Source organism: Cyprinodon tularosa, unplaced genomic scaffold, assembly GCF_016077235.1.
Source record: "Cyprinodon tularosa strain WSP-4 unplaced genomic scaffold, ASM1607723v1 ctg233, whole genome shotgun sequence".
Classification (NCBI taxonomy): Eukaryota; Metazoa; Chordata; class Actinopteri; order Cyprinodontiformes; family Cyprinodontidae; genus Cyprinodon; species Cyprinodon tularosa.
Window position 1 is genome coordinate 941,068 of NW_024038871.1, and position 139,149 is coordinate 1,080,216.

At 39.0% G+C, this 139,149-nt stretch overlaps 1 protein-coding gene across 1 annotated transcript; it reads right to left on the minus strand.

The window, feature by feature from the left end:
* Window positions 1-20,090: 20,090 nt before the first annotated feature.
* On the minus strand, window positions 20,091-105,458 carry zswim6 (zinc finger, SWIM-type containing 6). The gene is made up of 14 exons (XM_038287004.1): window positions 104,595-105,458; window positions 57,994-58,350; window positions 53,875-54,023; window positions 53,245-53,395; window positions 49,159-49,338; window positions 44,933-45,109; window positions 44,711-44,857; window positions 43,119-43,259; window positions 39,660-39,905; window positions 34,925-35,060; window positions 32,431-32,588; window positions 28,065-28,228; window positions 27,906-27,987; window positions 20,091-21,257 (listed from the first exon to the last, which is right to left on the minus strand). The coding sequence occupies exons 1-14, from the start codon at window positions 105,031-105,033 to the stop codon at window positions 20,395-20,397; spliced, it is 3,390 nt and encodes a 1,129-aa protein (XP_038142932.1). The 5' UTR covers window positions 105,034-105,458; the 3' UTR covers window positions 20,091-20,394.
* Between the last annotated feature and the right edge of the window lie 33,691 nt (window positions 105,459-139,149).

The following is a 139,149-nucleotide window of genomic DNA, read 5'->3' on the forward strand; positions in this document are numbered from 1 at the left end:
TTAAAATGTCCTCCGAACAAACGACTGCTGAGCAAAAACCGTATGAGTTATTCAAAAAATTCTTTCACCGTGAGCGTCAGCCATCCTTCGACTCCAACTATGCCAACTTTGGTGTATGTGTGTCTTTCAGAAAAATATTTATGACGAGTTGAAAACACATAATGTCATTCGTTTTTCTCCCCACTGCTGCTCCAAAACCAATGAAAAACGGCTCTGATTTTGATCGACTTTAGGTCGGTCTGGAGGGTTTTTAAGGAAAAGTATTAATCCTACCGTAATTCCGAAGACATTGTGTGGGTCCAGAGATTTCAGTCTACAAACTGACCAAAAATGGTGACTCTAGCTATAAATATGTGGCCGTGAGGGCGAGTTTAAAATGTTTTTTGGTCTTAAAAAAACGGCTGCCTCACACTCTAGCTTTTCAGTCTCTCCACTCTAGAAGGGTGGATTTTGCTAAAACTTTGTGGCGCTTGAGGTCTGATTATACAAAAACTGTAGCAGTTATCAACATGCCGTCTTCAGTTTTAAATAGACGAAGGATTTATCTACAAACTGAGCTTTAAACTGTTTTTCTACATGAATGTATGCCGACACAGTGAAGTGCTGTTTTTTATGCTTTTTTTTCCCTCTCCCCATTCATTTCCTATGGGATTTTTTTTGCGACGTTTTCGCTAATAATTCGCGAACCTTCGGACTAATGAGAAAGTTTTATACAAGCACGCATCGCACCATTGGTCCCGACGCGTGTGCCAACTTTGGGCCCGATCCGCCAAACCGTGCGGGACTAGTTAGGTGCCGAAGTTTTGGTGGCGAGGAGAACTATAAGCTAGTATAATACGCGGAATAAATATGTGAGATAGTAGTAGGTGGGCCATGCCTTCGGCATGTGGCCCCCCTAATAATATTGCCCTTTCAACATTTGACAGGCTGTGGGCTTATGAGTAGCCTGAGCAAAATAAATAAAATAGAAGAAGTGTCCTACCATGACTATAAAGCTGATCCCAGTGGGAAATTAGTCCCTAACAATGTAGGGGCAGTGATAGCCATGCTAACTATGTAGGGGCAGTGATAGCCACGCTAACTCTGTAGGGGCAGTGATAGCCATGCTAACTATGTAGGGGCAGTGATAGCCACGCTAACTATGTAGGGGCAGTGATAGCCATGCTAACTATGTAGGGGCAGTGATAGCCACGCTAACTCTGTAGGGGCAGTGATAGCCATGCTAACAATGTAGGGGCAGTGATAGCCATGCTAACTATGTAGGGGCAGTGATAGCCACGCTAACTATGTAGGGGCAGTGATAGCCATGCTAACTATGTAGGGGCAGTGATAGCCACGCTAACTCTGTAGGGGCAGTGATAGCCATGCTAACAATGTAGGGGCAGTGATAGCCATGCTAACTATGTAGAGGCAGTGATAGCCATGCTAACATTGTAGGGGCAGTGATAGCCATGCTAACAATGTAGGGGCAGTGATAGCCATGCTAACAATGTAGGGGCAGTAATAGCCATGCTAACATTGTAGGGGCAGTGATAGCCATGCTAACAATGTAGGGGCAGTGATAGCCATGCTAACTATGTAGGGGCAGTGATAGCCATGCTAACAATGTAGGGGCAGTGATAGCCATGCTAACTGTGTAGGGGCAGTGATAGCCATGCTAACTATGTAGGGGCAGTGATAGCCATGCTAACAATGTAGGGATAGTGATAGCCATGCTAACTATGTAGGGGCAGTGATAGCCATGCTAACTGTGTAGGGGCAGTGATAGCCATGCTAACAACGTAGAGGCAGTGATAGCCATGCTAACAATGTAGGGGCAGTGATAGCCATGCTAACAATGTAGGGGCAGTGATAGCCATGCTAACTGTGTAGGGGCAGTGATAGCCATGCTAACTATGTAGGGACAGTGATAGCTATGCTAACTATGTAGGGACAGTGATAGCCATGCTAACTATGTAGGGACAGTAATAGCCATGCTAACAATGTAGGGGCAGTGATAGCCATGCTAACAATGTAGGGGCAGTGATAGCCATGCTAACTATGTAGGGACAGTGATAGCCATGCTAACTATGTAGGGGCAGTGATAGCCATGCTAACTATGTAGGGACAGTGATAGCCATGCTAACTATGTAGGGACAGTGATAGCCATGCTAACTATGTAGGGGCAGTGATAGCCATGCTAACTATGTAGGGGCAGTGACAGCCATGCTAACAATGTAGGGGCAGTGATAGCCCTGCTAACTATGTAGGGACAGTGATAGCCATGCTAACAATGTAGGGGCAGTAATAGCCATGCCAGTCCAGGAACTGACTGCAGTTCTACTGTAAGGTGCTTTGGTCAAGGTCAATGACCAGTGAACCTGACATGTAACAACCATACCATATATGTTGCTTTACGTCCATAGACTATGTATGCTTCTAAAAGAGAAAAAATACACAAAGATTAATGCATTGTCTTAAAATATGTAAAAATGCTTTTTTTAATCAATGCAGTTTAAGGTTTATGACAAAATAATAAAGACAAAGTTCCTTTTATCAAAACTAACAACAATCTGAATGTTTTTTTGAAAGCAGGTCATCAGACTGGATGATGTCTGATCTCAGTCTGGAAAGTTTTTTTGTGATTTAGAGACAGATAGAGAATAAACTACATTCTATAATCATTGTTTTGTTTGTTTTTTTTTAAGTAGGAAAGACTTTAAGGTTAGGGGGGAAATTTGTCTTGTAGGATTTAGACTTTGTTGCAAGACCTAGATTCAAGTTTATTTTTTGCTGTGTCAAATTTAAGGGTTAGGTTAGATTTAGGTTTTCTGTATTTCAAAAGGTAATTAAAAATTTCTTGTTAATGTGCTTCGTCCTTCAGGTGCTCAGAAAACTTAGTTATCATTGTTATTATTCATTTATATTATCCTGTGTTTATTGTAAACACAGGTTTACAATGGCCTCGTTGAGCATGTAGATGTAAAAAAAAAGGATAAAAGGGTAGTTTTATAACATGGAACTACCAGTAAAACCAATTCAAAACACATGTCGCCTCAAGGGACTTTACAGTTCACTAGATCATACAGTCAGATTGATTCATTATTTTCTATCTAAGGAAAATCAGTTGATTGCATTGACTCATTGACTAGAATACAATCCCTCACACTAAGCATGCTTGTAGTGACAGTGGAGAGGAAAAACTCCCTTTTAACAGGAAGAAACCTCCAGCAGAACCAGGCTCAGTGTGAGCGGCCATCTGCTGAGGCCGACGAGAGAAACAGGACTACACTGGAAAACAGGCTGATCTTTCAGTTACATCTACCAATCATTTCAGTACAAACTTCTTAATCTTATTTTGGTTTCCTAAACTTACCATTTTTTAACTCATGATTTCAGTTTTATTTGTTTATTTATTTCTATTTATTGCAAGGTTGGATTGTCGTCTTCTACACACACACACACTCATGTACATCTAGACGTGCACACATCACCCCCATTCTCTGCATCTTGCGTTGGTTCCTGGTGTGTTTCGGCATAGTTGTTAAGATTTAATGTTTGTTTTTAAAGCTTTAAAAAAACGTCAACATTGACATTATTAACTCCAACTCCACGACAATAAGCAGGGGGATCCTGATAGCTGCTTGTTTGCTTGGTAGTTGTGGTTGTGCAATTGACATAGGAGATTTAGGAGATTTGACTTGTTTCCAATCGACTCCACCAGGGTAAATACGTCGCACAAAAAACGTTAAAGTAAATTAGGGTGACCAGACGTGTCAGACTTCCATGATGTCTAACTTTTCAGACCTAAAATATGTCCGGGGGGGAATTTCAAAATCGTCCGGGATTTTGGTCGACTTCCTCAAACACATTACATAGCCTACAGTGCATTGTGATAGATTGCCACTCTGTTCCACTACTCCATTCCAGGTTTCTCTGTATGGCAATTTAGTCATGCGCTTCTCCGCAAATCCAATCACTTTGCATTATGTGAGCGTGTGTAGAAAAGTAAAGAGATTTATCTTGCTGTTAGTCTAACCCTGAGTGTGACAAACAATAGCACATGTGTGTCCGCCAGTTTTACGGCAATGTCTGTCATAATTGAAGGTGACTCTGAATGAGAGCAACTACAGAGGCAGGTAGTAGGTTAAAAGGTTTATTGAAACATGATAATGGGTATGAACAAGAAGCTGTATGGTCCGATCCGGTCTGGTTCTTCTGGGCTTCTGCTGAGAAGATGAGGAGACTGGTGAATGTATGGAAGCAGTTGCTGGAGGAATATGCTGGACTGACGCTGTAGAGAGGCTGTGGTCCGATCTTGGGGGGAGTTGATGGTTCGAGGGTGGACAGGCAGGTGAGCGCAGGTAGGAGGGCTGAGCGGTGGATAAGCCCGAGATCCCTCTCGGGTTCCTGGTTCCATTCAAACGGGGATCCAAGGTCTGTGGTTCCAGGCTGGGTCTCAGGGTCAGAGACTGAGGTTCTGTAAGAAAGGTTTGAGTGCAGAGTTTAGGCTAGGGTTTTGAGTCACAAGAACAAGGTTTTGGGTTGGTCTGTACCAACGCAGAGGCGTTAACGAACTGACGCCCTGCTTCTGGTTCCAGCTCCTTAAGAAGGGTGATAATCAGCTCAGATGTAGTGCACCTGCCCGTCCATCTCTGCTGAGGAGAGAGAGAGAGCGAAAACCTGGCCTGCCCCCAGGGCCTGGAGTGTGACAATGTCTAAATGAAAGTGTAAGTTTACGGAGGAGTTAAAGAAAAAATTCCTGTGCTTTCGCCAGGGTCTGTATGAGGCAGAGTGTTTGGCATGTAAGGCAGGTAAGGAACAAGACACATCCTTTGTTCATCCGCTCTACACTATGCGTATTTCCTGTTTGTTACCTTACCGGCTTGTTTTGTTTGCATGACCGCCATTATGGAAAACGACTTGTGACTATGGACCAGCTAGAAGAGCGAGGTACGCGAGATCGCTGGGACCCTTTCTCCATCTGGATCCCCGCTCTTTTTCACCATCATGTCCCTCCGTTGTCGAACAAACTCCCCTTCCACTTCCTCACCGCCTCGGCCGTATCTAGACCCACAGCTAGTTCCTGATTGTCCCTCTTGCGTTGTGGAGTGGAATAACATAGCATAGACCACGCTTCAATACTGGGCATAAATCAAAAATATCTGCGACAAATTCACTGCAACACACTGCTGCTGGAGGATAACCAGCCCTTTAGAGGACACTACACCCACCATGAATTTCAACCACAAATATAATGCAAAACACTCCTATCTGCTAACAGTGCACACAGTCAGTCCTCATCAGCTTGTAACTGTCATCATATGCAATGTCAATATGCAGAGATTCCTGCCGACTAGCAGGGCTGACAGCTCAGGGGCCCACTGAGCAAAATCAAATGGACTTCAAGCACAGTTATGAATGCCAAACCCAGCAGCTCAGCCCTATTTGTAAGCTTTGCATTTTAATATAATATCTGACAAAGAGATGCAAGCTGAAACATTGTCACAGCAGAAAACTAATTGTTACCCAGAGAAGCAGAAAAGTTTGACAGCTATTGGTAGGCTTGAAAATAGCTTCCCTGTGTTCCTGTGAAAAACAGCCTGGAATACAAGGAATAAATGACAAGCAGTCCAACTAGAGGAGCTCGCCAGCTGCAGGTAACAGGCAGGTTGGCAGGCTGGAATCGATTCAATCCTGTTAGAAGCCGAGACTACATCAGAAGGTGTTGACAACCTACAGAAGGAAAAAGGACAAGGTGTCATGTCTGCCTGTGACAAAATATATTTTTTTATTATGACACATTATAGTCTTTGTGGAACAGAGTTGCAGGGAATATTGGATTTATGAGTGAAAAAGCTCATTATAAGGCCTAACTACATCAAATGTTTATGAGGGAACAAACCAGCAGATACAGTCAGTCAGACAGAAGAGACAATGATGTGTTTTAGACCAGGCTGTCAGTTTAAACACATGGATCCACTGTTTATACACTCTCTGGCTCACCTGCTGCACTGGGCAAATTGTTAAAGAACATTTACGCCAAGTTCACCTTTAATCTCTTAAGATTTTTTTTCTTTTTGCTTAACGTGTATTATCAGTCTCTTGATCTGTCATAAATTTATCTACTACGGAGGTTTTCCGCAGTCCCATTGATCTTATATTTCTAAGTAACATGAGCAACTATTGTCACATTGTCACATCAAGCTTCTTGTAGATGATCTTACAGCCTGTGAATTCTGAGAAAAAAGTTAGAAATCTGAGATTAAAGTCAGAATTCTGAGGAAAAAAATCTGAATTCTGAGAAAAAGTGAAAATTATGACTTTTTTTCCCATATTAACATAAATAATATTTAAAAAAAACATGTTAATTTTTTTATTTTTTCAGTGGCCCTAATCCTCTTCCGTAGAATCCTCTTCCTTTTTTTCGCTTTGGGCTAGAGACGGACGGTGGATTTTCACTCCTGTCCCGTCCCACTCCCACAGAAAAAAATTGTGTCCCGTCCCGATCCCGGGCCAGAGTAGAAATCTAAATCCTGTCCCGTCCCACTCCTGGTGAAATTACTCCCGCTCCCATTCAGAATGACTCCTGCACCACTCCCATTCTTGTTGTCTTCAATAAGATTTCTGCCAATACATTGAATCTGAATTTCTTTTGAGCGCGGGTGAAAAACTCAGAGCGGAAGCACTGTTGGTTTTTGGGTTGTGTAGTTTTTTTTGACTGGCATTATAGTGTAGGCTTCAAGGAAAAAATCTACAAAATGGCGGCGCCAGTACTGGATTTTTTTTCTTTCTATTTTATTTTATTTTTTGGCATCGATCCTAGTTTTCTTTTTGTTATTATTGGTTTGCTCCCGCTCCCGTCTGCTCCCGTTAGTGTTTAATCCTGTACCGTCCCAATCACGTGATCGTTACTAATACTGACTCCCATCCCACGGGAATCCCACGTGAATCCCACGGGAATCCCGTGACCCGTGGGATTCCTGAAAAAATGTCAGTCGCTAATGACCACTGATCTTTGTTTACATTTATTGTTTAAATGTATTTATTATACAATTGTTTCCAGCATTAGAAAACATAATGAATGTTTGTTTGACCTCATGCACACCATATTAGGATAAACATACAAAAAAAAAAAAAAACATTTTCATAAATTTTTGAAAATGCTACTTTAGGACTGATTACTAGATTGTAAACACCTGTGATGCTAATCCTTGGCATACCTTGATTCAACATCAGTATTTTCTAAGAGTAACATCAATTTGGTCCAGGCCTGTTTCATAAGATTTTTTTTTTTATTCAAATGATGGTTTTGAAAAGGAATGTCTTACTTTAATAACAATATTGTTTGTGTGTACCTTGAAAACTGGCTCAGACTTCATCCTTTAAGCTGGGCTTCTCTCTCATTAGGACCATTGGCAATTTTTTTATGTTTCTGACATTGAAAATACCCCTAGATCAGTGCTTTTGGACTGATATAATTATATAATAATAATTTAGACATTGAGAAGATGCAGTTTTCCTCATAACACAGCTGTGAGACCTCTTTTCTCTGCTCTGCAACCGCTTATCAGCCAACTGGCTCCGCAGGACCTCTCCCATAGAGGTGTCCCTTGGACCCACTGCAGAGCTGGGAACAGTAAAAAACCACAGCACAGAGGATTTCTCTCTTTCCAGCTGCCTGCGGGATTCACATCGGAAGAGACAACAAACATGGAGGCCGAGGCTCAAGGCCCAGATCTCCAGAATGAACAAGGCTAAGTCGTGATGATTCACATTGCATAACTGAATAGCTGCAAAACAGGCCATGGCCACACGTTTTGTTGGGATCTGGAGATCTGCCACCTGTCTCCAGCAGAGAGCGCTGTGGGTCTCCTGGGCTGGAGCCTCCAGCACACCTGAGGATCATCAGCCCATCAGGATACCTCCTACATAAGCAGCAGCTAGACCTGTCTTCGGCGCCGGAGTGTTGACCAGTTTTGGTTAGCGGAACCTGAGCCTCTGTTAACTTTGAGAATCTCTGTCTGCTCTAGAGAGTAACTAGATTCTAACCAGCCTCTGTCTTCTCTGCTCACAGGAAAGCCCGACTGAAGTCTGAAGCTCTGGAGGAGCTTTGCTTGGAAACCTGCCTGCCTGCCCAAGGAAGCCAAACCTGAAGACAATCAGTCTGGATTCCCCAGCCAGCTCTCAAGGGCGAGCTAGGACATCAACTCAAGGTCTGAACCTCATTAGCCTGAAGCTAGACGCTGCCGCTGCTGAGTTCTCTGCTGAATCCAGAGTCTCTGGACCCAACCGGTTCCCTCTCTCCATCGATCAGTCTGAACCTCATCAAGGTACAAACCAGAATCAAACCTCTGACAAGTCATCACCACTGCCTGGCTAACCAAACTATCCATCTCTGCAGATACTGATGATTCCAGTCCCGGACCAGTACCAGAACCTGCTCATTATTATTCTTTTGTACTTCTCATTAATAAACTGTTAAACTTTTACTCCGTTTCCTGTGGTGTTCTGCATCTGGGTTTAAACACTAGAGACCCATCATGACACGTTTCTCTTTGTTTCAGAACTTACAGAGCCGGACTGGAGGAGAAACCTTCTAAAACGGACATGGACAGAGGTTTGCAGGTCTGCCACAATTAGGGACAATTATTTTTAGTTAAACACTGATATAACATTAGTGTTCATGTATTCCTCAGATGCTCATTACATTTCAATTAGCCAGTATGTCCAAGAGTCATTTTTTGGAATCCTGATGTCCATTCGCTATTTAATAAAAAAAATTTTGGCCGAATGTTTTATTCACCTCCTGGATTTGCATTATGAATTGGTCTGAAAACATTCCAATTTCACAAAATTAGTGAAAAACTAATTTGATCAGATCCCAAAAGTTTGTCTTCCAGATAAACTTTTCAAACTAAAGATCCATCTTAGACTGTAATATGGTTTTCAACCTTGTTCCCCTTCATGTTTGTACATAGTAGTTTAGTTTAGTTGAGTTTTACTAGTATTAGTTAAGAGTTTTAACCTGAAATATGTTTGACTTGGAGCTGGTTGATTTATGTTAATAAACTCTTATATTTTGAACAGAAGTTGTGGTGAATTTATTCCATGTATGTGCAGAAATAACTTTGACCATGATCTATTGTTCTAACCATAGTTAGTAGGGCATGTGTCATAAACAATATATAAGAGCCCAAATAATATCTGATTAAATCAGATATTTCCCAACCCTAACGGGGATGGCAATACATATCTTAAAGTATCAGAAATATAAATTCCCAGCCGGCTGGGATTTGAATATAATATAAATCCACAACATTAATATGGCTCCTACCTGGTTGAGCATTAAACATTAAAATCACAACATTCTTTATACATAAAAGTCCGTCCAAGACTTGTATTCCAGTACATGTTAGCCCATGATAAAACACACATGACAATATCTCGTCTCATTATAGTGTCTGATGGATATTACAGTAAATAAGGGCAGTGATTAGAAGACAGATACTGCTGAAAGAGCATCAAGCATTTGTTTATCATATTTTCAAAGAATGTTTAACTGATTTTCTCTTTGTCATTGTTTTGATGTGATTGGAAGTAAAAAGCAGGACAGTGTAAAGATGCAGGAAACCCCAATTAGTCCAAAGAAGGAACATAAAATGTGCTCGAGTGAGCATGAAGAAAGAAAATATTATAGTAATTATCATTTCATAGACATAAGAGGCAGTTTGGTTTACATGCAGCAAGTATATGGAAAAAAGTCTACACTCCCCCCATTAAAAGGATCCTTCTGATGTAAAAATATGAGACTGAGACAAATAATTTTACATCCTTAGGTTGACCTACAGCCTGTTCTCCTTAACTAAAAAACAAAAAAAAAAACTAGATTATACCTAAAAATAAAATGAAATAATGTAGCTGCAATAGTGCACATACCTTTAAATGCATACCTTCTTAAAGCAACATTTTATTTTTTTTGTCACAGTCTTGGTTTTGTTATGTTTATTTAGAGTATTCAGCTTTACTTTGCTTCTTGTTTTAGTGTTTAATTATTATTTTCTTGTTAGTTCCTGTCTTCCAGGTTTTCCATTTATTGTCCTCTGCTGCCCTCTTGTGTTCTCTTTCCCTAGCTCTGTTTTCTGCTCTGTCCTCACCTGTTTTCAATCCCCTCGTTAGCCCTCTCTTTTTCTCTGTCCCCTTTAAAAGCCCTCCCTCTTCAGTTCCTGTTTGCTGGATCCTCGTCTAACGTCTGTCTGCTTACCTCGTCTCTCCCTGGCTCCTTGGTTCTGGTTTGTTTGTTATTTTTGTTGGATTTTTGATTCCTGCCTCCGTACCTGTGAACCTCATTAAACCAAACTAAATTCACCTCTGCCTACTTGCCTCTGCATTTGGGTCCTCCAAACCAACACCAAATCTTGACATTTTTAGTCTGTCACAGTGCAAAAAAATCTCTCTGACAGAATGTGAGGGATTCTCCTCTCACAATCCAAGACTTCTTTATTTTGAGTCAAGCCATACATTAATTTGGATATGCCCCACTCAAGTACATCTTTTCATTTTCAAGTACCAGAAGCCTGAATGTTTCAGGAAAACATTGATTGCTACTTAACCTCTTACACCCTCAGGGGGTATAAATAAATTTCTGCCTGACAAAAAACACACAAAAGTAAATCACTTATAGCCTCACAGCTATTAGATTTAAGAAGAAACTTTTGGTACGTCTGTAAAGGTAAGATGTCATAGAATGGTTTTCTGGTGTCAGCACCATTGTAGCTTTGACCCTGCCTGAAACATTAGGGACAAAATACAAAATATTTTGCATTTTTTGAACCTCGCCAAAATTTTCTTTGAAATAAACATTGCAAAACACTACCAAAATATTATTTATAGCACAAAAAAGTAGAACAGACTTATAAATCTAAATGTTGTGTAAAAATATACCAAATTTGGACTCAATCAGATGAATCATATTTATTTTAGAATGGTATTAGTGAGAAATTTCTTAGGCCGAGGGGCCATTTTGGCACATTTATCCAAAAATGTCACCAAACTGTGCCAAATGTGTTTTTTACATCAATACTGGGGGTTTGGTAAAATGACGAGGTCACGTAGCAGCTGGACCCACCGGTGGGTCCGTAGGGTTCTAGGGGTTAATAACATTTTATATGAGGCCAATGATGATCTTGCACTAGATTCTGGAAGTAAAACAAAGTGAAATCTTTAGTTTCACTTTGTGTTAAACTAATCTTTAGTGTAATCCTAAAGCTTGTTAATTTGGTCCATAAAGAAGACAGACGCTCAGGGCCAGCATGGTTAGATGATATTTAATTCAAAATAAATTAAAGAAACATAAAAAGGCAGGGAGTCAGGAGAAAAGCAGAGCAGTAAGTGATAACTGCAGGTTGAATATTTAAGTAGAGGTGGACACAAGAGCAGACCATGGGGGAAAATGGGTGAATGAAATCTACCACTAATCTCTATTTATTCACTGGATTGCTGATTGCCTGTTAGTAGTAGGGGGTTGAAGTGAAGCCACCGGCCGCCATATTGGTACTCCCTTTTAAGACCAGTCGCAATGTAAACAATACGTGCGCTACAGCATCAAACAACGATCTTGTTCTCATTTTCACGGGGACTTATGACTTTTAAAATAAAGATAGATTCATCACTTTGAGACACACTGGCTGTTTCATAGCATAAGTAGATTACTGTAACTTATAATAAAAGAAAATAGGCACATCACATTGCATAGTCATTATGAAGCCAATGAAGTTTCTAAATAATGTAATAAAACATATTATACAAATCCATCACAATAAAATTAATGTGTTAATGGAGCAAAGTAAAACAGATGTGCCAAAAGTGCTAAATTGATGATAGTTTGCTGAAATATATAACATGTTATATTGATGGAAGAAAAAAAAAGAAACTCAAAGAGTGGACCCTTATATGTCATATAGATATACTGTAGGGCTCCAACGTTTGAGTTGCTTTTTTTCCCGTCAATATAACATGCAATATTTTTTAGCACATGATTTTTCAAATGAGAAATATAACAAACACTACAAAAACAACAGCATCATCCACTTAATGAAGAATTACTACATTGACATTTCACAGTGAATTACTTTCTATCTAATCTACTTTTTATTTTCTAACATTAGAAACAATATCAATGGCTAATTTAGTCAATATCTCCGAGTCAGTCCGAGATATCCAGACTCAAGTTACACTACGTACTATAGGATACAATGGCGTATATGCAGAGATTGGAAGTAACGAAGTACAAATACTTTGCTACTGTACTCAAGTAGATTTTTCTGATATTTTTACTTTACTTTACTACTTATTTTTATGGCGACTTTTTACTTCTACTCCTTACATTTAAAAAATTGTCTCGTTACTTTAGTTTTGAATCATTTCAATGGAGTTACCGTTATTATTTTTCACGTCATCAATACCAAATTCAATCTAATTGGATGGGAATCTACGTTGCATTTGACGCACCACTACAAGATGAATCGACAGATTCGGCGGTATTCATTCGCGGCAAATCATTGCAGCTTGGTGGCGTTAGCATAGTAGCATGGACAACGATATGATTGAAAATGAACACAACGGAGATCTAGTCCTATTGGCAGACATCCATTTAAAATGTAGGCAACGGCATGAAAAAAGTGGTTTCTACTTTGACTTTTATACTTTAAGTAAATTTACAAGCCTGTACTTTGTTACTTTTACTTGAGTAAAGAAGTTTAATCAGTACTTCCACTTTTACCAGAGTATTTTTTAACACAAGTATCTGTACTTTTACTTAAGTACGGAAAGTGAGTACTTTTGCCATCTCTGCGTATATGTGGATTTTTCTTGGTTATTACATCCATTGACAATTTTTTGAAATTACCTGTGAAACGTCTTCCCACAGCCGGCAAACTGCTTGTTTTTGCAGCCAAATGCTTCACAGGGAGGCATTTTGACTGCCTGTCTTCGTGGAAGTGGGGAGCACCAACATGGTAGACGGTGGTTTTACTTTTTTCAACCAATCAGCAATCCAGTGAATAAATAGAGATTAGTGAAATCAACTCACTAACTGAAGGCAGGGATCAACAGGGAAAAACACAAGAGGAGAAACTAAGAGAATGAATACAGCAATCCAGAAATAAAGAAAATACAGACAAGATAAAATAAAATAAAAACATTAAGATGTGAGAAAAGAAGTGATGATGAGAGACCTCATAAGGCAAAGGGTTCATTTCTTGGAGAATATTTTGCTCATGAAACCACCTACTGCTGGAACTCAGAATAACAGTCAGTTATAGATTTTTGGGCTCATAGCCGGTTCTATACAGGGGCCATGAGGGGCCAGTGCCCCTGTAGAACAGATCCTATTGCTTTTGACACTGAATTGAAATCTACATGACAAAAATGCAAATGTACCTAAGTAATTTTTCTATTTATCCTGAATGTCAGCAGGCCTGTAAAGCCAATACAATAAAAAATCTACTTTATTTATTTCAATAACATTATGCTAAATAATTTAGCACTTAAATAACACCAGAAACACCTCTCCTATTAATACATTAAGAACTAGTGAAAATGACAGTTCTTTACAAGAAAATCTAATTAATCATTCGCATTTATCAGCCTCATATTGATTTAATATATATATTATTAGAATATATATATAATAATAATATATATATATATATATATATATATATATATATATATATATATATATATATATATATATATATGTATTATTAGTATAAAAATAGATATTTCACATTTTCTAGCATACTTTCTTCCCATACATCTGCTTTTCTAACATATAGGGGCAAATAGATATATACATATTTAAATTTACACATGAAATCTATTTTAACATCCTAAATCTATTTATGAACGTTAAATTTATGTGTAGGTCTTACATTTATGTCTTATCTTATATTTATGTCTTAAATTAGGTAAGATCACCTTCCCAAATGCACGCTCCTGAGTAATAAAATGATTTTAATGACGTCCATGAGGACAAATGAAAGAAATGCATCTTCACTGCTCACTCCAGAGGAAAACCAGCCCCTAGAAGTGAGTAGGATATGTAGGACGCAACAAAAAACCCCTGACAAATCTAAATCTCAATCTGAAAAACATAAATTTGAAGAAAAAAAAAACTATAAAATGTGCTTCTAAAAATGTAATTGAAAAAAATTAAGTATGGAAAAAAAATTTAGGAAAAAATTGTAACAATACTTATTGAGAAAGCTAGAACATCATTTCTAAAACATTTAATATGATAAAGAAGTTTTTAAAGTTTAATTTCTGGTTAAGATTTTTAAGGGGGGGGATTTACCATTAGGCAAGGGCCCCAGGTTCTTGGGGGCCCCATAAAACTCTGTTTCAATGTAAAGTTAATACAGTTATTCCTAATTTGTGTGCAATAATGTTTTTTATTAAAAAAATGCCAACAGAACGCTAATAATATTAAGTGCCCCCACCCCCCTCAGTGTCCACCACATTGGATCAATCCATTTGCTGCACATGTTCAGAAAGGTCCATGCAGGTGCAGTGGTTAGTGCGCACAACCCCCGTACAGAGGCCTTAGTTTTCGACATGGCCGACCCTCGAATCCGGCCTGTGGTCCTTTGCTGCATGTCTCTCCCCCCCTTTCATGTCAACCTACTGTCAAAAAAAGAGCCACTTGTGCTGCAAAAACTCAAAAAAAAGAGAGAAAAGGTCCACACAAACATATCAGCAAACCATTTGAAAATGGTACGAACAGCAGTGTTGCTAACTTAGCGCTTTAGTCGCTATATTTATCGACTTTTCAGAGCCCTCTAGCACTTTGATTTCAAAAAAGTGCCTAGCGCCAAATCTAGATCTTTTTCTGCTACTAGAGACTTTGGAGACAACATCTAAAAGCAGCGAACTCTGCTCTCCAGAGCAAGTAGATTGGTAACCCCGCCTCCTGCTCTCCTCTATCTTATCTGCTGTCATGATTCATGCAGCTATTATTTCATCCAAATGAAAAACGGAGAACAGATAAGCAGATCATGGCTTGTCTACAGTGAAAAGAAGGACTGTATTTACTTTTTCCGTCGCCTTTTTGGAAACACAGGAAGGAGAAGAAAACAACAAGAAACTGGAGAAGAAAATAGGGACAAAACGTAGAACAAATAATGGATGTCTATTCTATTAACATTGCTCTACCTGTGGGTCTGTTTTATGTGTTGTCTTCTCATTTCAAATCCGTCCCTGCTCTGTGGCGACATCATTAAAGGCTGCACCCTCATGGGGAAAGACTGAAGAGGTTTGAAAAACCTTGCAATGTCAAAGACAATATTTTCTCATAAACATGCCAACAGCTGACTTTTTAAGCTTTGAAGTTCGAATGGCTCAGTCAAAGTCCAGATCTTATCAGTCAGAATCTATGCTACAAATTTAAATCAATGTTCAGAGATTTTCTCAAGCTAATCTGATGAAGGTTACGCTGTTTTGGAAAGGAAAAACTTTAATTCTTTTAATCTGCAAAGCTGGTGGAGACGCACCCCAAAAACACGTACGACTGAAGACAAAGGTTGTTCTACTAAAAGCAGATCTTTAATTGCAAAAAACATTCCTGTCACTTCCCAAATATGCGAAGCTGAATGTGCAGCATCAATGTGGCACATAGTGCAGGCAATACTTTGTGACTTGTGGCATATTTGTGGTTTTTGCATTTGTCGGTTACCTTTTATCCCTTTTCCCAGGCTCCTTGCTTCTTGCAATTGTCATTCAAAAAACCCAACATACCAGAAAAAAGCAAAAACAAACAAAAAAATCCTCTCAAAAAACTAATTTAATCAGAACAAAATGTTGATTCATCAAGTTTATAAAACAGTGATTTAGTTACATAAATAAATCGATCAGTGTATCAAATCTTCATATTCATGAGCATGTTGACATGGTCGTACAATCATTTCACCTGACGCAATAAATAAAAAGGATCAATATTCGTTTCTAAACGAAGGCGCTACAAACAGACGACACCAGGAACAGGATGGGCTTTTTTTTTTTTTTTTTTAAAGCACGCGGCACAGAGCCAGTCCAGCTACGAATCAAAGAGGCTGTAACACAAGTCCGTTGGCAGAGGAAAGCGGTTTGGTTCGTCCAACTCCCATTTGGTTCATTTAAAGCATTAAGACAAGGCAAGTTAGGAAGGCTGGTCGTGCGAGTGAATACTAGAAAGAAACAAAAGCGGATCAGCTTAGAGGCAGAGGAATGAATAGTCAAGGAGCGTGGAACAGTCAGGAGAGCAACTTTCTGTCCCCCATAAAGTCCAGATGGGTGAGAAGAGGCGTGGAGGTTGAGGAGGCGGCGGGGCGTGCGGAGGAGAGGGCCTCTCTGCCTCCACAGGCCTCTCTTTGTCCCACATTAAAGTCCTCAATGCGCCTCTGTGTTCAGGACAAGCCTTCCTGCAGCTCAGTCCGCATCTGCAGGCGGCACATCCTGACCCAAACCTTTTAAATTCCTACTGATATGTCTTCTCTCTGTTTCAAAATCCAAAGTACTGCAGCTTCAAGTATTGTGCCTTACATAGAATATTTATAAATTAGTTAACATACGTGTTGTTGTTGGGTTCCTTTTTCCAATAATCAGACATTTGTCTTTCATGTATATATATAGATATATATATATATATACATACAGGAAATATAAAATGCTTTTAACCCCCCGCCTACTTTTGGAGAGAAATCCCTGAGAATGTAGTTTGACAGCTTCCACATGAGCGACGCCGTGAAGCCAGAGAAAAGGCGGCAAAATGAACTCTGATTCCTCATTTATTCTTGGGCGGATGAACTCAGAGGGTGTAGAGTAGGGGTTAAAGCTGGGTTTAGTTCTATTGTTGCTTTTACACAAGAGGTACTCGTCAGTTCAGGTGGAGTTGCTCCGTTTGGTTTAAAAGCCGCTCCGTCTCTTTGAGACGGCGACCCTCTCTATGGTACGTCTAAAGGAGAGCGAGCAGAACGGGTGGACCAGGGGATCAGATGCAGAAATGCCGTGTCACCTAAAACCATCTCTACACAGACGACAATGTTTGAAGCTAATTTTTCAACTGATTTTTTTAAAATTTGGACACTTTTAAAATCTCTAAGAGTGCAGAAAATGTTTTTGCAAAAAAAATTTATCTTTTCTTAAAATAAGTGCATGTTTTCTTGAACAAAGGAGGTACGTGAAACACTTTGCCAATTTACATTTACAATAAGAAAAAACAATTGCATTGTCTTATTTCAAGTGCATAATATGTAATTATCTTATTTTAATAGTAAAAATACTAATTCCATTAGCAAATCTGTTCAAATTAAGGGTACATACACTTAATTTAAGACATTTTTACTCATTTTTAGATCGTTTTTGCAGTGTAAACTTTAAAAACTGCAGCCTGAAATATCATTTGAAGAAACTAAATCTGAGATTTCCAGTATTTTTTTTTAAATAAATTTTAATAAATGTGGCTCCATTATTACTGCAATGGTTTAGTAATATATATATATATTTGGGTGTATTTTTCATTGTCATGCAAACTGCATTTAAATATACTGGGCTTTTCTGATGTATTGTTTGTATTTTCACTAAATGTCAAAAAGAGCGAAGGACATTTTATTTGCCTTTAGACCTGTAGGTTGAATTTAAGTGATAATGTCAACACAGACTAAAAGTTTTACTCATAGCGCATTCAGCAGCATGCATTGCTGCTCCGTCCATTTCCAATCCATTCTAATTGTTCTTTTTGATTTGACAAAAACATTGTCTGTTTATTAAATGGAGACTTTTGTAACATTTGCTATTATTGTGTGATTTTTATGATTTAAATTAAAGAAAAGCAATATCAGCTTCAAAAGCACTAATCAAAGATCAGTTGGTCGGATGTCAAAGTAACTGATATCAGCATCGGCTTTTAAAAAAAATATCTTGTTTTCTTTTACATTTTTTAAGAAAGAATCTAAAGAGATTGTCTTTTGACCTTTGCTAGCAGTGATTGAAAAAAGCTAAATGTTTATTTATGGGATAAGATGGTTTAATTTTTTACAGAAATCCAGCTGATGTCTGAAGTGGTCCATCAACATCAAGTAATAGAAGGGCTACTGTATACAGGACTCAACTTTTTCCGGTTTCAGCTGAATGTGTGGGAGTTTCTAAAAGAAAAAGAGAAGATGAAGGAAGGAGAGGTAGCAAATGAAGGTTTGGGATCAGATCCTTGCAGGTCTCCTTGGCTTTACAAGGAGCCGCCACAACCAATAGCAGGCTACCTTCGGAATGATCAGAAGTTTAATGGAGCGTCTATTTCTGAATGCGGCAAAAAAGAAAACAGCTCACCCGCTATTGAGGTCCATTCTGATTGCACAGTACTAAGAAACCCGTGGAACATTGTTGTGTTATGAAAAATTGGCCCCTGATCCTGCTGAGCTTTAGCTACAGATAAGGTGAGACTGATCACATCTCTATAAATACGGTTTCATGCATCTGCCCCCTGGTGTTGGTTGGTTGTTTGTTCGTTTATTATATTCTGGGTTTCTGTCCCCCTTTCATTATGGAGTGAATTTTGCTCCATTATTGTTTCAAGCCTAAGAATATATTTTGTAAATACAAAGAATGAAAAACAACATTTTTTTGGATTGAAATGTGAAAAAATGCAATCCAAAAATAAAACTTTTATGATTGGTTTTCAGAGTAACCTTGATGTTTTTTCAGATTTAATTACATTTTTTTAATTCTATTTTTCATTCCAATTATTTCTAATTTTCCAATTTTTTTTTTTTTACAGTTTTTATATTTTTTAGTATGTATTCATATACCAAGATTCAAGATGGATTTGTAAATATTGAATTGTTTTTAAATTGTATTACATAGATAAGATTCTCTTCCCTTAAAGGACAATAATAATGAAATGCACCTTTGTGCCTCCCTCCAAAGGAAAGCCCTCTGAAGAGAATTAACTGTAATGCAATTTGAAAAAAAAAAAGTTCTTTTTGAAACTCAATCTGTGAAACAGAAATTGGGAGAAAAAAAAAGTCATATATGACATCTGCAATTTTTTAAAACATACAGTAAATAACATCTGAATAAATAATCTTTAACGAGACAGGTGCGTATGAGAAAAATTGATACAAATTTAAGGACGTACGGTCTAGTTTGTTTCAGTACTAGACTGAGGTTTGGCACCAAAATATTACAATAAAATGCCTTCTCCTGCAAGTTCCTCTTTAAGGTCGTAGGGAAGCGGCTGTTCCAACCGTTGCATTTCCGAATTCTCCCCAGTGGTGCCCGACTTTACACAAGTGAATGAAGTGAATGTGATTGGTCGTTTATCAAGGGGGCGGGATTGTTGTGGCGGAAGGTTCGCAACCAAGTTTGGTTGTGGCCGGTTCGCTGGAAGCGTCGTTGCTAACCAGTTAGCAACTTAGTGCTAGTAGGTTCCCAATGGGAAATTCCATTGAGACCAAGTAGCACTAAATTGGTGACTTAGAAACGACACTGTCAAGGAACGCTATGGACAGAGGAAACATGCAAGAGGAGGAGAGTTTAGTGTCGGAGGTCGTGGATGAGTCTCCTCCGTCATACATTTATTATTTAGAGGAGGAAAGCGGGGATGAAGATGTTGTGGAAGAGGACGCCAGGGCAGCAGAAGCTTGGTCTGGTGTAGAAGGCTTCCAGCCGTACATGTTTGAGCCCTTGCCTCGCAACGCTGCCAGTTCTGTTAGCTCTACGCCTGCTGAAGACACAGACGTCCATCCCCCTGAACACTGGGACGGAACTCAATGGGAAAGGAAATGATTCTTATTTCAACCGTTGCGTATATTAGCTGCGACATATGAATCAAAATGCTATGAGCAAAAAAGTTTGATTGACAGATGACCGTTGATATATGATTGGCCGAATTTAGGTGTTCGGGCTGACGTATAACTAACTGGCCTGCAGAAGATAACGGGAAAAAAAACACAGATTATAAGACAGGATTTTTTTTTTAAATAGACATTTTCTAAAATTTGGGAAAATATTGACAATATGATTTCCCTACGACTTTAAATAAATAAAATTTGAAGAAAAAAAAAAAGAAATTGGAGAAAACAGCAATGTTACTCTCAAAACCTTTGTTTTCCAAAGTTTCATTTCTGGAATGCATTTTGTTTAAATATTACTTTACAAAATGTGTTTTTTAAATTCCCATTTACAAAACGTGCTCTTTGCTTGCAAACATATTGGATCAAAATTCCCTCCATACTTCATTGCTTTTGGTCTGTCCGACGCTAACATCCCTCTGCTCGTGCCTCAGCACATTTTAAGCAGTCTCAGAGACTTATTCCTCATGTTAGGGCCTTCAGTAGGCGAAATGTCTTTCCCCAGTCGGAAAACGAGCAGAAATACAGCCGCTCAACCGAATCTCTCTCGAACTAACATCATGAGCTTCTTCTTGCCCTTATAGATTTGCTTCAAGTTGTCTATAAACTGCGTGAATTGGATGTGTCCATCCAGCGCCATCAGGAACGTCTCCCTGGCCTTGCTGAGGAACTCGATGAACTCGCTGTAGTGGCGTGGGCTGATGTGCGTCAGCCGAGAGTGCGTGGTGTTGATGTAGGCCCCGATGGTGGCGTCCAGCAGCTGCCTGAGTGGAGCCTTGTCCAGCGACATCATCTTCCCCGAGTTCCTGCGACTGTGAAGCGCCACCATGCCCGGCGTGGTCAGCGTGCACCGCCGTAAGATGTCCGACAGTACCGTGGCGCACTTCACACTTTTCACCACCAGGGGGATGACGGCAGCCAGCTCGTTCTTTCCCAGCGAGTGGCTGAGGGCGCAGGCCCAGAGCACGTCGTTGATGGCCGGGTGTGTGTCTTGGTTGTAGCTGAGGTTAAGGTGCGTCATGGCTAACGTCGCTAGTTTGTACGCCCTCATGGGATAGCCGCGGTGCTCCATGTAGCGTGCTATTGTAAACAGCTGAGTGTAGTTCATTCCTGTAGAGGCCGCGTCCAGTACGATCTGGTAGGCCGTCTCGAAAGCGATGTGGTCCTTCTCGCATAGCGTCAGGGCAGAGAGCGCACAGTTTTGGGGGTCCTTCATGGCACACTGCAAGGCCAGGGTCCGGGCGGAGTTAGCGAGCTTTTCCTGCTGATTGCAGTCCAGATGAAGGCGGACAATGGTGCTATTGGACATAATGGTGCTGGCCACCACGCTGGTCGCTTCCGTCGGGGTGAAGAGCGTGAACCAGTTCTGCATGATGTTGTCTAGAGCAAACACACCTAAGGAGAGGAAGAGAGGCGTTAGCTTCAAGCTAGATTCAAACATGGAGTAATCGGAGACTGAGCAGGTAACTGATTGTTCAACAAACACATTTTGAGCATCAAAGCAGCGTCCAGTGCCTCAACTTAGATGAATTTAGAGCATTAAGCACAACGGTCTTGATTATAAAACCAGATAAAGTCCAGACAAGAAATTGCTTTTATTTGCTTTGATGAAAAGCAAAGCAAGTAGTTGGAAGATGTTTTTAAGTGAGAAAGTAAACCCCAAAATATGATCTTTACAGTCAGTTCATCAGGATTATAATCCTACTTTAAAATACTCTGAGCAGCAGACCTGCATGTACCAGTGGGCAATAGCACTGGTGTATGTGGTATATGAGAGGCCTCATGAGGCTGTGGATTTCCCGATGCCGTTTGTAGTGAGTTTGAGTGTGTATAAGTGGATTTTTTTTGTAATACACACACACACACACATATGTATATATATATATATATATATATATATATATATACACATACATACATATATATATATATATATATATACATATATACACATACATACATATATGTATGTATATACATATACACACATACTGTACATACACATTCACATATATATATGTGTGTATATATAATATACACACATATTTTCATACATACAAACATAAATATAAATATATAGATTCATACATATATACATAATAGGGGTGGAACGGTTTCGTGGTCACGGTTTTCGGTTCGGCATATGTTGATTGTTAGTCTGACATGTTGGTCGTGTTGCTGTTAGCATAAACAAATCGTGTTGCACAATGCTTGCACACTGTTGCACTTTTATCCACAACTTTCTTTCAGCCGTCATCGTAGGTCACTCTAAATGAAAAGTGGTCCCATACAGCAGACCTATAAAGTGCTGCTGGCGCGTCTTCCAACTCCTGTTCTTTCCCACTCGCCATACCCACACAATTCTCCACAACAACTGATTTTTTTCTGCTACACCTGGCTGCACTGCTTCGCTTCTTCTTCTTGTTTACTACTGGTGGTTGGCTTTGGTCGCAGTACCGCCACTTTCTGCTCTGGAGTGTAATCGCTTCGCCTATGAGAAAAAGGAGCAGCGCATGAACCGAACGCAACACACGCGAACCGAACCGAGACAGTCGAACCGAACGATTCGGACAGTTTTCATAAACCGTTCCATCCCTTATACATAAACATATATATATACACACATACATATCATATATACATTATATTCATAATATGGCAAAAGGTTTTGACATTTTAAGTTAACGTAGGCAATAAACAGTTTCAGCTCAACCAGCTTCTCTGATTAGTTGATACGTCGCATTGAGCTCCAAAAGTTACGATTCTCAAACTCTGGAATCTGCCATTTTGAAGTGTCACATCCCTCTAGATGTTCACAAAACCTTTCCTCCCCTCCATGCACTCACCATAAGCTTTGCATAGAAACTGTATGCCCCTGATCCTGAATGTTTTTTATCTTGATCAAATATAACAGTTTTTTATTTGCATTCCTTGTGGCATTCCTCAAAGCATAATACTCTGTACTTCAATTTTTTTCCACATTAATGTAAATAAATGGCTTTTGGCTATTTGGCTCATTGATAAAATGTCCTACTATTGTGAATTGCCTGTAGGAAATTTTCTGGGTGAAGGTTTGCATGGCCTCTGCATTCATGACTTTATTTCTCCTGGTACTCTACCAGGTTTGTAGTGAATCATGTTAGATACATTTAAATTCTAACTTGGTTTTGTTTACTAATTCTATTAAGCTTTGCATACTGATTCACATTTTTTTCTTTCCCCCATTTTCATTATGACAGCAGGGAAAAAAAATAAAGTTCACAACAGTGTTGTTTTCTTCAACGATAAGGATGGCAAAACCATTTTGTCGACGCTCCTTTCTTCACGAAAACTGACGAGCTAAACGAAGATCTTTGTTGACGAAAACATGACAAGTCATAGATTTGAGTTTTTGACTAAAAAATAGCGGGTTATCAGTCAGACGTTTAAACTTCTTAATTGCTTGTTTGATCCTGCCACCTACCTGCCATGCAGCGTTGCACATGCTGGATCATGGCAGCAGCAGGGTCTGAGAAAATAACCTGGAATGTTCCGGCACTGCACGCTCAACTCTGACAAACCCTGATCTGATCTCCCATCTATGCTTGTGTAAAAATGCGCCTTTGTAGTTCCAAGTCTACGCTTCACGCTAATGGTTCACTCTTAGCAGTACAGCTCTTCCATCGCTACTTAATAAACTATGTGGCTGATCATCCTCTGCCAAGTGTAAAAAAATCCCTTTGTCTAACTATCAAGATTTTTTTTCTTCCAGGTCACAAGAGGTGATACTAAACATTCTTTAATTTCTACCAAATTCTGTTTATTTTTGGACAAAGAGTCAGCTGAAAAGGTACATAAATCTTTGAATATTTCCCTCTCCTCCACTAGATCTGCTATTTTCACAACTTTTTTATAAAGTTTATTTGAATTCTATTAATCAAAGTTTTCCGCCGAACTGCAATGATGAACTGCACGGCAGCATTCCATACGAGGGGTGTGCAAAATAATCGTCATGATGATGCATCGTGATTCTAATTTTCATGATCTACTGCATCGATTCTTGACGCCAAGTATTGATTATTAATTTAAAAAATGAGTAAATAAAATTGCATAAATGGTTGGCGAACATCAGCCAAAAACAAGTGTATTACAACTTCAAGTCCAGTAGATGTCGCTGCGGATGTGTTGACGCACGCTGCCTTGTGTCACAAGCATTTCTACTGCGCCGAGTCATTCAAAAACAAAACATGGAGGAGAAAATATTGCAATGCATCGCAATAATTCAAGTATCGTGATACATCATGATAGAATCGCATCGTGGCCTGTGAATCGTGATTTGAATCGAAACGTGACTTCTTTAGCAATACCCACCCCTATTCCATACCCAGCAAGTGTAGTATATAGACAAGAGCTGTCAGTCTGGTAAAGAATCTGGTTGTTATTCGAAATTGTAAAGGTTCTTTTTTTTTTTTTTACAACATAAAGCTGACTAAAACTAAACTATAACCTTTTTAAGTTTTAGTCGACAAATCCGACTGAAACTATAACATATAAAATGTGACTAAAACCAGAGAAGTCAAGTAACGAAGTACAAATAATTTGGTACTGTACTTAAGTATACTTTTCAGGTATCTATACTTTACTCCGGAGGTCTCCAACAGGGGGTCCGTGACCCCTAGGGGGTACTGCATGGGGGTCGCGAAAGTTTTGATTGATTAGACTTTTTTTTTATATTCCCCCCTGCAATTTTTTCCACTAATTGAAATGTCTTTAAATCCACATTAACATGAATCCAACAGACTGTAGTAAACAGATAAAAGGAGGCAGAAGATGTTTTTCAGTCATCAATGCTCACATTCAGCTACACACAGGAGATCTTTCAAGCTGGGCACCGTTTCATTCACAACACCTGTCCCATCAACCAGGAATCACAATCAGAAATACTTTAATAATCCCAGGAAGGAATTACTTTCGTTACATTACTCTATATGTAATAGAGGGACTATAGGAGCAGTTTGATATAACAAATATTTCATACAATTGATATAATTAGGGGGTCCCCTCTCCATCTCACCATCAGTTTGGGGGTCCTTGGCCTGGAAAACGTTGAAGACCCCTGCTTTCCTCCATTACTTATTTTTCTTCCTACTTCTGACTTCTACTCATTACATTTTCACACAAATATCTGTGCTTTCTATTCCTTACATTTTTAAAACAAATGTTACTCCTTGGCTCCTTCCACATCTAGTGAAAACTAGTGTAATTGGATGATTCATATAACGCAAACACTCATTGGTTAGCTAAAGGAAATCATCAGAAGCAAGCAGGTGTTCTTCAAACTGCAAACGTGAATTGTCTATGCCATGCTACAGTGATGGATTCAGAAAAAGATGCTGAAATGTCTGAAAGGTCGGACACAGGCGAGAGCGTATCGAGAGATGGAGACCAACAAGACCTTCCTCATCCTTGGCCCTATCTCAAAGAATTTTTAGAAATAGTTAAAAAATTGAGCTTTCAATTCATATAGTGGCATCTGGCTGTTTTTTTTAAAGGTTACTTTATACTTTTATACTTTAAGTAGTTTTTGGAGCACATACTTTTTCACTTTTACTTGAGTAAAGAGGTCAAGTTGATACTTCAACTTTTAGTGTTTTTAAACTGCAGTATCTATACTTCTACTTAAGTAATAAATGTGTGTACTTTTGACAACACTGATTAAAACTAATAATAGTTTTCGTCCTGAAGACTTAGACTAAATCTAAGATGGCTGTTAAAAGCAACACTGGTTCACAAAAACAACAGACTAACAGTAAACAATTAAATTTATGATAACATTGTTTGTTCCCAAAAGGCAATCACAGTAAACTGAGCTTGGGGTTAAAAAAAAAGCAATATTATAAAAACTAATACAATCAAAAAGATGCAATGGAGGCATTAATTTGGTAAAAAGAAAATGTTCAAAAAGTTCCAAAAAGGAAGAAAATCAAATGAATATGAAAAACTAAAACAGACAAAACTTTGTTTCTTTTTTTTGGATGTGCTTGTGAAAATGAAAGGTCACTTAAATCAGTTTCCTCAATTAGATTTTCTGTCTCTAATTTTGTGACCTTTGACGTGGCTCTGCTCTGCATCCCCAACTGGAATGTTCTGAATGCATCCATTCAAGCAGCCCTTGCCCAAACAGGGAGCCGCTTGTCGCTACCGTTACGTTCACATGAAATCCTCCGGGAGGCGGGCTTCCCTCTGGACACAACTTCCTGCCTGCTTTAGGGAAATCCAGCAGGATCAGAGTCTAAACATAAAGACCCTCTTAATCAGCCCACAACATTCTACAATTACCGCCCTGTCGGTCATTTCTCACCCCTATAAATCCATCGTCTACTGTAATGTGGTGCAAAAGCCTTGAGTGTGGCTCACATCACAAAGCATGTGCAGACAGGAACACATTGAATTATTTCTAACTAGCTGTTTGCTTTTCCCATCCCTCAGGAGCCAAAGGGCACGGCAGACTTTTTTTTTCACGAAGGTTTCAACCAAAATCAAACAGCAGCTGCAGGATCCTCAGGCTCATGTGAAAAGCCTAAATAAAACAGAAGTAATCACAGCAGGGTCTGTTTGCTCAAGACATTTACCATTTCATTTATTCCTGCTTGTAATTTTATTATAAAATAAAAACTATAAAGATGTTCTGGATCCTGATGGCAGGAAATCGGGTATTGCTCTTTTTACCCATGAATTTTCAGTCTGTTTCTTCAATACAAAGGCAAGACTGTGTCTTCAAAGCATTGGCAGCAGCTCTGGCCTGAGGCACATGAATGACAGAGTGTCTGATATCCGCCGTCACCTGGTTGTGCATCATTAATCGACTCTTTAGGGTGGAATCAGATGTTGGTTTAACAAAACCAACAGCAGACAGGCATAGGAAGTGAGATCGCCTTGGCAGGCAGACTTTTAGCTGCTTCCCTTCACTGTTACCTCCCTTAAACAGCTATTAATATTAAGCATCTGGGTGGCATGGTTTGATGGAATCGGATTAACAGTGCAGGTCAGAACTGGAGCAGGGATCAGGTCCTCCGTATGATGCCGGTTTGTTAGATCTCTAAGCTATTGATCCCAGATGTTCCTCCTGATCACTGAATAAACCACCATGATTAGCTTTGTCTGATGACCTCATACTGAAATGAAAGACTTTGATTTAAAAATTTTATTCTGAGTGGACATTAAATTAGTCAATTCCTTCTTTCCTTCCTTCCCTTACTTCCTTTCTTTACTGTCCTTCCTTCCATTCCATTCCATTTTATTCATCGATGCCATTTCTCTGGCTGTATATGCAGACAGGTTTATTTGGTGGAGGGTTTTGTTTCTGTTTATGTTCAGGTAATTTAGTTTGTTTGGAAGTATGTGTTTGGTTTTATGTTGACTAGTTTTTTTTTTGTGTGTATTTGGTTGTTTCATTTATTGTTGTTTGTCAAATTGTATGAAATAAATTGCTATTCATTCATTTTCTTTCTCCCATTCATCTTTTCCCTATTATGTTTATTCCTTCTTAATTCATTTCCTTTTCTCTCCTCTATCTTACGTTTCCTTTAATATTTCCCTTTTTCCTTCCTAGCCTTTTTCTCCTTTCTTTTATTGTTTTACTTTCTTTTCCTCTTTTGACCCTGCTTTCTTTACTTCAACTCTTTCTTATGTTCCTTTTTTTCCTTTCTGCCTTTTTAGAGGTTTCTCACATTAGGGAATAGGGACTAAAGCCCAAACGGAGATGAAATGATTAAATATGTCCTTTAAAATAAAGTTGTCACTGATGCTAGCCAGTCTGAAACATCAAAATGATGTAGCCGAGCGGATTAACTAGAAGAGAAAACTGATAAACTAACTAAACTCCTATTCTCCCTTCTGTAACCGTCTTGAGTTAATGAATAATGCTCCAACATGGTTGGCTACTGACGCCGTTGTTACCATTTTACTGGTCGTGTCTGACTTTAGAACATATTACTCTGCAGACTAGATCCTTCTTAACGGACACCGACTACCTCCTTTTAGTAGTGCTGAAACCAAACCCACCGACTTCAGTAGCACATGTGACGAGCCAGCGCACCATCTCTCTCCTCCGCCAGTTCAGCGTGGACAGGGTCAGTCTCATCACCTGCGGGGGACACAAGAGGTCAGCAGAGTCCGCATCACATCTGGCGGAGCATGCATCTGTGTCTGCGTGTCATTCACCTGGAGGCCCAGCTCCAGGGAGACTTTGAGCAGCGTGAGGTCCGGCAGGCTGTCCATCAGAGTGGCGATCTTAAAGGCATCCTGGGCCAGTTTGAAGATGTGAGAGGAGGAGTGGATGTTCTTCTGGATGGATTCTAACACTGTGTGGAGCTTGCAGGCATCACCTAAAAACAGAACGACAGTTAAACACCAAGTTCTGCTCATACTCTCACTCAGACATTTTTTTTCTCCCACTTTCCACTTTTAAACCGCTTCAAGTAAATTGGACTGTTTTCTACAGGTTTCATATCATCACCATAGATGGCTTCATTTCCTCTGCATCTTCACGTCTGTATTGTGACACACAGGCCTGGTTTTCCTGTCACTGGGCGTGTGGAGTGTCGAGCTGTGGCTAATAGGCAACATTTCTTTGCGTCTTTGCAGAAAAAGGTTTCCGCTGACTAATAATGCGGAGTTTCGCGTTGTGTAGCAGCTAAAAGCAGAACAATCATTTCAACATGTTTAAGTCAGAACGTTCACAGCATGAAAATAAACTGTGGTGCAGATTCTAGAGAGCCAGTACCCAAAGTCATGGGCTTAATCAACATGTGGCTTGGAGAAGTAATCAGCAGTAACCTTTTTTCCACAATTTACTTCATTGTCACAGTTTGATAGACAAACTCTAACACCTAAACGCATCTAGACACTGGATAACCAACCTCCTTTTTGATATTTATAATGAGCGAAGGTCGAGTCAGATCAAGTGTAAAAAGATTCCTCAAAGATTATCAGGGTGTAATATGAAGACTACCAAAAAAATGCACATATGTACCGTATTTTCACGACTATAAGGCGCACTTAAACGTCTTTTTTTTTCCTCAAAATGTGCGGTGCGCCCTTTGGTGCGGTGCGCCCTATGTGTGTTGTAACTGCGACTTTTGAGACCACCTCATTGAGGAGATGATGAAAGAGTGGCTGAATGTAAGGAGACCAGGTGTTTTTTTTCCACTCATCACCATCGCTGTTAATATGTAACTCCATGCGTGCCCATCTCACAGCTGATGTGAAAAACATGGGGAAACAAATTAACGCTGTGCTTGCTGTTCAACCGCTCGACATCGGTGTGAACCGGACCCAGCAGGTGCAGCAGAAGCAGCGAGTTTACATGCAAAGTCAATGGTTGACGCGCGTATAGGTGCAGCAAAAGGTCCTGCAGCGCGTTTTGGTGCAGCACGTCGGGAGCGTTTAAGCATCTGACGCACCGCCAACGCGCTGCTGCTGCTCAGATGGAAAAATTGAAGTTTTGCTGCTGGACGCGCCGCATCAACCAATCAGAGAAGCTGATCTGGGAGCTGACAGCGAGACAGACACAGCGCTCTGATGACATATGATATTAACGCAAATGAAAAGGGCTGGATGGATGAGGAGATGATGAAAGGCAGGTGTATGTGAGAAGACTAGGTGGTTTTTTCCACGCATCACCATCGCTGCGTGCCCATCTCACAGCCGATGTGAAAAAAAGATGAATCAAATGAACGCTGTGCTCGCCGTTATCCCGGGGGTCTGACAAAGGAACTTCCACCGCTTGACATCGGTGTGGAGCGGCCGTTCACAGTAAGGCTGCGAGCGGCGTGGGAGCGATGGATGACAGACGGAGACCACAGTTTCATGATAAATGGAAGGCAGCGCCGTGCAAGTTACGCCGCCGTTTGCGGATGGATTGTAGATGGACTGTGTCTGCTGGCTCTGTTGTTCAAGCTTTCGCAAAAGCCGGCATTATTTCTGAGGAGCCGCGCTGCACGGAAAGTGACTGACAGCGCAGAAGGGGAAACTGGCATGTCTGATTTAGCGCAGCTGTTTTATTCAGAGGAATGCTGAGGATAACAGAGGATGATGACTTTGATGGGTTTGATTAATACTTTGTAATAAATACATGAATAAAGCACAATCATACTCAGTTTTGCTCCCGCTGTATTTTTCTACCTGAAAACTTAATTCAACAGCAGCCTCTGGGCGCGTCTCCTCCTCTTCAGCGCGGCGGCTGGCAGGTGTTTTTTCATCTAAATAATCTAAATCTTGCAGCTATATTTGCTGTGATCAGTGGGAATAAAGTAGTTTTAATATGTTTTTAAGTGAGAAAGTCCACCTGAAAACTTCATAATTGCAGTCAGTTCATCCAGATTATCTATTTCTGTCGGAGGCGCTCAGACCCCCACATACCAGCGGTGCACCGACAGGAGAAATCCTTTCGTTCACCGCGGCTGCTGGCAGGTGTTTTTTCATCTAAATAATTTTAGCTGCAGGCACCAGGATACCGGTAATAAAAGCGAACATATTCCGTCGGCAGGTTTCAGGATTTTAAGTTAATTTAGGAGTGATCACAGCGCTGTGTCATCTGCGATGTGTCTGTCTCATGGCCAGCTGCCAGGTTTGATTAATACTTTGTAATAAATACATGAATAAAGCACAGTCATACTCAGTTTTGCCCCCGCTGTATTTTTAAATACGCAGTAGAGGTATTTAAAGGTAGTAGAGGACATGTACCTGTATATAAAAAACGCGCCCTATAGTCCGGTGCGCCTTATGTGTGTGTTAAATACAGAAATGGGACACATAACTGAGAGTGCGCCTTTTAGTCCGGTGCGCCTTATGGTCGTGAAAATACGGTAATAAATACTCATACATGCAGTTTTGTTTAAAAAGCAAACAAATAAAGTGCTCTTCATGCAACTTTAAAAGGTTTTATGAGTACAGATTTAAGACCATGAGGTCCCAAACATGACTCCATGCTCCATCTCTATGCTCCTGTAGATTCCCTCCATTTCTGTGGCTCATGTCAACTTCTGTCTCTTGAGGGAGGAACCAACCTGAGAAAATAAACTGTCTGTGATTGGCTATAGTCCACTCCTGTCTCTTCAGACAGCAGCAAGCATATACATTTTAAACATAGATGCCTTATTGGATGCTGCAGGCAGCCAGGCCGACGTGCCTAGAGGGCGGCCATCTGGGTATCCCTTTGGACATCTGGGGTTTTGGGTCCCCAAGCGCTCGCCTCTGTGCTCTGGGAGGGGCGCGTCTTTGGCTCCTCACAACCACTATTGAGCATTTTTCCTTTGGATAAACTTTACATGCACAAGTGCACTCTCACAAACAACTACAGGTGCTTGGCTCCAGGTACTTAGAGATTCACTTCCATACAGAAAGCCCATATTCTTACCTACAGCTACCACAGTATGCATGTCAGATTAAAGAATACTACTATATAATAATACAAGTATTAAAGTGTTATCTCTTATATATATCCTTTGTTTGTGCTGCTCTTTTTATATCACTCCTCGCAGGTGATGAAGCAGACAGAAGACGTTTTATCGTTATCTCCCTTTCATCTCTTCTTTCTTTCATCTTTTCTCCTTTTTCCTTTCCTGTTCTACTTACATTGCAGTGTCTATATAATCTGTAACACTCCCTGCATGAATTATAATAAGGCTATTTATACGCATAAATCAAGCGGAACACTATGGCGATAGCCGTACTGCTCCATTTGTAAAAGTTAAATCTGTTGGGCTCTTTTCAGCATCAAGACACTTATTCTTATTGCCACATTGCAATAGGCAGGGCAGCCATCTAGGATTGGTTGTGACATGTAATAGAATATTGTAATATTATCTCTGACTCGTTTTTCATGTTATCAAAGTTAAATCTAAGTCACCTCCTATTCATTCAGACAGCAGCTGTCTGAACTGTGGTCCGATCCAAAATGGCCGCCCTCTAGGCACATCGGCCAGCGTCCAATGAGGCGTCTACGTATATAATGACTATGGTACAGAGTTCTTCCTGGCTTTGATAGTAATGTTGGGAAAGCTGATCTCTGTTCTCTTAAAATTGGTCAAAGCTCCATAATGAGCCCAACAGGTTTTACTTTCACAAGTGGAGCAGTACGGCTATCGCCATAGTGTTCTGCTTGATTTATGCATATAAATAGCTTTATTATAATTTATGCAGGGAGTCTTACAGATTATATGGACACTGCAGTTGAAGTAGAACAGGAAAGAAAAAACAGGAAAAAGGAGAAAAGATGAAAGAAAGAGGAGATAAAAGGGGGATAATGATAAAACATTTTCTGTCTGCTTCATCACCTGCAAAGAGAGAAAGAAATGATCTATGTGAACTAGATTAACACCAGCCGGCAGTTATGAAGAATGGTTTCCAGTGCTGGGTGCTGCCTTTTTAATAAGATTTTCTCTGACACACAGACATTTTACTTTCAGGTTGGTTCCAAAATCAAAGTGACAAAAGTTGACCCACACACAGAAACAGCTCCACACACAAGTAGGAGACGATCTACAGCATATATCATCATATCAAAGCTTTGCACTTCTTTTCGTACCTTTAGCAGCAGTGAGCATGGTGGAGGCCAGCTCGCACTGCTGGCTCTCTATGTGGCTGAGGGTGAACCAGCGAGGGTAGCGATTGGGCACCACAGACACTATGTGTTGAGGACGAGACAGGTCGGCAGAGGGGGCCGTGGACTCCAGGACCGGCAACCTGATGTGGAGGAAAACTTCTTTTAGTCAACACTCAATATCTCCTGGCTCACAGCAACATTTCAAGGAGGTAAAGAAGCTATCAAAGTGTAACGTTCATTTCAAAGGATCAATCGATAGCTTTCCTTTGTGCATCTGCACACCTGAGCTCCGGTGGATCTTAGCCTCGGGCTGCAGTCTCTGGAAAATGAAGCTGTTTAAAAATAACAACTCAATTTTCCTCCCGTTTCCCCACAGTTTCAATAATTCTCTTCTTTTTTTTTTTTCGGTGTTCTAGAAAGCATTGGTGCAGTTTAATAAAGGCCAGAGAAACGGTCAGGCAGAAACACTGATGGCGTTTATTTATTATTCACACGCTTTTGTAAAAGTGCTTCTCTGCGGTCTTCAATTATTCAGTGAATATTCCAGCAAAAGGAGGCTTTTTTTTTGTCATTAAACAATGTCTCTGTCGGATCCTAAATCAGCTTCCATGTCTGCGTCAGAGCAGAGGGCACTCACAGGAGGGCAGGAGAGCTGAGTCACAGTGGGATAGCATCTTCCTCACATCACATTTAGTGCTGGATCACAAGTCTGCACGCACTCATCATTTTTAGGCTTCTAGTGATGCAGGCTTTCCTATTTCCAGGGTGGAGAGGGAAAAACGATTAACCTCTATGGCTCTAAAAGCGACCGCATGGTGGCATTATTTGTAGCACTGTTGCCTTGTAGAAAGAAGGTTCCGGGTTCGATTTCCAACCCTGAGATCTGTCTGTATAAAGCTTGCATGTTGCAACCCTGACAGTACAAGCAGGAGAGGATGGATCTAAAAGATAAGATTTGATTTAAGATTTTCCCCCGTTATTGATGCCTTCAGACATGTTGCACTTCATCAAGTTCCTGGAATCATCCTAACAGCTCTCCTTATGGGAAACTGTGCCGTTCATTTAAATCGCTTTAGTCGTTTTTCCTGGCCGGGACCCAGACTCTGCATCCCACAGCTGGTTTAAGGTAGATAAAGGAAGCTCAGCAGAATTGTCAGCAGGTGGCACTGCAGGCAACATTACAGCCACTATAAAGCTATTAGAACAGGACTCATTTGACTTTAAGAAGTAGGAATATCTGAACATGAAGTGAGAACTTGGACCTGGAGAGAGGATGTAAGCTGGGAATCAAGCTGGGCGAGAGATATGAAATAGAATGAAGAAGTGATGAAGATGTTGAGCTGCAAGAAGAAAGGAAGGCTGATGAGGATGATGGAGAGATACAAGAGAGAAAGAGAATTTCTAATACAGAGCAAGAGCAATGGGAAGACTTTCTACTTGTTTTTTGTTTCCTTAAGGTGGAGGTCTTCAACAGGGGGTCCGTGACCCCTAGGGGATCCAAGGAGGTACTGCATGGGGGTCGCGAAAGTTTTGCTTGATTAGACTTTTTTTTTATATTCCCCCCCTGTTTTTTCCACTAATTGAAATGTATTTAAATCCACATGAACATGAATTCAACACACAGATAAATTGAGGCAGAAGATGTCTTTCAGTCATCAATGCAAACATTCAGCGACACACAGGAGCTCTTTCAAGCTGGGCACCGTTTCATTCACAACACCTGTCCCATCAACCAGGAATCAGAATCAGAAATACTTTAATAATCCCAGGGAGGAATTACTTTCGTTACATTACTCCATCTGTAATAGACTGACTATAGGACCAGTTTGATATAACACTATTTCATACAATATATATAATTGGGGGTCCCTGCTCCATCTAGCCATCAGTTTGGAGGTCCTTGGCCTGGAAAACGTTGAAGACCCCTTCATTAAGGGAAAAAATGTAACCTGGAATAAGCCAGAATGATCTGTATAGTTCAATCTGAGTGATTGGGTGAAGTGGCAGCCGCCTCAGATGATGAGCTTTTAGCCAATCACAACTGTAACGTATCACATCCTTCATTTGTTTCACAACTAGCAGATATAGAAAACACCCTTCCCATCCACAAAGGCAAACGCATCTGAAACAGACTGAATAACAGAGTCTAGAGGTCCACCGGCGCAGCCATGTTTGTTTTGCTTCCAAACATTACTGTATTCAAGGCTAATGCATATACTGGTTTCTGAAACTAAGTCTTTTTTTGTGAGTTTGTGCATTCACAAATCTCACAACTATTGTGTTTTTTTGTGTGTAATATTTTAATTTCTGAGAAATTATGTTGTAAAAAAAAAATCTGAAGTAGGCAACGAAAATCTGGCCCCTGCTTCTCCCCATATATGATGGGTCAGTGAATGGATTCATAAATAACAGCATATATACACAGACCAGTCTATATTTTCTTATTTCTTTGTTGCACCTGCAGCCAGTCACTCACCTCATGGCCCTCAGTGCAATTTGGTACGCCAGCTCGGCGTCGTGAGGTAGCAGGGAGGTGAAAAGATACTTGGCAAAAGTGTGCATGGGGACGCTTTCTCTGTAAACCACTTCCCCCAGACCGCTGTAAGGACCAGCTGGAACAAACAAGACAAACATGAAGGATGAGTTGGACCTGATCCCAAAGAACAGCAGAGGTGCGGAGCAACAATCTGCGCTGTAACGAGACGCTCCCCGTCCTGACGTGTCTGTTCTCGCCGATTAAAGCGGGGCGAGTCAGCAGGGGATCAGTGAGGACTTCAGAGGACGTCCCCGAGACAATGTGGGAATATGCATGAGGTACAAAAACAGCAAAGGAATCCCTCAGATCAGCTCTCAGAAAACATTTTATGTCTGTTCATTGACACAGATACGAATAAACACAGTTACAACCTGTTATTTTAAGAACCCCTTTTCTTAAAGAACGGGAAGTTTTAGTTTTGAGAATGAAAGAATTTGTCGTTTTATTCATTTTAATAGTCACTAGAGTGATTTATTTCACGACATCTCGTCTTCTCTGCTTATGTTTTTCAACAAGACGGTTTATAACAACCAGGAACTAACGCCGAAGAACAAACAAACCTCTTAACCTCGGCAAGGAAACGTAAGAGGAAGCAGTTGTTCAATTAGGACTAAAAAAAAAAGGTGGGTTGTTTGGGAAAAGTTGCCAGCTTCCTGTTTTTTTGTGTTTTTTTTTTTATCTAAAAAGAATGCGTCAGCCCGACCTTTGTTTGTTATTTCTACTGCTGCAGAACATGCAGGACATTTAGAAGGATTTCCATTGGACAGATGAGGTCAAAGTGGAGACGTTTGATCAAAATGAAAAATAAAGTTTATCGGCATAAACAAACAGAGGGGGATGGTTTGGTTTGTTTTCAGAAGTGATTTGTTAAAATAAAAAATGTTATCAAATATGAAGTCAAACAGGCTAATGCTGATAACAGGATGATGCTAACACTATAAAGAAGAGAGAACCCAACATCTTTTGAAAGTCAAACAGAAAACGAAAGTTCCTGCTGCTAAATGTGGTTTTTTATTGGATTAACAAAACCTAATTTAGCTAATTTTAACTGTATTTACATGGTTTTAGAAGCTGGTAAGAATCTGGTGAAGTTAGTTATCCTGATACATAAAACTACAATAAAGTTGAACATAATGGGGGAGTTCTGTCAGCTCAGCATGTGGTTATCAGTCCCATTGAATGGCTTTAGGTTGAGCCAGTAGGCTGTTATCACCGAGTGAATCCTAATCCTAACCCTAAAGTCATTCATTTCCCTCCTAGGAATTAACTATAACTATAATTATCTCTTTATGCGTAATCTGAAAATAATTTCAGTAGTTCTTCGTGTAATGAAAAAATAAATAAAAATAAAATGATCCGCATGTCGCTCATATTAAACAAACAAAAAAATATATATAAATCTCACATCCTGTCAACTGATTTGTGGAATCATCTCCCTATAAATATTGAATTCTCTGTGAAAAAATTCCAATCATTCTTTAATAGGGGTGAGTATTGGCATGGGTGTTGCGATACGATACGTGTCACGATACTTGGGTACCGATACGATATTATCGCGATATCTCAATGTCTTGCAATATTTTCCCAGCTATCAAAATTAAATGTATAGATCAAAAGCAAGTGTTGTATATTTTTATGAGAAGGTATTGATCATTTCGTTATTTTGGTATCTGTGTTGTTTGGGGTTTGAGTCAGTCCGCGTCTTCCACTGTGACTGCCTCAACTACAGATATGGCGCCACGCCGCACAGCAAAAGCACCGCTCTATCGGCCAGAGTGGCGGTGCAGAGGTAGCCCATTTTCCTTCATTGTTTTAAGTAAATTGTTTCGTTTTTTTTTTATCAATATTAGAAACTAAAAAAATCGATATTAAATTTACTAGCTAAAAATCACGATATATCGCTAAATCGATTTCCCCACATCCCTATTCTTTAATAAGATCCTTGTCAAAAAGACTTGTAATGTTTTTTTTTAAAGCTAATGTGTGTAGTGGACCTAGTGAAGGACTTTTTTTGATGTTTTATGCACAAAACAACAACAAAATCCTGACTAAATCAGGAAATAAAACAGCGTGATTTGCTCTAAGGAGAGTGGAGACAGAGCAAACTCATTGTAATGCGTATTACTACAGGTATGGTGGCCTGACGCGGTATGTTGATCTGACAGAACAGCAGCCTAGTGGTTCGGGCATAGAGATTGGAATCCTGAGGTTCTGAGTCCGAGCCCCACTCCCAAAGACTGCCACTCCGGGTCCATGAGCAAAAAGACCCTCAACTCCAAAATGCTCCCTGGGCGCCGCACAATGGCAGCCCACTGCTCCCTAAGGGGATGGGTTAAATGCAGAGAGTTGATGTCATTGTTCTTCACTCATGACAGTGTAATGACAATAAAAGCTGGAGAAAAAAGTAAGTTTTTGTTTTCTGTGCCAGGGCAGGGAAGCACAGTGAGGCTTCACCTGCTTTTGGATTGGAAAACACTTTGGGTTGACAGCCAATACTAGTGTAGTGGGGTTTGTGGATTTTTTTTTTATTTTTTTTTTGGGCAAAAACCAAACATCCCAAAAACGCTTCCTTTGCCACCCATTGTCTAAAAGTGAATTGACTACATTTCGCTTTAACCCTTCCCTCCGTAATGAACGAGCAGGGACTTCCTGTGGGCGTCCCCTTTGTAATCACCACCAACCGGGGACAGTGACGCCTCATGCGAGGGGCTGACCATCTCTATCATTAGTGGGGAAAGGAGCACTGAACCGTGACGAGCCGCAAGCCGTTTTTAGCCCTCAGCGCACACATGCAACCAGGCCGACAACGCAAACAATACTTTGACGTGTAAACAGAGCATCTCAAACACTCCGAGTGTAAATAAATGAACTCAGGGGAGCACCGTGTTTAAGTACATAGAGTAAAGGTAGGTGGAAAGAGAACAAATAACATCCTAATATGTTCGTATGTGTGCGAAGCGCTGTGATTAGAAACTATATCAAGTTTCATTTGAACTTTAATGACAAAGTAATTTAGGCATTAAAATACTGTTTTAAATTTTACTATACAATACTGTTATTTGCTAAAGCATAAAGCTATGGAGAGATGTTTGTTTCAATATTATTAAAAGCAAAGAAAGCAATTCAAACAAAGGAAATTTGAAGATAATGTGTTTAAATAACTGAACTTGAAAAGCATATCAATAAAAAAAGGCTATGAGAGTCATTCATAATGGGTATAAAAAAAGTTCAACCTTTTTCTTTTTTTTGTAGTTTGTTGTTTTTCTCTTCAGATTAGATTTTTTCAAATGTTATTTGTTTTATGTTTTTTGGGAGACACCAATAATATTGTTTTACAGATTTTACCCTCTAAACTTCTGGATGGTCTGAGGCAGACCAATAGAAATGAGACAGAGTCAAACAAAAATTAAAGTTTGAAAAAAAGTTGGAAAAAATGAAATCTAAGAATATAGAAATCCAACTTAAAAACAAACAAAAAACTTCTGTATACACATTATAAACTAACCACAAAACCTATTTTTTATTTTGAAATATTTTCAGTTTTGAAACACATTTTCTAATTTTCTTCTTTAAAAAGTATTTTTATATTTATATGTTTATATTTCAACATTACCTGAGCAAATTTCTTCCCATATAATTTTAGTTTTTTATTTATTTATTTTTTATCATCATCGTTGAACCATAATTGTCAGATTTACAGGAAAGGACTTAAAATACTTCAATCTATGTATAATAAATACTTAGATTATCTTCTCATTATTTGTATTATTTAGTTGCATCAAACTATAAAATGAGTAACTGAGTTATCGGAGTTTAAATGACTTGATTTTTAACAGTTTCTGTTGTAAATGTTATATATATACATCTACGTTTAATTTGTATATGCACTATTTTTTGCGCTATCCTTGGTACGTTGCAAATTTTGATGTCAATTGAACAAATGTTAAGAAAAGGTTACAATAAATATTATTTTAATAAAAGAAATAAGAATAATTAGAATAAATAGCCAGGTTTCTCCACATAACATCAACAGAGGCAGCATAAAAAGAATAAAAATCATTATAATTATTAAAATTTTTATTTTAAAAATACAGAAATAAATTTACACTGAAAACAAATAAATGCAAATAAACTTAGACGGGAACTTAAGTCTGCAATTTAAAAAAAGTATGTAAGAATGCCTTCGAATATTTGAGACCATTAATATTTTAGTCCATCCTTTGAAAAACTTCACCACTATTTACTGTCACTGCTTTATTTTCGGAAGGATCAGCACCTGTTCTCACTGAGCCTGAATCTACTGGGGGTTTCTGTTAGAGGGAGTTTTTTCTCCCCACTGTCGTTGAATGCATGATAAGTGTTGGGATTGCTGCAGAGTCGTTGAAAAATACAATATCTACTGTCTCTGCATGATCCTCCTGGAGGAGGAAATGCTATAAAGTCAATGGCTGGGTGCAATCAGCTGGTTTTCCTTAGAAAGAAAATTTTTTATCCAATCTGACTGGATGATCTGACTGAATTGACTGTTGAGTACCTGAAGATGACATGTTTTGTGATTTGGCACTATATTACTAAACTAGATTAAAGCTGAGTTTAATGAGATAGATGAACACCATTACATATAAAACATTTAAAGGGAATAAAATAGATGCAGAGTAGATGCTGCTTTACTGACCCTCCAGCAGTAACGTGGCCTGCTTCCGCAGGATCTTCACCAGCGTGTCGTCCAGTTCGACTTCCTGAAGCTTGGCCAGCAGCTGCTCTTCGTTGCGACACACCTTCTCCTGGGCGTAGAGGCCGTCCGGCATCACCCTCTGCTGCCCTAAACCGATCAGCGCCGTCTCTACGGCCAGCAACACAAACGTTTCTCCTTCCTCCAGGAAAGGCGTGTAAACGGGATTCTCCGTCCTTCTACACGAGCCTGACGGGGAGAGGAGGAAGGAGAGGGCGGTGACTTAGCAAAAATAAACGTCCCCTCTGGGATGTGCATTGAGCTGAGTATCGATAAATCTATTGATCCACTCGGTTATTCTGGTGTTCCTGTTCCCTGTGTGAGGCCTCCTGGGAGCAGTAATCATGTGTTTTAAAGGTGTAATGATGTCTAGGCAGACCTCGCTGTTTACCCCAGGAGAGTCGACGGTCCTTGGAGAAAAAGCACTAACTCACACACACTCACCCGGAGAGAAAAAAGCTGCTTTAATTGAAAACCTTACGACCGATTCCAAACAAACGATGGTTCAGATACAGTCGACTCTTTGTTGTGTTTTATTTCCAACCCAGGGTGTAACTTTGTAATGGAAGTTGGTGAGGACACTCTAAGGGTGGCGGGCTGATGGACCTACTGTTACTCCACCCAAACGCTTTCTTTAGGTTTTTGTATTTTCCAAAAATGAGCTCAAACATATATTTATTGAATGCTTTCCTATTGTTGAGAACACAAGAGAACCATAACACATTGCTATTTATATTCAAAGATGTCAGAGAGATGCCTTTTAGTGCATTATATATATTTGGCCCAAAAAAAACATTGATGTATAAATAAATAACGAATAACAGCCAAAATCGATATGTCATGCATCCCTAGAATGTAAAAAATGTAAAATTTCAAATCCATCCATCCAGAAAAATATGGATATGCCGCATTTTAAATAAAGCATAGCATATTTGTTTTGTTGTTAACTTTCTGGTAAACTTGGAGATATTTTTTATTTCATGTTGCATATTCCAGTAAATCTCCCTACTTTTCTCTGTGCTCTGTTTAAAAAGATTTATGAACCTCTTTACTAATATAATGATGCCAGAAACAACATTTCACGATATGTAGAAGCTCTGCAGTCTGATTCTGTTTGTACAATAAGAATCGTGTTCATTTTAACCTGTAACTGGGAGCCATGGTCCTCTGAGAAGACCAGATTTTTTTAACCAGTAAAGAAGAACAAACTATGTTTTCTCAAGCTTCTTGCATTATATACTAACTTGTATAAACTTACAATCTGTTGTAATTTTTAGCTGAAAAACATCTGTTTCTCTAAATGAAAAGATTTTTCCGTGGTATGATCTCTAATTTTTTTAACCAACCCGTCTTCTAACTTCTACTTTAACATCAAAGTAGCTGCTGGTTAATATTCACTAAGTGCCGCTGTGTGTCTCTCCTCCAACCAGCTACTCTCTAAGCAGTGAAATGCGGCCGCGACAGATCCGATGATGTTAGACCAAGAGGCGGGAAAAAACACTGATTCAAAACGCTTTGAACACAATTAGCTGCACCAAACCTCTGTTACCTTTAGCTAAATTAAATTAGCGAAAAAGGGAAGAAAAGCGGAAATTATTGATGGGGACTTGTCCTCACCAGTCCTTCAGAAAGTTACGCCTGTTTTTCCAACTAATCACATACTTCCTATCCTCTCAAAAAACAACAACCTCATTTTTCAGATAAATTGACAAATAATTAAGAATTATAATAAGAGGGTTTTCTGGGAGATTGCTTCAGATACTTCTACAACCCGACTGATAAACTAAATAACTGGTGGGTGAAAAGTTTAAAATTTCAGTACTTAGGATCCCAATCAATCAGAAATCTGAAACACAGGAAAAGCTCTGAAGTGATTTAAGAATAGAGAATCCACACTGTTGGCATGAAACCAGCTGGAAAGCCTGCAATAGCTGTTAGAAGTCAATCCCCCAAATTACTTTCCAAATGTATGTGATGATATTGTTTCAAGTTGTGATAAACAATAAAAAATAATGCTTTTCTCCCTGAGACAAACCCTGATAAATGGAGGGGACCTTGAGTGGGGGGCTAAAAGCCAGTGGACGGGCTGCTGTGACGTCCCGTCTGGCTGTGGCATGATGAAATCCGTCTCACTGAGGTTCCTGCATAATTAATGTGTTTTAATTGGAGTGTTTTTCCTGCTGCATTTCTTATTCATGAGCCGTTATTGGAGGATGACTTCAGGCCAATCGGTACGTCTGTGTCATCTCTGCTGATTACCACCCGAGGCCCTGCCGCCCTGACAGGAAAGACCCGGCCATTACTGTGTCATGGTGCTTTTGTGGAAAAAGAAAACCTCTGCCAACTGTAAATGCAACCATTGCCCCTTTTTCACAAAATGTTCAGGGATAAAAATAAACTCTGGGATTTTTCCTTTTTTAAACCAGGCTAAAGTGATATTTTGTGCTCTTTTTGTTTCCACTTCTTTGAAAGGCCATGGCAGCCTAATGACAAGTGAAGAAAACTGCACTACACCTCCAGTCCAGTAGATGATAATATTAAGAGACCAAAATCCAAAGGAGCAAAGCCTGAAAAAGCCGCCTGCATTCCTGCTGTTTGTTTTCAAACAAGATGAAGATCGCTAACTGGTTAATGTCCTCTTCCTTTCATTCACTCTGTATCACAAAAAGCCTGCTAAGCAATCCTGTATAAAGTAAAAAAATAGAAACAATCTGCAGGTTTAAAATGTAATAAATGCGCTGAAGTCCGATCACTGCAAGAAATGGGTCAACCAGTAATCATTGCAGATCTAAGCCCCGCCCCCTAGAAAGATTTAACAACAGTTTCAAACTGGAAAGAAATCTGAAACTAAAAAAAAAAAAGGCATTTCTAAACCTGAACGTAATTGCAGTTTTCTTTTTTTTTAAACAAACTTCATGGCCTCAATTTAGCTCCATAATTTGTTACAAATTGTTAATATTTTGTTTGATTTTTTAATAAATGTACTCTTTTCGTTCCAATTGAAACCAGTTAATAGATGTTATCATTGTGTCACATATTTTATGTAAGTGGAGGAAGAAAACGGAATAGGACCTTAAAAGACATTAAGATTCAGCCCAAAAATATTGGCAGCATATATCGGCTATCGGGTAAACTGATGCAAAAAAACAAAAAAACAAAATGCCATAAAAAAACACTGCACTGGTTGATCTCTACTCTCAAATCATCTCAAAAGTGGAAGATCAGAGTGATCACAGCCCTGTAACCCACAATCATGTTTGTTAAATAAGAAATGTGATCAAGTTCTACCTAAAATAATCCAAACAAGGAATGAGGAATCAAAGGTCAGTTTTCCAATAATCAGCTGTGCCATTTTAATGAAGTGAAGAAGCGTTGAATATATTCACTGTTTTGTGAATCTACCTGAGAAGTCGAGCGTCACTCTGCCATCGCTTCCCCGTCCGTTCTCCATTAAGGTGCTGTACAGAGTCCCGATGGGGTCCAGAGGGTGGCCCACCCAGCCCTCCAGGTTGGTGACGGATGTTACGCCTCTATGGAGCAGCTCTGAGGGAACAGGAACACATACAGCTGTGTTACTACAGTGTTTAACAGAGGAAATCTGATCTCAACTATGCCAAAGCGTCCAGATCTGCCCCGACATCAATCATACAGAAGACCCACCTAAAGAAAAACACGTCGATATAACAGAAAATTGGCTCATATAAAATTAGGTTGCAAAGAGTTTACTGAAAATGCATGGAGCTGGTCAGACAGCGGAGGACAGATAGCTCGCACAAGAGCCGAAACAGAAGTGACTCAGAAATACTCCCTGTTAATAGGAGATCAGTAGATGGTGTTATGCAGGGAAAGGATTACGACATGCATTACATGTATAGATTCGTAGATAAATTATATATTTTTTTCAAGCGATGGAAAGCATTAAAGAGGCATGTTACAGTGTCTTTAAAAAGATACTAAGTAAAGATGGCCGTTATTGGTATAGATCCACAGGAGGTAGACAAACGCACAATGCAAGGTAATTAAACCGTTTTTCTCTCAGAGTACCGGTAAACTGATATTTGCTCATACTTTGCATTTATTGTTCTTTTTAATCTATCGTCTCAAAGTTCAAATGAATGGAAAGTGAACCTACTATAAACGTTTTTTACAACAGTGTAACAGAAGTGTGTCTGTTTTGATGTAATAAAGAGTAGTTTCTGTTCTACTCTCCATTGATAACATGGATGTAGCCCTATATTTTTAAAGCTATATTCACTTTTTAGAAAAAATAAAAAATGATCTTAAAAATAAGCCTATTTGCTTTAAAATAACTCAGAACCACCTGGTATCTCCTGCTACATGATTTTAATGCAAAATTACATTAAATCAATATTGCGTCATCAACACTTTGAGTGATCAAAGCAAATCCATGCTGTATTAAATGGCTCAATTTTTATACTCAATATTTTATAATGAATATTTATATTTATATATAAATATAATATGTATATTATATATATATTATATAATATATAAGATATATATTCAATTTCTATATTTATATATAAATATAATATGTATATTATATATATATTATATAATATATAAGATATATATTCAATTTTTATATTTATATATATATCCAGCTGCAGCATACAAAATCACCCCACAGCATAATGCTGCCACAGCTTCAGTCTACTGTGACGGATGGTATATTTAGGATTTTATTTAAGCAACACGGTATTCACAGCTATTATACATTTCTTTCTTTCCACTTAAAACACATTAATGAGGTGAAGCTGAGTTTGAGACCCTGCTGATAACTTTTCCTGACAGCTTAAAATAACACATCAGTTTCATTTCCTCCATCTTCCTCTGCTGACTCAACAGAAAATACAGAAACAAAACCAGCAGTATTGGGATTTTACTTGTTTTTTTTTTTTTACAGAAAACTCTGCCTGTAAAAAAACTCCACAGAACCTTTAGCAGGTGGAAGTAAAGGAAGACACACCAACCTTTTTTATGGCCACGGAAAAGCTCCAGCTGCTTCTGCTGTTGCCTCCGCAGCGTGTTGACGATGGCGATGGCCAGCCTGAGAGCTTCTTTGGGGTAACCGTGTGACCTTAGGGCGTCCACTCTGGCGCACGCCGTAGGGACGTGCTCTGCAGTGGAAAAAAACAAACCAAAAATTAGAAAAACAAAAGATTCTGTTCCATAAATGACCTGCGGCTGCTCACCGTGCCACAGGGGCCACCCTCTGGAGTCGAAGAGGGAGCCGTCGAGGTTGTCGTGGTAACAGTAGTTGTTATAGTGGTCCTCTGTGATGATGTGCTGCAGGTGGGGGTCCTGCCAGTGCAGGTCGCAGGCCTCGATAGCTCGTGTGAAGACTGTCCGGTGAGGTCGAGTCAGCGAGTCTGAAAGAAGACATTAGTGGTTCATATGAACATTTCAAAGAGGATCTTTTATTATAACAAACCTGATCTCTCTTCTTTGTCATATGTAGAGTTAGAGTGCTTAACATAATGGTGCTACTTTACTAAAATATCATCAAAGGTAGCGGCCCAGAACAAAGTAGAGGCAGAGGTACAGTCATATGTTAAAGTACGTAGAGCTTTTTGATGTTTTAAATAAGCCACAAGACATGGACGAACAAATCGAACATGAGATGAATAATGAACATTTAGACCTGCATCTAAAACATATTTGGTGGTAAACCATGGCGCTAGCTACATCAGGCAGTGAGAGGGCAGAGGGCAGAGTTCAGAGTACGATGTTAGGAGATAAACTAAAACGTCTTGGGATGTGGGTTGAGGTTTATATAAAACACTTAGAACAGTTTATTCCTGTGCTTAATGCCCCGGCAGAGAAATAGCAGCACAATTCAAAATAAATGTTTATAGATGTTACTCAGCCATTATGACTGAGTTGGATTATTTAGCAAAAGGACAGGTCAAAGTCTATGGGGAGAAATTTGTTACACTATAATTAAAACCAAGAAACATGTGTCAAAAGAAAAAAAAAAGAAGAAATAAATGGATATTTGAAGTAAAATATGAAAAAAAATGGAACTTGGAAAAACATTTTCATAATGTGTACCCAAAATAGAACCAATATATTCTACAATTTCAAAAGTTTTTTTTTCAGGTTTTCAGCTTTCCATATTGTATTTTTTTTTAATAACACATAATTCAGGTTTTACTATTTCAAAATGTAGGTGTGAGACTGATTTTAAGTATTTATTTTTTCATTTTCTACTTTTCCAATTATTTTTGTCGTGTATATATATATATATATATATATATATATACATATATAAATAGATATATATATATATATATATATATATCTATATATACATACATATATATATATATATATATACATATATATACATATATATATATATATACATATATATATATAGATCTATATATATATATATATCTATATACATATATAAATAGATATCTATATATATAGATATATATACATATATCTATATATATATAAATATAGATATCTATATATATATATATACATATATCTATATATATATAAATATAGATATCTATCTATATATATAGATAGATATATATAGATAGATATCTATATATATATATCTATCTATATATATCTGTTCAGTTCAATCTGTTTTATCCTGTCTGAATTTTTTATTTAAAACAAGAATAGACCAAGTCTGTATTTTTTCATATCTCTTCTACCAACATAACATAAAAGTAATGGCATTAACACGTTTTCTGTGTATTAAACAGTTTTTAATGTAGCTTCTAAAAGTTATTTTATATTGATTTAGGCAAAAACACTATATTTCTAGTATTATTACTAGTATTATTAGTAGTATTTTTAGTAGAATCTATAATCTTGATTTTTTTTAATTTAAGTAGGGTTTAATCTTTACTTTTACCAGTCTTTTTTTATTTTTAAACACGGGAATCTATAGTTTAACTTACCGTATTTTCACAACTATAAGGCGCACTTAAACGTCTTTTTTTCCCCTAAAAATGTGCGGTGCGCCCTATGGTGCGGTGCGCCCTATGTGTGTTGTAACTGCGACTTTTGAGACCACCTCATTGAGGAGATGATGAAAGAGTGGCTGAATGTAAGGAGACCAGGTGTTTTTTTCCACTCATCACCATCGCTGTTAATATGTAACTCCATGCGTGCCCATCTCACAGCTGATGTGAAAAACATGGGGAAACAAATTAACGCTGTGCTCGCTGTTCAACCGCTCGACATCGGTGTGAACCGGACCCAGCAGGTGCAGCAGAAGCAGCGAGTTTACATGCAAAGTCAATGGTTACGCGCGTATAGGTGCAGCAAAAGGTCCCGCAGCGCGTTTTGAGCAGCAGCCGCAGCGCCTCGGGAGCGTTTATCATCTGAAGCACCGCCAACGCGCTGCTGCTGCTCGAGATGGAAAAATTGAAGTTTTGCTGCTGGACGCGCCGCATCAACCAATCAGAGAAGCTGATCTGGGAGCTGACAGCGAGACAGAAACAGCGCTCTGATGACATATGATATTAACGCAAATGAAAGGGCTGGATGGATGAGGAGATGATGAAAGCGTGGCTGAGGCAGGTGTATGTGAGGAGACCAGGTGGTTTTTTCCACGCATCACCATCGCTGTTAATCTGTGACTCCATGCGTGCCCATCTCACAGCTGATGAGAAAAACATGGTGAATCAAATGGATGCTGTGCTCACCGTTATCCCGGGGTCTGACAAAGGAACTTCCACCGCTCGACATCGGTGTGAAGCGGCCGTTCAAAGTAAGGCTGCGAGCGGCGTGGGAGCGATGGATGACAGACGGAGACCACAGTTTGAGGATAAGTGGAAGGCAGCGCCGGGCAAGTTACGCCACCGTTTGCGGATGGATTGTAGATGCTTGGACTAATGTGTCTGCTGGCTCTGTTGTTCAAGCTTTTGCAAAAGCCGGCATTATTTCTGAGGAGCCGCGCTGCACGGAAAGTGACTCTGACAGCGAAGAAGGGGAAATTGGCATGTCTGATTTAGCGCAGCTGTTTAATTCAGAAACAGAGGATGATGACTTTGATGGGTTTGATTAATACTTTGTAATAAATACATGAATAAAGCACAATCATACTCAGTTTTGCTCCCGCTCTATTTTTCTACCTGAAAACTTAATTCAACAGCAGCCTCTGGTCTCCTCCTCCTCTTCAGCGCGGCGGCTGGCAGGTGTTTTTTCATCTAAATAATCTAAATCTTGCAGCTATATTTGCTGTGATCAGTGGGAATAAAGTAGTTTTAATATGTTTTTAAGTGAGAAAGTCCACCTGAAAATTTAATCATTGCAGTCAGTTCATCCAGATTATCTATTTCTGTCGGAGGCGCTCAGACCCCCACATACCAGCGGTGCACCGACAGGCTGCTGTTTAAATCCCTTCAACAGCAGCCTCACCGCGGCTGCTGGCAGGTGTTTTTCATCTAAATAATTTTAGCTGCAGGCACCAGGATACTGGTAATAAAAGCGAACAAATTCCGTCGGCAGGTTTCAGGATTTTAAGTTAATTTAGGAGTGATCACAGCGCACTGTCATCTGCGATGTGTCTCATGGCCAGCACCCAGGTTTGATTAATAGTTTGTAATAAATACATGAATAAAGCACAGTCATACTCAGTTTTGCCCCCGCTGTATTTTTAAATACGCAGTAGAGGTATTTAAAGGTAGTAGAGGACATGTACCGGTAAATAAAAAACGCGCCCTATAGTCCGGTGCGCCTTATGTGTGTGTTAAATACAGAAATGGGACACATAACTGAGAGTGCGCCTTTTAGTACGGTGCGCCTTATGGTCGTGAAAATACGGTAAGTAAAGAATCTTCGACTTTTGACACCTCCAGCTGCCCATCACCAAAATTAAGCACCACTAATAGTTTAGTCAATCCCATAAAATCCCAACAAAGTGCAATGACCTTAGGGGCGGTAACAACATAACAACAATGGCGGATTACCAATACCTCTGGAATACACAACATGTATGTCCTGTTTACATTCTGAAGACATTCTGGGAACAAAACCGAAAAATGTCAACATGACACAGATCTGCAGATACTGACCGCATGAGAACACCGGCAGTAATAAAAATCCTTCTTCCAAACATCTTATTACTGGCTGAGAGAAAGCCACTTTCTCTGATTCAGTGCAGGCAGCCGAAATAGGAAAAAAGACAGAAAAGGCTGCAGGACCTCTGCTGTGTTATTAGGCTCGTTCTATTAGCCACGCTGACGGGTAATAAGGCCTGCAGGCGCTGAGATTGAAGCACGGAGACTTGATTAAAAGAGGGAAGGGCGGGGGGAGGAGGGCTGAAAGGTGTTACTACAGCAGCAGAACGAAGGGAGGCCACACCAGGAAGGAGGCTGACAAGGTGACATGTGAGAGAGAGGGGGGGAGGTAAAACGCTCCTGCCTCCGCCGGGGTGTCATCTCACCTGGGTTGCCAGGAGGGCCCTGTGGCAGAGCATTGGTCAGATTGATAAGCTCGCTGCCATGGTTACCATCCTCCAAGGGACACACGTCCACACCGTTCCACCTGCGGAGCTGCTGGAGCCACGCAGCCTTCTGCTCGGGTTTGCAGTGAGGGTTCAGCACGATGCACATCCAAAGGGCCCCTGCAGAACACACCGGAGATCATTCACATTCCCATTCTGCTCCTACAGCCTAGATTCAGCAATAAGCTATCACAGCACAACAAATTAACAAAGATGGGGACCTATAGAGGAAAAACGACATCAGTGACATCGCTTCCTTGTGCTAAAGGTAAACCGTGCAGCTGTGTGACGTCTTGCTTTGTCTAATAAGTTTTAAAGCTTCCTTCAAAATGATTACATAGATCAACCCTTAAATCCAGTGTTGTAAAATATTATCAAGCATTGCAGCTTTAATGCAAGTAGCGATTACAAAAGAGCTTACAGAAAAATATAAGGATAGAAAACAGGAAGAGGAGGGGAGAGATGAGTACATTAAGGTGTATTAAAGAAGGCTGGCAGGTGAGATGAGGAAAAAGAACAGGGGGGATGAGGAAGAGGGAGGATGAGGGAGAGGTGGCACCACGATCCTGAAGAGACATTTCAGGAGACGAAGTAGACAAGAGGATTACATCACAAATAAGATGAAGGGAAGCGTTTACACCAGGAAGAGTTTCTACTCTCCTCAGTGACAGTATGGTGGCGCCCTGAAGACAAGCTGTCTTGAAACAGGTGCTGTGAGTTTCTGCGTAGGACATTTTCTAAAAAGAAAACAGTCTCTTTGTTTTGTTAATGCGTAGAGAAAAATACCAGTTTCCAACCATTCAATTACCTTCTGAAAAACATTTTAGACATTGTTGGAAAGCTTAGATTCTCCACATTTCATAAACCAAGCTCATTATATGGACACACCGAGCACTAAAGCACAATTAACACAGCTGTAGCAGCATGTCAACATGTCAACTTGACAAAGCAGCCACAACAAGCAAGCATGTCTTTATTACAGATGTTCAAAAACGACCTATTACTTTGAGTCATGTTTGAACTGATGCAGCTTGGGCTGAGTTTTACTCACCCAATGTTCATGTACATATTAGTTAGCTTTTAAATAATTGTGTAACGTGTAATTTGGGCTTGCAGTTCCTCAGTTATTTGGTTTTCGATTTGGGTATGCAAAATAGGTAAGAATTTCCCAAAATGAGGTGGATGTTTTGTAGATTATTTGACATTTTAAAGATTTATACACCAGTAACTCCCTCTGGTTGCATACAAAAACTTTCTTAAATATTAAGAAAGGCAAGTGAATTACCACCTCCTGCTAATGCATTATTTGTTATCTTTGTGCTTCATACATTTTTTCTGCTCAGATTAGTTGTAAATTAAGCCCTTCATGAATATTTACAACAGCAGAGGTACGATATTGTACGTATGGCCACGGGGTTAAACGAGGAAGTAGCCTACCGCAGCTAAACCTGTTGTAACCTCCTATTTAGTCGGGAAATAATCCTCTGGAGAGGATTGACTAGAATGTAAAGTTGCTGCTGATCGATTTATTATTATTATATATTATTTTAATATTTTTATATAATTATATAAATATATTTATATATATATATATATATATATATATATATATATATATATATATATATATATATTAGTGCTGTCAAAATTATCGCGTTATTAACGCGTTAACGCGAGGCCATTTTAACGGCGATAATTTTTTTAACGTGAGATTAACGCTATGTGGTTTTATGGTACAATTTTTCCAAGTACATCCCGCTGCAGCCTGCGGGAAGGCGGGGCTATTTTCCCCCAGTCTATGCATTTCTCATAGGCTTCAAGAGCGGAGCTCCTCAAGGGAAAAAGACGCTCATACACTGGGTGACGCTAGTGCCTTTTCTTTAAGCCCCACCACCAACAAACAAGTTGAGTGTCTGGTAACTAGTAGCAACCTGAAATACGCTGAGAAAACTGATTACTGAGGTGAAATGGAATCTCGTAGCAGCACTCTTGCCGTCTGTGTACGCAACACGTCGGTATCGCGTGTGTGTGTGTGTGGGTGGGTGTGTCTGTGTGTGGGTGAGTGGGTGTGTGTGTGTTCTCATTTTTGTTAAGAGGCTGAAAAGTAACTTTCTAGAGAGCATAGACTACCTTCATCTAGTGATGTCGGTCTATTGATTTTGATGTATTGATTGAAAATTGTTCATTATTACCTTGGTTAATTAACATCTAATTTTAACTCTACTAAATTTTATAGCAGTAGGATAAAATGCTTGTCTTTGTTCAAAAGACTGTATTAACTGTAAAGACTGTCTTTTACATCAGCCTGTTTTCAGGGCCTTTTTTTTGGCTACATATTTGTTATTTTTTGCTACATGCCTCCCCATCTTCTTGCCATATGTTTCTATGGCATAAATCAGTATCTGTGACCTGTTTTCATTTAAAAAAAAGAACATTGGCACAAACCTAGCCTGTATGTATTTTTTTGTATGTCATCGAGAGTATTTAAATGATTTTCAATCAGGAAAAAAATGTGCGATTAAAATGCGATTAATCGCGAGTTAACTCAGGCATTGATGCGATTAATCGCGATTAAAAAATTTAATCGATTGACAGCACTAATATATATATATATATATATATATATATATATATATATATATATATATATATATATATATATATATATATATAATTCAAATCAGTTGGTTTTCATCCTCGCTAAGCTGTGGCCTTACTACGACATCTAGTTTTCTGATACTTCTGTAGCTCTGCCAGCAGATAGCCCCCAGTGCTGGAATTCTATTTAGGCTCAAAAAGTCCTATGTGAAGACTATCAGGAAGGATGCTGGCTGTGAATAACCTTGTTTTATCATGATCAGATTTTTTTCTTGGTGTGTGTGTAGGTATTTCCCAGAGGTCACAGATTAGTGGACCGCGGAACCAGAGCCAGACCCACCTGCTGGCTAATCTGGACCCAATCTGATTTAAAACATTTATAAATTACCACATGTTGTCCGACGGCAGTGTCTAATTTTACTTGAGCCGCTTCTCCTGTTTGTGTGGGAAAGGCATCCGGCACCAGGCAACACATGATGCATATTAGCCAATGAGCTGTGTCAGTCAGGGCTGTTGCCGCTAGCTACTTTTAGACACAGCAGGCAAACCTTTGGCAAGCAGGGCGATGGGTAACGATGATGAGAAAACGTAAAAGAAAGTGTGGACTGCTGGAAGAAGGGGGGAGGTGGTGACAGAAGAGTGAAATGGTGCTCAAAGATGAGCCTGCACATTTGAGTATGTTTGGCTCAACCTGCTGCTGTGAAGCAGGATTCTCCACCATGAACAGAATAAAAAATAAATATGGATCCAGGCTCAAAATGAGCACCTTGATATGTGCCTGAGAATGGCTTTGTCTCCATTCAAACCCAGGTTTAGATAAATGTTAATCTTTTTTCTTGCAAGAAATGCCTCTGTCTCAGCTTTCTAACTTCACACTATGATTTGGCAAGAATATCCTGAGGGTGAAAAGAAGAAGAAAAATATGTCACTAAACCTGCAGGACCATCTCACACATACAGGGAACACAACCGTCTGTGATCAGGAATTAGAGAAGTAGCAGTTCCGACCAAGAAATTAGGAGAAAAAACTGCTTATTTTTCAATGGTCTGTTTCCCAGATGCAGCGTCTCTCATCTGGTGAAAAGATGTTGCCTTTCCTAAAGAAGAAAAGCGCTACTCAAAATGAATCCACTTTCTATGAAGAAAAAAAAAATCAGAAACACACCCTATAAGAAAATATGAGTCTCAACCAATTAATTCAGCTTGTAATGCATCATCTTATTAGAGCAGAGGATTAGGGAGGACAGAAGGCGTTCATACCACTTCTGATTTTCTTTTTACAACTGTAATCACAATTGGATGTTATTAATACAGAAAGTTTTTAAATAATAAAAATAAATAATAATAAAATAATAAGATGCAGATCCTCCTGTTTAATCAAACTGTGATGCTATAATGCGGCATCCAAATGTGCTTTCCGTGGTCGTACCTAGTTCGTCCCATAGCTGCCTGTACTTGTCAGTCATGGTGGTCCCCTGTTGCCTCCATAGCGCCAGTCTGGGGTCACCCATGAACTGCTCTGTGATCAGCGTCAACATACGAGCTCCGTTGGAGTCTCTCATCATCAGCATCTCTCTCACCTGGGGGGGCAAGCAAGAAATAACAGCTATAAACATGTCATCTACTTTTTTTCATTGAATATTGGTAAGAAAAGCTATTGAAACACAAGTATGTCCATGGCTTCAACTGACAGAGTTAAAGTAATCATCCTTCAGAGAACTGTTAAAATAAAGGTCAGCAAAAAGTCAGGAAAACAAACAAAAATACTGCTTATTCAATACAAAGGCTAGTCTAATGTTATTCAAAAACATACACCTGTAAAAAAAATTAAACCTAAGCCATAAAAAATATATAAAAACAGTCAAATATGTAGAAGGCATACAAATATTTACCCAATGTATGGTAAGTTAAACACAGTGACTTTAAAAAAAGAACTTCTTAGAAGCATTAATAAAAGGCACCAACACACATCCCTGTGGTATCCCGTCTATCAGAGGTTTCTGTAGCTTAACGACAGCAAAACAGCATCAAAGCCCCAACATGGTTGGAAGGTTAGTACCTTGCTGAACAGCAAGTTGAGCTGCTTTCCTGAGCCATGGTACCCGCCCTGGGAGAGAAAGAGCTTGACCTGTTCCTGGACTTGTTCTTCATCCAAATGCCAACAGTTCTCGTCGTCAACGCTCGCCCCTGCCGTCGGATCTGGAGCTCCTATCAGCGCGGGAAAAAAACAAAACAAAACAAAAAACAGGAAGGAGTTTAGCTATCTTAATGACATAGGACAAAAAGTTTATCACTTTTTAAGTCCAAGCTCTGATTTGAGAATTAATTCGCTTCCAAAAAGGCAATTATTACTGGGTTTATTGAGTAGACATAACTACTATTAAAACCACAACTTCTAACCCAAGTGCCAGCTTCATTTGAGACACATTAAAAGATTTTTCAGGTCAATGTACAGCACTAGGTGTGTATCGAGGCTCAGTGTGGGCTTAAGGCTGATTTATACTCGGAAACCAGATAGTCTACGTGTGTCACAATGAACGCAGAAATATGAATGCAGAAATGCCCCTACCCCTTACGCAGTCACTCTTGTGCACCTCTTCAAAGGTTTAAGGTGTTAAGGCTGATTTATACTCAGAAACCAGGGTGCCTGTGTCGCAGTTAACTCGGATATGCCCCCGCCCCTTCCCCAGACACTCTGGTGCATATCTCTGAAAGTGCAGGTGACCGCAGACAGTGCCGAAGACAGGAGGCCTCTGATTGGTCAAATCTACATCCGCTCTACACTATGCGTATTTCCTGTTTGGTTCCTTACCGGCTTGTTTTGTTTGTATGACCGCCATTGTGGAAAACGACTCGTGACGTGGGGCGAGCTAGAAGAGCGAGGTGCCCGAGAACGCTGGGAGCCTTTTTCCACCTGGATGCCCGCTCTTTTACGCCCTCATGTCCCTCCGTTGTCACACAAACTTGCCCCCACTTCCTCTCGGCCGTATCTAGACCCACAGCTAGTTCCTGATTGTCGTCTTGCGTTGCGGCGTGGAATAACAAAGCGCAGATATTGGGCATAAATCAAAAATATCTGCGACAAGCTCACTGCGACACACTGCTGCTGGAGTATAACCAGCCCTTTAGCCTCTCAAGAGACAAGGAAAGGCAAGTTCATTTTAGGAACGCAATTCAGTATACTGATAATTCAAAGTGATTTACATTATTTAAACAGTATAAAAGAAGGAAAATGCATAACATGAGTCATGTAAACAAGGCTAATAGCTAAAAGTTATTGTTAGCCAACAAAATTAATATGAAACTTACCCTATTAGGTATATTTTTGGTTTTCTGATGTAGGATTTAATCTAGAGGGGTCAATCTTGCCTTGAATTTACACGCAACTCCATGACAGAGAGCAAGACTTAGGCCATTTCTCAATATGTGTAGTTGCGCTCTCTCATGTGCTCGTTTACTTGTGAGACGTCATCACCCTCAGCAGTAACACTGTTCCAATTCACAAGAACAGCAGACCAGACAAAGAACAGACAAAGTCTCCGGATGTTGTTCTCGCCCCTCCCCCTTTACCCAGCATGCATCAGAGCAGACCTGTCCTTTCTTAGATTGACAGCTGTCCCAAAGTGCACTGCGGCAGCAGCACCTTCAATGGAGCGCTCATAGAGCTCAGAGTATTAAATTAAAAGTTCTCTTTTCTGTTGCCGTTGTTCATTTACCAATTTAATGTGTAATAAAAAAAAAAATTCCAAAGTTGAGAGGACCGCGACAACCAGCGGACCTCCGAGGCTAACAGCAGCCAGGTCTAAACCTAGCCTGGCTACAGCAGAGTTTTTTTGTTTTATTTGGCAAAATGTTCATTTGATTTTCATTTATCTGACTGTGTTAAATATTATTCCCCCACTAAATGAAAAAAGTAAGAATTAATTATTATCTAGAGACTATTAATAACAGGAGGTGAAATGCAGCTCCAGACGAGCAGAGCGTGTGGTGACCTCAGGACTACGCTTCTGTTCCAATTGACCCATATTTATGCTGCGTTCTCCCATTCTCCAAGAGTCCATACTTTCCTTTGTTCTTGTCAAGAAGGTACTTGGCGAGGACACAAGAACTCACATTCTTGTGAACTGAGAAACAGCCTAACTTTTGCCATAGTGCAGTTCTGTCAGTCGCTTTTAGAGGCCCAAAACATGGAAGTTGAGGGTCTAGTGCTCCTAGTGGCTAAAATTTACACAGTGCTTTCCTGAATGCAAGCAACATGCTCACAAAAAGATGAATAAAGTGCATACTGTTTTGTGTGGCTTGATGAAAAAATATATTCATAAGAAAAAAAAAGAGACAATTTCAGCAACTTTCACTTCATTTTATGCATCTTTAGATTTTAATATTTGAATTTGTGAAAAAGGGAGACTTCCCCAGTCAGAACTTCCCCTATTGGCTGGTTAATATATAATTTTTTTTTTTGCTTGGAAATAACAGCACTTTTGAAAGTTTTCCACGATGCAAAATTAAACAGAAATTTTAGAGGATGTGAGTTATTAATTGGCAGGAAATGCAAATACTTATCTAAATAGCTGTTTCTCATCAAGCTGTACTTGTGAATGTGCTCCCATCAAACCGTGCAGAGGCACACCCTTTGGAAAGAATGCATTAATGTCTGCTGGCTAAGCTTAAACACTGATCAATAGCATGAAACCTCCTGACTATAACCAACCTAGAAGAGCAACTTTTGCAACACTTAACCAACATCTCTTGGGAAACTGAACCCTGTTAAAACCTTTCGACCATGATCCACAGAGAAAGTGGAAGTACTTGAACAGAACCATCTATGAAGTAGGAAAATAAAGCCTAAAGTGTGCAAAAGAATCAGGAAGGAACAAACATGTACAGCCTTCTATTAAAGTGGCTAAATAGTTTTATCTCTTTAAAAGAACAGTTTTTATGAGCCATTTTCAGTGGTGTGTAAAGTACACACATTTGTTACGTAAGTAGAAGTATAGATACTGCAGTTTAAAAACACTCTTGTAAAAGTTGAAGTATCAACTTGACCTCTTTACTCAAGTAAAATTGAAAAAGCATGTGCTCCAAAAACTACTTAAAGTATAAAAGTATAAAGTAACCTTTAAAAAAAACCCACCCAGATGCCACTATATGAACTGAAAGCTCAATTTTTCGACTATTTCGAAACATTCTTTGAGATAGGGCCAAGGATGAGTGAGGTCTTGTTGGTCTCCATCTTCCGATACGCTCTCGCCTGTGTCTGACCTTTCAGATATTTCAACATCTTTTTCTGAATCCGACATCGTAGCATGGCATAGACCATTCACGTTTGCAGTTTGAAGAACACCTGCTTGCTTCTGATGATTTCCTTTAGCTAACCAATGAGTGTTTGCGTTCTATAACTCATCCAATTACACTAGTTTTCACTAGATGTGGATGGAGCCAATGATCTGCATTGGATGGAGCACATGACGTGAAATAAATATTTAGAAACATTAAACCAAAGTCAAGAATAACAAGTAACGTTTGTTTTAAAAATGTAAGGAATAGAAAGTACAGACACTTGTGTGAAAATGTAATGAGTAGAAGTCAGAAGTAGGAAGAAAAATAAGTAATGGAGTAAAGTATAGATACCTAAAAGTGTACTTAAGTACAGTAACAAAGTATTTGCACTTCGTTACTTGACACCTCTGGCCATTTTATAAAAGTATTTAATAATATAGTGAATAAAAACAATTCTTTTTTTTTTTTTTTTTGAAATTAATGCTAATTATTTAAATGTCTGTAATTTATTTATTTAAGCAGGTAAGTTAATTTACTATTGGAATAAGTTGATGTACATTTAAAACACAAATTAATAATAACTCCATTATCCTATTATAAGTTAATATCTAATGATTTTATTTTTAAAGGCAAAAATAGAAATTCCTTTGGCAGATTAATTTGTTAACCTGTCAAATTTAATGACAAATACAATTATTCTAACAAATGTTCAAGTTTTTTTTTTTCCATCAGTTTTTTGCAATCTTCATCCTTGACTGGTATGAAAGAATACAAATTAAAAAAATAAACACGTGCATCTATTTTAATGTGTGTTTATGCATGTATTAGACTCTGTTATCAATGGAACGTCCAACCTGTCTTTTAACAATAAACTCCAAACAGCAGCTCCTCCACTCACCGTGCACCTGGTTGATCTCGGAGTTCTGCGACAATATTTCATCGGCCAACTTCTGTGCCGTCTGCAGCACGTCGGTGTGATGCACTGTGATCAGGTACTGGACAAACTTCTGCAGCTGATCTCTGTTCATTTGGAATAAAGTCTCTGAGATGGGCAGCCTTAGTTTGACCTGCTCGGGCTTCCGTACCCGGTACAGTGAGAGCGCCACCACATGGGCGCAGTAGAAAATGTCTTTGTTGCCACAGCTGCATGTTACTGAGGTTATTTTGCAGCGGTCGAAGCTGACGCTCACGTTACACAGCAGCTCTGTTTCGGAGGACGTGGCCAATTCCCGGACTGTCCCGCTGAGGTGAAAACCTGCATGGAAACAGAGAAAATAATCACTATTACACAATCAGAACTTAAAAATGTAAACATCTACATCTGTACTATATGGCGCTGCAGTTAGTGGTAGAGATGTAGCGAGTCCAGAGCTTGGGCTGGTGAAAAGCAAGCCCAAAACTTCCCCAAACCATGTATTTCTATCATATTACAGCACTTTGCCATTAGTTATGAAAAAGCTTAATCAACCAAGCTGTCAACTGGGCTAAAATTTCACAAAAAGGAAACCTTTTTATTTCTTTTCCTCTGCTTACATTACCACTGCTTGTAATAAAAAAATCATTTTTTATAAAAAGAAATTAACAATTAAAGGTTTGGGGTATTCAAAAATGCTGCTGTAAACTCTATCTCCTGTTAATAAGATAGCTATTTTGAGACATATCCTGGATCTCTAGAAGCTAGAAGAGATAAAGCTAATTTATAATTTTATCTTGCTCAGACTTTTTAATGTATTAATGCAATATGCTTAGTCAATTAGTTCCCTTTAAGCTGTCAAAAAAGTTCAAAGCATGGAAGAATTTCAAGCACTAAACATCCTGAGGTGAGAGGATCCTTCATTAGCACAGACAGAGCATTTTGTACACTGGAGCATGAAATAGGTGTGTTATTGTGTCATTTTTGCATCGTTTTAGTGCTTGCACTGGTATAGACCAGTTTTTGAAGCACGTCAGCTCTATGGAGCTAAGCCTGCAGCATATTTGGAGAACCATGCAGAAAAAAAAAGTCTGGGGGCCTAGTTTAACTAGGGGCCAAACAATGTGGTCTACAAAGTCAAATATGTAGAAATAAGACTCTGTTGAGCAATTCGTTAATAAGCTATACAATGAAAATTCACCAAAAGACTGTTTTTCAAATTTAACTAGAGTAAGTCACTGACTTTCTTACCCCAGCCCTTTAGGTGGCTATAATACACTTAAAGCAGGTTTGGTGCCACACAGATGAACGAAAGAGTTACAGTTGGTATATACACGTGCTGGTGAAGATTCTTAGTCACCCAGGTCATAGTCATTCCAAAAAAGAAAAATATTTTTTAAAACAATGCACTGGACTTTATTTCCCAGTTTGAAGAAGTTTCGCTTCCCATCCAGGAAGCTTTTTCAATCCAAAATATCAGGAATAGCGTTGAGGTGTTATACAGTAGCCGAACAAAGTCTTGTTTTTATTTTGATAACATGCAAATTGAAACGGACGAAGGGATCCACCCATTTGGAATGCTTGTAATGCCCCATACCTGTCTAAGTGTCTGAAAGGGGGGTCGTTAAAGGGAATTTTTGGCCTGGCTAAAGAGGAATATGCCAACAATTCCCTTACTAGTTCTTTTTTTGGAAAAACTAGTATATACATGCCTTTATACAAGCAAGATATAAAGTCATGAAAACCATAAAATCTCAGGGGTGAGGCATCTACAAGTTTAGGGTAAGAGCGGAAGAAAATCTAGATAAATTTGCAATCACAATTTTGGTAAAATTTGGGGGTGGGGGGGCTGGTTAACGACCATGCTTGGAATCCAGAGGTTCTGAGTTCAAGCCCCACTCCCACGGACTCCCACTCTGGGTCCCTGAGCAAAGACTCTTAACCTCACACTGCTCCCCTGGGACCTGAGACCCCCATTCAATAATTAACAATGTTGATTCAGCCCTGTTCTGTTCTGGTTTATGCTCAGAAACCAGGTCGTCTGCATGAGTCTGATTGGTAAATTCTACATCCGCTCTACACTATGCATACTTCCTGTTTGGTACCTAATGGCAGAAACTCTGGCTGTAGTGCCGTCCACAACACCTGGCTCACCTCCGACAGTATTTCAGACACTGTGCATGATGGTAGTTTGTAGCTCTGATTGATCGTCTGTTGGTTTGTATCCAAAAAACAAGCAGCGCCACCTCCAGTCTTTCGGAAGCACTCACGGGTGAACTTTGTGTCGTCCAGCGTTGGATGAGGGAAACCGACACAGAGGCACCCACAATCCTAGCTAGTTTTTTATTGTCCCTCTTGCATTGTGGCGTGGAATAACATAGCGCAGACTGTGCTTCAAAATTGGACATAAATCAAAAAATATCTGAGTTATACCTGCAACAAGCTCACTGCGACACAATGCTGCAGCCGAGCCCTTTATACTAGTCAGTAGTGTAATGGGTAGATAAGGAATGAGCTGACAGAAGAGGTGACACTAATTAAATTCATAAAAACATTGTTAATAAGATTTAGTTTTGCTTCTTTATTCACTGATCATGTCCCTACTTCATGGTTCGACTCCATATCACTTTGCCCAGAGGAGCATCGACCAAGTCAAAGGGTGCCAAAGAGACGTACACATCCTCCTCTCTTTTTCATTTCCCATTACCAACACCTCCTATGCTTTCCTTCCCCTAATACATTCCTCCCTCTGTCAGCACTGAAAGGATCATTTCACCACAGGCACAAAGTCCTGCTATTAACTGGTCAACTTATGGCCCTCTAAACACAGAACCTATGGAACCTATGAAAAACATTCATCATTAGGATCAAACTACCTTCTTAAATGTCTGAATTTCAGACAGAATTAACAACTTCATGATCAAATAAAAATGTAAATAGACTTAGACAGACTTTATAGTCATTTCGTACACATAGAGTATACACAAAAATACATTTCGTTCAGTATAGCTTTCAAGAAATTTCAAAATTCTAAAGTGATAAAATGTAAACAGGTATATGATTTACAGTTTTCAGCATTCAGCGCTTTATTTTATTTTTTTTAACCCCTTTTTATACAACATTCAGGAGTCTAATGGCGGTGGGAAAGAAGCCTCTCTGCAGTTCTCACTACTCTCCTCACCTTCTTCCAGTCTGAGGCACTGCAGCCTCCACACCAAATAGGAGCAGATCATTGGTTTCTATTTCATCTGAAGCATGGCAGCAGATGGACATGAGTTGGCAAAGAACAGTAAAACAACAACCACTTTTTCTAAGCAAAACTGCCCTGAATCAGACAATCTGACAGGGTTAGTGAGTTAACAAGGAGAGCAGATGGCCTCAGATTGTTGCTGATGCACATAGAAGGAGTTTATCATCCAAATTCAGTCTGTCCTGTTTCAGGTTCACCGCACAGTGAAAAAGTACAACTTTGTTCTGCCAAACAGAAGCACATGCAAGCCAAGCAGTCGCTCCTGAATCACAGGAGCACGATGTGCTTCTCGCTTCCTGCCGTCACCCAGGCTGGAAAGCACCAAGGCTGGCCAAACGAGACGGCTGATAAGTTACAACGCCAGGCTGTGACAGCTGACAGGCGGCTTTATTAGGGGGCTGTCTGAGCAAAAGAAAATGAAATAAATGCATCAAAGATTTAACCGTCTGTCATTCAGTCTCTGGGGAAGGTTTAAATAACAGGTGCTGTTCCCCAAATGGGAATTTATATATAACCTCTGCTGTGATGATATTAGAAACTAATACAGGAAGGTTTTCAGTACAATCCAACCAAAAACATAAACTTATCAGTAAGGAGTTCTTATCTTTACACATTTCAGTCATTTATGCCTTTGTAATGTTTCTGGGAGCAACTTGCAGCAGGCTAATATTTAAGAAGGATGTAAAGTAAATATGATGCTACATGCTCAGCATTTTCTAAAATAAAATCTAACCTAATAAGATCTACTCTGTCGCTTTCAGTTGTAGTGGAACAGTGAAACTTCCCACCAATGGTTATTTTATAGAAGTCATGAAGAAGAGCTGACCTGAGGTGAAAAGGGCTAAAGCAGGTCATACACTGTACCATATTTTCAATCGTAATCAGCTCAAACTGTACGATGAAACCGCGGGGTTTAAAAGTTCACAGCTAATGATGCATGCTCTTACACTCTACGGCCCGACGCTCTGATGAGATCTACCTGCTATCTACTTGCACATTGCACATCAAAAAACCAGAAGTTGGACTCAGCGGCAAGAGATGGCGCTGGTCGAACTCGTCAATTTGGAAGAAGAAGAAGAACTCCCTTGTTTGCACATTCGCAGTGCGTGAGGTTCTGGTAAATCGGCTCGTAGCTCTACTGGTACAGCAGGATTTGCTCATGAAAACCTTTCGAGTGATGATTGAATTTCAAACACGTTTGATTTTCTCCCGACCTCACGATTCCTGATCGGGACGTGGTCACGAGAGGCGAATCGCCCCTCGTTATCCCCCGTATACCGGTACTACACGAAGCAGGACGCACGATCAGGCTAAAACTCGAACACGATCAAAAAAATTTTCGCACAACTGGAGAATCAAAAATCCTACAGTTTATGACCGGCTTTATGTTGTTGTATATTTTAAAGCAGACTAATTCTAAAACTCTCCAAGCTCAACAGAATTATTATTCAAAACCTCAACCCTCGGATGTTAAAGGGCCTATATTGTGCAAAACCCATTTTCTGATGCTATCCCTACATCAAAGTCATGCAAAAAGTGGTATTCAACAATTCCGAACTAATTCAGATACTTGGATTTAGATATCTGCAGATTCATCATCATTACTGTTGATTATTGTAAAGACAATGTCATAAAATCATCAACAATCAAGTATGATATGTATCTCACAAAGGAAAATTCTTCTTAAAGTAAATAAGATTATGGACAGCAGTGAACATCCTCTTCAGAAGACTTACAACTACAAGAAATTGTCTTCAGTCTGAAGCTTCTCCAGATCAGGTGCAAGACAGACTGCTACAGAAGATCTTTCCTACAACAACTCGATAAAAAAAAAACAAAAAAAAAAAACAGCCCAATGAGTTACTGCAACATTTAATTTCCCTTTGGGATGATAATTTTGAATTTTTAAGTTTCATTTCAAATGGCCAAACGTATATGTATATGTCAAACATCCTGAAGAATGTAAAAATTGAGATCAGTATAGAAGAAGTCAGGAAAACAAGAGATCGTAAACCCATTAAACAAGCTGGTCCAACACTAACAAAACGCCAGCTTTCTCTGATCAGGGAGGAGCGACATGACTTTGTTCATTTTGAAGACAAGACAAGACGTATATTTGTGACAAGATATATATATATATATATATATATATATATATATATATATATATATATATATATATATATATATATATATTTATATATATATACATATATTCAGGGCTCGATTTTAACCATTGCCCGATCGCCCGATGATTTATTGTTAGGAGAGTACAAATTTCATTGTATTTGCCCGCCGGTCAAGTGCAATGATAGCAAAAAAAAAATTTTTTCTAACTCAAAATGACTTTAAAATCACCAAAATTTGCTGAAAACGGCCCACAAGCGTTGCCGGCACCATTTTTGTTGTTTTGTACACATTCTCGCGTGATTTGAAAAAGCCTCGTGATTTTCGGCTAGATAGCGTGATTCAGCTCTTGGGGAGAGAATTCTGCAGAGCAGCAGCTGGATGATGAATTTAATCTATACTATAATACACGCTAGATTAAAAATGATCAGTCAGGGATTAGGAAAATAATAATAATAATTGTATGCGCACAGTGTAAATATTTCTATCATATGGCAGTCTTCTGTACAGTGGTTCATTACATTTTTTTCTCTTAGACATTGGAGAGGTGCATTTAAATGTTATAGAGTTTACCTTCAAGCCCAAAATAAAAACTGACTCTTAATGCACACATTGACTGATATAAATGTTGCTAAAGTCTAATCAAAATACTTCTTAGCTCCACACCCTAGTAGGAAGCCCGCCCCCAGAGGTGAAGAGAATCAGATCTGTAACACGCAATTTAAAATGAATGTCATAAAAATTTAGATCTAAAATAGAACTTTGAAAAAAAATAAAATATGAAAAAAAAGGTTAAAATATGATCACAACTTTGAAAAAGGAATATATGGGGGGGAGTGGCGGTCTAGTGGTCAGGGCATTGGGCTTGGAATCCAGAGGTTCTAAGTTCACGCCCACAGATTGCCACTCTGGGTCCCTGAGCAAGAACCCTTAACCCCAAACTGCTCCCCAGGTTCTGTACAATGTACTTGTACTGTACTTGTGACAGTGTAATGACAATAAAAACATTTTTTTTTTAAAAGTTCTCTCAAAACCTTTTTTCAAAGTTTTTTAAAGGTTAATTTCCGAAACTATTTTTTTAATTCCATTTACAACATCAGCGTTCCACACAAATGTAATGATAAATAACGAAAAAAATACCCTTTTTATTTTTATTAATTTAGACAGGCCTAGGTGTATTAATATGAGTGCAGATTTTTTGTAAGGGCTTCATGAAAATCTATTTTTCATCAAATATTTATTTGAACAAATAGCGATTTTGTGCAAGTTTATTTTCCGGCAGATTGACCCTAAACTGATTTTGATGAACGATGCACCAAATCGTGATGTTCTATTATATCAAATCACACTTAAACACATTAACCTTTATGGTTATAACATAACAAAAAAGGAAAAGAGCAATGTGAATGTTTTAGCAGGGCGCTGCACAGCAGCAATGCAACAGGTCTTCTGTCAAATCAGCGAACCCATAGTCAATATGCATGCACAAGACATCCGATTTGCATTTATCCCTTTAATTTCGTACGAAAAACATACTTTAAACTACCTCGACAGGCGTGTATCCCTTTATTCATGTACAAAAAAACAAGGTTTAAGGTCAGATTGCCATATGCTTCAAAAAACACCAAAAAGTAAGTAATTTAATAGTTTTTTTTTACATGACTAAAGGGATACACACCCGTTGTGGTAGTTTAAATTATGTTTTTCGTTCAAAACTAAAGGCATAAAATAAAGGGATAAACTAAAGGGATAATAAACGTATTGACTATGGGTATGCTCATTTTACAGAACACTGGCCACGGTGCATGATAGCTCACAATCTCAGCTATCATAGCAATAACCTTCAGCATGTGTGATCCTATCTATAGTACCTGCAGAGGGTCACATACCTCCATGTGTAGCTTAAGCTATTCCTGACAGCTTCTATTCATGATATTACAGTTAGGGCCAGAAATATTTGGACAGTGACACAAGTCTTGTTATTTTAGCTGTTTACAAAAACATGTTCAGAAATACAATTATAAATATAATATGGGCTGAAAGTGCACACTCCCAGCTGCAATATGAGAGTTTCCACATCCAAATCGGAGACAGGGTTTAGGAATCATAGCTCTGTAATGCATAGCCTCCTCTTTTTCAAGGGACCAAAAGTAATTGGACAATGGACTCTAAGGGCTGCAATTAACTCAGAAGGCGTCTCCCTCGTTAACCTGTAATCAATTAAGTAGTTAAAAGGTCTGGGGTTGATTCCGGGTGTGTGGTTTTGCATTTGGAAGCTGTTGCTGTGACCAGACAACATGCGGTCAAAGGAACTCTCAATTGAGGTGAAGCAGAACATCCTGAGGCTGAAAAAAAAGAACAAATCCATCAGAGAGATAGCAGACATGCTTGGAGTAGCAAAATCAACAGTCGGGTACATTCTGAGAAAAAAGGAATTCACTGGTGAGCTTGGGAACTCAAAAAGGCCTGGGCGTCCACGGAAGACAACGGCGGTGGATGATCGCCGCATACTCTCTTTGGTGAAGAAGAACCCGTTCACAACATCAACCGAAGTCCAGAACACCCTCAGGGAAGTAGGTGTATCCGTCTCTAAGTCAACAGTAAAGAGAAGAATCCATGAAAGTAAATACAAAGGGTTCACATCTAGATGCAAACCATTCATCAATTCCAAAAATAGACAGGCCAGAGTTAAATTTGCCGAAAAACACCTCAAGAAGCCAGCCCAGTTCTGGAAAAGTATTCTATGGACAGATGAGACAAAGATCAACCTGTACCAGAATGATGGGAAGAAAAAAGTTTGGAGAAGAAAGGGAACGGCACATGATCCAAGGCACACCACATCCTCTGTAAAACATGGTGGAGGCAACGTGATGGCATGGGCATGCATGGCTTTCAATGGCACTGGGTCACTTGTGTTTATTGATGACATAACAGCAGACAAGAGTAGCCGGATGAATTCTGAAGTGTACCGGGATATACTTTCAGCCCAGATTCAACCAAATGCTGCAAAGTTGATCGGACGGCGCTTCACAGTACAGATGGACAATGACCCCAAGCATACAGCCAAAGCTACCCAGGAGTTCATGAGTGCAAAAAAGTGGAACATTCTGCAATGGCCAAGTCAATCACCAGATCTTAACCCAATTGAGCATGCATTTCACTTGATCAAATCCAGACTTCAGACGGAAAGACCCACAAACAAGCAAGACCTGAAGACTGCGGCTGTAAAGGCCTGGCAAAGCATTAAGAAGGAGGAAACCCAGCATTTGGTGATGTCCATGGGTTCCAGACTTAAGGCAGTGATTGCCTCCAAAGGATTCGCAACAAAATATTGAAAAAAAAATATTTTGTTTGGGTTATGTTCATTTGACCAATTACTTTTGAGCTCCTAAAATGTGGAGTGTTTGTAAAGAAATGTGTACAATTCCTACATTTTCTATCAGATATTTTTGTTCAACCCTTTAAATTAAACGTTACAATCTGCACTTGAATTCTGTTGTAAAGGTTTCATTTCAAATCCAATGCGGTGGCATGCAGAGCCCAACTCGCGAAAATTTTGTTACTGTCCAAATATTTCTGGCCCTAACTGTATATCTCTTTAACTTCTTAGATGGGGTGGTTGATTGTTTATTTATATTTGCAGCAAATCTGCCAATCCCCCACACACACACATGTTAATAAGAGCTAGCGTTGGAACATCAGCCACAAGGTCTGATTTCCACTTTGCTCACATTTTCTCCTGTGTGTGACACTCAGCACATAGCTGACACATATCCACCCTGAGCGGGTGGAAGAACTCTGTAAACTGAGTAGGTGTTTGTGTGCACATGTGGAGTGGCTGTGCGACACATGAGCACGCCAAGAAAAAAAAAAATAACCCAAACAGGAGCGGAAGGAGGCGATATGTGAGAGTGAAACCTGTGTAGAAATGGAGAAAACTCCGTTTCAGTTCTTACAGCTGCTTTTCCTGCCAGAGCCGACACACACACACATATACACACGTAGCGGACCACACTCTACACAACCGCCGGGTCCACATCCTGTCTTTTATAGAGACAAACAGTACGGCGTCAGCGGCGTGGCCCCGCCCCATCCACGCCTGGCCCACAGCTGAACCTCTGACGTAACAGAAAGAGAGACAGTGACTCTGGAAGAGGAAGGAGGCCTCTGTGCCACTTGAAGGAAAGAAAAAAAAATATCGGTATGCCCTCAGCTGAGTATGCACATGAAGGAGTGTTAGAACTGGCTCCCTGCCAAAGCCCTGAGCTCAGCATTTTGTAATGCACTTCCCTTCCCTCTGTCTGCTCTTCAGAGGTTGTGTAATACCACCATGTGCTTCTCATGGTAACCAAAGTTAAACGCCCACTTATCTCCCTGCTTAACCTGGATATCAAAATAAAAGAAAAGACGTGTGTTTTTCTAACATGGACCTCAGGGTTTCCTCTGTGAGTTTTCTTTATAAAGGTGGCTTAATGGGGAGGGGTCATACATTTAATTATCTATGTTGCTGCCAATAAAATGGAACTTATTTTATGAATTTTATACATTGCCTGAATCAGCTAACCTGACTCCGCCAGATGGATTTGCTCCGCATATCCATCTGGAAACCTTCCGTTGAAGTAATTTTGGGAAGGGGCGAAAATACTGGTTAGCTGATTGGCCTATGTTGGTGATACACGGGCCAAATAAACCAATCAGATCAACGAAGCATATGACGTACTAACAGAGCGACGACGAAGAGGAGCCAATTGATAGATCAAACTCTTGCCGAAACCAGTCGGGAGAAGAGCAAAAACATATTTTCCTCTGAGAAAAGCCTCCAGAGCAGTGTTTTGAACTTCTTACAGTGAAGAAATACTCTGTAATTCCGATAAAACTTGCTTGATAGCCACACTAACGCTAGTTTCATTGGCTGAAGCCGCCATGTTCTTTAGACTGAACTGTCGCGCTTCTCGTTGCATCACACCTCAACTCGTCTCAAAGCCAACACTGATTGGACGTTCGTTTGGTGAACGGCTCCAAATTTTCTTTAACAGAGAGTCTCCAGACTGATTAGCGAGTGAAACCTTGAAAGTGAGACAACAGGGAAGCAGCTATGTTGTTGTCGTGAGACGGTAACGGTAAAACAACTGCTGCTTTCACGTCAAGTCGCTAAAATTGAACAAAACAAAAAAAGTCACTAGATTTCTCTCCACTTTTTGAAGAGTTACCAAATATAGTAACAAAAAAAAATCACTAAGTTGGCAACACTAGACCTATCTCTAATTTTTCCCTGCATGAGCAACTGTTTTGAGAAGCAAAAAGCCACAAAATAAAAAGGTTTTCAGTAGGGGTGGGTATTGCCAAAGGAGTCACGATTCGATTCGAATCACGATTCACAGGCCACGATCCGAATCTATCACGATGCATCACGATACTTGAATTATTGCATTGCAATATTTTCTCCTCCATGTTTTGTTTTTGAATGACTCGGCGCAGTATCCCGCGGCCGGAAATGCTTGCGACACAAGGCAGCGTGCGTCAACACATCCGCAGCGACATCTACTGGACTGGAAGTTGTATTACACTTGTTTTTGGCTGATGTTCGGCAACCATTCATGTAATTTTATTTACTCATTTTTTAAAATTAATAATCGATACTTGGCGTCAAGAATCGATGCAGTAGATCATGAAAATTAGAATCACGATGCATCATCATGACGATTATTTTGCACACCCCTAGTTGTTAGGTAACTGCAGTTTTTCCCGTTTTCTATTTAACACAACATAAAAAGCAAAAAAAGTGCTGCTGCTCCCGTTTGTTTAATATCCCCACTTACAGCAGGACTCCAAAGCCAGCAGGCATAGAGGACAGTTTCTCAGCCAACCAGTGCTTTGTGTGATTAAATGTGTGCATTATGGGTTACTGCTCTGGCGACAGTGGGGAAGCTAATCTCTGTCTCATGGTGATCCAGAGCCGTCTCTGGGGCTGGAAGAAGAAGCAGTACACAACCAATCAATAGTGATGCTTGACTAATCACAATCTGACAGAGGCGGCTGGGTTCAGGTACATTTGGTCAGAGAGAAAGAAGGAAGTACACCAAATAACAAACGACAGGGATGATTCCAACATGTCTGACCGTTGACGAAATAACTGCGTGAGATAATGTTCTCAGAAGCCTCGAAGGAACATACATGTTCTTCTCGTTTCCACAATAAATTTAGAAACTTAATCCTTTAAAGAAACTAATCTACAGTCAGTAACTGAAAAGCATTCCCAAAGTGATTGACATTTTAGTAATAATACAGGATAACAGGGGATTATACATCCTTTCTAATTGTGTAAAAAAGAAAAAAAAGTATGAACTAGCCCCAGACAGCCAGATTAAATGATGCAAATTGTTTTTGTTGTGTTTTAACCAGGCATGAGTCAAAAAAAAACAACTCAGTTTGATAATAACAAGTAAAAAATGGTAGTATCAAAAATACTAAAAAAGAAAATTAATCCTACAGCCTTTAAAAGAAACAAACATATATTATCCCCACTGCTGCAGATTATTTATTTTTATGTAGTTACTACAAAAATCTGGAATAAATCTCTGAGCCAGAAGCTGAGTGTGATGGAAACCTTCTACCTTTCTTTTTTTTTTTGTGGGCGGTAAACATCAGCTAGGTTAATACCATGATCAGGGAAATATTTTTATGTAGGCTGGCCCCCGCCGGGTGCAACGCTGCCCCCCTCAGGACACTGGCTTGTGACATTTCATGGGCATTAACGCTGCCGTGCGTTATGCGTAAGTTAGGCTGCCGTTGAACAGAAGTTCTGGAATCCTTATGAATACTCTATGTATATACGCCCAAAATTGAAAAAAAAATACATAGAAAGTTCAGCTTATGTCGGCGTTTTAGAGGATTCTGGGGCATCAGGCATACACTAGCTAAATCATCATGGTGTGACAGGGGCTTTACAGCAAACTAGCTGTTGACTGTACACCAGAAGCTTATGCAGCTTCTTAATTATTCTTGATTCACTGTATATAACATGTATGCACACACCATATATATGGGCCGAGTGGCAAAAGTATCTCTGCAAATAGAGGTGAGGGATTACCAACACTGCCAGCTGTGATCAGGAAGCACAGTTAATAAGGTGGCGGGTTAGGGGGGCTGAAGGATGCACCTTGTAGCAAGTTCAAAACAAGGTGAGTGAGGATTTGAGTGAAACTGGGTCAATCTGTGTCCTTCTTAATCAGTCACCTGCAGCGCTGTCCTCAGAGGATAGAGCTACTAATCAATGCTCAGCTCAAAGTCTTACCAGGCTGATGTAGCCTTTTACAGACTGAAATGATTTCAGGAGGCAATTATTACTTCAGTTCCTGTAGCAGCATCTCTGTGCCTTGGTAGGAGAAGTAAGGGAAGTACAAAGTAGCTTTACAATACTGCAAGGACCACCATAAAAACTCTTTTAATGCTCTTAGAAATACTTTTAATTTTAATATATATACATATATATATATATATACATACATATATATATATATATACATACATATATATATATATATATATACATACATATACATATATATACATATATATATATATACACTATATTGCCAAAAGTATTTGCTCACCCATCCAAATTATTGGAATCAGGTGTTCCAATCACTTCCATGGCCACAGGTGTATAAATTCAAGCACCTAGGCATGCAGACTGTTTTTACAAACATTTGTGAAAGAATGGGTCGCTCTCAGGAGCTCAGTGAATTCCAGCGTGGAACTGTGATAGGATGCCACCTGTGCAACAAATCCAGTCGTGAAATTTCCTCGCTCCTAAATATTCCACAGTCAACTGTCAGCTGTATTATAAGAAAATGGAAGTGTTTGGGAACGACAGCAACTCAGCCACGAAGTGGTAGGCCACGTAAACTGACGGAGCGGGGTCAGCGGATGCTGAAGCGCATAGTGCGAAGAGGTCGCCAACTTTCTGCAGAGTCAATCACTACAGACCTCCAAACTTCATGTGGCCTTCAGATTAGCTCAAGAACAGTGCGCAGAGAGCTTCATGGAATGGGTTTCCATGGTCGAGCAGCTGCATCCAAGCCATACATCACCAAGTGCAATGCAAAGCGTCGGATGCGGTGGTGTAAAGCACGCCGCCACTGGACTCTAGAGCAGTGGAGACGCGTTCTCTGGAGTGACGAATCGCGCTTCTCCATCTGGCAATCTGATGGACGGGTCTGGGTTTGGCGGTTGCCAGGAGAACGGTACTTGTCTGACTGCATTGTGCCAAGTGTAAAGTTTGGTGGAGGGGGGATTATGGTGTGGGGTTGTTTTTCAGGAGCTGGGCTTGGCCCCTTAGTTCCAGTGAAAGGAACTCTGAATGCTTCAGCATACCAAGACATTTTGGACAATTCCATGCTCCCAACTTTGTGGGAACAGTTTGGAGCTGGCCCCTTCCTCTTCCAACATGACTGTGCACCAGTGCACAAAGCAAGGTCCATAAAGACATGGATGACAGAGTCTGGTGTGGATGAACTTGACTGGCCTGCACAGAGTCCTGACCTCAACCCGATAGAACACCTTTGGGATGAATTAGAGCGGAGACTGAGAGCCAGGCCTTCTCGTCCAACATCAGTGTGCGACCTCACAAATGCGCTTCTGGAAGAATGGTCAAAAATTCCCATAAACACACTCCTAAACCTTGTGGACAGCCTTCCCAGAAGAGTTGAAGCTGTTCTAGCTGCAAAGGGTGGACCGACGTCATATTGAACCCTATGGATTAGGAACGGGATGTCACTTAAGCTCATATGTGAGTCAAGGCAGGTGAGCAAATACTTTTGGCAATATAGTGTATATATACATACATATACATATATATATATATATATATATATACATATATATATATATATACATATATATATATATATATATACATATATATATATATATATACATATATATATATATATATACATATATATATATATATACATACATATATATATATATATATACATATATATATATATATATATATATACATATATATATATATATATATATATATATATATATATATATATATATATATATATATATATATATATATATATATATATATATATATATATATATATGAGTTACCGTCAACAGGCTGCAGCCATGTCCGGATTTCCTCGTTTTCCAGCATATTTTGTTGAAATTAGCATTTTCCCCATTCTCTAACTTTTTCTCTGCCTCGAGCTTCTTTTCCAAACATAAGCCTTTACGTTCAACCTGGAGCAGTTCCATGCAAACACGCGGAACCAGTTACATCTGAAATATCTTGCGAAATTATTTTTATAAATGTATTTTTTTTTAGACGATAATGCCACGATAACGATATTAAATGAATTTTTATGCCAAATAAATTTAAATTTAATTTTAAAAATAACAATTTAATGATTTTTAAAGACTCACAGAAACCCAGAGATACAGCAATGAATGTCAATAAATATTTAGTGTCCTTTTAAGATTTGCACTGCTCTGATGATATTGAAACATGAATTCCTCATATGACCAAATTTACAAGGCGGTAAAACAGAGCAGCATCCAGACTGTTTTTAGAAATAATGTAACTTTCCTGTTATAAAAATAGATTTACACTTTTTACTTGCGGTAAATAGGGATAGTGATGTTTTCACCTGCTATGCTCAGAACAGCTAATAGCTGCTCAGGTATTACACACTTTACTGATGCACTTGGCTAAACTCCTTATTGTAAAGTTGAAGATAAAACCAGCTCCATAGAGGATCGCATGCAAACTAACATGAGGTTTTAATGTCAGCGTTTCTGCACCCTGGTGAAAAATAGCAGCCATTGGAGGTTTGAGAACCAGCTTCTAAAGGGTCAGAGAGTCTTTTTCTATTTAAAAGCATTTGTTTGAGTGCTGTCTGTTCCCAGCGTGCTCAATGGAAGTCATTTGTTTAGCCTCTGAGGACTATCAGGAAGCCAGCCAGAGCTTCTCCTCTCCAAATGCATTTGTTCCTACTCTGGAGATGGAGTCCGTCTCAGCAGAGCTGTTCACAGAGCTACAGCCCAGTTGCTAATGAGCTCCAGAGTCCCATGAAAATATGAAATCAAATAAAAGCTTTTAGCATTCACTCACACCCCGGTCTGAGTGTACTTAACTCTAAAAACAGATTTCCGTGACATAAGCAACAGATTCTCTGAAACATATAGAGTGGAAGCAAAGCACTTATTAGTACTCCTCAATAGACCACAGCTCCTGAAAATTCAGGATGGCAACGAAAAACAAAAGTAAGTTGAGAGCCTGTCTAGACTCCAGGTGTAGAGGCTTATGAAGGATAAACAAGAAGTGAACATAATAGCACCATGAATGCAATACTATAAATTATTTACATCAATGACCAAAACCAAAAATAACTTGGCTCACACTCAGAGTGCAATGACAGCTGAAACAAATGGCTGCAGATGTCTCTGAGTGGATGGCGAGCTTGGAGTTGGGCTGGGACCTGTATGACATTCTTCCTGCGAAATAACTATGAGTAAAAATAATAAGGTTTCATATTTTCAGAATTATTTTGTATTTATTCATTTATTTAACAGCAGTTGCGTTAAAACAATCAGCCTTTGATAAGAGTGATGGTGGTGCTCCATTTAAGTCTATAAAGTTCTTCTGTACAAGAGAAGTGTTACAGGAAACAGATTTTATGAGTGTTTCTGCCAGCTGACCAGCAGTGCTGTGCTAGTCTGTGCTTCATACAGCCAGAGAGTGCAGAACTTTCTCTTGCGTCTTATTAAGACTTTAAATTGTAGCAGTTGAGAGTGAATAAGAATGACAGGTCGTTAAAGGTCACCTAGAGCTAAAAAAAAAAGGCAAGGCTATTTGTATAACACAATTCAGTACCAAGACAATTCAAAGTGATCTAACATTAATTCAACAGTACAAATGTGCACAAGGTGTGAACAAGAAGTGGATGGTTTGAAACTTTAAAGCATTTTGAAGGAGAAAGAAGTCCCCGGTTAGATGACTATTTTTATTTTTATTTTCTGCTTTAATCAATGCCAACCCCATATTTTAGCATATCTGTTAATTTACACTTATAACAAAGATATAGTTTTTATTTCCTCAGCTAAGTATTTTATTTATTCTTTTACTCTCAGGACCAAACGGGTTAAATATTAGGACTGTGAATCTTTGGGATCCCCATGATTCGATTTAGAATCCAGACATTTAATTTACGGTTCAAACGATTCTCAGGATCTTTTGCGATAAAAACAAGCGATGAATTTTGTTATCATCTTTGCCCGTTAACAATTATGTGGCAGTTTTTCAAAGTCGTGAAGTGTGCGCTGGTCGTTTTCGTCACTGTCTTTACTAAATTATCCAATTCTACCAACAACTCTGGGGGAAGTCTTTCGAGATGAGAACGGGATCTGAAGTTAGGGCTGCAACAACGAATCGATAAAATCGATAAAAATCGACTTTTAAAAGCGTTGGCAACGAATTTAATCATCGATTAGTTGTGTCGCGCGATTAATGCGTCATCCGCCGCCGCCGTCATCCCGGGGAAGAAAAAAAAAAATATGGCGGAGCGAGTCAGCGCCGCAGTTGCAGTGTTGCCAACTCAGCGACTTTTCAGACCCCTCCAGCGACTATTTTTTTAAAAAGCTACTAGCGACAAATCTGGCGACTTTTTACGGTGTCACTGGCGGCTTTTGGAGACTCTTACGTGAAAGCATGTATCGTTCCTACTCTTCTCCTACAGCGGCAGCTGCTGCCGTTGGGGGGGCCTCCCCCATCCCAACGCCTTTCTCCCTCTCCCACAAGAATCCCTCTCAGCGCTGCAGTCAGAGCCGCAGGATTTTAGTGAGGAGTTTACCCTCAGCGTCCAGACTGCAAATGAAGCGCGCATGCCCCGGGATTGACGGCGCAAATTGATCACAATAATTAAAATAGCCGGCGCTTTGTAAAGTGAAAAAAGTCGTAACATGCAACTTTTGTAAAAACAAATGGGCATGGCACGGAAGCACCACTGTTATGACGCAGCACCTGAAAAGAAAACACGTTGGAGCCTTCGATGGCAGTGAAGAGAGCTGATCAGAAGGATGAGTAACCGTGTTTTTTTTTCATTTTAAAGTGGGGAAACGTAAGTTAGTTTCTCAGGTAGCTCATCTGATGCTTTCCTTACCGTGTTAGTAGGTTACAGACAGTGATAAGGTTGGCTTCTTATTTTACTTTTAATTTCATTTGAATTAGCTTAAGCAGCGTTTATATTTTCTTTATAAATAAATTAACTTGCAAATAATGAGGGCAAGGCTTTTAAAGTTTAAATCTTCTGGCAAAGATAAAGAAAAGAAGATCCTGCAATTTATGGAAGTAAAGCAGAATAAAATCCAGCAAGATCAGTAATATGTCAATTAATTATCTGCCACATTTCCATGTAAATATCTGTCTTTGGAGGATGTGTTTTTTTTACCACCCCTAGTTCTCTCATTTTTATTCCAAATACAATTTATAATTTGAATCACAGGGCTATTTTTATCTCTAGGGTTCAGTATTTTCTCAAGTAGCAACTTTAACTGCTATACTTTCCTGTCTTAAAAGGCAGAACTCTTCTAGTCTAAAAAAACCTCATTTGTTGAAATGGGGGGGGGGGGCTATTGTTTGAACCCCTTAGGGGCTTTAAAAAACAAAAATGCCTGTCTCTTTTTGCGCTTTATGAAACAAAATACCCTATATTTTGTGGATGTACAGCTACATTTCTCAAGTAAGTTTGCGTAGTTTTAACACAAACATTTATTTTTCATATTGCACCAGTACAGTTAATGAGAAACCTGTACTTGTGTGCTTGTTTGTTCTGTCTAAAATGTTTATTTTGGAATGAAGAGGTTAATATAAAAAAAATATTTTGTGTCCGATTCATCGATTAATCGAAAAAATAATCGGCCGATTCATCGATTCTCAAAATAATCGTTAGTTGCAGCCCTATCTGAAGTACTCCCGAAATACTTAACTTTACCGTTGCAATCTCTGCAAATCGCATGAGTCATGTCAAGCCCTTTCTTACCCGGGCCTGTTTGAAGGTAAAATCCAAAGTGTTTCCAAATGGTTGCTTTTAAAGACCATGGAGGAGTTAAATTTAACACACTACACAGCACTCTGTAGCCTGCTAGGCTAACGCTTGCATGCCTGTGCACATCTCACGCTTCTCATTGGTTTCGCCAAGCACTACGGTGCCTGATAAGGCACATCCGCACCCACAAAAAAAATTGTTTTTAAAGAAAATGAGAATGAATTCTGAATCTTTTAATGTTAGAAACGCGATTTGAGCTCAAATCGATTTTTTCTTTTTTCTTTTTTTTAACAAATAAATGACCCATCGACCCAAACACTGCATCATCATATTTGCAGATGATTATGTTTTATTCTAGTTTAATTGATACTGTTCTTATCCTTGCTTTTATTTACAGGCAGAGGTCACTTTCAGTTACAGTCATGGTGGTCTTGATATCACTAGTATTTGCAGTCAAACCGTGGCATAACTCTGAATGAAGGTTGTAAGGTTGCCTCTACAACACCAGTTCTCTACAGAAGGCTTAAATCATCCTCGCTGACCATCGACCAACCTTTCCCTGGAAGGAACACAGAATGGATTTCATTTTTTTTTTTTATAAAGTGAATACTATACAAACAGCAAAATGCCTCAATTAGGTAATAACATTTAAATTTAACCTTTAGCTTTTAGATTTAGCTTTTCATAAACCTTGATGTACATCACCACGGTAACAGTCCCATACTTGCCTAGAGCAAACTTGAAAGTTTCTGTTAGACCTGCAATGGTTCAACTTGTTATTTATGGATTTAAATTCAGTTTTTTTTCTTTTCAGCACATCAGAACTCATATGGTTATGGTTATGTGGAGCCCCTGAAGCCTCACAATTAAAATATACTCTGAGACTGAGAGATTTGATTAACCGCAAGCAAAAATGAATGATTGTGGTGAAGTTTGTGTGTTAAATAAAAGAAATATTTGAAACAAACTGTACTTTTAGACGACCTGAAGTTCATTTAGACTACAGCTTCCACATTAGACTATATAAAGCAATCAATAGTCAAACACAGCAGGGTGTGATGATGAGTTAATTATTACTGTGACAATGTAGATGATGACTTTACAATGTAAAATCCAGGCTGTCACAACAATAGTCTGGTGTAAAAAATCTTAGAACGTTTACAAACTTAGAAAAGTGTCAAAGGCTGAAAGAAGTTCCTGATATAGTGCCTTCCAAACTAAAACCCTTTACATGTAATTTTAGAATTTGTTTCCAAACCTTAATGTATTCTGCAATATTCTATTATTAACAAACGAAGAGAGGATGTTCTTTTTAGTTTTTACACTGCAAAAAATTGAATCTAGATAAGTCATCTTTTCTTAACCCTATAATGCCAAATGTATCGTATTTGATACATACGGTTTCTGAAATGTTTTGCGTCTGGCACCTTTTGGATAATTTAATAGTAAAAACTTTGCTCAAAATCCTATTGTCTACAATCAGATATACCTGATAACAAAGGGCAGAAGACTACGCAAAAAATAAATTTGACTTATCACACAGTAATAAATTATTAATATCAAAAATGTATTTCTGTTTTTTCTTTTTACATATTTTGTTTAAAGGCCAAATAAGGACTTCAAACCAAAAAAAAAGTAATTTTCTGTTTTGTTTTATTCTTGGATCAGGCTTTAAAGGGTTAAAAGAAGTGCATTTAAGGAGGTAAGTGAGACACTTTGCCAATGGAACAAGACAATTTACATCTAAAATAAGAAAAATACAGCTGCATTTTCTTAATTCAAGTGCATACTTTTTAATTATCTTATTGTGAGAGTAAAAAATACTCATTCCATTGGGAAATAATCTCATTTACCTACTTAAATTAAGGATAAATACACTTAATTCAAGTTTTTTTTCACTTATTTCTAGATATATTTTTTTTTTTTTTTTTATAGTGTACAAACTGAATGTGGATCTTTCTACAGTGGAAAAACAATCTAGAAATATGTAAAAATGTCTTAAATTAAGTGTATTTATCCTTAATTTGATTAAGTAAATGAGATAGTTTGCCAATGGAATGAGTATTTTTACTCTTAAAGTAAGATAATTAGGTAATATGCACTTGAAATAATAATAATAATTTCTAGTTTTAAGTGTAAATTGTCTTGTTCTGTTGGCAAAATGTCTCTTTTATGTCCTCAAAGTACAAATGCACTTATTTTAAGATAAAAGACCAATCTAGATTTTGTTTTTTCCAGTGCAATATTAGCCATGTAGCAACCAATCCAACAAGCTGATATGTCATATTGCTCCACGTGTTGTTATGAGATGTTCCAATTATCCAGGGAAAGATGGTTTGTCCTTTCTTTTCACTGCTTTATAATAAGTGGACTGCAGGGTTTGGAAACTTCTCAGACCTTCCTCATCAGTGTTTGTCTCTGCTATAGCAGAGCAAATGTTCCAGCAAAGTGGCTGTAAAGAGATTTCTAGAACCATTTTTGATAAAATAAAAATAAAGCTTGAAAGGAACTATTCAAGTAAAACCCAGAGGTTTCCATTTATCCACGCGTACAATGATGTTTAGAAATCTCTGACTGAACCTTCGAGTTTTTGTTCAGCGTCTCGACATGTCAGTGTTCCTGTTCAATGTTGTTGTAGAAAACAATCCATGCATGTGTTGTCTTGTTGGGTTTCATCCCATAAAAAACAATGCAAAGGACCTTAAGCCATGTTAAGGTGCGGTTTGTGACGCCGTGCTCTGCCTTTACAAACAACTCTGTGTTGCCTAAATGAAACTGTGCAGGTAGGTGACTCTGATGGACGTGCATGTGCATAACGCCTAGCCTAAAAACGCGCTCGGCTTGTTCTCTTCTGTTTAACTGCCAGTCATATGGCGTGTCTGTGCGAGAGGAAAGAATGTTTTCCTTTGGTGTCACGGCAGGGTGTGTGTGTGTGTGTGTTTGGGGGTTGGGGGGGCTCCTCGGTGCCCAAACAGGATGCTGGTCTTACCATATCATGGCTGCACATTATACCCTTGAGCCTCACTTCTGTTTAGGCTAAACAGACAAACAGGCCGGGGTGACCCGACTGGAAGATAAACACGACTCCCTCATCAGTCTGTAATGATCTGGGATTCTCTTGTCTCACTATCTATCCGCTCCTAACCGAATACCTGCTATCTCATTTACCACCTGGGGCCATCTTCCTGTCTAGCAGCAACATGACCTGTAGGGTCAACTCAGTTTTTCAGTCCATCCTACCTCAAACAGAGGGCCTCTGCTTAACCTCCATCCCTGTTTATGTCCTTAATAATAGATCCTTAGCAAACATTATTTGTAATGAGCAGTATATTGACCCAAGCACTATTTATTCTAATATATCAAACTGTAAACTATTAACGACAGAAATAAATGCTATTTAGATGATATTATGAGCACTCAATGAAAAGGTGACAGCTTTAAATAGACAATCTGAAGGAAAGAATATATTCTTACCTTCAGATGCCACAGTATACATGTCAGACTGAATAATACCACTTATACTTCAACGATAGTATCTAGGTGTTACTTTATTGTATCTCCTCTACCATGTCCGTTGGTTGTGCTTTTCTTTTTACATCTCGTTGCAGGTGATAAAGCAGAGTGAAGATTTTTTATCATTATCTCCCTTTTATCTCCTCTTTCTTTAATTTTTTCTCCTTTTTTCTGTTTTTCCTTTCCTGCTTACATTGCAGTGTCCATATAATCTGTAAAGCTCCCTGCATAATTATAATAAAGCAAATTATATGCATGAAACAAGCGGAACACTATGGCAATAGCCGTACTGCTCCACTTGTGAAAGTAAAATCTGTTGGGCTCTTTTTGGCATCAAGACAATTATTCTTTTTGCCACATTGCCAGACAGGACACTGTTAAGAATAAATAAATAAACAAACAATCTGTTGTAGTTACAAACTCTCACTATAAGGTACAAAAACAAAGTCATCTCGCTGATTTGCTGGTTGATGAAGTCTGAGCAACATCACTGGGAAAATTAACCTTTGAACTCGATCATTCTGGATGCTATCTGTAGTTTTGCAACCTCTCACAGTGAAATGGACAAGCATCCTACTGTATGGAGTAAATTTTATTTCATTATTGTTACGAGTTCAAAAATGCATTTTGTAAATTGCAAAATTGCAATGCAGATCTATAACTTTGAAAAACAATTTAATGAAAAAATAGTTTTTTTGCATCAGTGATCAATTGACCATTTTGCGACCCCTATTTAGTCTCTTGCGACCCGCCGAGAGGTCCAGACCCCCACCTTGGGAACCCCTGATCTACATTTGCAACAAAATATACCCAATTATTAGCAAAAAGAGAGTACAATCCTTAATACCAATACAGAACATGTAGATTATGTTACCTTAATATTTAAATATTTCCTCTTTATTCTGAAACTCAGCTTGCCAATTGGCTCTTTAATCTAATTTCCCCTCCCATGACTACTCCCAGGTTAAACGTCTTTAAAGTACAGTTGATGTGGTTTTGTAAAACGCCTTCCGTCATATGTAGAGAGATTACTCATCTTTAACAGATAAAAACAATGACTCAACTTGTAGTCGCATGCCTGGCATACCCCGGCCTTGCATACCGGATAAGCTTACAGGGCTTGTGAGAGCCTGTGTCATCCCTGAAGTGGTGTGCGAAGCTAATGAATGCGATCGATCGCCCAGCCTAATTCAAAGAACATCATTAGGGTTTCAGGTTTATCATCAGCGGAGCCTCTTGCTTTCCCTCAGAAGAAGCTTGGAGAAACCGTTCTGTGTCAAACCGAAAGAGAGATCTCTCTGCGGTCTTTGCTGAAACAGTCTCTACCAAGAAAAAAATCATGAGTAATATACATTACTTGCAACTGGACTTTTTTAAATTAATTTTTGCTGAGTTACAAAATTTTATTTTCACAGGTAAACCATGACTGTGAAACAAAGCAACCAGATGGGTCTCATTAACTGGAAACGGTGTTTTCACTTAATTTGTTTACCTCATATTTTAGGATCAACGTCCCATCGCCAGTGATGTGATCCCTCAGGAAAATAAATATACCACAAAACACATAAATAAATGATTAGGTATCCAAATAATTATTCAAAAAACATGTTTAAATAAAATGAAAGTATTAAAAAATGTATAGATACATTGAATTTCTAAGAAAATAAATTGACTCTGCACTTTGGGTTTGGGTTTGTGATTTCTCTATATGGTGTCATTGTTGATGTAGTGAAAAAAAAAAAACAACAAAGAAAAAACCTAGACTGGTTTAACGGTTTCTGTTATTAGAACATCAAAGGACATCTGCTGACCTCCTGAACGGACGTCTCAGAAGAAGAATCCTACAGTTTTGTGTAGTGATGCACAATATTGGGATTGTGGCCGATATGCCGATATTTTAAAACTCATGTAGCCGATAATCGATATCGATACCGATGTTAAAGCTGGACAAAAATAAGTAGTCATTGAAAATAGCAGTTTTGTTATCCATTTCTGACACTTTGAAAAATAATATACTCAAATATATTTTTATATGCTGATATCAAATTGATTTTTTAAAACGCGGTATCGATCTATGTTACTTTCAAAATCTCGTGAAATTTCATCGTTCTGTTACAAACTCTCGTACACTCTTTGCAAATTCTTGTGAGATTTTGTTAGTAAAATAGATCAATACCGCGTCAATATATTAACATATAAAAATATGGCAACATTTCGTGAATTTTCGGGGGATTTCGTAGCATAACGATGACATATAGCAATATTTCATTAGTAAAAGAGATTGATATGGTGTTTTTAAATGGCAATATATCAGCATAGGAAGATATTGGGATATTTTAATGTATCAATATTTTTTCCCTCGTCTTTAAAAGTTTTTAAGTCTGTAAAAAAATGTTTTTGAGGAAGAAGAAGTAGTATTTTTTATTTTTTAGACTTTAGAAACTCAGAAGCTGATCAAATGTCGGGTTAAATATCGGTGGGGTGGCCGATGTTCGATATTCAGTTTTAAGGCCGATACCAATAGGGGGCCGATTATATCGTGCATCCCTAGTTTTGTGAGCTTGTTAACAATTAAAACTTCCTGAAGTGAAACGATCATGTTTAAATATTGGATATTTCTAGAGCAAAAGTGAGAAAATTAATACAATTTTTTTAGTTTTACATTGTTACACTGTTTTTAGGAAGTCAGTGTTCTGCTGCTTTGTTGGGATCTGATTGTTTATTTCAGTCAAACGATAATAAGGTGCATTACCATTAGCCTTTTTTTAATGTGCATTTTCAGAAATCAGAAATGGCAAAATTTGAAAAAAATCTGCTAACAAGTTTTTATCGCTCGCTTGAGGTACTCTTTTGACTTCTGCGAAGCAGGGCTTATGCCAATCAGTTCTGACGAACTTTGACTCATCAGCTTTTTTCTACCTTCAGTGTTTTTTCCGGATGTTCCTACCATGACCATAAACATGGCTGGAAGAAACATCGCCATTACTAGCTAACATGTTTACGTAAGGAAAACTTGCCTCACAAAGACACATTCATTGTCTTTATGGGCCAAAACAAAGAAGCCAACTACCCCCATTCCAAAGGGGTGGACCCTGTTCCAACTTGCACGCTCTCAAAACAAAAACAAGGCTTTGTTAGGCTACTGTATAAAACCTGGAACTCAAAGCTATTCCTGACATTTGAATTAAAAAAGCTTCCTGGATGGGAAGCGAAACGTCTTCAAACGTGGAAATAAAGTCAAGTGGGTTATTTTTTATTTTCTTTTTTTGGAATGACTATGACCTGGGTGACTAAGAATCTACACCAGCTTAATTTCGTTTAATTTAATAAAAAATGTTCTTTAGGGAACCCTTTTCTATCCTATTATTAATCGATTAATCAAAAGAATTATCAACAGATTAATCAATTTGCAAAATCATCGTTAGTTACAGCTAGAGTTGCACCGATACTAGTATCAGGCGGGGCCCCGATCCAGCACTAAAATAGTATCAGTATCGGCGCGTACCAACAAATAGGGCACCGATACCATTTTGAGAGCCAAAAGTTTATTCAACTATTGTCACCCATTCCAGGTAGGCAATAAAAAGTTCTACTGGATTCACTTTGTATTGGTCTGTTTCACAAAGGTAGGCAGCAGCTTGACAAAGCCATGATGGGTATTATTTACATCCAAGTAGTATGCAGGTCTTTATATATATACACAAACATCAATTTCAAACAGATAGTATTGGTATCGGCCAGCGTCTGCTTTGCCGATAATGCAAGCGTAGAAGAAGAAATGTGCTGTTTACCTGTGCAAAGAAAGAAAAAATGAAAGAAAAATGTCTGAGGACTTCAGTGTTGAGGAAGAGAATGAGTTCTTTGCTGAGCTGAATGCGCACTTTCATCTGGTTTGGTCTGCCGCGGTTTCCGTAGACTCGTGAACGCGCTTTTAGGAAATCCTATACACTACTGTTTATGCTCTAAAAACATTCTAAATGACTTCGTTTCGAGTAAATTACGGACGCTACCCACTCAGGACACTTGGAATACATTGGACGAGCAGTATGGAGGAATATTGACACGTTTTTTGTGGACTTTTATGGACCTTTCTGTCTCGGGCGCCATAGACCTCCATTATTTGAATGTCAGCAGACAGCAAGAAGCCTCCCAGATCTCCAGATGCATTTGAGATATCAAAAAAGTACTCCAGAGTGTTGTTCAGCATGGGGGTGAGTAGAAAATGAAGGCTAATCATGTTTTGGGTGTACTATTCCTTTAAGAGTTTAACTTGTTTTATTTTTGTTTCTTCCTAATATTTTTTTGAAGGTCTTTTATGTTGATAGGCTTTATATGACAAATATATTATACCTTTCAAGCAGGCAATATAGGTAATGACCAAATCAGGTTTCATGTTTTGTGTTTCTTACCCAAAAGACACAATGATGTGAAAATATTTCCATATTTGAAGTTGAGACGAAACCTTTTGTGCCAACGACAGTTTGCCCGTAGGTCTCAAGTCAACAGAAACACAATGAACGGCTTCTGGAACAGCTCTACAATCTTGTCGTACTTGTCTTCATTTTAACATGTTGTTACTGCCGAGGCTTCGAGGCACTCCAGTGTCTGAGTCAAGTGTACAAGAAAGCCAGGTCAAAGGACGGGCAAAGGCCTGTAGCTACGGTTGGACCAGGAGAACAAGATCATTTGCTTTTTTTATTGCAGATACGTACAAAAGTGTTCAGGCGGAGCATGCAAAAGAGGTAAAATTATAAAGTGAAAGCAGACAGGTGATCCCCCGATGGTTACAGATCCCATGACAGCAGCCGGCCGGTTTACATTATGTGACAAACCGCCTGGGGCACTCTGTGAATTTGGCTACGCAAACATGGTGGCAAACATCTCTCTCTGCAGGCAGATAAACACTGACAACAGATGGCAGGAGCGTTATCTGCTGGAAGAGCAGGTTCACAAGCAGGAAGGAAACACACTGATAGCAGCATTTGTCTTCCTCACACTTTCAGGTCAAATATACCGCCCTAGCTAACATATGGTGGTTGCTTGAAAAGAAAAAAAAATGTTTTACAGATGTTTGTGGAAACAATCTACAGGCTGAGGCAGATGTTGGACTTATTCCGGGGTGTTGCTGCAAGACAGCATGATGTTCCAACTATCAGGATCAGATCTGAATGTTCATGACAGGACCTGCGCTACTAGAACAGCTTTATTTGACTTTACTTTCAAGTTGAGGGTGGCTTCTTAGCGCTACATGTGAATCACACATAACACAAGACATTCTTTTTTTGTCACTGTGTAATACTAAGGGTATGGTGTTAGTTTTGTTCCATTATTGTTTACAAGCAAAGAATTGGTTTTGAACATAAAAATTTGAAGAAAAAAAGCTATCTAACAATGAAACTTTTAATAAAACAAAAAAATCCCCTCTGTTTGGTAACCATTTAATGGTTTCTAAATCTCTTTATTGTCCCACAATGAAATCGAATCTTTTGACCAATCCCCTTGGAGAGCAGTGGGCTGCCATGGTGCAGCACCTGTGGAGCAGGAGTTTGCTCAGGATTCCAGAGGCTGTGGGGATCGAACCTTCTCAGAGCACAAGTGCACTGCTCTAACCCACTAGGCCAACACTCCTCAACGTTTGTGTAGATGGAGGAAGAAGAAGATGGCTACAATAATTGGCCCAAAAATTCTGACGGCACATATCGGGGATAAACTGGAAGGATGTCAAAATATATCGTGATTGGCGTCAGCCTTAAAAAACCTGTATCGTCTGATCGCTTTCATGCAGATGATGGAGATATAATTTATCAAGGAGTAAAATAGTCTAATCTGGAGGATATGAAGACGTGGACAAGAGTTTGGAGGATCTTTAGAATTTCAATAAAATTTGGCTCCAGTTCTAAAAAGCCATTAAAAACACTTTAAGATGCCCGACTGTGCAGATGCAAAGAGGGAGACAAGAGGAAGAAGGATTCCAGGTTACCAAATACATTAATGCCGGAAGTGTATAATTTTGATTTATTTTAGGGTAAGGCAATAGCCAGTCTCTAAGATCTTCTATACAGAAAAAAGAGTCAGAGAAATGGCGATGATAATGATAATATATTTGGACAACATCAGGATAACCCAAATGAAAAATGTAGAATTTCTAAAAGTAGAATGGGAGGTAGATATTTTAATTATCAGGCTCCTCTCCTGTGGAACCAACCAGTTAGTCCATGAGGCAGACACCCTGTCTACTTTTAAGGGTAGGTTTAAAACTTGCCTTTTTGTTAAAGCATATAGTTAGAGTGGTTCATGTTATCCTGAATTGTCCCTATAGTTATGCTGCTATATGCTTAGCCTGGTGGAGGGACTGCTTTACATCATTCTTCTTTTTCAATCTCTATTCTCCAATTCTGCAGTATTTTTATTGGTTACTCTTTATTTTATTTCTGCATCTCTTGTCATAAAAGCTTCATCTTGTCTGTGTAGTTGTGATAAAATCCTAGAGAGAAATATCAGCTAGGCTGCTGCCATCAACACCTTTGTTAATAGGTGATAAGAGCTGACCTTTTTTAGTGCTTATTCCTCTTTCTATTCTAGAAATAGCCACGGGCTCAACTTTTACTGTGACTGTATGTGTCTTTCATCTATTTTGACAAGAAAACTGCTTAAGTGTTTCTTTCCTAGACAGAGCCTCCTATGGAGATAGTTTATGGTTACATTTGTTTACATAGAAAATATTCATGGATCAATGCTAATGTGGTCCTTTGGTGTGTCTGCCTCTTTCTCCTTAAACCATCCAGTCAGCCTCTGCAGAAGGTAACTCAAACTGAAGGCTGATTTATATTCAGAAACCAGGTCGTCTGTTTGTGTAGCGCAGTTAACGCAGATATTGCGCCGCCCCGTCTGCAGACACTCTGCTGCACCTCTCCGAAATTGCAGGTCACTGCAGACAGGAGGCCTCTGATTGGTCAAATCTACATCTGCTCTACACTATGTGTATTTCCTGTTTGGTACCTACCCTGGCTTGTTTTGTTTGTATGACCACATTGTGGAAAATGACTCGTGAAGATGGACCAGCTAGAAGAGCAAGGTACGCAAGAACGCTGGGACCCTTTTTCCACCTGGATCTCCGCTCTTTTTCACCCTCATGTCCCTCCGTTTTTGTACAAACTTGCCCCCACTTCCTAGCCGACTCGGCCGTATCTAGACCCACAGCTTGTTTGTGATGCTGTACTCCACAGAAAGTTGTTCATAAGGAAGATGAGTATTCCACCATAAATACTAAGAACACCTGTTAGAGAGCATGGACCCTGGTTGTTCAGGAATTACAATCTATAAAATGTGATTTGCATATATACATAGAGCCCTTTACACAGTTTTCAACGTCGGCGCCCATAGGTGTAGAGTAAAAGAAAGCCGTAGGAAATTACAGTATGTTTGCAACAAGTCATGTAGGAGACAAAGCCAAGATGTTGAAGAACACACTTTGATCGGATGAGAAACTTATTAGCCTGCATGCAAAACATCGCCAATGGAAAAACTGACAGCGCATTTAAATCCTGAACACACTGTGAAATACAGCTGTGGCAGTATCATGCTGTGTCCATGCAAAGCTGGCCAGAATCTATGAAACAACGGATGGACTTTGATGTGAATCAACCTGATAAGAAATCCTGATGTAGGTTACAAACGGCTCTAGAGAATTTATCCCGAAAAACATACAACTTGTTTTTTGCTGTTTTTTTAAGCAAAATGCACAATGCAGACACAAGCATTTACCTTCAACTTCTCAATTATGCTTTACTTTATGTTTTTCAAAATACATTAAACCCTTTTTTAAAGATGCTGTAATCCAGAAAACGTCCAAATGTTAAACAAGAAGGGAAAAGGGTTGGATTGGATGGATGCAGACACAGGTGCACAGAAAAGAGGGAGCATCTGTCTCGGTCAGAAAGCTTTACAGTGAGCTGAGGAAGCAGCATCTGATGGGCGGCACCTTTACGTTCCCATTGTGAGGTCAGCATTGCTCATAAGCAGCTTTTGATAAGCACCCAGGTTAGGAGAGGCGAGTCGCCCGCTCTTCAAAGACAATGGCTCCGCCTTCTCCTTCATTCTTCGTTATTCACCACAGGCTCCTCGCCAAAGGGACAAAAACATCAAGAGCAAGAAAAAGGGTACTTTGGTTGAAACACTCAAAGCACTTCATCTGTTATTAACAAAACTGCTCTGTCTTCAGAGCTGTGGCGCTCCAGAGGGTCCCCTCCCAAAGGGACCAGCTTATGGGGGGGACGGTTCCCTTGAGGCTTACAAGGCGACAGGCTTTGACTTGCAGTGAAGTTGTGTGAAACTCCCCAGACAATGCCAAGGAGAAGACGACACTGCACACCGTGGCAGGCTACAAGACAGCAGTGGAAGCGAAATCTAATGATAATTATATTTTTGAGACATTCAAGTACAGGAGCTCCCTAAAAACAGAAAATAATCCCAATGAACTGTAGCTTTTATCTCTAGTATCTTTAAAATTCCCTCCTCTGCTAAGATTCCTACCCCAGCTGTTGTTCAAAAACTGAAAATCAAATATTATTACTGTTATAGATTAAATTAAAAGTTTTGAAAGTTATGATGATGTTATCCTGGTCCGTCCTGCGTTGTTTTGATGGTGATACATAGACATTGAGAAAAAAAATCTGAATTCAGCAAATGTGATTTCTTAAGTGTATGAAATGAAATGATCACAAGAACGAGAGTACGGACTCGTGTCCTCGCCAAGTATGTTCTTAAGAAGAACACAGGAAAGTGTAAACTCTGGGAGAACGGGAGCACGCAGAATAAATATGGGTCAATTTGATAGGAGGCGTACTCATGAACATTATTAATAGTCTCTAGACGATAATAAATTCTTACTTTTTTTTATTCATTGGGAGAATACTAATGAACACAGTCAAATAAACAAATAAAGTGAACATTTTGCCAAATAAAACATAAAATCTCCATCAGAGCCAGCGGTCCTTCACACACGGCTATGCAGAGAGAGGGCTGCTGCAGATGGGCTAGGATTACCTTCGGAGGTCCGCTGGTTGCCGCGGTCCTCTCAAGTTCTACAGGGTTTTTTTTTTGTTTTTATATTACATATTAAATCGGTAAATGGGCAATATGGTGATGCTTTAAAGCAGCGGTACCCAACCACCAGGCCGCAGACCGGTTCCGGTCCGTGGGTCATTTGGAACCGGGCCGCACAGAAAAAAGTATATAAATTATATATATATATATATATATATATAATTTATCGACGATCAGAGTCTGAGTGATGTTTTATTTTGAAAAACATAAAAAAATGCGGTATTCTCTCCAATTCCATCAGTCGGTGCATCTGTGTGCCTCTTGACACAGGTTAATTCAGTTCAAGACTATCTATAATCCTATCTATAACATCCTATCTTTGTGAAGCGGGATTTTCTATGGTTACAGCGACCAAAACAAGCTACGGAGCAGACTGGCCATCAGGAGCACACTTCGTCTGTCATTTTCTCCGATTACGCCTAGATGGGACCGGCTTGTTGTTTTATTTTTATGCTGTTTGTATTTGATTTCATGCCAGTCGTATCATTTTACTTGTTGTATCCCCCCCCCCAGCCGGTCCGTGAAAATATTGTCTGACATATAGCAGTCTGTGGTACAAAAAAGGTTGGGGACCGCTGCTTTAAAGTATGATGGTCTTACCTCAAATGATCTTAAACCGAACTTTTATTGAACAACGGAAACAGAAATGAGAACTTTTAACTTTATGCTGGGTAAAGAGGGAGGGGCGAGAACAACATCCGGGGACTTTGTGGGTTCCCGGTCTGCTGTTCTTGTGAATTGGAACAGCACTGCTGAGGCTGATGACGTTTCACGAGTGCACGAGCACATGAGAATGCACAAGTACACATACTGCGAAACGGCCATAATGTCTATTAGGGGTGAGAAAAAACTTATTAACTTAAAAAAAGAGGTTAAATCAGTCACTCAAAAAGGCATTTTTGTTGTCAGCAAGTGATTTAATTTCATTTTAGTGGAACTAGAATGTAAATTCCAGATATTACAATGAGCATTTCATATTTTACCATCTTGGGTAGATTTTAGACTCTTATTTTGAAATAAGAAAGGAAGTAGGGAGGAAGTTGCCTCTTTGAGTCAAGAGTGTTAAAAAAATCCTTTTCAGGGACGATAACATCATGTTGTTTATAAAAGCAGTCGAGACTTTTTTACTACTTCTTAAACTTTAGCTTAGCAGCATTGTTAGTTGTCTTGTAAAAATTTAAAACCGACGGTGACGTCAAGAAATAAAATCTTCAAACACTTCAAGAAACTAGCTAGCTGTTAGCAGCTAACGTTTAGTTCATGGTTACCTACAGGCTGCTTTAGCGAGTAACAAACAGCAACTACTCTGTAACATTTAAAAAGTTGATTAAACCCTAAATGAATAGTTATACACAAAAAACAAAGAAAACTTTGAGATTTATGAAAATGTCATTCACACTGAAAGACATAGGTTTTACTGCGCTGGATTTTGAACCGGTTACACAATCTTTTAAAACATTACTTTTCGAAATATCATTAAAACAAATATGGCTATGCAATTAAGTCAAAAATCCAATTTGCGGGAGATGTACTGTTAGTTCCTAAGTAAATGTATAAAAAAACAAATTCATCCCTGACACGACAAACTTTTATAAATGATTATAATGTAGGAAGAGTTAAAAACCTCAGATGACACAATGAAACTGCTGTCTATCACCCATTTATTCTGAAATATCTCTATGTAAGCAAACTTATCAGCTGATTAATACTTTTTTGCAGGGTTTTTTTCTTTTCCTAACTTTGCAAAACTTTCCACTTCTACAAACTTCTCTTATAGTTCAATGCATTTGTTTAGTTTCTTTACTGTCCAAATATGAAAATGTCTGGATTATAGAAACTATATTCATGGGAAAAAGAGGCACCACTATGCAACATGTTCAGCCTTGAGAACAACTTCAAGAACAAACCAGGATTTATTGAGCTAATCGAGGGCAAACAACACAATGAGTTCCTCCCCTCCTCCATCTGCCTTTCTGTGGCGCCGCCGAACAAACTCTGTTGGCTGAAGGTTAATGATGAAGGCGAGCAGCGTACAGATACAGCATAGGTACGGATGAGCATATATGTGAAACAAAATCAATCTGTCAGAGAAGTTAGATCAATCCATGTATAAAGACATTTATTTAACAATTGTAAACAATGAACGGAAAGCAGACAGCAGCAAGCAAGTCATCTGGCCCACTTCAATTCACATGGACACAAAAAGAACTGGAAAATAACTGGGCAGAACTCCCAGGCCCCGACCAACAGCAAAGCAGCGGATCAACAACAAGCATGTGGGTGTTTTTTTTTCCATCCTTTTAATTTTATGCAGGTATGCTTGCAGTAATGTAAAACCATTTTTCAAAATGGCAGGTTTTGCCAATAGCCGTTTTCAAAGCACGCGCCTGATGTTGCGCCGATAAAAATTGATCCGTCGGGGTGGCGGCATGGGGAGTCTTGTGCACACACACGCCACTAATGCTGGCCAACCAGCTGACAGGCTGAGCGAGGTCATCCCTCTGCTCTCCCTCTGAGCTCTGCATGATTCAGTAGGCGCACGCCGATTCATCGATTCCTTATAAACTTGCAGATGAGAGGCAGTAATCAGTGCACATAAAAATGCTTAAGCATTCGGGTAGGGCGCAGTTTGTGTTTGTGGTTTAAATTGCTTGAGTCAGCGCAGCATCTTAAAAAAGTAATCTGAATATAAAATATACTGCAGAAAAATAGTGTTTTCATCTAGATGGTTCAAATGTATGGTAATAAAACAGTAATAGCTGTACAGATGACCTGGTATAAAGCATTCACGTGACCTAAACTAAAAGATTGTAACTGAAAGACCACACCCTGATAAGCGACAATCAGTTCTACATCAGTGGTTGTAGAACAAGTGGTGCTGGGAAAAATATCCTCACAATGCAAGGTTCTTTTTGGAAAACATTTCAGCAGTTCAGAAGACCTTTTGTTAAGAGTACTTGACCAAGACCAACTCCAACCTCTTTAACACTTTAATCTGATCTTTTATCATCTGATCTTTTATCATGACTTAAATCAGTAAAAAGGCCATCCTACTTTTGCATATCTTCCTTGTCATCTAATGAGGTTTGCTGCTTTACATAAATAAAGCTCCAGCATCAATGTCCAACACATCAGATAAAGTTGCATGTTTTATTTTTATCTTCAAAAAAGCAGAACAAAATATCAGAAAGGATAAAAAATTCCACAGCAAAAAGCATCACAGCTCAGACATATAATTTGTACAACATGAAGGGACCCCTGCTAAGAAATTTCATAGTAATAAAATACCTTATTTTCGGGACTATAAAGCGCAGCTTGCTAGTCAAACTCACTGAGTTTTGTGTTTTTTTAAACTGAAAATGTGTATATTATATATATAAATCTACATAAGTCATTTTTTCTTAAAGGAATATTACACCCAAAACATGATTAGCCTTCATTTTCTACTCACCCCCATGCTGAACAACACTCTGGAGTACTTTTTTGATATCTCAAATGCATCTGGAGATCTGGGAGGCTTCTTGCTGTCTGCTGACATTCAAATAATGGAGGTCTATGGCGCCCGAGGCAGAAAGGTCCATAAAAGTCCACAAAAAACGTGTCAGTATTCCTCCATACTGCTCGTCCAATGTATTCCAAGTGTCCTGAGTGGGTAGCGTCCATAATTTACTCGAAACAAAGTCATTTAGAATGTTTTTAGAGCATAAACAGTAGTGTATAGGATTTCCTGAAAGCGCGAGCCTGCACGTTCACGACGCTACGGAAGCCGGCAGACCAAACCAGATGAAAGTGCGCATTCAGCTCGGCAAAGAACTCATGCTCTTCCTCAACACTGAAGTCCTCAGACATTTTTCTTTCGTTGTTTCTTTCTTTGCACAGGTAAACAGCACATTTCTTCTTCTACGCTTGCATTATCGGCAGAGCAGACGCTGAATGCGCACTTTCATTTGGTTTGGTCTGCCGCGGTTTCCGTAGACTCGTGAACGCGCTTTCAGGAAATCCTATACACTACTGTTTATGCTCCAAAAACATTCTAAATGACTTCGTTTCGAGTAAATTATGGACGCTACCCACTCAGGATACTTGGAATACATTGGACGAGCAGTATGGAGGAATATTGACACGTTTTTTGTGGACTTTTATGGACCTTTCTGTCTCGGGCACCATAGACCTCCATTATTTGAATGTCAGCAGACAGCAAGAAGCCTCCCAGATCTCCAGATGCATTTGAGATATCAAAAAAGTACTCCAGAGTGTTGTTCAGCATGGGGGTGAGTAGAAAACGAAGGCTAATCATGTTTTGGGTGTACTATTCCTTTAAAATTGTTTGAGGTAAAAGAGATATTTTGCCAATGGAACAAGACAATTCACACTTAAAATAAGAAAACACAATTGGATTGTCGTATTTCAATTGTATATTATCGAATTATTTTATTTTAAGCGTAAAATACTCATTTATCTACTCAAATTAAGGGCAAATACACTTAATTTAAGACATTTTTACGCTGTTATCTACTGAACTGTCCTCCACCAAACCTGTAGGGGGAGCTCAACGTATCACCCATATGGTAGGGATAAAGATGAATGCTAGATCCCGTTAGCTTGTTGACTCAAGGGACAAAAAATTAGGCCTAGTTAGTTATTTATTTCAGCTCTTCAAAGGTTGCGCATAGTCTCTTCGTTGGTTCGATAGCTTTATTGCGGCAAATAAATGTTAAATTTGTGTGAATTCAGGGCATTTATCCTCCGTCGTGCCTGCTGCTAGCATATGCTTGAGCTAAATGAAAATAAGCCCCTTCTTCTTTGATTTCCAACTTTGACTTTTTTCTGTGGTGGTTAGAAAAAAGTAATAGAAAAGCTGCAGCTTTGTATAAGCTGCATGGTTTAAAAAGTGGGAAAAAGGTAGCGGCCTATAGTCCGGAAAGTATTGTAATTTAATATTCTGCTGTGTAATGCAAAAACCCTTCCCACACTGATAGAGGATTCCCTCACTCTAGATTTCTCAACACAGGACGGCTGACATGACATTGGTAATACTCTTAGCATTCCTTATTTCCTTACTGCCGTTCAATAGTCGGTCTAAACTTCAGCAAAGACAGGATGACATTTTCTAAAGACTCGTGTTGTCGATACAGATGAGAACAATAAATAGTAAATTGTGAATTTCGTAGACATTAGAGATTAGACGTTTCGTTATGTCCATCCATAGCTTCTACCAGATGTTACCCTTCCCATACTGTACAGAAATTTGCGCTCATCGGTTTGTTCAGTCAGCAGGAAAATAACGCTATTTAGCCAGACAACTGTTGGGTTTCATTGCAGCGGTAACAGAAGTCCACCGTCCGCATTTCATGGCACGGTGTTGCTCCAAACATCTGCCAGAGGAGCTAAAGTCAATCATGGACACACCAGAGAGCCTCTTGTAAGAAAGCTGCACTTGCAATAGATTCTGTTTTTTCAGCCTTAGGCTACATTCACACTGCAGGCCTTGATGCTCAATTCTGATTTTTTTGTGAAATCCGATTTTTTTTCCAAATATGTGATTTCCTGCGTGAACTGCAGTGGTACAACGCAAGTGTCCCGCATGCGCAGTAGAGGACGCAATGACATCACAAACCAGCGTGCTCTGTGTTTACGAAAGTAAACATGGATGATAGTGCCAGAGCGCATCTAGCAATCTTTCCCAACCATAAAAACACAATCTTTTCAGGATGGTTAAACATAAATACTGCTCCTGTATCATTGTCCGCCATGGTTGTTCTTTTTCTTGCTTTACTGCTTCTTCATAGCAAGACCCAGAATAGTGACCTTTGCTGAGTATTAATGACGTCCAGGTCGGATGAATGCGACCTGGCCATCAGATTTGTATCGGATTTAAGACCACATAGCCAAGCGGAGCCAAAAATCGGACCTGTGTTGTTCAGACAAGAAAAGATCAGATACAGGTCGCATATGGGCCAAAGTATTGGATTTGGGTCACTTCAGGCTGCAGTGTGAACGTAGCCTTAGAGGTCTTTGTGTCTATTAAGGAACAGACCAGAACCAGTTAAGAAATGGATTTTAAATTCTGCACCACATTGTACAAAAAATTTGTCTTGGTTTCATTAATATAGCAGAGTAAATCACTTTTTAATTAAACTATATTTTCTACCTTCATTAGATTGTTTTACCCCATTATTTCCGCGACTGCGTGAAGTGGCTAGGTAGTCTAGATTTATAGGCCTGTTTTTTCACTGTTCTAGTTGTATTAAAGGTTCTGATAACTGCTCAGACCATCATGAGGTTTCCTGAAGCAATTTAATGACTTCAAAATCATACACATCTGCCATATGTGAATTACATGTTTTCTTGCCCTTCCCATTTCGAGGACTGGCTATGGCACACGGCTTTGTTTGTCATCTTATATTTTTAACCAAGGACACCAGAAAGATGAACATGTAATTGATTTAAAGCTCTCTGAGTTAACTTCTAAAGTTCTGTAAGCTTTTGGACACTACACTGAATGCCAATTGTTGTAAAACTGTTAATTAAAAAAACATTTGTATCTGAACTGGGGAGAAAACAAAAACTGAATACGGGCGAGTGTTGTTTCAGCAAACCTTCAACCCTATGTAGCTGCAAGCAAATCAGCAGGGATCAGAGGAAAGCAACAGAAGCCAGAGAAATAACCTTGACCTTCTAAAAAGTTCAAACAGCTTTGATGTGACCTAATAACCATGCAGCTCAGGTAGGAAACACTTTATGCTTTGTTTTCTCTCCACATATAGAAACTGTGAGCAATCCTGCCCAGGTAAATATACTGTTTGCATCTTTCCTTTTTCTTTCGGACTAAAATAACCATCCCCATTGCCTCTGTAATCACTGCGGCCTATACTTCAGCTCTAACCTGTAATTCAGATGGAGCCTACACGCTATATGGTCATGTATGAACTGCAGTGTGTTGATGGAAACTGCTCCAAGCAGGCAGACATTTCCATAAAGAAGCTGTTGGGATTTCGGGGAAAGCTTGTCTTAGCTTCAGCATACAGTGAGTGTGTGTCTATTGTTCTGATGAAACTGGGAGCAAAAGGTCATATTTCATTCAGGGCTGATTTCAATGGGTGCACTATTCTTATGTTTTAAAAGATTTCAATGGCTTAACAAGTAGAGAGTGTTCTGTTAAATAGTAAACGAAACCAAAATAAGCCATAACTGCCTGTAAACCAAAACAAAAGAAATACCAAATTTGTTTCTATATGTAGGCTGAATATAAAGCAAACTGGCAATCTTACTACCTGCTTTTATAGTGTTTGTTACTTCAATTGCTATTATGTTTATTAAGCTTTTTTTTAACTCAACTTTATTGTCATTTTGTACACACAGTGTATACAAAACGAAATTTAATTCAGTACAGCTCCATTTCTTAAAGTGCAGATATGGAAGTAAATCTGTGTCGCTGGGATTTGAATCAAAAATGGCACTGAAATTTAAATGTTGTATGTTTGTACTTACTGTTTCAGTGTTAGAATATATTCAGAACACATTTTTGACCTAAAAAAAAATTCATTGTCATTATTTCTACACAGTTGAAATTTCATTTGTTATTTTCTCTTCAAGCTAAAAATTCACATTACTATTTCAAAAAAATCTGCATATAAAAAAATTAAATCTTTCAAAATTCAAACTCAATATTTTCAGCCTCCTGAGATTCAACTGGCTCTATTTCACTGTCTTAAATTCGGCGTCTAAATTCAGTGTAAAAAAGGAAGGGTTACTTCAGGTCACAGACATTAGCAATGGATTGTGGCGTCCAACACCCAGCCAATCACGTTACGTTTCTTAGTCATGTGACGTCACGCTTGCGGCGCTAATACTGAAGGAAAACCAGCATGACGGAGCCGGTCATGTAAGCTAACGCTAGCTCAACTACAGAAAAATGAAAGTAATAAACTCACCGTGGAGTTAGCGTTAGCTTGCATGACCGGCTCCGTCATGCTGGTTTTCCTTTCAAATCCCAGCGACACAGATTTACTTCCATATGCAGAAGTGCAAATTAATTAAAATTCAAATCTTTGCATTTTATTATGTATCAAACTCGTTTGTAGCCTAAGAAAGTTTGTCTTAAGGATAAATCTTTTACTCAGAGTAGCATTAAAGTTAGCATAAACGCGTACATCATCAAGACTAATTCACAAGAAGTTTTAAGTTCTGCAACTTTAGGATACATCCCTGGCCTAAAGTTCTTGAATAATAAAAAAAAAAAGACATCCTGAGTCCTTTGATATCTCCATTGAGTCGTTTGATGTCAAACCTTAGTAATTCTCCCAGATCCTTGGGCTGATTGTGGCCCTAAGAAGAAAACAGACCTCAGTATTTTTATCTGGCTCAGCTACAACTAGACATCTGGGCAGGGCTGTTAGTAGCTACATTTATAAGGATATGAGCAATAAACGGCTAATTGGACTGAAAATGTTTCATGTAAACATGTCAGTCGGGATATTCTTATCAGATTCGCCAGGATCTGAATGAAATAAAACCTAGACAAGATCAAGTTTATCTGAATGAGGGAAGCTGATCTGAGTTCACACCCCGCATCAACGCGACCAATTTCCGCTTTGAGTGGCTAATCGCTCCGACTACCAATTAATATTCAGTTTGTCATGTTTACAGGATACATTTTTAGTTTTATTCTGATTACGATTATCGGTCATAACATTTTGCTATGACTCTGAAGCCGATGGGTTGCAATGTGAACTGATTTGCCAGGCAAAAAAAGGTAGGATAAAAGGATGTGGCAAAAGTGCAGCAAGAAGATGAAAGAAGAAAAAGACAAAAATAAGAAGAAGACGAAAGAAGACAACAGAAGGAAAAAGAAAAAGCATAAAAATTAAAGAAGATGGAAAGAAGAAACAGAAGAATTACAAGACTGAGAAGAAAGACGATAAAAAGTAAAAAATAGACGAAAAAATGTAAGGAATGTCTGAAATCTCTACTAGAATCCTGCTGATTATTCATTTATTTGATCCAGGTGTTTTGATTCAAATAGACAGTTCCACCCTGCAGGACACCAAAGAATGAAGGACAATGCAAGACGCAATGACAGCTTTCATTCATGTGTTAAAACGGCCTAATTTAAGCTCAAAATGTGAGAATATGTAGAGAGATTTATAAACTGCCGGTTGGTGGAGCTCTCTATCCGACCTAACTGGGCTCAACAACTTTGCATAGAAATGAAAAAACAAAAGAATATCTTAGATTACTATCTGTACGTGTGAAAAACAGAAAAAACTGAAAATCTAAACCAAACTCCACCCACTGAGCTGTATGGTTAAAGCAATGGAAAATGTTCTAAATCCAGTCTGCTTCATCCGCTACCCTGTGATGCTGTTAAAACCCAGGATGAGTTTGTTCTTTGTGACCCTGAGAGGAAACCAAATCAGAGACACATTACCAAAAACATCTCCATCAAAGACCTTTTAATCCTAAAATAAAATAAAATAAAAAAGCTAAACTCTATTTAGCTCCAAGTGTTAATTTAAAAACCAATAGATGACTCAGGAGCGCCACACTTCCTGCTCACAGCTCGATAACAGGCCTGCAGACAGTGATGCCGGTTATCACCAAGGGAACAAAAGTGTCTGACGGGCTACAGCGCCCGCTTCAAGAAAAATACAAAAAAACAAAAACTGGACTGGCCGTATCTTTGTGCTGATTAACAGTGAGCGTTTGTCGTGGGGATGGTGGAGCCTGAAGCAGATGTGTGCCAGTTCATTTCCTCAAGGTCTGCTGTGAGAAATCCTCCCTCCTCCGGTGCAGCCCACACGTGGGGAGATTACATCTTTTATTTATCACTCCCTGGCTCTGTTATTCCAGCAAATTCCAGGCTGGAGTCCAATAAGCCAAGAAACCCTCCCTGTGTTTGCGGACTACTGTTATTCCTCTCTGGAAGACGGATGCGCGGATGGAGGCCAGATTTAGCTCAGCCTTTCACACACTATTCCTCATATATCGGTATATATGGCGGCAAGATTCTAAGAAAAACTGCTACTTTAATAGAATAATAACATAACAGCCAAATGTATATTACATCCTCACTGTCCTTTGGGATTTGTAATTTAATATCAGGGAGAAAAACTGAGCAGGAAGATTCAAACAGCTACAGATTGAGAAGTAAATAAATGAATGTCACTCCTTTGAATGAGACAGAAGAGATCATCCTACACTGGAAAAAATTTAAATCTAGAGTAGTCATTTTTTCATAAAATAAGTGCATTTGTTTTTGGATTGAGGAAGCAAAAGAGACATTTTACATTTAAAATACAGAACATATTTTTATTGTCTTGTTTCAAGTGCATAGTATCTTATTTTAAGAGTAAAAATACTCATTCCATTCCAAATTTTCTCATTTACCTACTAAAATTAAGGATAAATACACTTGATTTAAGAAATTTTTTCTTATTTCTAGATCATTTTTCCAGTGTAGCGCCACACTGCTCTACGCTGCCGATCAGCTGGCTGAAAGATCAGCTCCAAGACATTTCCCTCTCTTACAAGAAAGACTAATTCAGCTGTTTTTATATACTTCTGTCAATACTATTATACTTTTTGTTATTTACAAGACTGTAATGTCCACCTGCACACCTGACTGTTACTATTGTAACAACTGTTTACATGCATCTTGCACTACTCACCTTGACTGAATATTGATTTGCACTGCCGATTGTTTACATATACATTTGCAATACCGTACTTTAAGTGTAATATGCAATTACCTTCCACTGCAATTTAATTTAGATAGCTTCTGTCCAAACTTTATTTATTCATTTTATAGTAATAGCCATCTGTAAGATATTCATAATACATATTCACCTGCAATCTCTGTTAAAATAACAATCCTCTGTATATTATGCTATTGTACATATCTGTGAAAACCCTTTTTATAGTAATATCCACCTGTATATATTATAATGGGTACATATCCAGCTCTAAATTTAGTTCATAACACTAGTTATCTATGTATATATTATATTCATAGGACAAATCTATCAGTAAAAATCTGTTTATAATGGTATTTACCTCTATATGTATTCAGTAGAAACCCATGTCCTGTATTTATGGAACCATTATTTATCCTGCACTTGCTGCTATTGCACTTCTGGTTAGACCTAAACTGCATTTTGTTGCCTTGTACCTGTGTGTTGACAATAAAGTTGAATCTAATCTAATCTAATGAATCTAATCTTTTACTCAGTGTTCATAAAAACTTCAATGGAGAGGTCAGACTCATAATAACTAATTGATTACAGCATTATAATGTTTGATATTAAGGAAATGTTTGTTGCGTTCATGTGGTGGATGAAAATCATTTAAAAATAACCTTATATGAATATTAGAAAACAAACTGATTTGTTTGTTGAAAGTAGCAAATACAATATAAAAAAAAATATCCACAAAAAATTGCACCCAAAGATTTTTGCCATCGCAAGGAGCAAGGAAAAAATATTTTGTAAACAGACATTTGAAGGAAATGCAACCAGGAAATGCAACTTCTTATCAATTAAAAGGTTTTCAGAGTGATTTAGATATATAGATATATATTTTTTATCAAGAAGTTCTTCAAAGTTTCACTTATGGATTGCCATTTTTCTCATTTCAATTTACAAATCACACTTTTTTTCTTGCAGGGAACAACATTCATTCCATACTGCTGAACCATTTAGAACAATAGAACCTTACAACTATAAAACAGAGCAATGTTCAAATTGGTTCCAAAAATCTAGCTGTAAATAAACCCTCCTAACTATGTTTGCAGGAATTGTGCAGCCCTGCTCAGTGCAGTGTCAGAATCTGATGAAAAGTAAAGATGGCAGCCTGGGTGGGGGTGCAGTTTGCAACAGTGCTGACTTCAAAACATGGAGATCATGGGGTCAACCTGAGACCTTTTTGTGTTCAAATTATTAAAGTTGGAGAAGAAGTTACCTATTTTTTATTGGTGTTTCATAGATAATTAAATACAGTTTATTAATACATTTTGAGTAAATTTACCCCGTATTAAATTTTTTTGTTAAACTGTATTTTTTTTGTCTTATAACAATTTGTATAAGTTTTGTAGGGATTACATAAAAACTGAGCTGACAGGTTAAGCAGCTCCTTTTCTCTATTTCCATAAATTTAAGCATAAAAAACAGTTATAATCTAAAAAATTGAAAAATGTTCTGTTTTTAATCTAAGTGGTTATTTAATGCTTTTTGTTCTAAATCTTTTAGTTAGAGGATCAAAACTGCAGTACTTTTACTCAACCTACTGCTAGATTCTCATATTGAGAATATACAGTAAATACATACAGGCCTCTTTTATGAGGGGGGGTGGAGAAAACTACAGAATCAGATTGCATTATGGTTTAAATTAGGCATTTGGAGTAATGGGATTAAAGCCGAGTGGGAGGAGGTCTCCTGAGTCTGCTGAACCCACAGGTGACAGACTCACACTCAAAGGCCCCAGGCAGTGTCAGCGTCTCCGCTGCTGTGAGGTATCAGCTCCGGTTCCTGGCTCCCTGAAGCCGCATCTTGTCGATTTGGAGTGTGAATCACGGCCCGTTTGGAGGAAAGCTGAAAGCCTGCTTTTGTTTTCTTTGTATCTGCAGGCTGGGACGTTAGAACCGGATAGAAGGTCTCTTTAAAAGTCACACAACTAGGGCTGCACCTATCAATTATTTTAGTGATCAGTTAATCAGTCGATAATTTGTTCTATCAAATTACCTTAAAAGATACACTTTTAGTACATGAAAATTTCTAAACAATCATTTGGGATATTAAAAAACTGTACTGCACATTTTAAACATAAAAATACACCATATATATATATATATATATATATATATATATATATATATATATATATATATATATATATATATATATATATATATATATATATATATATATATATATAAACAACACAAAATAGCTTCAATCAAATCAGGCTTCTGTAAACTGTCCACTTAGGAAGCAACACTGATTGACAATCAATTTCACACACTGTTGTGCAAATAAAATAGAAACCAGGATGTAAACGATTGGCAATTAGCAAGACACACTCAGTAGAGCAGTGCTTCTGCAGATGGGGACCATAAACCACTTCTCAGTAGCCATGCTTTCTGGCTGATGTTTTGGTCACTTTTGAATGTAGGTGGTGCTTTAACTCTCCTGGTTGCATGATATGGACTCTTCAACCCACACAAGTGGCTCAGGTTGTGCAGCTCCTCCAGTATTGCACATCAATGTGAGCTATGGCAAGGAGGTTTGAGCCCTGCGAAACGACCTCGAGCCCATTTCTCCAAGTTAATGTTCTAATAGCTCAGACAAGCTTACTGTGTTCAAACGTCCGCCTTAACCCCATGATCCCTCAATCACTATATAGAGCAGAGACTTTATAGCGAACTCAGTTAACGGACCGTTCAGACAGGTGATCACTGATTGTTTGCTCCCAGTTGGTCACATAACTCCTCCTCCACTGCGTGGTGCCTGCACCATCTTTGTTATGAGTCGCCGTTGTCGGGTAGTGACAGCCTATGGCGACACCGGGCCGCTGTGACAGCAAATCCCATAATGCTTTGAGAGGAGAGCTGTCTGTGCAAAGCATTCCGGGATATATCTGCATATTCTTAGACCTTTCTTTTCTTCTCATACACTTCTTAATTTGATGCTGGTGTGCTGAAAGATTTCCTTATTTATCAAACCAGAGCCAAAGTATAACTTCACATGATGCTCGACATTCCTCATTTTAGGGAAGAAAGTGCTTCTGTAGGAGTTGTCATAAATACAACTTGTTTCACATAATTGTAGGACTTTATTCTCTTAATATTACCACTTTATTTTTGTAATATTCCGACTTTTTTCTCTTAATATTGCAACTTTATTCTCGTAATGTTACGACTTTATTTTAATGTTACGAATTTATTCTTGTAATGTTATGACTATTCTAATTGTGACTTTATTCTCGTAATTTTACGACTTTATTCTCGTAATTTTACGACTTTATTCTCTTAATGTTACGACTTTATTCTCGTAATGTTACGACTTTATTCTCGTAATGTTACGACTTCATTCTCGTAATGTTACGACTTTATTCTCTTAATGTGACGAATTTATTCTCGTAATGTTAGGACTTCATTCTTTTAATGTTAGGACTATTCTAGTTGTGACTTTATTCTCGTAATTTTACGACTTTATTCTCTTAATGTTACAACTTTATTCTCTTAATATTACGACTTTATTCTCTTAATTTTACAAATGTATTCTCCTAATGTTAGGACTTTATTCTCGTAATGTTACAAATTTATTCTCATAATGTTACGAATTTATTCTCATAATGTTAGGACTTCATTCTTGTAATGTTATGACTAATTATATGACTAATTTAATTTTAATTTTATGACTATTCTAATTGCGACTGCATTCTCGTAATTTAACGACTTCATTCTCGTAATTTTATGACTTTATTTTCTTAATGTTACGACTTTATTCTCTTAATGTTACAAATGTGTTCTCCTAATGTTAGGACTTTATTCTCGTAATGTTACGAATTTATTCTCATGTTACAAATTTATTCTCATAATTTTAGGACTTTATTCTCCTAATGTTACAAATTTATTCTCGTAATGTTAGGACTTTATTCTTGTATTGTTATGACTCTATTCTCGTTATTTTATGACTTTATTCTCTTAATGTTAAGACTTTATTTTAGAAATAGAAGAAGAAAAATCTCTATCCTGAAAAAACAAACGTCCCAGCCCTGATGTTCTAGTACTTCCCTACACAGGTGTCTGTTCCTGTTCCACTCGCTGTCAGTGAAGTATGAAAAAGCGGACACATAATAACCCCCCAGGCTCGCTCTCATCCCCTCCTCCTCCTTTTAGGAAGGAGAGGACGTTTACTTCAGCAACTATAAACATTCCAGGCACTTCCCCAGATCTAATTTTACAACCCAAACAGAGCATATTTGACTTCTCTGCAGTTGGCTCGCAGTACGTTGGCCCCTGATAACAATCCTCCTGTGCTGACGGAGCCACAATGCATCTTTAATCATCAGTGAACAGCGCAGGCAGCAAATCATTCAAATATAATGTGTCAGTTGAGATCCACCCTGCACACTTCCCTTATTACTCATTCGTTTTATGTGATTGTCTAAAAGTGATTTTACAGGTCAGACTGAAATGTTTTGTATGGTCAGGAACAGAACTAACCATCAGGGTTGGTTATTTACATGTTTGGTGTCATATACAGTAAATCCGAGGTGTTAATTTGTCTTCAGCCAAAGTTTCACAGTTCTGGGAAATTCGGGTTTTAAAATTCCCACAGGCCTTGAACTAAACAGAATTTAAATGCCCCAGCCACACATTCTCATTCATGCCGCTTTAAAGCCCCTTTGTTACATTTTGTTGTCACTCTGTGTATCACTTATCACCCCTATAGTGCTCGTTCTGTTGTTTCCTACTGCATGGCGTGTTTATTTTACACCTCTTCGGCTGCTTTCTTCTCCCCACTCACCGACTTGCAGGACGTTGTCCACGCAGCCGCTCTCCAGCAGAGCGATGCCCCGTCTGAACGGCAGCCGCGTCTCGTCGCCGCTCTCCCCGCCGCTTCCGACCTCTTCTCCGGCGCCGGTGTTGAACGACGAGTACATGCAGATTTCCCGTTCGCTCCTGGGAAAGGACCAGTACACGATCCGCCTCTGAACGGGTTCCGGAATCCGCTCGAAACGCTCCTCCACCCTCTGAAACGGCCACTTCTCCGCGACTTTCCTCGCCGCGATGTCCAGGAGAGACTCCGGACTCTGGGTTCGGCTCGATTCGCCCTGGTTGGCAGCAGAGCCGCCGCCGCACAGAGCCCCCGCCGCGGCCCGATGGCCTTGCCTACATGTTGCGCCGAAGCCCGGTCTACAGCAGAGCCGCTTGGCCGGGGGCTGCTGGACGCGCTCCGCCATCATAGCTCCGCTTTCACAGCGCCGGGGGAAGTCAACGCACCATATGAAGCGGGCGGTGAAAAGAAAATGTTACCCAGGGTTTGATTGTTGGCCGTGGATAGCCAAAGTATCCTTTTATGGAAACATGGGGGCAGGGCTTTCCCAGCTTGTCAAACCGCTTTGTTGACAAATTAAACGAAGGCGGGGTCTGCTCGGTTTGTCCTGCTCTGCCAGGGGAAAAAAAAGAAAAACCGTCCGCCGCGTTTATTCTTTGTTTGCGACACCTGAAAAGTTGAATACAAAACGACTTTTTAAAGAGGTCGTTATGATAACTAAAAGGCCAAAAAAAGAAGAGACGTTTAAAAACGTCGGCGGTAGGAAGGCAGAGAGCAGTCTTTGTCTGGCAGCGGCTTGATGCTGATCGCCTGTCGGCGGTTATTGGCCTGTCAACACCAGAGCCTCGTGGTTTTAGGGGGAGGGGGCAGTGAACGTAGCACCGCCCTGTGACATTTACGCTCCACTGGAATGTAAAATGTTTAAAGAGGCCCGGCTATGGAGGACCAATCCTGCCATAATTAAAAATAAATACAGAAATAAATAAATGCTCCGAAAATACTAAGCATACAATTAATTCCACCATAAAAATACAATAAACAAATAAATGTAAATAGAAATTAATTCAAAATAAATAAATAAATAAGTGCTCCAAAAATAATAAGCATACAATTAATTCCCCACTAAAAATATAATAAACAAATAAATGTAAATAGAAATTAATTCAAAATAAATAAATAAATAAGTGCTCCAAAAATAATAAGCATACAATTAATTCCCCACTAAAAATACAATAAACAAATAAATGTAGATAGAAATCAATTCAAATAAATACAGAAATAAATAAATGCTCCGAAAATACTAAGCATACAATTAATTCCCCCATAAAAATACAATAGACAAATAAATGTAAATAGAAATTAATTCAAAATAAATAAATAAATAAGTGCTCCAAAAATAATAAGCATACAATTAATTCCCCCCTAAAAATACAATAAACAAATAAATGTAGATAGAAATCAATTCAAATAAATACAGAAATAAATAAATGCTCCAAAAATACTAAGCATACAATTAATCCCCCCTAAAAATACAATAAACAAATAAATGTAGAGAGAAATTAATTCAAAATAAATACAGAAATAAATAAATGCTCCAAAAATACTAAGCATACAATTAATCCCCCCTGAGAATACAATAAACAAATAAATGTAGATAGAAATTAATTCAAAATAAATACAGAAATAAATAAATGCTCCAAAAATACTAAGCATACAATTAATCCCCCCTAAGAATACAATAAACAAATAAATGTAGATAGAAATTAATTCAAAAGAAATACAGAAATAAATAAATGCTCCAAAAATACTAAGCATACAATTAATTCCCCGCTAAAAATACAATAAACAAATAAATGTAAATAGAAATTAAACTATACAGTGAGACATAAATGTGTAAATATCTCTTTTAATTAGCTTCTTTGTTTGTTTTTTGCTTTTGTAATAATTACCTTATTTATTTATTGTCTGTTTTAATCTTCAACTTTATATATGAACTACTTATTTATGTGCATTTTGTATTTTTTTTACCCTATTTATTTCTTCAATGCTATTTTTTTCTGCCTCTCATTCCTACATTTCTGTATGCATTTCTGCCTCATTATGCAAATGAGGAAGACCGGTGTCTTAGAGGGTATTTAGAGGGTCTTATTTATTTATTGAACATTTATTTATTTATGTATTTATTTTTAAATATGGTAGAGCTGGTCCTCCATAGAGGCCCATCTCTTCCTCTTAGGGATGTAAAAAGTGCACATGTTATGTTATAATTATGAGATTTTAAAGTCATAAATGGAGCTTAGGCGAAAGTTCATCTGAAGAAACTAATTGCTTTCCTAAATCCACCTGCGACAGCCAATCAGCTTTCATGCCTCCATGAAAGCTAATCGGCATCCAAAGTTCATCTTAAAAGGCCTCCAATCCGCATCTTATCTGCTCCTAGTGCGCAGGCAACGGATGCTCTATGTGACTTCATTCAGATGACACCGTTTCATCCCACCTCCAGCCTCTCCTCCACCATCATAGCTAAAGCTTCATCAAAGTTTCTTTCCTCCTTGACTTCTACTGCGTTCCCTGTCTCATTTCAACCGGTCCATTAGAAGACCGCCATTATGAGCCTGGTTCTGCCAGAGGTTTCTTCCCAATGGGGAGTTTTTCCTCTCCACTGTTACTTCATGCTTGCTCATCATGGACAGGTTCTCTCAACCTGTGTTATCCAAACTGGACTTCCATCTTCCAGGTCTCTGGGTGAAGCTCTAGTATCAGCTCACGCAGTCCACTGGATCTCCCCATAAAGCTCAGCAGACCGTCTCTCTAACCAGCAGTCTACAGACTGACCAACTTCATCTATCTCCACTCCTCCACCAGTTTCAGGCCTGGGGAGGAAACAATCCTATTCTTTACTCCTGTTCATGCATATCTATCAAAATACAGCGCTATGTTTCTTGCCGAGGTCTGAGCACCAAAGACAAAGTAATTGTATCAATAAATTTCTCCTAATTGTCTTTTCTCTTTGTGTGAGTTTTTCAGATTGAAATATCATATATAATGTTACAAATTTGAGTAAAAGAAAAATGGGTTTCAAAGTGATAAGGCTGAAATTCAAATATAATTTTCTACTTTTAAATTAACAATGATAAAATATTAAGTCATAATTTAAACTTTCAGTCTTATTTATATGACTTCACCACCCAAGCAGGGATAAGGGTGATGGAAAATGGATGGATAGAGGGATCCTTTAATCGTGACTTTGGAAGTCAAAATTATGACTTAAAATTTCATAACTGTGACTTTAAATCTCATAATTATGACTTTTCAATTGAAAACTATGTCATATGACAGTATTAAGACTGATAATCACAGAATTATGAAGTTATGCCTCATAATTATTATTCTATATCTTATCATTTTAATTTCAAAGTCTTAATTACGTGACTTAAAGTAATTGCTGTGAGATAATTTGTACCTAAGGACAAAATGATCACTTTGTATCTCATAAATGTGTATTCTTTCTCATAATCATGATTTGTTCAAGTAAAAATGAGGACTTTTTATCTTGAAATCATGAATTTAAAAATAAAAAATATGAACTTGTATTGCACAATTATGGCTTTAAATGCTATATTTTAAAAATTTGATCATAACCATGAATTTGAAAGCAAAAAGTATCACTTTATATCTCATAATTCTGACTTTATATTTTATAATGGCGGCTTTGGAAATCAAAATTATGACCCCATATCTCATAATTGTGACTTTACATCATTTTATCATGAATTTGGAAGTCAAAATTATTACTTAATATTTCATAACTCTGACTTTATTTCTCCTAATTATGACTGTATCTTTTAACTATGGTTTTGAAAGTTAAAATTATGACCTTACATCTTGTAATTTTGACTTTATATCGCATAATCAAGACTTTGCAAGTCAAACCTCTGACTGCCACAGATATGTGGCAGGTAATGTGTGGTTTATTGAATGGTTTCATCTGTCCCTGTGCTTACATACCTAGAGTTTGACCTGAACTCTGTGCCTCTTGGTCCTTAAAGTCGTAGGGAAAACCTGCTCCAACCGTTGCATTTTTGAATTCTCCCAAGTGGTGCATGACTTTACACGAGTGAATAAAGTGAATGTGATTTGCATGTGTCATTTATCAAGAGGGCAGGGTTGTTGTGCTAGGAGGGTTCGCAGGCATTTTGGTTGTGGCTGGTGTCTCGGAAGCATCTTGCTAACCAGTTAGCAACTTAGTGCTAGTAGGTTCCCAATGGGAAATTCCATTGGGACCAAGTAGCACTAAATTGGTGACTTAGAAACGACACTGACAAGGAACGCTATGGACAGAGGAAACATGCAAGAGGAGGAGAGTTTAGTGTCGGAGGTCGTGGATGAGTCTCCTCCGTCATACATTTTTTTATTTAGAGCAGGAAAGCGGGGATGAAGATGTTGTGGAAGAGGACGCCAGGGCGGCAGAAGCTTGGTTTGGTGTAGAAGGCTTACAGCCGTACATGTTTGAGCCCTTGCCTCACAACGCTGCCAGTTCTGTTAGCTCTACGCCTGCTGAAGACACAGACGTCCATCCCCGTGAACACTGAGACGGAACTCAGTGGGAAAGGAAATGTTTCTGATTTCAACCGTTGTGTATATTAGCTGCGACATACGAATCAAATGCTTTGACAGAAAAAATTTGATTTACAGATGACCATCGAAAATGTGATTGGCCGAATTTAGGTGTACAGGCTGACGTATAACTAACTGGCCTGCATAAGATAATGAGAAAAAGACAACATCGATTTTAAGACAGGATATTTTTAAAATTAGAAATTTTCAAAAAATTTTGGAAAATATCAACTGATAAAGAGTATATTTACATACACGTTGAAGCCAGACTTGACATTTAAATATGATTTCCCTACGAGTTCTGGTTGATTTTGGCTCCCCCAGTGGATAAAAGCGGTATTGTGTTGCCTGAAAGAACACATTATTTCCTGAGAGGAACAGAGCATTTTTTGGTAAAATCCTGATCTGCATGTCACCTGCAGCTGGATTGAACCACATTTCTGTTTCCAGTCGCTGTGTGAAAGACGAATAGCAATGAAGTAATAATTCTAATTGTGGCAAAATGATGTTTGCACAAATAAACAGTCTCTCAGGAAAACGTAGTCTTCCATTTTTATAACGAATGGGGAAAGGACTAAGTGACTTACACTGTAAATTAATCTCCACATTTGTAGTTGTTTTGAGTGGCAGGGTTACTGCCACCCTGCCCAAATGGCCCAATGTCTTTTCCCTAAGCGTGGCCCACCTGTCTAATTATTTCATACACATAAAGAGGGTGGTATGCAGAGAGCTACAGCTCCATACTGCTTCTCTATGGAGCATGGTACCTTGTTCCTGTTACCACACTATGGACCTTTTTAGTTTGTTTGATCTACACGTCCATTCATTGCTCACTGATTCCTTCTTACACACAGTGACGGATCTAGAAAATGGAATCACAAAATGTCTAGAGTTGCAAAAAATAACTATTTATTTAAATACATTAGAAATGTAATTGGAATAAACAAAACACACAAAAAAAATTACATGTTTCTGCCAAAAGTTCCAACGCATAATAAAGAATATACAGAGGGTTATTTAAAACACACATAAACTACTCCTCATGTACATTTTCAGGTTAATAGCTATTCTTTTTAAGAGTAGAATTCCGAAGTCATGTCCAACAGCCACCTCTGTCATCAACTGACAAATGAAACACAATGCTAGGAACTAATAAAAAATTTGCCGATTTGATATGTCTATTTCTTCGTTCAATTATAAACAAGATTACAAGCCTCACCTTCCTATAGCTAACATTGTGTAGTTGGGTGGAGGTTTGACACGACTCAAATGCAGACACTGAAGCTGAAGGTGGTTTCTTGCTGATTTATTTTTTCAAAAAGGCAACAGAAGTAAAAATCCAAAGACATAAGTCCTCAGGAGCCACAAAAATACTAGGGCTGGGCAATATAGAAAAAAAGCTTATCGATAAAAAAATGCATATTGATCGATATCGATAATTATTGAAAAGATTTGAAACCATATTTTATGTGCAGCTCTGCCTGGACTTTTTATGATATTGCTAAATGATTTAATTTTAATAAAGAACACAAACACAGACTTCCAATTAAATCTTTATTTAACCAACTTTTTTAACCATAACAGAATTGTTTTAAAGAAAAATAACTTATGTTATTAAAATAAATTTAATAACATAAGTTATGTTATTAAATGCTGACAAAGAATAAACTAAAGTGACCAGAAGAGTGACCAAAATAAATATAACAAATAAATAAATAGACGCCCCCCACCCCCCCTTCTTCTAAGCTGAACCTGGTTCGGCTTAGTTTCCTGCTTTAACCTGATTTATTACTTTAAAGTTTCTGGCCCCTCAGCATTTTTCTCTCACTCGTTAGAACTACGTGGGAAACTGCCCAGAACTGAAAATATATATATATTTTCCAGAAATTCCCGAAGATTCCTCGGAGGACGACGCAGATGCGCGCCGGGGCCTACACAGCTCGTACTCCTGCGGGTGTGAGAGGCTGAGATGATAAAAAAAAGTTGGTTGTGTTATCAGACTTCGTTTTCACTGGTTCCCTACACATTTTACAGATTACTGGTTTGTTTTTTGTCCGACTTGCCATGACCGAAATACTGCCAAACTGGCGAACTACAAAAACCCTTCTTTGGAACAATTTCCTCCGCCTCTCCTTGCCGCGACATCTTCATGTTCTCTGTGTTGTGGTTTGAGAGGGCGGCGCTTGGTGACGGCGTGCCTGGGTCCCCGATTGCGATTGGTTGGGAGGAAGTAGTGACTAGCATAAACCTACATGCTAGGCTACAATGAGAAGGAAGGAAAACTGCGTTGTTTTTTTTTATCGAACTTTTATCGACCCGCTTTTTTTCTATTGCGCCACACGTCTCAACTCACTTGAAGGGGAAGAAATGATGACAAAAAAGCAACAGTGACTGAACAGGAGGTGCATATATAGGAGACAGAAACAAAGACCAGGCTTATCAGTAGATTGGGAGCAGGTGTGAACAAAGGAGTCTAGAAGGGAGCTAAGAGAGGGAGCCTGAAACAAGAGGGCAATACCTAAGAACTCAAATACAATCAAAAATAACTGAAACACAAAATGGAAATAAAAACAATGAAAACTCAAAAATTAAACTTAAACAGAACCAAAACCATGACATACATTAGCTTAGTTTATACAAATATTAAAATTCTAACAATTATTTTAGAGCATATGGCTACAGCTGTCAGAACAAATTCATGATTGTTAAACTGTTATTTAAAGATGACTTCACTTAACCAACGTTTCACTATTTTAGAGTGCTTTATCTACTGACAAAAAATCAATAATAACTCAACTATATGGTTTAAATTGATGAGAAAATGCAGTAGTAGAATTCAGTTTGAGGAACTTTCAAAGAGCTGTTTGACATTCAACAAAAACCACAGTAAGAACAGAAACTGTAAACACTGCTTAAGCTCCAACAACAACATAACAGAACGCCTAAGGTACTTAATCACATTCTAATTTACAAAGGCCTCTTTTTTTCCTGAAAATTGTCAGGTCACCAGTTGTTAATCTTCTAGTTACTATTGTAAAAACATACATATATCTTTAAAAGGTTTCATTGACATGCTAATTTCATGGTCCCAAACCCACAAAAGCAACATTCTGCATGGATAGATGAACAAACTGAAGGCCAGATGGATGAAGCTTCTAATTTTCATATATAGATAGAATTGGGTCCTCCTGTGTTATACACGACACTTGAGCTTGTACAAGGACCTTAAATGAGCTTCAATTCTATTAAGTTTATTGACATAGGTCAATGGTAAATGGCATGTACTTATATAGCGCCTTTATTCAAGTTAGGAGACTTGACCAAAGCGCTTTACACTACATTCATTCACCCATTCACGCACACACTCACACACTAGGTCAAAGCAGATGTCTTCTCAAGGCCAGCTGCAGGAAACTCTATTTCAATCAAGAATGTTCTGAGTTTGAATCTTTCTTGATGGATTTTCTATGTTCTACTTTTCGTGAAATTTGTGTTTTTTTCCAGGCACTCGAGTAGCCTTGTGAGACCATCCTGATCTTGCGAGCTTTCAAGGTTTCACACGCAGATCAGTCTGGAGACTCTCCGTTAAAAAAAATTTGGAGCTGTTCACCAAATGAACGGCTTTGAGGCGGGTTGAGGTGTGACGCAACGAGAAGCGAGACAGTTCAGTCTAAAGAACTTGGCGGCTTCAGCCGATGAAACTAGCGTTAGCATGGCTATCGAGCAAGTTTGATCAGAATTACAGAGTATTTCCTCACTGAAAGAAGAGCAAAACACTGCTCTGGAGGCTTTTCTCAGAGGAGAAGATGTTTTTGCTCTTCTCCCAACTGGTTTCGGTAAGAGTAGTCTGACTTGTGGTTGTGTTTTCGTTGTCGCTCTGTTAGTACGTCATATGCTTCATTGATCTGATTGGTTTATTTGGCCCGTCTATCACCAACATAGGCCAATCAGCTAACCAGTATTTTCGCCCCTTCCCAAAATTACCTCTACGGAAGGTTTCCAGATGGATATGCGGAGCAAATCCATCTGGCGGAGTCAGGTTAGCACTTGAGCTTCTTCCCCTCAAAATCAAAAAACTGTTAGGTTAATTAGTGTTTTCCAATTGCAGTTATAGGAGTGTGTACGGTACATGTATGTCTATGTTGCCCTGGTAATAACTAGTGGGTTGTCCAGGGTGGACTCTGCCTCTTGTCTAAAGACCATTGGAGACAGCCACCCCACTAAGGGGCAAGGATGTATAGGTAGAAATAATAAATAGTAGGATCAATGGTTGTAAACAGTAACCTAGAGTTCAGGTTGTTACTCTCAGTGGTTACGAAGTTTTCTACGTAAGGAGGCTCATTAGACTGCAGTGTATCAATGACCTACAGGATTCACTCCATGTAGAGAGAGTGGAGAGTCACTTGCATTGTATCTTAGCAGCAATCCCTCATAATGAGCATTCATGTAGGGACAAAGGCAAACTTGCCAGGAAGAAACCTCCAGCACAACAGAAAGAGAAGAGGCATACAAAGAAAATCTGAAAAAAAAAAAGATAAGGGCAGTTGTAGCTCCTTTTATTGCTTACTTTAGAGGATAACTACAGCTAAGCAGGTTTTCGGAGTCTATAGAAAGAGAACATGCACAGTAAATTTAACAAGTGGGTAAGTGTAAGGTAATATCGATATCGAAGTCAGTGAATGCATGGAGCCCATAGAGAAAAACACTGTATCGGTGCGCCTGTCGCTTCACGAAAGTCATGTGACCGATACAGGAGCTGTTTCTAACTGACTCACTAAACTGTGTATAAAAACTTATCTGTCAATATGATGCATCTGCTGAAAAAAAATGTCTCATCTTTTGCGGTTTCTCATTAAAATGATCAATAATTTTGGAGCCTAAATGTCATGATGGGTTTCAGAAAAGCCCAATATGCAGAACACCATGGAGACAGATGAAAAGTTTAACAATGTTTATTGAAACAAGCACATGGAATAAAGAATGGAACTGGTTCAGGCCTGGGGGCAGGTTCACTGGAGTCTGTGAGGATGACAGTTCAGTTAGCTCAGGAGCAGATGAGTTTGAGTTTGAGAGTTTCTGAAGGATACCTTGAGGAATCCGGGTTTGGCCTTGAGAGAGGAACTGTTGGGTCCAGAGACTGTTTAGTTCAGCAGAGTCCAATAACCGCTTCAGCGTCTTACTTCTAGCTTGAGGGCAGACCTTGGTTTTTGGTTTCCAGCTCTTAGTCCAGAGCAGCATGGGAATCCAGAGAAGAATCTTCAAGTTTGGCTCAGAGGGCAGGCTCGGCAGGTTAAGCTCATCCAGAGCTTACAGAGAAACAGGATTCCTGAAAGCAGAGACAAGGAGGTATTAGAATCCAATCTAGATCAGAAACAACAAAGATTCTCAGGTGATTGCTAGGCTTAGGTGCTAACCAAACTGGATCAACACTGCGGCGTTGAGGCAAGGTCTGAAGGCAGGTTATAAAGGAGAGGATCCTCTGATGACGAGATGCGCCTCAGGTGTGTTGGAGGCTCAGCTCAGGAGGATCCACGGCGCACTCTGCTGGAGAAAGGTGGAACCGCTCCAGATCCCAACACTAAAAGGAATATGAACGTTTCAGCCATTGTGTTTTTATCTAAATTATATGAATTAAAGTTAATTTGATACTGACTCTTAGTTTATTTACTGTTTTTATTTTACTTATTGTTTTAAAAGTATTATTTAAAATCCTAGTCCACAAGCATCCTCATTCACAATTTCCCCTAAATGTTCACGTTATGATATAGGTTTACATTATTTATCGGCTGCATCTAAAAATATTAAAGATATTTTAAATTTAAATATAGATTTGAAATAATAAAATATAACCCACAATAATTTAAATCAGGCAGAAGATGTCTTTCAGTCATCATTGCCAGTGGCGGTTCTAGACCAAATGTACCAGGGGGCCAGCTTGGTTTTCCTGGGGGCACAGAAAAGCATGAAATAAAAAAAACAGGGCAAGTCTATCTTAGACACTATTGGCTTTGTTCAAAATGTGAATAGTCCCACGCATTCTCATCTTCATACTTTGGATCTTGTGCTGACATACGGCATAGAATGTGAAGAAATAACAGTATTTCCTCACAACCCTGTCCTCTCTGACCACTTTCTAATAACCTTCAGGATTACTTTAACAGAGTTCTCCTCCCCCAAAAGAAGGTTCAATTTTAGTAGATCTTTATCAGATAGTGCAGTTATAAATTTTAAAGAATCTGCTTCACTTTCTCTCTGCTCTGTGTCACTGAGCAGTGCTGCAGAGTGCAAAAGCTTAGCTTATTCCCCTTCACAGGTTGATGATTTTGTTGAGGGGGTTGCTAGTTCTCTGCGTATTGCCTTAGACAACGCAGCTCCTTTGAAAATGAAAACCGTTAAAAATAGAAAGCTTGCTCCTTGGTTTAATGCAGAGCTGCGTACTTTGAAGCAAAATGCTAGGAAACTGGAGAGAAAATATCGCTCCACAGGCCTGCGTGAGTCCTTCCTAGTCTGGAAAAATGGTTTACTGCTGTATAAGAGGACCCTTTGTAAAGCAAGAGCAGCATACTTCTCCTCATTAATAGAGGAGAATAAGAATAATCCTAGATTTCTTTTTAATACAGTTGCCAAACTCACCCAGAGCCATAGCTCTGTTGAACCGTCCATTCCACCTGCTCTTAGCAGCAATGATTTTATGGGATTCTTTATAAATAAGATTGATCTTATTAAAAATAAGATCATAAGCACTCCTCTATCCGCGATTGTACCTGAGGTAGTCATGGAATCTGAACCGGGTTTAGACTGCTTTGATCCAGTTGAACTCTCTGAATTAGCAAAATTATTGTCTTCATCTAAGCCTTCAACTTGTATGTTAGATCCAGTTCCAACCAGGTTATTTAAGGAGGTATTCCCTTTGATCTCCTCCTCCATTTTAGATGTGATTAATCTATCTCTGTTACAGGGATATGTACCTAAAGCTTTTAAGATTGCTGTAATTAAACCTCTGCTTAAGAAACCGTCTCTTGACCCAGATGACTTGGTCAATTATAGACCTATATCCAATCTTCCTTTCTTATCCAAAATTCTTGAGAAAGTAGTTGCCAAACAAGTTTGCGATCACTTCCACCATAATGAACTTTTTGAAGAGTTTCAGTCTGGCTTTAGAGCTCATCATAGCACTGAAACAGCTCTGGTGAAAGTCACTAATGATATTCTCATGGCCTCAGATAATGGACTTGTATCTGTGCTCGTCCTGTTGGATCTTAGTGCTGCATTTGATACAGTTGACCATAATATTCTTTTAGAAAGACTTGAATATTTTGTTGGAATTAAAGGAACAGCACTAGACTGGTTTAAATCTTATCTATCTGATCGAATTCAGTTTGTTCATGTTAATGATAGATCTTCAACACGCTCAAAGGTTACCTGTGGAGTACCACAGGGATCAGTGCTAGGACCAATTCTCTTTACTTTATACATGCTCCCAATTGGTAGAATTATTAGACAGCATGGGATTAATTTCCACTGTTATGCTGATGATACCCAGCTATATCTGTCTATAAATCCAGATGAAGCTAACCCATTACATAGATTACAGGCATGTCTTGAAGACATAAAAACCTGGATGACTCTTAATTTTCTGCTTCTGAATGCAGACAAAACAGAAGTTATAGTCTTTGGACCAGAGTCTCTGAAAAAGAAACTGATTAGCCAGTCACTTCATTTGGATGGGATTAAACTGATTTCAGATAATAAAGTAAAAAATCTTGGTGTTATTTTTGATCAGGACCTGTCATTTAAATCCCATATCAAAGAGGTTTCTAGAATTTCCTTCTTTCATCTGAGGAACATTGCAAAAATTAGAAATATCCTGTCCAGGGGTGATGCTGAGAAACTAGTCCATGCATTTGTTACTTCAAGGCTGGACTATTGTAATTCTTTACTATCAGGAAGTCCACAAACTGTAGTTAAAAGCCTTCAGCTGATCCAAAATGCTGCAGCCAGAGTTCTAATGAAAATGAAAAAGAGAGATCATATCTCTCCTATCCTGGCTTCTCTTCATTGGCTTCCTGTTAAATCAAGAATAGAATTTAAAATCCTCCTTCTCACATATAAAGCCTTAAATGGCCAAGCTCCATCTTATATCAGAGATCTGATTGTTCCTTATGTTCCTAACAGAGCACTTCGCTCTCAATCTGCAGGTTTACTAGTGGTTCCTAGAATTTCTAAAAGTAGAATGGGAGGCAGATCTTTTAGTTATCAGGCTCCTCTCCTGTGGAACCAACTACCAGTTTTAGTCCGTGAGGCAGACACCCTGTCTACTTTCAAGGCTAGGCTTAAAACTTTCATTTTTGATAAAGCTTATAGTTAGGGTGGCTCAGGTTATCCTGAGCTATCTCTATAGTTATGCTGCTATAGGCTTAGACTTTTGGAGGACATAGGGACCCCCATTTCATCATTCTGCTTCATTCTCTCTCTGTTCTCCTATTCTGCAGAATCTGTTAGTTCAATCTCTAACCTTCTGCTCTCTCTGCTTTTCCTCAGAGTAGCTTTGCCTCGTCTGTTCCTGTTTGGCTGTGACGTCATCCTGGAAAAAACATCAGCTGTGCTGCTTCTATCAACACCCTTGTTAATAGATGTTGGAGATCGGCCTGTTTTCCAGTGTGGTCCTGTTTCTCTGACCGTGACTGAGTGGATGTGCTCTCTTCGTCCTCTGGCATGGGAGCTGCCTTGGAGCTCGTCTGCCTGGCTGTGTGTTTCCTGGACGGGGCCGCCTTTTACAGCTGCTTTTTGTATCTCTGCTTCTGTCTCCTTGAACCCCAGTCGGCCTCGGCAGATGGCCGCTCACACTGAGCCTGGTTCTGCTGGAGGTTTCTTCCTGTTAAAAGGGAGTTTTTCCTCTCCACTGTCGCTACAAGCATGCTTAGTGTGGGGGATTGTATTTGAGTCAATGAGTCAATGCAATCAACTGGTTTTCCTTAGATAGAAAACTTTGTATCAATTTGACTGTATGATCTGGTTGAACTGTAAAGTGCCTTGAGATGACATGTGTTGTGAATTTGGCGCTATATAAATAAACTGAATTGAATTGAATTGAAAGTGATTCAAATATATTAAGGTTTAATATATTATAATGTATAATAATATATTAGGTTTAATCAAAATTATATTTCTTATTAGGTCAATATACATTCATAATTTAGGAATTTTATATATTTTTGACTTAATTAAAATTAAAATTACAGTTTTCTATAAAATCTGAAATAGAACAAAAAAACTGATGCATTCAGCTTTAAACATTAGAGCAATTTCTTTTGAAAAAAAGAAAACTGGGATCCAGTCTCAATATGGATCTTTCAAGCTGGGCACCGTTTCATTCACAACACCTGTCCCATCAACCAGGAATCAGAATCAGAAATACTTTAATAATCCCAGGGAGAAATTACTTTCATTACATTACTCTATCTGTAATAGAGTGACTATAGGACCAGTTTGATATAACACAATTTCATACTATATATATTTAGGGGGTCCCCGCTCCATCTCATCATCAGTTTGGGGGTCCTTGGCCTGGAAAACGTTGAAAACCCCTGACTTAAATTATATCATTGTACTAGGTCATCAAGTCAATTCAGTTTACTTTGTCAAATAAGATGCCTGTAGTGTCTTTAAATATCCAGCAGGTGTCAGTATTCTGTGAGACAGAATCAATGCAGTATCAATACAGTTTGGCAATGTGTTGAAACCCGTTAGGATGCCTCATTAACCCATCAGTAGTAGATACAGAGTTTACCTCTAGGAAATGGAGTCCCGAGCAGAGGGATTCATACACCTAGTGGCAGGCGCGCTGGAAGCTGTTTCAAGCGAGGGGGTTGATGGCTGGGTTGGAAAACACACGTGACGTCATTATGTTGAGGGCTGTGGCTGACGTTTTTAACATAATATCGTAGGCCTACATTTGTCGCCAAAAACTGCCATTTAAAATGCATCGGAACAAAGCATGAACATTTTAAACTTTATTTCTTCTCTTTTAATCATTCAAAACAAACAACAGCTCCCAATCAACAGCATCAGGAACACTTGAATAAAACATGGCCTAAATATAGCCTAAACTGAGCATTGAACGTCTTGAAAGTCCTTTCGACTATGGAAATGGGGGAATGATTTCATATCTGAAACAAAAAACACACACACAAAAAAAAACTAATTTCATATTTTATCACTAAATAGCTTAATACAGACATAATATTTAGTGATATGCAGCCTTATTCTAGCGTAGACTTCTTCAGCCACAGGACTACGACGAATAGGCACAGCATATAGAAATAAATAACAAAATTAATAACACTAAATAAATGCTTGGCGGCAGTATAGGGGAATTAAAACCATTTCCTACCTCGAAATAGTCAGAAATACGTTTCTGCTGCCTATTGCTAGCCATGCCTAAACGAATGTGAGGTGGCGGAAGCTTCTGGGGGAGTAGCCTAGTTTTTTATGAAATATTAAAATAATGAATCACTAGTTTATATCTTATACACAGCCCATCATTTTAATCCCATATCAAACACAGTCTTTTAAAAAATAAATACATAAATAATTTCATGTTTTTAAGTACAATATTATGTTACTCCACAGCCCCCCACCATGGGGGGCTGATGCTATGACGAGTGCAGCCCCCGCAGCACCCCCCTTCCCGTGCCACTGCCTAGTGGTCTGCGAGTGCATTGCAAGAAGTACGTTAAAATATTTTTTTTCTTAGGTAGTGAAATGAAATATGTCTGGGATCTGTTTTACTTTGTGAGGACCTAATTGAAAAATTAAACAAGCTTTTATCCACCAAATAGTATGTTTTTCTTCTATGTTGGAGTTAGACACAAATGAAAACCAAGCGGAGGAACAGACTGGATGTAGAGAACAGCCCAGGATAAGCTGTTTCTCCACACCTCATCAAAACAAACTCAGGTGACTTCATGAAAACAAAGTAAAACTAATTAAGTCAATCTGACTATAATTTTTGTTATGTATTTTGTTTCCAATTCAAGTTTAAATGCGATTATAGAAGAGTTACTCAGAGACTTAGACAAACTTTATAGTCATTTTGTGAATGCAAAAAATTTTTTTGCATACACAAAAGTGGGGAAAAAGTGGGTGAAAAGCAGTTACAGAACCTGGTCCTGCATCAAATGCTGCGAAGTCTCTTCCCAGAGGGCAGCAGGGAGATCAGTCCATGGTGGAGGTGTGAGGGGTCTCTGATGATGCACGGGCTCGGGACACTCAGTGCTGGAATGAAATGTCTTTTTCATTCTAGTGCTGAGGAGCTCCAGTTTTATAAATAGAGGTTCATAATATAATTTTATTTTGTATTTATTTTGATTTCTTACTAACTTCCAGGCAACATATTTATATTGTTTTGTATTTGAAATTGAAAGCATAGAATGCCTCAGATTTAAATGCTCAAATTAAAAGATTAAGAAAAATAGTTTTTATTTTATAATCAGATATTCCACTTTTAGACAATCATAAACACTTTTGATGGAGAGGGGTACTCAGGGAAAGAAAATATGGCCAAAGGGGTACACAAGTCAAAAAAACAACACCACATTCCCAATCTTTAACTTCATGACAAGCAAATTTTCAAGTAGTTTGCTCATATTTTAGTGTATGTTTGGTAAAGGTTGCCCCAACCATTCACCAACGTCATCATCTGAATTATACACTACTAGCCTTATTAAAAGGCCTGGCCATCTGCCTCGCCTCTGTCCTGGCTCTGATTTATTCTGCTTTTGAATTATTAGTAGAATTTAGTTTAGTGAGGAAAAGGCATTATAATGTCCTCCAGTAGTCTAAGACTATAGCAGCTTAATATGGAGACAAGTCAAAATAACTTAAACCACTTTAACTATAAGCTCCATCAAAAAAAGAAGAAAAAGAAGTTTTAAGCCTATAGTTTCAGAAGTAGAGAGGGTGGCTACCTCACATAGCAAAACTGGGAGCTGGTTCAAACTAAATGCTCTATTAGGATGAATAAGATTGCTGATGTATGATAGAGCTTAAAGGTGCTGCAGCAGATCTTGGAAAAACTGTTCCAGCAAGCTATAATTTTGTACATCCACAACCAGGCCTCTCCCTTCAGACCACACCCTCGAAACCACGCCTTCAAAACACATGAACTTGCATGCTGTCTGCAGCGCTGATTCAACAATGCAGAGTGCTATGATCACTCCTCTGAAACTGTTTATTAACACCTAAATTAACTTAAAATGTCGAAATAAAATGTCGCTTTTTTCATCCTGGTGCTTGTAGTTTGGAATGACGTACATCAAAAAGACCTTCCAGCCGCGAAAAGGCAACCGGGCCATAGGCTGCTGTCGAATGGGATTCCTACTAGTGATTCAAACTACTTTTTACCCACTGATCACAGCAAATATAGCTGCCATTGTTAGGAGCAAAGAAAGGATAGTGTAGCTCCACCCAACGTGCATCAGACCCATTTTTCCACCACGCAGCTGGAGCAGCAGAGATGCTTCAGCCGGGCATCAGAACTAAACTTGTACAAGCATCAAAAATGAAGCAGCACGCGTGTTTTTGCTGCTTTAGCCGTGAATAGGGTGACCAGATGTCCTCTTTTTCCCGGACGTGTCCTACTTTTCATACCTAAAAAAATGTCGGGGGGGGGAATTTCAAAATCGTCCAGGATTTTGGTCGACTACAGTGCAGCAGAACCGAGTCGTGAGCTCTGGGGCTGGTCAGGGCTTGGGACAGAGCAACCGAACCCAACCTGTTGACGGTAGCCTGGACACCAGCGGCCCTGTGCTTCCACGGGGAGGGACAAGCAGATGGCCATGATTGACGTCTCAGGAACCAATTGTGTACAACAGACCGTCTTTTGTGATTGGTTGGAGTTTATTCATTGATTTCTCACTGCAGCAGGGACCATTTATTTTAGTTTCACTTCCAGACCTTCTATTTCAATGCTTGATAAGCGGCTGTAGGGAGATCTTTAAGCCACATGGTAAAAAATGCACCAGAAAAGATCTCTTACTTCACCTTTAATTGTGAAGCGCTTTATGTGTAAGAATAATGGTTCTTATAATGTGTGCCCAGGTTCAGTCCTGGAGAGCTACCATCCTGCAACTTTTAGATGCATCTCCAAACGCAGCAGATCAGTGGCTTGTTATCAGTCCTCTGCGGATCTGAATGTCATAGAGAGGGAATTCAGCTGTTAGATTTGGATGGGTACAGAGATGCATCTAAAAGTTGCGGGATGGCAGTTTAAAGGCACACTATGCAACATTTTTCAGTTAATTAATGTGTTCCATAACGTTTTGGATGATTAAATGAGTCGTTTCAGGTTGAACAAAGGTATTCTCGGCCGCCCTGGTGGTCTGTGGGGGAAATACCGCACTTGCAATTGCAGGAGCACCGACCCGCACCCACAGGCTCAGAAGTCTCGCGAGAGTCGGTCCAGTTAAAAGCATGCTCGTTGCTAGCACAGTGGCGATCTTTGTGCAGTTATCATGGCGGAGCCAGCGTGAAAACAGCAAAAGCCCATGTCGGAGCAGGCAAGAAAGAGGAAAAGGGCTCCGGACAGAGAGAGGAGTCGTACACGGCTGAACATCGGGCAAGCTTTTCCGAATGGCGAGAGCTAAAATAAAAAGAAGGCTGCAAGGCTGACGCGGACCTCGCGTTTCTGCTGATGCGATTGTAAGTTACATTGGAATGGTTTCTCTCTCTCTGTGTGCGTGTTCATACTTTCACTGTGTTAGTCATTCGTTGCGTTCGCCTGTCTGCTAAGCTCAAAACAACCACGCCTGGCTTGACGGAGAAACCAGGAGAACAGCTGTGCATATTTACGACAGTGCACTTTTACTTTCGCCCTCTGGGGGGAGCCTCGCTGGAAAATCAACACCGGTTGCATAGTGTACCTTTAAGAGAACTGGACTTGGGAACTGTGTGTTATGCTACAGCCATACAAAGTAAAATAAGGTCTGCAAGTGTAAAGATGACATCTGCTGAAGTTGATAAAGCTGAAACAGGAAATGTAATATAGCCTAATGCCATGCTAGTTGTTGATGTGCTAACAATGTCCCACAGGTAAGGAAGGTAGAAGAAGTAAGGAAGAAACCATTAATGCAGAACACAGAATAAAAGGTGCATGTGTGGACTGATTACAGACGAGCAACAAGCAGTGTGTGTAAAAACCTCCATAAATTCAATAGCTTCTAGAACAGAACAGCAGCTCGCCAGTTTGTAGCTGGTTTTGCATTTAGTGGTATCATGGCAGAGATGCCAAGGAGGAGCGGCTTCAAACTTCTCTACTCTAGGAGCTGATTTCAATTGTGGTTGGATTCTAGGCCGCTTTGTTTTGATGGGACCCTTAACACCCAGCTTTGTCTGGACAGGGCTGAGATGGTCAAAAAGGCATTTCAGATTCATCAAAGAAGCACAGATGGGTAATCTCATAAACACATTGATAATAAATAGAAAAAAACATATTTAAAAAAAACTTCTTCCTGTGGTGTGTATTGAGTAAAAGAAATCAACTCCCTTTATTCAAAGAAGTGTTTACTCCTCTTTATCAGCACCAAGGGGACATTTTCAAAGACAATTCTAAGCAGTTCTACAGAACATAAAGACAACATTATCTTTTAGTGAAATGAGTTTATCTGTCGTTTTCTCTTCCATTTACAGTACCACCTGCTGCTGCTGCAGGACAGCATTATCACCAGCCTCATTTCAGCACACTTGCTCCATGCTGAGTAAATGATTTAGGCCCCCATCTAGGAAATCTTGACTGTTGTCTCATTTTACCCTGCAGACAGCTCAGAAGAAGCCCAGTAATGACTGAGCCTATTCACTCAGCATGCTGGAAACAGTTGGAGGGCCTGGAGACGGCAGCACAGCTGATGCTGAGAAAGAACAGCCTTCTGGTTTGTGGCATTTGGATGGATCCTTTTCATCCAGTATTAAATTTGAATTTCAGCCATTCGTTATGAAAATAGGGTTCTAATCTCTCTTCTGGTTTCAAGCATAAAATTTCTTAAAATAACAGCTTTTAAAAGCTGTGCCCTTTTTCCTTTTTTGCTCTGTTCAATCACAAGTTTTCAAAATTATTTTTTTCACTGAATTCAGCATATCATTTAAAGGTTATACATCCGCAATGCTCAACATTTTAGTATTATGACACTGAACTTTATTGCTGGGTGACTTTCTGGATGAGTTGGTAGCTTGCAGTGGCATGAAGGCAACAAAAATTATTGATGATAAGAACAATAGCAATGTATGTTGATACATATAAATAGTTTTTTTTTATTGAATGAAGGGCCGTGCTTTGGTGGTGCAGTGGTTAGCACCTCTCTCATACCCTCTTTCTTGTCAGCCTACTGTGCATAAAAATGAGCAACTAGTACTGTAAAAAACAGGTTTGCCTAAGTTGTCGAATAATTATTGGAAAGGGGAAATCTACAATTCTGTGTTGGACTGGCAACCTTTCCAGGGCATACCCTGCCTGTTACCTGTTGGCACCACTTGGGATGGAAATCTACAATTCTAGCTTTGGTAGACCTTTCAGTGAACCTTCCACACTGTTGATTATGACAGCAGCCATAGTCTGGTGAGAATCTTACAAAATTTCACTTCAAATAGTGGCAATTTACAACACATGTCATCAATACCGGTGTTATGTCGAGCTGCGTTTCCCCATCAAATACGGTTTCCCCTGCATCTCCGCACAGCGCAGGCGGCACGATTCACCGTGCAAGCGACAGGAAAGGTGCATGCTCGCTAAAGCGCGTAACAGCCGCCCTGTGCTCGCGCCACTGGGGAACTACAGAGAGAATTAGAATTAGACATCCCCAGTTATTAATTTCATACACTCACCAGATCTGAACGTCCTGTTAAAAAAACTTCACATCCATGAGTAGAGGTAATGCAGCCTGATGACATTTACACTGCATCAGATAACGTTCCCCCATGTTAAGAAGAGGGAACACTATCTGACAGGGTTTATAGGCCCATCAGATAGTGTTCCCCCATGTTATACAGGGGGAACGCTAAGCTCAGTACATGCTTTTATACCTTAAAAAATCCCAACACACACACTCTTCCTTGGAACTATCCCACCCCTACACAAAGAACTTTCTCACACACAAACACTTGGTGATTCTCAAGAAAAAACACTTAAATTCATCAAGGACATACATTTTGGCCAGATAAACACTTAGAACACGTCTCCCATTCATGGCATGAAGGAGGCTGTGTGAAGTCATTCTTATCTTTCACAACTTTTCCTTCACCCTTGTCTAGAATAGGGAGGAAACGGCTTTCTGTAATCCACACTCTTAACTCCATAACCTAACTCCAGCATACAGACTGGTACAAGACCTCTAAATAATCACCCCTGTTTAGAGAGGGAAAAGACACACACAGTATTTTATCTCACAAATAGGCCAAGGAAAAATATGTTAGATGAAGTGGAAATGAAAATTTGAAAGTAAATTATTCTGAGTAAATAAGATTTCATTGGTCAAAAATAACTTATGTCTAAATAAAACAGATGTTTACATACAAAACATCTTATTTTTCCTGAAACAAAGGAAGTAAACATATTAAACTGCAAATATAACATCTTGGTCACATATTTAGCAAGATCGGTGTCCACTGTCCATCCAACAAGCAACTGAGAAGATATAGATGTTTGCATTTAAAAATTCCAGGCAGACGTCTTGGTGTCATTTTTTTGAATACCTCCAAGCTAAAGGTTAAAGTTAACAACCTAAGTTAACTTTGCAAATTATACCTACTAAACACAAAGAAATTCAGCGGAGTGATTCCTCCAGTAGTACTCACTGGAAATGCATCTGATTCACCTTCTCCAGCTCTTTATGAATCAGGGATTTGTACTGTGCCACGATGGAGATGGTTCAGTTACTTCACTGTAGAAAAAAAGGGAAGAATAAAGAGTAAAAGAAACAGCAAATCACTTCAAACACATGTATATAGTTATGTTCCCATAACTTTTGTTATCTCACCATAATAAGCTTCAAAATCATTATCAGTACCAGAAACAAAGTAGATAAAAGATCATTACTTAAACTTTGAGGATCAGGATGTACGTTTTTACCTAACTTCCAAGCAACTCAGCGAGCAGCATTCAGTCAAATAATGTCCAGGTACTCTGCATGCTTTGGGCTCCCCATTACCATGACGTCTTTGTATGGACTCTCTGCTGAGTTAGAACGGATAGCGAGGGTGATAATGACACCGGGGCTCCCTCCTGGGGATAATCACACACTGAAACACACACAACACAAACCTCGCTATCTGTTCATGCTGGGCTCATTTACATTCTCATCAGTATGCATGAAATCTCTGACTGAACTTTAATGCCCTAAGTGCTGCATAATACACTGTAATGAGCATAAAAGTGAAGATGACAATTAATACTCACATTAATCACTAAAGGGGCGGGGATCAGACGGGGGGTGTTGGTGAAGGAGCAAAGAGAGTATACTAAGGACTCTGGAATAAAGAAAACCCCAGAGAGGGAAGGGAAACCAAAGAAATACTGTGAGGTGAAAAATGATAGAAGTACCGGATCAGTGCATGCAGAGAGAATTAAGAAGGAAGGAGAATATACTGGTATGAGAAAATACAAAAAAGTGGCGAATGAGGGTTTATACAACTACATATATGCCAGCAAAGGTTTCTAAAAACAATAACATGAATATTTGAAAGAGCCAAGCTCCTCGTCCTGCTGTCATTCCTTTGTTTTAGCTCCTTTATCTGTCTATCAGTTTCTTCTTTCTTTCTTTGTTCTCTTTCTTCTTTAAAGACTGGCGGAGGGTATCGCTCACAAAGAGGATTACGTTTTCTGATAATGAAACCTCCCAGTCACTCCATTCTTTTCTCTCGCTGACATAAAATGATTTGCGGTTGATGAATATTCAGCTGCAAGAAACAAATATGATCTCCGCTGGGCTTCCCTTACGCCTCCGATCCCCTCCTCCCTGCAAAGCTCAGGTGTGAACGTATTTCTTTGCCTTTTCAGCCACATTGCATGTAGTCGATCACGTTTACTACACATACAAAAGTCAATCGCTGCTTTATTATAGGTCTTGTTAATATTCTTTGCACCACATCATTGCTCTCTGCTCTGATAGCTGCACTATGGAGAGCCACTTATAATCAGAATAAAGATCATTCTTATACCTTTATGCATCTGTATTAAAATATCAACTTATAATATCAATGCAGTTAACACCTAAAAATCAATAAAGAACAAATATTAAGGTAAATATTTGTTTGTGAGTTTCTTGCAACACCAGACAACTCATATTGCAATTAACTGGTCATTTATTTTTGGATTAGATTACTACAGTTTAAAAAGTAAGTCTTCAACAGGGGGTCCGTGACTCCTAGGGGGTCCACGGAGGTACTGCATGGGGGTCGTGAAAGTTTCGGTTGATTAGACTTTTTTTTAATATTCCCCCCTGCAATTTTTTCCACCAATTGAAATGTCTTTAAATACACGTCAACATGAATTCAACACACTGTAGTAAACAGATGAATCGAGGCAGAAGATGGAGCTCTTTCAAGCTGGGCACCATTTCATTCACAACACCTGTCCCATCAACAAGGAATCAGAATGAGAAATACTTTAATAATCCCAGGGAGAAATTACTTTCCTTACATTACTCCATCTGTAATAGAGTGACTATAGGACCAGTTTAATATAAATAATTTCATACTATATATATAATTAGGGGGTCCTTGCTCCGTCTCGCCATCAGTTTGGGGTCCTTGGCCTCGAAAACATTGAATAACCCTGGTGTAAAGAGCCAGGGCTGATCAAGGTTTAAACTTTTTTAATTACTAAGAAAACTTAAAGGAATAGTACACCCAAAACATGATTAGCCTTCATTTTCTACTCACCCCCATGCTGAACAACACTCTGGAGTACTTTTTTGATATCTCAAATGCATCTGGAGATCTGGGAGGCTTCTTGCTGTCTGCTGACATTCAAAGAACTCCTGCTCTTCCTCAACACTGAAGTCCTCAGACATTTTTCTTTCGTTGTTTCTTTCTTTGCACAGGTAAACAGCACATTTCTTCTTCTACGCTTGCATTATCGGCAGAGCAGACGCTGAATGCGCACTTTCATCTGGTTTGGTCTGCCGCGGTTTCCGTAGGCTCGTGAACGCGCTTTTAGGAAATCCTATACACTACTGTTTATACTCTAAAAACATTCTAAATGACTTCGTTTCGAGTTAATTATGGACGCTACCCACTCAGGACACTTGGAATACATTGGACGAGCAGTATGGAGGAATATTGACACGTTTTTTGTGGACTTTTATGGACCTTTCTGCCTCGGGCGCCATAGACCTCCATTATTTGAATGTCAGCAGACAGCAAGAAGCCTCCCAGATCTCCAGATGCATTTGAGATATCAAAAAAGTACTCCAGAGTGTTGTTCAGCATGGGGGTGAGTAGAAAATGAAGGCTAATCATGTTTTGGGTGTACTATTCCTTTAATGCCACCAAAAAAGCCTGGTACTTAGACCTTCTACTGGCCAACAGCTTTGTCACACACTGCTGTAACCACAATTTCTCACAAATAATGCCTTTATGTTTCCAGTGGTGTCAGCATCAGGATTGCAGGCAGGTGAGTTTTTTTCTTCTCCTTATTGTTGTAGGTAGAGTCTGAAATATCCCACGGTTTGTACAGTGTGCTGACATCAAAGGTGTTTTGAGAGTCAAACGGGTGACTGACGGTTCAGCTTGGCGTGAATTAAAAGCTGTATTGATGCACTGGATGCTCAATGCTTCTGATGGACATCAAACGGCTTGTTTTTTGTTTTTCTTTTGCTATGATGAGTGGGAAAAAGTTGTTTTAAAATGTTTAGGTACACCCTAAACTTCATTTTCGCAGGCAGTTCACGAGGATTAGATTCTACTTTTAAATATTCTGTTGTTCAGAGCAGTGGAAAAAAAAAACAACAACAAAAAAACAAAATATACCGCTTCCATTTAAGCTGTTGAAAACTATTTATAAGATGTTTTTTAGGTTAGTGGTAATAACTGTACAAGAAAATAAAATCGAACATTTTTTGCTGACATTCATTGAACGTTTCTATTTAATATAAATATTTATGAACTGTTTCACTGCAGTTAAGTATGAAAATACTTTACTGGAATAGTAGTGCTTGCACGTCAACAATACATTTTCCTGTCTTTTTATGTAAAACCAGTGGGGGTAACCTATTTTATGTATATTTATTGGTTCTAAAATGACAGCTCAATAGGAGGAGAGATCACAGCTTGGATGTAGTGTTTGTCCCTGAGATTAACCTCTCTCATTGGATCATTCTACGTGTCAAGCTGTAAAAGTTAAAAGTTTAGCTGCCTAACTTGTCTTTCCCAATGCCCACATCGTGACGCAGGTCCATTGATGTCATCCGACATGGACTTTAAGACCGGCGTACACTGTGCGATTTTTTTCAATCGTTGTACGCATCTGCTGCTCACACTGTACGACTAAACGTAGGGTTTAGTCGTGCAGCTCACGATTTATGTTTGGCCCGACGCTCTACCTGTTCACACTGTACGACTAAAAACCACATCGGACTCAGCTCCGCAGTGAGAAGGAGCTGCTCTCTAGTTCTCTATCCTGAAGCCAAACAAATAGAAGGGAATATTAAGCTCACTATAGTGAACCGCGCTGCCTTTGCAATTTGTGCAATTTTGTGCTGAGGGTCCTAGAAAGAAAGGGTGACGACGTATTTGGAAAAAGGACGTGGCTGCTGCGGTCCTTAAATTTTGCGGACGTAGCTGCATTTCACTCATTGCATCCCTGCCATGCTGCTGTGTTTACATCTGAGAGGATGAATAAAAAGAAGAATCCTTCTTTGTGCCCTAAGCGATTTGCCCACGACGGTCGGGAGAATATCAAACATGTTTGATATTCTCCCGACCTCCCGATTCCTGATCAGGAGTTGGTCGTGAGAGGCTGATCGCCGCTCGTAACCCCCTGTACACTACACGACTCACGATCAGGCTAAAAGTCGGCCCGATCGAAAGATTCTCGCATGACTGGAAAATCGGCCCGAAAATCCTACAGTGTACAGGGCAACCAGGTGCCCTGGTTATAAAAAAAACTTTTAAACACCATGATTCCATTTTCACCACACAGCAGGTTCTTTGGAGTGAATTTTGTTCCATTAATCTATCAAGTAGAAAATGTGTTTTGTTAATGGAATAAAAAAATGGAACCCACATTTAATTTTCTGAAAACTAATTTCATCCAAATGTAGTTTTCTAATCATACTGCCATCTGTGGCCAAAGTATAGAACTGCAGCCATCTTCTGCTTGTTCTCATAGCCCGGGGTCCTTACTTTAAAATTCAAATCATAAAACTCTATTATTCTATTAGATCAACTAAATCTGCATCGTCCTGCTAAACATAAAACCAAGATATAATTAAATGCCACCTTATAATATGACAACACCCTCAGAATCGGCTATCTAAAAGAAATGTGTAATTTACAGAGGTGTTTATAGCAAAGATCACCAACACACATGTATTTAATAGACTTCTTTGTCTCCTTCCACAATCCTCAAATCCTTGTACAAATTTACCCTCCAAACACCTGACGCCATAAGTTTGATGTCTGTAAGACATTGTTCTTCACACTGTAGAGACAGATTAACGTCCTCACAACATAAATAACACTCACAGCCAAGGTTCTGATCCACATTTTCTTGCTGCTGTGGGGATGACACATTTCTTCCAGTGTTTGACCCTCCTTTGTCCTCGCAGCTAAATAGAATGGATGTGTGTGGGGGGGTGAGGGGGTATATCGTGAGGAGGAGTAATAAAAACTCCATCTGCATTTCCATAAATCAGACAGGCAGGTTTGTTGTCACCCAGCTGAGGGGGCATGAGAATAAGGCCCCAGGGTCTGTGGGGATTTCAGGATGTGTGTGAGTGTGTGTCATAGCATAACACATTCTCAGTAACAACACAAACAGCTCATCATCGCTGCAGCATTCCTAATGTTTAAAACACATTTCCTTTTGTTTTTATTCCTGTCTGCGTCTCCATTCTCGTGAAGACCCTCTCCTTTCTGCGCCTCCTTGTCCTTTCAGTATGTGGCCCTACTTGTTATTGGGGGGATGCTTTAGGTTAAAACAGGTATTTACAGTTAATTTTAACTTGTCATGATGGGTTACTGAGAGGCCCAAGATGCAGAACACCACGGAGACAGAAGAAAAGTTTAACAGGTTTATTGTTTCACAAAGCACATGGAAATAACACTGGTACTGGTTCAGGCCTGGGGGCTGGTTCACTGGAGTCTGTGTAGGAGACAGTTCAGTTAGCGTTGGATCAGTGGAGTTTGACTTTGAGAGTTTCAGGTTTGTACCTTGAGAAGTCCGGTTAAAGCCTTGAGAGAGGCACTGTTGGGTCCAGAGATTGTTTTGTTCAGCAGAGTCCGATAACTGCTTCAGCGTCTTACTTCTAGCGTGAAGGCAGACCTTGGTTTGGGTTTCCAGCTCTTAGTCCAGAGCTGCATGGGAATCCAGAGAAGAGTCTTCAGGTTTGGCTCAGAGGGCAGGCTCGGCAGGTTAAGCTCTTCCAGAGCTTCACAGGAGAAAAACAGGATTCCTGAAAGCAGAGACAAAGGGTTAGAATCCAATCTGGATTCAATGGCAACAAAGGTTCTCAGAAGATACTAGGCTTAGGTGCTAACCAACTGGATTTAACACTGCGGCGTCGAGGCAAGGTCTGAAGGCAGCTTATATACTGTGGATCCTCTGATGATGAGATGCGCCTCAGGTGTGTCGAAGGCTCAGCTCAGGAGGATCCATGGCAGACTCTGCTGGAGGAAGATGGAACTTCTCCAGCTCCCAACATAACTTAACTTTATTTATTAATTTCACTGTTAGTTTTACCAGTTTGGTTGTGTTTGTAACTGTTAAAAATTACAATTATCGATTTTTAAGAAAAAGCTTGTAACAAGAGGCTTCAGAGAACCTGATAATCGGCCAAGCATTGTATTGCACTTCCTCATAAGCGCAACACCAAGTCTGATAGAATATAAACAGTCAGGTAGCTGATAGCTGAACAGGTTAACTACTGTCTCAGCATACTTATGGCAGGTTCGTGAAGTCAGATAATGACAGAACAGATTCTGCATACTCCTTAAATCTGACTCTGGCCGTGTCCTAGACTGCCTTTGCTTGCTGTCCGCCTGTTCAGTCTGGGAAGGTCGAGCACAGGAAGCCATGTGGTGGCCACAAGCACTGGAACAAACCTGCTCCAGACCAGGAGATAATCTGGCGGTGACTGACAAAGAGCTATTAATAGGCATAATAGCATCTGGAAATAATTAGGGTAATTGGGAGAGAGACAGGTGTATCTGCTCACTCTAATTAAAAGAATGGAGCAGGGCAGTGAGGGGCAACAGAGGCAGGCTGCATTATATGGCTCTTCTTTAGCTAAGGTTCTCTAACAAGGTTCTCATAGATTCAAAGATGTGCAGCAAAAACCATACAGCACACATATAAACAAACTACTGCAAAGTGATAATCAGTATAATAAAAAAGCAAGTACTCTTTTTCAGACTATGCTGTGACACATTAAACAAGTAAGTTGTCTTATGAGAACAAAACTTCGTTTTGGAAAAGTAGAGATTTTTAGGAGAAACCAAACATGACGCATCGGTAGAAAAGCCATGTATCGACTTTAAATAAAATAAAATGTTTCGAAACGCATAATGTCCTTTAGAAGCCAAAAGAAAAAGTCATCGGTATGATGGTAGAAAAGCATATCTTCAAAATAAAAGCAACATAAACCTTTTTAACATCCTTCAATATAAATACAAAACTATTAGCAAAATAAACCCTAGAAGACTGAGGGACATTAGGTGCAAAAAAACAACATGTACAATACGTACAAAAAAGGATATCTGAATGGTGTCAGTTATAACAAAATAATTTGGGTCATTTGCAAGGGGTAATGATTTGGACTCATTACACAAGGAGCAACCTACTGCAGGGTAGGATGCTGCCATCTTTTACAATAGATACCAGAAGTACACACAGGAGCTTGACCGATTCAGCCAAATGTTCTATATTTTTTAAGTAAATGATCTAAATATCCCAGTAAAAGGCCAGATTATCTACCAGAAAACTCAAATCATAGTTAAAAAAAAGCTTAAATATGCATTATAATTTAAAGTTGTAGGGAAACGGCTGTTCCAAGCATTGTGTTTCTGAATTCTTCCGACTTTACACGAGTGAATAAAGTGAATGTGATTGGTTTTTCCCATTGGGACCAAGTAGCACTAAATTGGTGACTTAGAAACGACACTGTCAAGGAACGCTATGGACAGCAGAAACATGCAAGAGGAGGAGAGTTTAGTGTCGGAGGTCGTGGATGAGTCTCCTCCGTCATCCATTTTTTATTTAGAGGAGGAAAGTGGGGATGAAGATGTTTTGGAAGAGGACGCCAGGGCGGCAGAAGTTTTCTTTGGTGTAGAAGGCTTACAGCCGTACATGTTTGAGCCCTTGCCTCGCAGTGTATTCTCATTATGAGTTCGTATGAAATCGTACGAAAAGTTATGCACCGTAATTTTGTACGTTTTGGACGGGTTTTTTTGTCGTATGCGCATGCGCATCTGACGCACCATTAACTAACATAGAATATAAATTACAATTAGCCCTAACCCTGACCCTAACCCTAAGATATAAAACAGCAAGCAACGTAGTTAGAGACATGAATAAGTGATGATTGCACTGTTTTTCCCAGTTTTACGTCTGCTTTTTTGTTCTGTCTGCCAGCGCATGCGCACTGATGTGGGTTTTTTGAGGAAAAACGTCCAAAACGTACAAAATAGTGTGCATAACTTTTCGTACGATTTCATACGAACTGATAATGAGAATATGTTGTGCCTCGCAACGCTGCCAGTTCTGTTAGCTCTACGCCTGCTGAAGACACAGACGTCCATCCCTGTGAACACTGGGACGGAACTCAATGCGTATATTAGCTGCGACATATGAATCAAGATGCTATGACCGAAAAAATTTGATCAATAGATATTGATATATGATTGAACGAATTTAGATGTTCAGACCGACGTATAATTAACTGGCCTGCATAAGATAATGAAAAAATAGAAATAGAAATTTTCTAACACTCACCCATTGAATGCTGGTTGGGACAAGCATGTCAGATAATAGATGAAATTTTCTAACGTTTGGGACAATATTGTCTGATAAAGAGTACATTTATATACATGTTAAAGCCAGAATGATTTGAAATTTAAATATGACTTCCCTACAACTGAATGAGTCTCCCACAGACTGCTACTCTGGGTCTCTGAGGTCCGATTGCTCCCTGGGTTCCCCATGATGGCAGCCCACTGCTCCCCATGGGGAGCGGTTAAATGCAGGGCTAAATTTCCCCCAATGTGAGATCATTAAAGGTCAGTTATTGTTAACTATCTGGATTTATATTCAGCTTCTCTAACTTTTGTCTGATTTCTTTATTTATACAGAAGGTGAAACAGGGACATGAGAGGAGAATGAGGAAAAAAAAAAACATTGACCCAGAACCTCTGGGCATGTCACGCAGTAATTTAAATTAATTTGAGACTCCGGAACGTCTCTAAGCCCATCATTCAGCTCACGTCGTCGATTATGTTCATCTCCATTACACAAAGGAGTTCTAAACTGTTATTAATCCACAACCTCTCCTAAAAGTTTTTCCACAGTGCATGAGGACTCACCCCACCCTCCAAAAGATTTCCCCCCTCAGAGGGGTCAGTGCCAAAGATAGCGATGGTGTTTTAAGAGAACGAGTCCCATTTGATCTGACCCGGTGGGTTCGCCGTGGTGAAATTGATCCCTGTGGTAGATGCGTCGACAGGCCTGAGGAGCTAGCAGTCGAATGAATTAAGCAGGGGAGAAGATGACTTTCTGTTTGGTCTGCCTCTAAATAATACAGCACGATGACAGGCAGCAAACAAAAGCATTTGTGTTGTGGATGAACGATACCATGTATAGGATCCACAGAGGAATGCTTGAATTACAGATGGGGATGGAAACATCTTTTTATGCTTTGTTGGCTCTTAAAGATTGATGGGGAGGAAAGGAGAGAGCATCTCAGCGTGTGACCGTCTAAAACAAAGCGTTGGAGACAGGGACGCTTGTCTTATATTTGCCAGCAAGACATATTCTTTTAGCATTTCGTCCCCGAGCTTCAGGGTGTAGGAAAACAAATGACTTTCAAAGTAGTATCCAAATTCCCTAAATGGGATAAAGCATAAATGTGGGAAGCCGTGGCACTAAGATTTATCCCTAAATTATTGACAATGCTGTATCACATCAGTGCCCAAATGATTCTGTCTCTCAATGTTTATTTCGCACAGTGTGAGTTCTTAACATTTCTGCATGTGTAAAATAATTGAAACGCCTGTAAGCTGCTGAATATTTAATTCAAATCCACCACTTTTTTTTTCTTAAATTTTCACTGGTTGAATAATGACTTTATGCCCCCACTCCTTTTCTCTCCCCCCACCACCCCAAAAAAAGGGGATGAATTTTTTAAGCATTTTAAATAATTAAGCCCAAAGTGTTTGGGGGGCGTCTGAGCCTTGATAAACTAATCTGAAATGGTGGGGTGCGGATATGAGAGGGACATTAGAAATGTATTATTTTATCAGCACCTATTTATTATTAACACAGAGAGATCGCATTAGCATTCATAGACAAAGGGGCTCCTGGGTGGGGGCCCTGTGGATTTCAAGGTGAAACATTAAAAGGGAAAAGTTAAAGAAGGGGGAGGTATCCGCTGCGGCCCATGATCTGCATACAAGCCGACATCTTTTAGCCGAGGAAGGCAGCGGGGTTTCTCGAGGTGGATTTCTTTATAATAAAAGACGAATATCCTCTTTCAAACTTTAAAAGTTCTAGTACTAGAGCACTTTGAATAAAAGTCCAAGGCATAGAGGTGGTGGGAGGTTAAGGGTACAACGCATGTTCAGAGGTTTAAGTCCTCAATTCAAGTTTGAATCCCAGCCTGTTGACCTTTGCCACATGTCTGCCCCCTCCCTCAAATTCATTTCCTGTCTGCCAACTTCCAAATAATAAAATAAAAGGCTGCTAGAGCCTAAAATATATTATTTAAAAGAATCAATTCATTTTGCTTTTTTCATGTGTCATTTTTACATGTTAAAATCTGACAGTTTTGCCGTTCACTAAAAAATAAAGCTTGTGATACACCATGGATATTTGTATTTAAAGAAATAGTATGCACTCAGGGCCGGTTCTAGCCCTTTGGTTGCCCTAGGCGAGATTGAGAGAGGCGAGAATTACCAAATAACAATAAAAAATAATAAATTTAAGAAATTCTTCAACCAAGGACTACATAAAAAAGTAATTGATAAACATTAAATTAAATTTTCTGTTCCAGTTCAATTAAATCATTTGAACATAAATAGAAATGAGATAAACAAAATTTTCCTCTAAATAAAATATATCAGGTAAATTTACCCTGATTGTGCTTTTATGAATACCATTACAAAATTAAAAGTTTGAAGTTGTTTTTTTTTTTTTGTTCACATATTCTATGATGACCAGCCATAACTTCATATATTTTGATGATTATTTGTACATCCCTTTTGAATACTTAATGCAGATAATCACTACAAAATTTTTTATTTATATTAGTATCTTCTACCCATTCTCAAGCTAATAATATAGCACATAATTCTGCTGCATATATACTGAGAAAAAAATGATGTCAACATTAGGGATGGGGATCGTTAATATTTATTGATATCGATACCTTTATCGATACTCCTTATCGATCCGAGTCTTTATCGATACCACTATCGATACTTTTCTGTTATTTGGTGGAAAGACAATGCAACAAAATTTTTTTAACAGAACTGGTATTGCTTCTATTGCTTAACAAGTGAGCATAACAAAAACGTTTCTAGCCTTCAATAAACATGGCTAATGTAATAGGCCACTTCGAAATGACATAAAACTAACTAGAATATATTTTCACAATTGTTGGTTAATGTATTGTCTACTGTCACTTTTCATCATGTTTTTAGTGATTAGGAAAATATTTAACAAATAAATAATTGTATTTTAAATTAAATGTAATTTTTAATAAATGTTGGCATCAGTAGTTTAATTATATATAGAGCAATATACAACTGTATTACTCATGTTTCTCGCCAAAAACAAAATTTCCCGTTTTCTTTACGTTACACTTGAACGCATCATGATAACCTAATTGTCGTTTTACTGAGCCAATCTGAACACATCATCACGCAGCACGTCTGAAACTTTATTTACTTTTCAAGCTAACTAGCTTGTATGCTTCCGATTACAAGACGGATTTCACAATTAATATTTTTAACTGACCGGACAAGCTACAAAGTCTGTGTGCGCTTACCAGTGGTACTCTGAGTGGATGATTAAGACGGGCCCGACTGCGGCGGCAGGAGGAGGAGTCTTTTCCGTTCAGCCATTCTCGAGTCGCGAGCAGAGTTAAGTGCCAGACTTCACTTGTTTTACTTTTAATATCTGTTTGCTTACAATTTCATTCCAAAATATTGGTGTACATGCTGCAGTGATTGACGTCACGACTTCCGGGTTGGAGGGCGCTTGAAAAGTGATCAGAATCTTTTCCGATTTTCTCTTAAATGTGAAAAAATAAATAAAAAAACGGTGGTGTATTTATTTGTTCATATTTTGCTATTTATATATACGTAAGGTTAAGTCAAACTGACGGATGCTTCATAACCGGTTTAATTAGCTTTTTTTTCTAATTCTATGATTAATGGGAAGTAAGCCTAAGGGCGACGCTAGAGGGCGCCCCCAACACATTTGTCGCCCTAGGCAATTGCCTAGCTCGCCTATATCAACATTATATGAAAATGTTTACATTTATATGGCAGTACCCTCCTCTGGTTGCATTCTAAGTTTTTCTGAAATATTGCAATATTAATTATTACTTTGTTTCACAAGAAAGTGGACTGCTGCGGCTAAGCCCGTTAGCATCTCCAAGCATGGTAGAAAAAAAATGAAGAAAAGTTCAAGATCCAGTGTGAATAAAACATAAATAAAATAGATTCCAAGAGGCAAATGGCTCAAACAGCATTGCAATACAGTATGAACATTGGTGTACAAAGCAATGAAGCTAAAGCTGTCGAGTTATTTAGGTAGCTAGCTAGCTAGATAGATAGCTAGATAGCTAGATAGATAGATAGATAGATAGATAGATAGATAGATAGATAGATAGATAGATAGATAGATAGATAGATAGATAGATAGATTTTGTCGCAAGATTTATTTTAAAGGCAGACATTATATATTTGTCTTGCAAGATTGTTCATAAGATTCATTCTCCTGTCTCATAATCACATTTTTAATGAGATCACAATTAGGCTGCCAAAATGATTGAATAGCACCATTTCCAAATAGAAAGTTTTCTGCTTTTTTGAGAAATATGGCATCAATCTATTTTTTTTTCTCTTGCTCAATTCTGTTCAAGGACACACAGAAGCCGCAACCCACCTCGTCCATCAACAGTTCCATTCATCTTAAACACCAAAGTTTTGATCACTGAATGAGGCCACATCTGAGTTGCGTTGATCTGACTGCACAGTTTAAAAGACGTAGGATTTGCAAACACAGGCCGGTGAGAACAGATATCTTTTATTTTTATGCATTCAAACCCTTAATTAGCTTTTCAGAAACCAGAACAGCACCATATGCACCGGGTTTAATGAGATACAAACCACTATTAAGTAAAATTTTTCAGCAAGCTTTGTGACATTGCATATGCACAGCAGCCATATTGTGTATTGAGACCTCTGACCCTCGCAAATT

Coding starts and splice junctions, on each gene's coding strand:
- zswim6 (XM_038287004.1), bottom strand. CDS start 105,033: ATGATGGCGGAGCGCGTCCAGCAGCCCCCGGCCAAGCGGCTCTGCTGT. Junction 43,260..44,710: donor TTTCCGTGGCCATAAAAAAG/GTTGGTGTGTCT, acceptor CTGTTCCCTCAG/AGCTGCTCCATAGAGGCGTA. Junction 35,061..39,659: donor GGCCACGTTACTGCTGGAGG/GTCAGTAAAGCA, acceptor TGTTTGTTCCAG/CTGGTCCTTACAGCGGTCTG.